At 35.1% G+C, this 144,179-nt stretch overlaps 3 protein-coding genes across 3 annotated transcripts in view; all 3 read right to left on the bottom strand.

Moving 5' to 3' along the window:
- Positions 1-3,340, bottom strand: part of LOC118201784 (chymotrypsin-like elastase family member 2A) — a 10,544-nt gene extending 7,204 nt beyond the window's left edge. The window contains exon 1 of the mRNA XM_035373941.2: positions 3,120-3,340. Coding sequence (XP_035229832.2) covers positions 3,120-3,340 — 221 coding nt within the window. The remainder of the gene's footprint in view (positions 1-3,119) is intronic.
- A 30,479-nt stretch (positions 3,341-33,819) lies between these two features.
- LOC118201760 (chymotrypsin-like elastase family member 2B) lies at positions 33,820-67,482 on the bottom strand. Its single transcript, XM_035373913.2, has 9 exons — positions 67,331-67,482; positions 58,623-58,780; positions 55,492-55,729; positions 50,770-50,880; positions 48,296-48,533; positions 44,799-44,922; positions 39,863-40,019; positions 37,746-37,864; positions 33,820-34,084 (listed from the first exon to the last, which is right to left on the bottom strand). Exons 1-9 carry the CDS (start codon positions 67,383-67,385, stop codon positions 33,899-33,901), a joined length of 1,386 nt encoding a protein of 461 aa, XP_035229804.1. The 5' UTR covers positions 67,386-67,482; the 3' UTR covers positions 33,820-33,898.
- Positions 67,483-79,863: 12,381 nt separating this feature from the next.
- On the bottom strand, positions 79,864-116,943 carry LOC118201811 (chymotrypsin A-like). Its single transcript, XM_035373969.2, has 9 exons — positions 116,787-116,943; positions 111,895-112,052; positions 108,662-108,899; positions 103,088-103,198; positions 98,011-98,248; positions 92,208-92,331; positions 86,918-87,074; positions 82,381-82,499; positions 79,864-80,133 (listed from the first exon to the last, which is right to left on the bottom strand). The coding sequence occupies exons 1-9, from the start codon at positions 116,839-116,841 to the stop codon at positions 79,948-79,950; spliced, it is 1,386 nt and encodes a 461-aa protein (XP_035229860.2). The 5' UTR covers positions 116,842-116,943; the 3' UTR covers positions 79,864-79,947.
- Between the last annotated feature and the right edge of the window lie 27,236 nt (positions 116,944-144,179).

The raw sequence follows: 144,179 nt of genomic DNA, 5'->3' as shown, positions 1-144,179 counted from the left end.
AACACTGAAAACAGAAAGAAGAAAATAGTTCCTTAACTGAAAGTAAAAAACATTCCACTTAAATTTTAATAATTTAGTAAAGTTTGCTGAAACTTGGCAATTAATTTTATAGCCTCATTAAGGTTAAACTCATTTCTGATATTTTTGAAAGTATTTAGAAACTCTGAAAATGTATTTGTTATACGGTCCCAAATGCTAAATCATACAGTAAAGTAGTATGCAAATGCTCAGTTAATCTTCATGCAATAAAATCTCTATTTTAGTCATTGCTTAGAAGCTTTCAAATGCGGCTTTCTTAATCTTGCTAAAATAAGTTATTGTAACTAAGTTCATGCAACTTCTTTTAATCACGTCTATGTTCTCCTCCAAAAAACTGTGTTTGCATTATTAAACTAAAATTAGTTTCATTAGATTGTTTTGGATAAACAATAATCTAAGCTCTCCTTTTTCTCTTCGCCGGAAAGGAGGCACTTTTTAAATTTATTCATAGAGCAGGAATTTGGTATTTACGATTCAAAGTTAAAATAATAATAATAATAATAAATAAATAAATAAAAATCTGAAGGGTTTCAGATTTTAAATTACGTCTAAAAGGGCTTTTTTTTAACATTTTGTCTGTTACCTTTATTTATTAAACATCACGTTCTTCGCACTTAAACCATAAAATTCAATTCAACAGCAATATAGCAAAACAGTTTTAAATTGAGCCTATAAATTAGAATTTCCGATACAGTCTATATTTCCGATATAGTCCCGGAGTTAAAAATGTTTTTTCTGTACAACGTTGCCATTTCTCGCTTTGAAATCCTTGAGTTTGTCAATGAAAAATTCATTTAAAGTTTTACAAAATATGAAATCGATCATAAAAAAAATTCCAAATTTTCAAATTTGAGCTTTCAGATGCCCATATTCGCAGTAGGATTACGTCATTCAAAATTCGATGGCTCTAGGTACCGTTGTTTTATCACAGTGCGAGAAATATACATACATGCATGCAGATTCTTCATTATTTAATTTCTTCAAATATAATGCAGGACTCTAACATTAGGTAGCTACAGTTTGAAAAGTGAAACGGACATTCAGAGTGATTCGACGCAAAATCGCAAAACGAAAACAATAGTCCCTCAGAGACAAATCTCCTTTGGACTAATAATAATATACTATTTTCTGGAGTGATGGTCGACGTGGCACAAAACTGATTAACCACAATGGTAGAGAAATGGGGCCCACGTTCCCCGTCATTCATTCACTGACTCACTCACTCACTCTTGCTTCTGTTGTACCCTCAGGAATGTAGGCCTTAAATATACTAGTTCGGTTATTTATTATACCTAGGCTTATTATACTTAGCACATGCTTAAAGCCGAGTCCCTATTAACGCATTAATGACCGGTAGCCTATCAATCGGCTTTTTATCGCCAACGCCTACCGACCGATAGCCTACAATCGGCTTTTCATCACCAACGTCTACAGACGGTTGAAAAAATAATAAAATTACCGAGATTAGAATGAAAATTTATATACCGAGATTAGAATGAAACGTTCATGCTGTATTCGGCTTTCAGAATTTCATGTCCCATTGAAAGGCGGTTCAAGTAGAATGAGAGCAGCACAGTAAGTCCAGGACAAGATGGCGAAGGGGAAAACACCGCTACCTTAATAGTATCCAACCCTACCTTGAGTTGGAGTTATTTGAAAATATTCAGCCCTTGATTAGATAATTAACCTTCTTGCAATCGTTTGCGAGATTGACACCTTGCCAACCAAAAATGTGCATCTGAGTGTTTGCCATCAAAGTCTGAGCTCGAATGAACCCTCGAACGCCAAATGTTCGGTTTTATCCGTTTTGTGCACTCTCTGTGAGTTTGTCACTAAACTGATTGTACAACTTTTGGCCTCCGCTCATTCGCTCTCCCAAAACCGTTGTAAGTTCAGGTTGGAATTCGTTTCTGCTTCTCAAAGTGGAATGCGAGTTTACGTTCTATGGTAATTATTGCTCATCTGGATGAGTACTATCACCCCTCTTAATTTGTAAAAACAATTTAGAATCACCCTGTATAGCATTCAATCATTCAGCGCGAATCTTTGGGCATTTTTGAATCCGCAGGCAATTTTTTGCATTATATATAAAAGCAAATGAAATATTGACACTTTGCACCACCGATGCATTTGAAATGCATTTTTCTTTTCAGTACTCAGTATCTGAATGCATTGAGAGTAATTTTAAAGGAAATTAATGCAAGCGTATATTATGTAAATACACCTCCGAACATATTTAACAGCAAAGTCCTTTAAGGACGCTCATACACCTAAAAACCCTTATGATCTTCGACTATGTGACTGTTGCAAGAATTAGGATATTTTTTTTATTTTAAAAGCAATTACTTCCAACATTTTACAGCTGACTCCATAATATAGCTGCTTTGGAAACTAGTAACCAGAAAGTTTGTGTTGCCCAAATAGTTTTGTAATTTAATCCGCTTTGTAACAAAATTTTTCGTCATGTTTCCACCTTGCGCGCAGAATATTTTAAAAATGGCTAATGGTACATTCTTGAAATTGGATGGAATTCCTTATATGGGCACTATTTTCTAACTGAACCAAAAATCTGATGAATTTTAATATCAAAAAATTTTATGCACGAAAACATTATAGATTTTTTTAATAAAATACATTTTATAAACTCAACTCCAAATAAAATAAAAATTTAACAGGAAATTCTTAGAATTTTTGGTTTACAATAGTTTCCAAATGTTATTAAAGCTATATATTAAGTATGGAATTCAATTATGCAATATGATGTGTTAAACTGTGCGCGCAAGGTGGAAACATAACGAAAAATGTTGTCACAAACCGGATTAAATTATAAAAGTATTTGTGGCAACACAAACTTTTTGATGACTATTTGAGAAAGCAGCTATATTATGGAGTCAGCTGTAAAAAGTTGGAATTAATTGCTTTTAAAATAAGTTATCCCAATTCTTGCAACAGTCACATATTCGAAGATCTTATGGGTTTTAAGGTGTATGAGTCCCCTTAACCGAAAATTGTAGGCACCATAATAAATATTTCATCTTGAAAATGAACATGTAGCATTCAAATATTTCAAAATCGCTTACCCTACGACACAATGACTTGCTGTTAAAACCCACTGAGCATTTATGAGTGTGCCACCACAAAAATGACCGTTGGGGTCACTAAATGCATACTGAAGAGAGACCTGCCATGGCCAACTGTTGGGGACAGCTGGTTCACCCCCGACGAGACGATCCGTGGAGGGGATGGTTTTCGGTGCGATAGGTGCTTCTCCGCAATCCGTTGGAAAATTGATGATAGGCATACCTGACAAGAAAGAATTAGATGTTACATAAACTCGAATGATATTTTGTCGTGCATGTAAATTTAAAGTGCACATAGACCTTATCCAAATGGCATTGACGCAACTGAAGATAAAAAAGGAATATATCTCTAGTAATACATAGCTATTGGTAAACTTCTAATTAGAACAGAAATAAATAAAGATGAATAATTTATAAAACAAAATAACAATTCAGATTGCTCCCGAAAAATCACAAAGTAATTGTATGATACTACAACTACTGTAGCTTAGTAAGCTGTGGATGAACATTTTCTGCTCCATTATGCGATGATGAATCGCTTCTGAACTTAGAAAGCCCACCAGCGGCCGAGCGGTAAAGTTGCTGGACACTGGTAGTTCGGTCAAGGTTCGAATTCCGCAACCGGGCTGGCTGCTTCGGATTTTTCGGGATTTTTTCCCGAGTGTAATATGTATACGAGCCAGTTACTCTTGAAAGATCCTCTACGAAGGCATCCCTTCCCTAAGAAAGATAGCCGTCGAGTGCTTTGCCATGTTCAAAATAAAACAAATTCGCCTGAATTCCGTAAATTATATGCTTATAAACGAACAGCATCTGGTTTTACCGGATTTATCTCTGTTCCCGGAGCTATAGCAAACGCTTTTTTTCTGATAAACCGTCCACTCTTTGAGTTCCCCGCTCTTCGTATTTCCAATGATCCAATATCAAGGAATCCTTGTAGAGTATAGATTCATAGTAGGTCGTCACAGTTGCCCTTCCTTTAGAACTTTCCTTTTGATATACCCAACTTCAAATAGCAATGTACATGCACTGCGAAGAGGGCCTCTCTATCTTACATATTTGTTCAGTTCTTCCTGAATCGCCCAACATTTTTGGCTATGTAAATTATATAGGTTTATTGTTTGGAAACAAAGGTAAAGACCGCTTTTCCTTAAAATATTGATTCTATAAAGGTATTTGCAGTTCCAAGGTTTCTAGAAATAAAATGCAGAATGTAAAGAAAACAGCTTCAGCATTAGAAGGAAGAACTTCTTACCCCCCCCCAGTTCTGAAACTCTTTTCCAAAATTTTGCGTTTATAGAATGTTTTGGATAAAAGGGTTTTCTAAATGTAACATTTAACTTTTTATGTGGATTTTAAAAAAACTTAAAACGAATTCGAATATACTATTTTCACTAGAGGTAGAACCAAACTGCAAAGCAGAATTGCTGGTTCTGACAGTTATTACTTCTATATCTTGCATATATTGGAAGTTTATATATTAGATACTATTTATTATGCAGCACTCTAACGGGGAGCTATTTATTGCGCTATCTATAAGTCATTATTTTCCCTACTCTCTTTAGTTTACTGTATCGTAAAGGTTAAGCATTTTCGAATAGTTAATTGTTTTATCTATTACCTTATAAGGTATTTTCTCTCTTCTTTTTGCATGCCTTCGTGGTGTAACGGTAGCACACTCAGCGCGTATTCGAAAGGTCCAGACTCTAGTCCCGATGAGGACAATGCTCATTCTTGATGTCTCCTTCTTCAAAAGAACTTAATGACTCTACTACCTATCGTTCTTCGGTCTGCGTCTTGATTTATTGCTTTATTAAGATTTATATCGTTTAGGTATTTTAGTACTGAGATTATTCTACGATGCTCTTAACGGAGTATAAAAGAAAAAATAAAAAAATTAAAAAAATAAATAATTACATTCTATTATTTTGTATTAGGGGAAAGAGTATTTGCAGCTAACTTTATTATTATTATTATTATTATAACTTTTAGCTTTATTATTCATGATGGTTATTAACACTGTTATTAACTTTTAATGTCATGAAAATAATTATTTATGACCGCTTCATGATTTTTGCTTATGAAAGTATGAATTTTTTGTTTAGTGCATACGGGTTCGTAACAGATTGAATGCACACAAAACCAATGACAGCTTGACAAAATTCATTTTTTCCCAAAGAAACACTTTACAGTTCTAAATTTTACAAAAAAGCCCTCGTACAGCTCTTCTGAATATCACAGAGCGCAATCAATATTTACCCTCCAGACTACTTGTACAGACATTAGGTTATTTTGATGCGAGAGAAGGGAAAAATGGACAGTGCCCTCGCCGGGACTCGAACCACGGACCTCTGGAATACGCGCCGAGTGTACTGACCACTACACCACGAAGGCATGCTGAGAAGGCGGGAGAAATACGTTATATTGTAAGGATCTTAAGTTTTACTAACGTTTATTTTATTTTAAATCTTTACTATCACTTCTTATTTTCTACTTCCGGCCAGAATTAAAAGCGTTAACTTATTTATGCAAAATTTGTCTGGCGAACGCCAAGTACTTAAGTTGTGGCTTTTTGCCAAGTGAGAGAGAGGAAGGAGTTAGTCGAAACAGGCCGCTTGCCTTAGAAGTTTTACTCGGTTGCTGGTTGCCTTCCAGGCCAGAGGTTTAATCCTCTTGACAATTTTAAACGTATTGTAGTGTTAACAGTTCTCTGTACTACATACGGCTTCCTGTTAATATAAGGCCAATATTCCACGTTTATTATTCCAAAGTTTAGTTATATTTTTATATTCTTACGTTCAGACCACAAGTAGTTGGTCTCTGTATTCCGAAGTACGGAAATTATTGTAAAGAGTGAAAAATAAAGGGTTTTGTATACCCTTCCTGTGTATCTTGTCTACTTCCCACAGTTATTGAACATAGCTTTAGTAAGCTCCCTGTTCCGAGTCAGGTCTGTGCATGTTCCCAAAGAAAGTAAGGCGGAACATTGAACCTGATAATATATTCCCCCTTTTAAAGGGAGACTGGGGATTAGGGGACCCGGTCGCCAAATCCTGGTGGTGGAGAATCATTATCAGTCTCCTTTTTAGTTCGGGCGCCAGTGTAGAGTCGTTAGTTTAATTGGAAGCAGAAAAGATGAAAAATATGCACGCCAGGACTAGATCCACGAGCCTCTCGAATACGCTTCGAGGTGCTGACCGTTACACCATGAAGGCATGCTAAGAAGGCGGGAGAAATACCTTATATACTAAGAACGTTAAATATAACGCAGTACAAAGGGCATCTAACGGTGAAGCTCTCATGGAGATCTCAATACTCCGAGTCTGATCTGAACTAACAACTCCGATCTTGTATAGTTTTCCTTCGGTCACCAAGAAATTTCTGCTTTCCACTTCTCGAAATTATTGGAAGGAATATGAGGGTCGGATAAGGTTACGGTTACACATGGAATCAATTACAGTTATTTAATTACAATATAGGAATCGGACCAAAAATGGTCGCAAAGTTTGGCGACTTTTGGTTATTTCCCGCCAAACTTGGCGACAGTCGTCGAAACCAGCATCGCCAGCTTGACGATATCTTGCCAGTTTACAGAGGTAGCCATTAACTCAATATTAAATAGACTTGTCCCTGTATTTATACTTTTTCCGGCATATCTTTTTAGTTTTTCACGTTACCTTATACAAAAAATACTACAATTGGGCACATAATTTCAGTAAAATTATCTGCACGTATACAAAATTCGTAACAGTATTTTAAAGTATTAAAATATTTTACTAATCGAATGGTTTATTCCGCGGGATTCATATAGAAATTTAAGGTTCAAATTTATGAGCATTTCTGTATCCAATATAGCGCGCTTCCCTAAAATTCGCTACTCTTTTCTTAAGGTATCCGACCACGTTCGGAGCACTTTTTTTCAAAAAAGCTGTATATAGGTACACTATAAACACATTTTCTCATTTATTATCTACATAGATTAATTGTGGAATATCAAAATTTAATATATTCTATTATTATCCTGCAAAAAATATTAAATTTACGTGAAATGTTAAGCAAATTTTAAAACAATTTGAAACATTCTGTATGAAAAAATATTGAAGTTATATTACAAAGAGTCATATAATAATAAATTAAATACTTTTATCTAGGGAATGACATAGGATTTTAAAAATATCTCAAATAGTAAAAAATTTCGGAATTTTGAAAATTTTTTATGAGATTTTCAATAAATTCACGGTGTCATTATTTAAATAACAGGCCACAATTTCAAAAATATTTAATATATAAATATTCTGGTACGCCATTCCCTAGATAACTATATATAGATTAAGCATACAAAGTTTCATAAAAACTAAGTAATGATAATTTGATTTATCCTGCACCAAGTGAGCCAGTTTTTAGAAAAAATAGATTTTGAGAAAAATGCATTTAAAGTTTAAAATCCTTTATTTTTTATTATTAAATCTTAACCCAGATACCTAAAACTTCCCATATCTATAGCTTATACCTTCCGTTTGTTTAACTTTATCTGTTTTTCTGTTTATATTCAGACTATTTGTTTTTTGTGCCAGTTTTTACTCTGGGTAGTGAGTGATATTTTGATTTCCTTAATCGCTCCATGTCGAGCTTACTAAATCTCTCAACTGCATGTTCACCATGTTGCATACCTATATAATTTAAAATATCTAGTAAGCCTAAAAGCCCTCTGTTAAAGTGTATAACAGCTATATATGCCCCCAATTTAAGAGTTTGTAATTCCACAAGGGCAACCATCGGTATAAATTTCCAAAAAATGTAATTTAACTGATACAGCTCGCTGATATTTACAAAAAATGTCTGGTCCATCTGGGTACTGACCATGTATAAGTAGTTTTGCACGATAGAAAGTGTGAAAAAAGTGGAGCAGTTACAACACCTTTCCATTCATTGTTCCTGATTCTAATTCCATTTTAAAGTTTGTCAATAAAGACATCATTAGTGAGCGCCGTTGACCCCTCCATCAAGATATTTTTGTTTTCCCTTAAATTTTCTAACTGTGGAACGGGGCTTCTGAATATGGCTTACGCATTCATATTTAGTGACACTACTTAAGTATAAATATTTACGTCACAAATCACTTTCAAAAATGTCTCCTGCCGATGAGAAAAATTTTATTTTTAGTTCACTCGATGGAAATTGCTTTATTAATATTATTCTCTATTTCCTTCACAACACGTTTCATAAACTTGTTCCTTACGCATTTTCGTTTACAAGCACACGACTTCGATTTTTTATGACCCTTTATTATGCTTTTAAGTAGAATATTTTTAAAAATAATCAAAGACTAAGATAAATCTAATTTCAGTATGCAATGTGTCGAATCAAATCAAACTCATATGCTAGCGAGGATATAACGCTTTCTACAGGTAATTAATCAAAATATTGCATTTTATTGGAAATAATTTCACGTTGCTGAACAGGTTACAGATAAGATTCTATAAATTCCCTCTCTTTAAAAGTCTTTACATTACATTTCAAAGACAACAAATTATTTATGTCCATTTCTAGTTCTTTTCAACCCTTTGAATGGCACTTTCGATGATTTAAATGCCCATTTCCGGTTTTTGCGTCTTTATGAAATCCTTAATATCTTGGTTTCTAATTAACGTATAAACAAAAGTATACCAGTTTTGGAAAGCTAAATAAACAGTCTATCCAATGAACGAATAAAAGAAAATTGCCATTTTTTGCCAAATTGGCCTTTTCAACGTGTTCGGATACCTTAAGTGTTTTGAATCCAAAATTCGCGTTTGGGATCAATATTCCGATCATCATTTGCAAGAAATCTTTATGAAGAGTGGCGATCGGTAAAGTTTTCTGTTTAGTACTTTGAAATTTAACAAAAGTGTCAGTTAAATGCTGATATGTATGTATCTTACGTCATGTGCTTAACTTCATTCTGTTTAACTAAACTATTTTAACAAGTGATATTTCCTTGCTCCTGAGTAGTTATCCTTCTGACTAAACACACCATGTACTCACACAAACAGGTTCAAACTTGACTACATTTTAATACATCCAAATGTAAGCACAGAAAAAATAGATTAATGTTAACAAATTTAAGCAACCTAACATACAAAATGTCAATTACCAAGAAAGAATTGTCTTTCAAATGTATTTGAATGTTCCTAATAACTAATTGGTAGGGAGTTTGCAAACAATATCATTTTCCAAACTCGAACTAGAAACGAAAAATACTGTAGTTTCCAATATAAACATCTAGCTTTCATTTCCCTGAAGCAGGAAGATGGATGTATGTTCATTCCGCTAAGATAGTTAATCCCAGCTAACTTCCGTAGCCCTTACCAGTCTTTCTTTCATGATCTTTTAATTTACAAAAACCTTTGGTGCGGGGCGGATATATCTGACATGCACCAACAGGAAAACAATGTTTTATATTAAGCTAAATTGTTAGTACAATTTTAAAATAATTGGCACATATCGAAATAAATCAAACCTAGCATACTATAATAAATTAAGCGAAGACAGTTTACATAAATTCAAATTTAATAAGAAGAAAAAACATTATGTTTAGGTTCTTCCATTCTTTCCTGTATATGAATCACATTTGTTTATCCTTTTTTTTTAAACAAACCACTCTAGTTTTAATTTTTTATGGACTACAATAATTTATTTGTTTTCAAAGCACTTTAAATTATATTAGGTGAATAAAGATCATGCATAAATACATCATTTTCTATTCTTATAAAAATTTTATCAGTTCCGTAAGAACGTTATTTGAATTATTTAGTTTTTTGCAGGTGCTAAGACAAAAAGAATCAGAGTAATATTCGAAAATTTGCATATAATTTCAAAGGTTTAAATATAGCACCTTCTTTAGGCGCAAAAGTGCAAATGAAGAAAAAGAAGTCTGTGCTCAGCCAATAACGATGAGAGGAAATAAGTCAAGCTACTAGCGGCATCTGTTGATAAAATATCTGATATATGCACCACACGACGTCCTTGTACGAAATATTAAATTATACGCATTTTTTCTCGCATTTCATTTAAACTTAATGGATTGAATTAAATGTACTTCGTCGATAGCGCAAAAACCATAATAGAATAAATGCACAATTTACAATTCACGGTACTTGTTTACCATTAAATCTACTTCGTCGATAACGCATGAACCACAACAGAATAAATTAAATCTTTAAAATTCACTATATTTCTTTACTATGGCGGCACTCAAGCCCTAGGTTCACTTAACAGCGCTACATTTCAATCCTTTTTCATCTCAGAATGCACAAAATTTATATCATCTTAACAATTATCTAATCGTTGCCACATGTTCTGTTCAAATACTATAATAAATCTAAAACGATGTATAAAAGAAATTAAGCAAAGAACAACAGCAACAACAACAACAATAACAATAAAAAAGGGGGGAACAGTTTTTCACAGACGATTCAGTATTTCTCATTCAATTAATTCAGGTCTCCCTTCGCGACAAGTCAAAAACACGTAAAAACTCAAAGTATCTGTATTGAAAATTATGAAGTAAATCTTAAACACTTATTTCCTCGAATAAATACCAGAACAGATTAAGCATGATTTAATTCGCAATTAATAAAGGAAAGCGTTATCTTTCTTGTTGCGAAGCTTACTTTCTCTACATTGGCAACAAATCTGCTATTCTGTTGTTTCAAATGTGAAGTAGCAATGACCGACATGGCTAAAATTATTAGGCTTAGCGGCACTTAAACAACTTTTAAATTGTTAATAATTCTAAATCTTGTTACATACAGATTTACTAAAGGCATAAAAGCTTTAACCGGAAGATAAGAACAGCCTCATTCAATCATTTTTAAAGCAAAAAATGCACAATTTACAAACATATAAGAGTAAAGAAACTGAGATCACTGAGCTGGGTAACAGAGTGGATATATATATAAATATATTTATATAAGTTTGATGCGGTCGATGGCAACCAAAATACGAGGGGCACATCTACAGTTATAGCAGTCCTATATACAAAATTTCAACGTTCTGAGGCTACTCGTTTTTGAGTTATCCGAGATACGTACGTACATACGTTCGTACAGACGGCACGAAAAATTCTCTTCAGAATTCCTTTTAAATTAGTTTTACAATTTTTTGCTGGGAAAAGAGTCCTTTATTTTGTCCTTACGAACAGATGTCAAGCAAAAACATCGTTAAATTGCATTCGATAACGGTGAAAATGGACATTTGCGTTGAAATATGATGCCTGAAACTTTTCGCGGTAACACCTTCGGAACTGGTTCTGCTAATTTATGACTATTACGCTGATTCTTGTTACCTTAGCACCCCCAATAAAAGTTATTTTAACTCAGATATAATTTAGTTTAGTTAACGATGATGATAAGTAGTCTAACTCCAAGTAATGGAAGAAGATTTTTACCTACCACAGTCTTCTTCATCGGTTCCATCTCCACAATCATCTATTCCGTCACATTTCTTCATTTCGTCGTAACAGTTACGGTTTTTGCATGGAGTGTAGAAAAAATCGCAAAGCTCTGTCATATTAAATCAAATAATATACATTAGTACCAAATTTCAATGAAGTCGGGAAATAGAATTCATGTACATATGGTAATGAAACGAAAAGTAAGTAAAATCTTTGAGGAGCGGTTAAAAGATTACGTAAAAGGTAAACGAGTTGCATAACAGTTTTACAAAAGCAAGCAGAAAGAATATTAGGATAAAAAGGATAATTTTACTATAATAATAGTTACTATCATATATATATATATATATATAAGAATCTAATCAATTAAAAATTAAAGAAACTGCTTGTAATTTTACATCACACACTGGGACTCTTGATTTTAATGTTTTAGAGTTCTTAGCAAAGTAAACATAAGAATAGTTTAGAAATTTCTGTTCTTGATTTTTATTCGTTTTGCGAAAACCTGTGAGAAGTGTTGATTGAAAATTGGGCATTTCAGTTAAGATATGTGCAAGTGAACTCCGAATTGTTACCCTATTTCCTCGCATATTAGCTAATTTTTGGTAAATTGTTTTCCCTTGATTACTTTTATTTTTGTTCAACGTATTGAGTTGCATTTGCATTTTCTATTGGCATTTTATCCGTTTTATTTGTCACGCATTTATTATTTGAAACGTATTTTGGGCAGATTTTTCGTTAAGTTACCCGGACAGGACACATGTTGTTACACTTCAGAAAATTTACAAACATGTGATTTCACCTTACTTCTGTTGTTTACGTTCCAGCCTTATCTATTGCTAATGAGTTCGTTCCTTCCAAAATCCGAGTCCTTTCATTGGCTCGTCTCCTTCTTCATGTCTCCGATTCCCTCTTGAGAATTTTAGTCAATATCCATTCATGTGAGAGGACATCGCTTCAATATATACCGTCATATATTGTTATGCTAATATTACTGTATACACTAGTCGGAATGTAGGTTTCTTTTAAAGAAATATTATTCGGATAATTACCTGCAGTTTATCCGTGACTGCTTTTCATTTGTTATGTTCTTACTGTAATCGCGTTCTTCGGAAACTAAATTACTGGCATAATTTTACCCTCTCGATCACGGACTATAGTTCGTTAGAAAATGACAGAAAAAAGTCGAGAAATATGGTATTCTATGGCAGGAAAATAATTATTCTATTTCCCGTTGCATATTCTGGATAGGTAGCACGTCCAATTAGTAAACTAAAAGATCCGCGTTTCGAATCTCCGTGAATGTGCAATTAATTGATTTTTCTCGTTTCTTGTCTTCAATATATATATATATATATATATATATATATATATATATTCAAAGCCCCTACTGCCGCTAAGAATTTTCGGACACCCTACACTTCTGAGTCAGACACGAAGAGAACACACTGCCAACTCCCCCACTAGAAAGAATGTAAGTTACTTAATACCTTTCTGGCCTTTATATCTTCATGTACATTCACTGATCTTATTTATATTATTTTCTATTTTATTTTTATATTATTTTTATATTATTTTTATGTTCTCTTTGATTTGTTTTTGCAAAGTTTGCATTATTTATCTTTTTTATAATCTTCTATGTTTATTTCAACTTTACTTTGATTTCGATTTCATAATGACAATTTCCAATGTTTAATTTCTACAAATAATATAGTACTCAAATACATAAAGATGATAGTGTCGGGGACGATTACTCGAGTTTTACAAGATTTCTCTACAGTAATTGATTTTTACTCCAAATTGAATTGACTAAAATGCTTCATGAGAATCAGTTCTTTGAGTAACAACTATTCGCGGAAATATTTGGCCTGACTAGAATTGCCGGTTTGGCTTTAACTTATAACTCGAGTAAAGACGAAACACTTTCATATTTACGTATTTTTATCAATTATTGATCATTGAACGGGAGTTGGTTTGTTCCCCTTGAAAAGTCAACTAATTTCCGATCAATGACAATAATTACATGTTTTAATTTTTACTTTTACAATTGTAATATTATTCCTCGTGATGATTTAACTCCAGTCCCCGTTAAAACATTATTAACATTTTGCTTTCAAATTACTTCAAAACATCTTTCAAAATATAACTTACCAGTATGGATGCACACTTTTAAAATAATTCTACTTTAATTAAACTTAGGAGATAATATAATCAATTAATCAATACTGTTTAGGAAATAAATTATTATTAACTAACTTTGCAGCAATTGCGCAAGTAATAATAACTTGTATTCGCACTAAATGGATTTAAGTTCATACAACATTTATATATATATAATTCTTCCCCTATCTGACCAATAATTCGTTCCCATCTGGATTCTTTCAACTGGGTCTCGAGCCTCTGCTCATTTCAACCGTTCCTTCAAGGAAGAGGGATCGTATAAAAGCCCATATCACACGGCGTTTGTTTCACATGAACAACTGTTTCGGACAATTTTTCTGCCTGTTTTACTATTGAAAGAAAAACGTGCGAATTTTTCCTTCCTTTCGAAAAAAGTTGCAAGTTGTTCGTTTTCAACCAATCAGCTATCAGCGCCGAACGCTGTTAGCTTGTTTGTAATGGAGAACCAGTTTTCCCTGTGTTAACCCCAAAGCGAGCTGTGGTGATTGGCTGTTGTGACAAAGCAGAAAAATTGTTCCAAACAGTTGTTCTTTCGAAACAAAGCGACGTGTGATAGCAGCCTAAGGAATTGCTGTATTGCCCCGTGCATTGTGTGGTATTATAAGTGATAAGCTAGTCGAAGTTCCGTGGTTCAAATCCCCGCGAGGACATACTTTATAGTATTCTTTAACTTTTTTAGTATTCTTTTTAGTATTCTTTTTTAGTATTTTTTAGTATTCTTTAACTTTCCTGCTACGAAATATTTAAAAGTCTGTTCAGTGGCGCCGGAACTAACGTACTGTTGACAATAACTGCACGTCATTTGGAGTTAGTTACTAGGACTCATTTTCCCTTTCGCATCGCTTTTTCAGTCGGGAAGTAGTTAACACGTCCAAGTAGCTCATTTGAAGATCCGTTACTCGAATCTCCGAAGAGACTTAGATGATTTTTCACGTTCCTTACTTCCGAAAATCTAAATTACCCCACAAGTCACAGTGTTTTGGCAAACTAGAACAAGAAACTCACAACTGAGTTGACTCACCGAGGAAAGGCGAGCTTTCGTACTCTATGAGAAAACCTCTTCCTCCCCTCATGTAGTCAGTTTGAAAAAGAAGTCGTATTTCATTCTCTCCTTTATTAGAAAGGTAGGGACGGGGTAGTTGTGAACCGCAAAGTATACCTAGAACGATCTGTTTGTCTTTGCCGTATACCACCAATCGGTCTTGCACGCAACCGCTGGATGGATCGAGATCAAAATCTTTGAAAGTCAACTTGATTTTCTGAAAGAGAAGAAAATAAACCTTCAAATGCTAAATTTATTGCAGTTTTGTGTATAAAGTTTTATCACAAGAAGGCAGACAGTAGGATGACCGTTCTGTATAGGTCTGCACAAATTATGTCCACTGCACAAAGTAATGCTCCCCAGTTTCTTCTGCCACGACTATCCCTCGCACAGCGTTGACGCCTGCACGGAAGTGCGGGAGAAGTCTCGAGAACACAGCGCGAACAGCTCCAGTCGGCTCTGAGCTCCTGGTGAGTCACAGTGCGTGCCCGTTTCAGTAAACCCTTGTGGGAGTGCTCGGTCGAAATCAAAATTTAAAAAAAAAACTCTCGAGCAACGACACGCAGAGTTTTGTTTCAAACTTCAGAAAACTCCGTCGGAGACTTTTACGTTGCTTCAGTCCTGATTTGTCCCCATCCGACTTCTTTTTATTCCCGAAGATTAAAAAAAGTCCCTCAAAGGACAGCATTTGGGGGCATTTGGGGACCCTGGAGAACATCAAAGCGGCTACGACGAGATTACTAAAAGGACATTCCTGTGACGGACTTCCAGGACGCATGTAAAGCATGGAAATTGCGTTGGAACAAGTGTGTTAAAGCAGAAGAGATGTATTTCGAAGAATATTGAGTAATTGTACGAATCGCTTCAATAAATTTCTTAAAAAAAAGGGGCGCATTACTTTCGGAACAGACCCTTGTATTAATATACAAGGATACAGATGACATACTTTTTTTTTACATCCATTTCTTTAATATCCATTTCTTTAATAGATCAGAACATATATTAGTTTAACGCGTACATGCAGATAACGAAAATTAATATCAGATAACCGCTTTACACAATCAAACAGTAATCACACGTTCGTAACATGCATGCCAGTTCGCAGGAAAATCAGACGGTATTGTGTGATTCGAGAAAGGTGAGTTCATTGCTTCATCGACGGCTTCGAGAGATGAAATGCCGGGGGTCGAGCAGGCTCAAATTCTCCCCTCCCCCGCTAGATGGAGGGAGGAAGTTGATAGTGCCATTTCTTGGATCTAGCCGCCCAATCGGTTCCATGATAGGACTAGGAACGGGGTGTTAGGCACGATCCCTTTACCGTTATGGTTAATTGGTTTAGCGCCACGTCCTCCAATATCCAGAGGAGAGGAGTAGGAGGCCCTCGGACTCGTCCCCCGGGTTCTCTCCATCAAAATTGGAGGCGGAATCGAGCTAAATCGCACTGTCAACTGTAAAGTGCTTGAGGCTGTTTTCAAAGACAGACAGGCCGCATCTTGAGCTCCTTTCCACGAGGGATTTCGTGGGCTTGGGCTGATGTTACTGTCAGACAAGTGAGCATAAGTAACAATAACAACATTTCTTGGATCTCGCTGTTACTTAAGTGTTAAAACTACAAGTGCAAGGAACATGAAGACGATGCTTTCAGGAATTGAAACCGGTATAATATTTGTGGCAAAAAAATAACTGTAACTAAATAATAAACAAAATGCTTTTCGTATTCCCTCTTATCACTGCATCGACATGCTGATAATCCGGTTTTAAAATTATATGGAACATGAGTCGTTTCTTTTATAGTACGATCTTCAGCCTTAATATTGACACTCAGGCAATCCTTAGAAGTATACTGTACTTCGGGAAACTCCATTTTCCCTTACAAAAATACATTTAAAAATAATATTTAAAGTAAATGAATACCGCAGTGCCGGCTCCAGACAGTGTGCCGTTAGTGCGGCGCACCGGGCGCATATTTCACAAGTGCACATCAGCGTAGCCACTGAGGGAGGGGTTTCGAAAATGGACCATTGAGATTATATTGAGCTAATTTGTGACACTAAATCTTCGAAAATGTGAGCGTATATGTTGCTTATATTTTAATTTGCATTTGTTTCGCAGTTATAAATAGTATATTGCGTAATAGTAGAAAATCTCGTAGTGCTTTTATTTTCTGAGTTTAATAAATCGCTGGCACTTCACTTTCGCGATTTTTATTACGCATTAATATTTGGATTGAATTTCACGGCATATTATCGCTCTTTACATCGAGAAAATGACTCAAGCTACAATTAGTCTCGAGTATTACAGATTTACTAACACTTGTCTATTAAGAGAATTCAGATATTTATTGCTGAGCTGAGAAGGACTGGAATTGTTACAATGAATATAGTGTTTTCTTATTTCAGCGCTTGCATTCTTTTGAATTTCAAAGTGTAAGATTCCGAATACATATTGTGTATGATCTGATTATATTCATTATTAACGCTAAAAGTTATATGTGAATAAATTGAATGTATTCGTTGTGGATAAAATCAGTTCATTCTGTTTGATGAGTATTTCTTGTTTAGACAGTGCATTTAAGAGTAACAATTATTAAATGTAAAATTTAATACAATAAATATATACGAATGCAAATTAGTCATGAATAAAATTCTATAATAATATAGCCAAAGCAGAATTTTGAATAAAATTTTGCGTTGGCTATATTATTATAGAACATCTTTTTCATACAGTCTGCAAAAAACTGTGCTGACTTCTATTTACGTATATAATTGGTGTAAATATTTTTTTTCATATGCATAGTTTTATCTAAAGATAGCATTTGGGCTCAGATGTTTATCACATATTTCATCTTATTTACCACTTATTAAGTAATATATCACATGGATATTTTTTAGGAGTATCCAACATGTGTTTGTATTGATTTCAAATTCCTTCAATCAGGTAGTGAAATCCTCACAATTGCTTATATTTGATCTAATTTTGCAATGAAAATTTTCATAAGAAATCGGCGATGCTTTCATTATTTTGTACATAAAATTGCCTGACAAAATATTTTCAATTATCTTGCTTAAATCTTAAAGCACGCGAAAGGTCATGTGACATGACAGAAATATTACTGGATGTCCATTGGTCCGTCCTAGAAGCCACTCCCTCGGTGGCTACATAGATGTGTACTTGTGAAATATGCGCACCGGGCGGTAGAATTTTGAATTTTTTTTTTTCAGAATTTGCACTGGGCAGCCGAAACTGTAGCGCGGACCTTATCAGTGTGTTATAGTACGTAAGGAACGTACGTAAGAGGAAAAAAAATGTTTCGTATATTTTATTTAAAACATTTTGAACAAAAATTGATGCAATTCATTCATTCATAGCATTACTCTATGTTCGAGGTGTCACCTACCTTTGCATTATATTTAATGACAAGTATGTGCTTGAGCGTTTTGCATAAGCTGTCGAATTGTGGCTCTATAATTGGTATCTGCAGGATACCAATTATAGAGCAATTACAGATAATTTCATATTCTGCATTTAATTTGTTCCATCATTTTGCTTTTGTCGCCACGTACGCTGAGAATGATGTTTCATTTAAACACTTCACTCCGAATGGCGTTAAAACATTCATAGCTGTCTGAGAAATTTTAGTAACAAATAATCATGCAGTTATAATATCTATTACAATGAAACCCCCAAAAGCATAAATCTGTATATTTGTTCAGGAATTCAGTATTCTTCAATATTGCATACTGTAACATTTGGATCTCATGGAACCTTAATATTATTAAATGCAATACTTACGTAGCCCTCAGGTGCTCTTATTCTATACTCGCACCATAAACCATCGTGGTAGACGGGCCTCTTACCATAGAATGGACTGGAAACTGTTCCTTTTGTTGAAGCATCGTATTCATACAATTTGTGGCACTGAAAATCTGGAGTATCTATAGCTTCGCCAGCTAAGAGAAGAAAGAAAATCTCATAGAAATAAAGTCATTCAAACGTCAAAACTGATATAGAAAGCATTTTCATTGCAAACATGTTAATGAAAAAAAAAAAGGTACTATTCGATTACAAGGTCCGTAAAAAAATTGCAGCGAAAATGTATGCGCAAAAGCGCCAAATCTAGCGTACGCGCTGATTTCAGATTGCGTAAGTTTATATAGTTCTATATTTCTTAGGACGCCATTGAAATACTAGTTGAATTTTTAAATTCTTTTTTGATTTTAAATCCTTTTTTTCATTTTAAATCTTGTTTTGATATCCTATGGATTTAACGATTTGGGAATTGCCCATGACGAAAAGTCGGCAATAGCATTTTGGGTAAAGTGCAGAATCACCCACTGCTTGACGCGTTTTTAAGAATTGCACTTGCTCGGTATCCATGTGCACATCGACCTATTTTCACTTAAAAAAAATCCTAGAATTGCACAAAATTGGCACCCTTGACTTTATCTATGTACACATCGACCTATTTTCACTTAAAAAGTAAATGAAAATTGACAAAAATCCAATTGTTTTCACCCTTGTAAAAAGCGGTAAACAAATATGTGAGCGATTCTGCACTTTACCGAGAATATTTTCAAAGAAAAGGCATCATTCATTATAGAAAATTACGTTTGAACAACCAACGAGATGAAATTATGCTTTAGCAATAAGTCGGTAGCGAAATAGCGATATAGGCATCCATTCAGTTACGTTTAGCAATTTTTATATAAATTATAATAATGATATGAAATAGTTATTTACTCTTATGCTTCCATTCAGTCATGTTTAGCCTTTTTCATATAAATTATAATAATAAAAAAGTATTACATGAAATTAACCTTTCATCTAAATTAAAACATCCATCTTAGTTATTTACTATTATACTTCCTTTCTTGCCGCAATTATTAGGGTTACCGCAATTCTTTTTGGCAGCATTGGCATCAACGATAGTTTGGCGATTTTTTACTGCACTCAAAACCGAACAGTACCAAAAATAAATAAATAAATAAATAAATTTCCTCCAATTTTGGATTCATACTTTTAAAAATCAAATACCTTTCTTTTCATGAAAGTGACTGATGCTGAACTCAAACGAGGCATAAAAGAAAGGTGTAAAATTAACGTTTAACTGTTAAACTCGAATTAAATGTTGTTGTTATCATCCTTCCTTGTCTGAAAATGGTCAGCACAAGGCCGCGACATTCATCGTGGCAAGCAGTCAAACACACCCGTCGTTGACACTGCCTTGAGCACGGTATAGGCGACAGCCCGACTTTAGCTCAGTTCAGTTCCTCCCCCAATTTTGAGAGAGAGCATCCCGGGAAGACAGGTCTCGCACCTACTACCAAACTCTCGAGAAAACGTTCGGCTCACCGCATATTTAGAGGGCCTCCATACCCCACAGGCACTATACATTTGCAAACATCCATGCCTTTTCCGAGATTCGAACTTGGGCCCTTGGGTACGGCAGCCAGATGAAATGAAATAACACAAGCAGGTTCGATGTAATACCCCCCCCCATTAATTTAGGGATTAACTACCAGCAAATCGAGCTGTGGAACTCAGACACGAAAACAGCGTATTCCAAGCTGAGCTTACAGCCATTCTGAATGCCATCAAGCTGTTTCTACCAAGACATACGGACACCATTCATGTGACTACTGATATAATACTGTTGCGTGCGTACGGGTTCGTTACGAAATGAATGCACAAGTGGGATGAAAAATGAACAAAAATTTATTATTATCACAACAAATATGCTTAAATTTCCTCAAATATTCGTGCAGTATTACAATATCTCACAGTAGTTATCTTTTAACTACTCAAACGTTCAAGGGAACTTAATTCAAAACAGCTAGAGAAATTCGCTACAGTCAACAAGAACAGTTTTCTAAGCAAATTCTTAAAACAACAACAAACTAACTATCTACTGACTAACTGAATTGAGAGGATTTCCTCTTTTTTATAAGATTTTAAATCTCGCGCGATAATTTTCTGGAACTTTCTCGAAATCAAAAACAGATATTTATTTATTAAATGTTAAATGCACGTGATCTTGTATTTTCAATTTTTCGGCTTAGCTTTCCTTTAATATTCGTCACGCGCTGCACTTCACGGGCAATAAAACTATTTAATTTATAATTGAACTAACATTACCTATTTAAATACCAAATCCGTAACAATATATTATAATTAGTCATCTATCTATGGTATCAAACGACGGTTCCCAAACTCACCAAATGCCTATCTGATCCAGGGTTTAATACTCAACAGCAACAACAAATTTATAATATCGTGGACTAGAGGTTTCAACGCTTGTGCAGAAAAGGAACGCGCTGACTTCTTAGCAAAAGACGCAGCACTCCACCAAATAGGCACTCCAATCTCTATCCCGTGGCCTTGAAACGCAAGCTGAAACAACTGGCAACCGCACAATGGCAACATCGACGGGATTACGGACAACGAGGAAGACGAACGTATGAACTCCTCCCTAAAGCAGATAAAAACGTAACTTTTTCATCCTACTTCCTTTCCCAGTACATCTCGGGCCACGGCCCATTTCCACTCTACTTCGACAACAGACACAAAGCCTTCTCTAACAGATGTATTTGCGGAAATAACGGGGACTCAGAACACTATATCTTCAACTGTCAATGACGTCTGTTCACCATATAACTCATCCAAACAACGCAGGTCTAGAATTTAGGAGATTTCTAATCAAGCACCGAAAAACATTCAGTCAGACAAATAACATTATCCACTACCTCCACAGACAAGGACTCAATATGTGCCACGCTTAATCTTCAATCCTCTCATTCTGCAATAGTTTCAGAGTGCCATTGTTATCTCTACCCAACACACACTTCTAATGTGTCTTCAGTCTTCATTCAAATCTGTGCCATACCTCCATAACATGCCTTGTAACAGAGCTGATTTCGATCGAGTGAGATCCACTGAACTTGTAGAGTCATTAGGCTAATTGGAAGCAGGAAAGATGAAAAATATGCAACCGCCTTCGCCGGGAATCGAACCACGGACCTCTGGATACCGGCCCAGTGTGCAGAACCACTACACCACGAAGGCTCGCTAGGGAAGTGGGAGAAATACCTTATAAACTGACGTGAACCATCTGGACTTATGGTTCAATTACCAAGTGTATCATATTTGAGCTGTGTGCCCTAACAACTGTGTGCACCACACTGTACTGACTCGCACTATATCTTTGCTGTATTGTATCTCACTTCCCTATGAACATGACCATCACCAAATGTAACAATATGCAGTGCTGTATCTCCAAATGTATAACATCTGTATGATTGGCTGTAACCTTGTTTAATACTCAATAAATACGGAAAGGTAGTACACGGTGGCAATAGCATTTTTGCTTATAGCGATGATATGGTGCCTCCTGTGCTTTTTCCTGTCCTGTTCTGTGGAACTCGTGTATTTAAAACGTGCTTTTGAAAGCAGCAGTACCAAAATGTGGAAGGAAAAACATGTAATGATATTATTCCATCATAAATTGAGTCATAGCGAGATTTTTTTTTAACAAAGGATAGACATAACTATTCGAGGAGTAACTGCGTACTTTTTTTTCATTCGATCGCTTACACACGTTCGCGAATGTCAGCACGCTGTGTTTTGCTAATGAAGTTGTAGAGTTCCTCACTTTGTAATTCCAAGTTAATGTTGGAAGTGAAGAATCTTAAGAACTGATAAGCGAATAATCGCTCAAGTTCAGGCGACAAGAAAGAACAAGATAGAAGGGTAACTAACCCTTTATTACTCCAATAAGATTTAACAAAACTCCGCTTGGGAGTGTGCAAACAATGCCGACACTCGGACTTGAACTTAAGAGACTAAGAATTAAACTAAAACTAGGATTAAATAAAAGAAATATAGGCGAAGCTACCAAGATTCAAATCGAGTTGGCCCCTTAACTTATTTGACTACGAAGCTTAGCAAGGGCCTGAGTACGGCCGAGCGTAATAAAAGCTTTGAGAGAGAGAATGGCCAAAAAGGCAGACGCGCGTAAATCAGAAACTCTAATTCTCTCTATGTGTGTACTATTACCTGCTTTGTGAATTACTAACTTTATTGCAACATGTACTATTACCATATATTGCATCATGTTGTATCATGCATCTTAGTCCTTACATTGCATCTTGTATATCTGTGCGCTTTCTTGTGCGTACTATTATTATCATTCCTTCATGACTTATTGTCATCACATTGCTTCACGTATATATGCGTGCCCTATTGAGTGTTCTCTCAATATCACGCGCGCTGTTTAAATAATTACGTGCTATTATGCGTCTCATAACATCATCAAGTGTTTCGTTTTTATGTGTCCACATTATATAATTGTCTGCATCGTGTTTATCTATATGTGTTCTGTGTTTTTAGTGTTTAGTTCCGTGTATTTTAGTGTATCTTAGTGAACGTTTTTGTGTTTTTAGTGTGCTCCACTTATGTTTTACGTTTATGTCTTATTTTGTTCTACCTCTGTAACCACAACCTTTCGTTGTCTCACGTTCTTACAATGTACTACATGCAGTCTAGCCCTTGTATGGCCATGTTAACTTTTGTTTTTTAAGATCCTAATAAACTCATGGGGCTCCAGGGAGTTGTTGCCTTTAGATAGTGGAGGACGCGGGGCATATGCCTGTTTACCTATGTTAGACACCAGGCGCCCCCGTCCTCCGTCACCTGTCACCTGTAAGTAACTTCGTGGTTTAAATACCGCTCCTCCTCATTAATATTCAGCAAGATTCCAAAACTATGTTCTGGCCAGAAGTAGTAAGTTGAAGTTAAGAATTTGATAGGAAAGGATCTTAAAATTTAACTGTTAAAATAAATCAACATAATCCTTCTTACAAAGTGATAGATATTTCTGTTTTGTGTGGATACGAAGTTCGTACACATGAAACTAATAACATCCTATTTCAGATGTTGAAGCCGACGAAAAGTGATCACAAATAATAACAAAAAAAACAAAAAAAAAAAAAAAAAAAAAGAGCAAATTGCATAAAAAGAGAAACAGAAGTGTTTTTTTTTAATATCAATAAGTTACTTCTATTGTAAAATATATTTTATTAAATAACAATAAACGTAATAAGTAAATGAATCAATAACTAAATGTTGGACATTTTTGCTAAAGAAATAAAATAAAAAAAAGTTTGTCGTCATTTCTTTCTCGCTTTTGAATGATGACTTTATCAAATACTATGTATTAAACAGAAAGTACTGAAATTAAAGTGAAACGGAGAAAAGGAAATATAATCGTCAAAAGCTATGGAACCGTTCTACTCCCTGCGAAAACGCCGAACAAAGCCGCAATAACAAAAATAAATCTCTGTTTCTGCATGGTTTTAGCAATCCGTCGTACGCTTCAAGGAGACCGTTAACGCCTTTACTTAGCGAGGGGAACATTTTATCTTACCAGGTGGCTAACATTCTAAATTTTATCTCAATCTTAGAGAAAATCTTGACCTGTAAACATAATTATTTTAACACTTTCGGAAACATTTAGTTTTTATTTCTTTGATATTTCAAATCGTTGTCACGTCACTGATACTGATATTGATATATCATTCGGGCTAAACATAACAAATTTTCCAGAATTCTCTGGAATAGAAATGTTGAATATTATTCTTACGTTATCTACCTTATTTACTTAAATGTGCAGGATATAAATACAGCAAACGTTATCTTATAAAAGTTTCGCGCTGACTCATGTTCAAAAAGTAACAAATCAAAGTTTTGATACCAACGTTTAATTTTCTGTATTTAAAACACTTTACAAGAATGATTCATAATTTTTCTTTTTTACGTCTGAAAATGTAATTATAATTAGTATCAAACAAAGTTCACTGTTGTATATATCTTCTAAAATGTGCTAGTTTGTAAAGTTCAAGAAGTTTCGATTTTGAAATTTGTATGTAGTAATACAAAATTCTGCTCTTAAAACTTGACTTTTGCATTTGAAATGCATAGAATTTTCTACATTCAATACCAAGTAGCAATCGGTTTTTCATTTTTATGTCACAAAAGGTAATTTTAATGAGTATTATAAGGATTATTGTTTTTTAAACGTGCTCATTGCATAGATTCAAGAAGTTCCTGTTTTTAATGGTGTGTATAATTGAATTTTCCGTTATTTAAATGCTTTTTCGGTATTGATTAACAATTTTTTTTTTTTTTTTCAATGTGAAGAAAAACGTTAATATAATTAACATTAGAGTCAATAGCAAGCTTAACATTTTCATTTTTAAAAATACTTTAATGCAGTTCTTCCTATTCAAAAGAAACATATATTTTAGCTTCTATCTAATTATTCTCTTTTCTACTTGCGGTCATAAGCCTTGTAAGACATAACCAGGGGTTCTCAACCGGTGGTACGCAAAGTAGTTTTAACTCTTAAATTCAAGAAATGAAACCTCAACATCATGATTAAATTTTTTCTCTAACACTCGTAAATTTATGCGATCTGAGCTTTGTTTAAGAGTGGTGGTGGTGGTAGTGAGATAAGATGAGGGACGCAGCCCGACCCTCCTGGCGAACTTCACGTCACCCTACGGCCTTTCTGCAGGCTGCGCCAGAGCAAGCCAGAAACAACAACACCTCCAACAAACAGACATAAAGAATATAACTAAAAAAAATTAAAATTAAAATCCCTACTGCCCGCTTATCATGATAAATCTGCTCCATCATTTTGTTGGCAAATTTCTTCAGTCTTTTAAAATCATTTAAAATATCACATATATTATATCAAAAACATTATTTTTCTTAAATTCATTCCTCATAGCAGTAAAATATTTACATGTTTCCACATAATGTACCGCAGTGCCCGGTTCTTTACAGATATCACAGAGGTCAGACTTTTGTAATTTAAACCTTTCAAAATAGAAAGGAAAACGGCCGTGACTTGTAATGATATTGTTAACGTCAATGTCTGAATAACATAAACCTTTTTTAAGTTTAACAAATTTCATATAACCTTTATTTCGATCAGACCTTTTCCAATCCTCCCTCCATTTATCATAAATATAATTTTTCATAATAGTCACAGCTTTCCGTGTTGATCCCTGTACATTAATGTTACGAGCATTAACATCGGTAATTGCCTCCTTGGCCAGTGCGTCCGCCCTCTCATTTCCAAAATGTCCAACGCGTCCCTTCAAACAATTAAACACAATATTTTGATCTTCTCTCAATTCTTTGTATATTTCTCTAATATATACTCTTAAAGCATTGTCTTGATCAGGTCGTGTGAGAGTTTGAAGAACTGTCAGAATAAATATGTATATCATATTTCCCTTTAAGAGTTTTCTTAATCCATTTCAATGAATAAAATATAGCAATAGCTTCCGCTTGATAAACCGAGTTACAACTACTGAGTTTAAATGTATTATTCTCAATCTCTGCCCTATAATAATACACTCATGTCCATAAATTAAGGATACTGCAAAATCAAGCAAAGGAAGAGTTAGAAGCAAAACAAATTTGACTTATTTGTAAAGATTATTTATTAAACAAAAGGTAATCAGCAAAAACAGATGCTATATGTTTGATATTATTAAAAAAATTAGCGATTTTTTCTCCCTGGAGCAAATTACAAAAAAGACCTATTTACAAAAAACCAATATTACATGGTTGGTATGATTGTTAATACATTGTATGTCCCCCAGACGATGCAATACAGTCCGTACAACGCCTACGCATGCTGAATATCAAATTATCGATCTTATCTTGGGGGATATTACACCACTCAAAACGCAATGCTCTCCGAAGTTCCGGTATACATGTAGGAGGAGGTTGACGGGCTGCAACTCGTCGGTCAAGTATGTCCCACACGTGCTCTACTGGATTCAAGTCCGGTGAGAATGCTGGCCAGTCCATACGGGTGATATCCTCCGATTGAAGGCATTCGCTAACGATGTTTGCACTGTGAGGACGGGCGTTGTCATCCATAAACACAAATTGTGCGTCCATAGCGCCCCGAAACAAACGTACATGTTGTTCCAGAATGACGTCCCGATAGATTTGGCATGTCATGGTTCCAATTTGAACATGCAGGTCAGTTCTGGAACCCAGAATAATTCTACCCCAAACGAGCACTCCAGCACCACCGTAACGGTGTCGTTCAATGATGTTTTCTTGGTGGTAACGGGTACCTGGAGCTCTCCATATGAAAGTCCGGCGAGAATCAGACTGCAAGCTAAACCTGGACATTGTCGTACCAGTGGCTGAAGAGAGCTGGCGAGACAGGTCTGAGGCTGTGCTCCGCCTGTTTCTTTTGGCAGTAACTGCCAAATACCGGTCCTCGTTCGGCGTTGTAACTCTGGGGCGACCTGTGCTGTAACGTCTACTCACATTACCATCATCTTGGAATCGTTGCCAAAGCCTGGAGATGACACTCTGGGCAATTCCAAGTTCGTCTGATACTTCCAGTTGGGTACGCCCACATTCCAAACGGCCGCTAATTCTAACACGTAAAAAATCATCCAAATGCGTCCTTTCTGTCATAACTATTCGGTTATTGTACTGAAATGCTTATAAGGCGCCTGCGAACAATTTTACTTCTTTGCCTGTATTCCTTATATATCACTCTCTTACACTCTCGTCATTGTGACGTACCATCGGTGTCATCTGGTTACTTCCTGAAATTTGCATATGATTCTTGAAGATGTGTGTAGTGATTTTACAGGTGATATATTTATTTTAGAGTTCGATTTCCGCGTGATACCGAATTATCCTTAATTTATGGACATGAGTGTATATAACGTATGTTAAAGCATTGGCGTCTCCCAGACCTGACCTGTCTGTATAAATGTCAATTTCTCCCATTTTTGAAGCATCCAAATAAGATAAACCTTATGGCAAAAACACTCTGTCTGCCAAACTGGAATAAATATTTTTCTCATACGTAGAGTTTTATATAAAGATTGCACTTAAGCTCACATCTTTATCACATATTTCTTTTCTTCGCATCTTATTTACCACTTATTAAGTAATATTTCACATCGATATTTTTGCCTAAGTATCCAACATGTCTTTGTATTTTTTTCAACCAGGTAGTGAAATTTTTATAATTGCCTATATTTGATCTAACTTCCCAATGAAAAGTTTCAGAAGCAATCGACGATGCTTTAATTATTTTGTACACAAAAGAATATTTTCAATCATCTTGCTTAAATCTGAAAGCACGCGAAAGGTCATGTGACATGACAGAAACATAACTCTATGCTCATTGGTCCATCCCAGAAGCCATTCCCTCGGTGGCTACACAGATGTGCACTTGTGAAATATGCGCCCCGTAAACGAAATGCATATCAAACAATTCCTCATTACCATTCTCCTGCAACGTCCTTTTCCGAAATGCTTTCCAATACGCCTGTGAATTTCGCCTTCTAGCAGAGTGGCTAGTCACGGTTTCAGAACACAGCTTCCTGTAGAACACGTGTTCATTATTGTCCTACAGAACAACACGTGTAAACGATCTTTTAGGACACCCTGTATTAAAGTATGCTTGAAATTTCCTTCATCTGGTTAATAGACTCGATAAACACTTTTCTTGCCGGAGCAGCAAAAGTTCTGTTACTGTTAGAATATTGCACGAAGTCACAATAACACAGTGCGCATCGTATACGCATTAAATAATGACATTGTTAAGCTGTAGCCGATGGGTTGAGCATATGCGCAACTTGAAATCATGCTATCCGTTTCACTCTTCTGGAACAAAGTTTTATTTCTGATTGCTTATCCTAGATTCTAAGTCCTACCAGCGGCCGAGCGGTAAAGTCCCTGAACACTGCTAGTTCCGGCCGAGGTTAGAATACCGACGAATGGCTAGCTGCAGAAGCGTTTTCGTGATTTTCTGCATGTGTAATGTGCTAATTGCTTTAAAAATGATTGAATTATGTAGTTCTTATCTTCCGGTTAAGGTTTTTATGCCTTTAGTAAATCTGTATGCAATATTTTTAGAATTATCAACAATTTTGAAGTTGTTTAAGTGCCGCTAAGCCTAATAATGCTTTTGATAGCGGCCATTGCTTGTTTACATTTGAAACAGCAGGATAGTGGATTTGTTGCCAATCTAGAGAAACGTAGCTTCGCAACAACAAAGATAACACCTTCATTTATTATTGCGAATTAAATCATGCCTAATCTTTTCTGGAATTTTTTCTAGGAAATAAGTGTATAAGATTTACTTCGTAATTTTTAATACAGATATTTTGAGTTTTTATGTATTTTTGCCTTGTCGCGAAGTGAGAACTGAATGAATTGAATGAGAAATACTCAATCGTCTGTGAAAAACTGTTTCTATTTTGTTTTGTTTGCTTGATTTCTTTTATACATAGTTCTAGCTTTATTATAGTATTTGAATAGAACATGTGGCATCGATTAGATAATTCTTTAAATGATATAACTTTTGTGCATTCTGAGTTATAATATGAACGAAATATAATACTGTTAATTGAACCTAGCGGCAGAGTGTCGCTATGATAAACAAATAGAGTGAATTATAAAGAATGCATTTATTCTATTGTGGTTTATGCGCTGTGGACGAAGTAAATTTAATTCAATCCATTAAGTTTGAATGAAATGCGAGAAAAAATGCGTATAATTTAATATTCCGTACAAAGAGTGGTGTATTTATTATAAGCGATAATAACGTGAATTTGGTTTACGTACTTTGTTAAAATTATTTGAAAGTATGGACGATGACTTTTTTCCGCACGTGGACAATGAATAAAAGGGGAAAAAAATAGGTTGCTATAAATTAATAAATTCGCCAAGTGCCAAACTGTCATTCTTGGCGCAAACTGAAAAAAATTTGCCAAGATAAATTTTTAAATTTCCTAGTAAATTTCTCACCAAAAACTACAAAATTTAATATTTAAGCATAATTTGAATCGTAGGATCAAAATATGGAAACAAATTTGCATGCCATTTTAGAAAAGTCCGATTTTGCTTCAAAATTTTTATATTAGAACATAGCTATATAAATCTAATATATATCCTAAGTCGCTCCTTCGAGATGTGGAAAACGCAATTTGAATTTCGTGAATCGGCGCAGTAGAACGAGCCGATATGCATTACGTTTATGCGACTTAATGGAAATGAAAAAGCAGAGAGACCTATGCTCTGATGAGAGCGCTTGTTAAACTCTTATTTGAACAACTGCGCCGCCGATTAAATGAGACTAAAGCTTTCCGAGTAAGCAGCCATATCGGTCGGCTACGTGCACATTGTAGAGGATATTGTGGTACAGGAAATTGAGAGGATTTGAATATACTCAACTCGTTTTCCCGAATTCTCCCAGTTCGATGCGTTGTTGCTTCGACTGCGTATCCGAAGGGTTTCCAGCCTCACTTAATCTGCTGGAAAATCGTCCAAACCATGGAGGACTTAATAGATGTCTTTCTGGGAAACGCTTTCAATGCATACGTCTCGCGACTTGTCCATTTCCATCCACAACCTCGTAAGCATATTTCACAAGTGCACATCAGCGTAGCCACTGAGGGAGGGGTTTCGAAAATGGGCCAATGAGCTGCTATTGCTCTAGTGACGCTAAATCTTCGTGCATGTGAGCGTATGTTGTTTACGTTTTAATTTGCATTTGTTTCGCAGTTATAAATATATGGCGTAATTTTAGAAATCTTCTAGTGCTTTCGTTTTCTGAGTTTAATTAAACGCTGACATTTCACTTTCGCGATTTTTATCACGCATTATATCTCGATTGATGTTCACGCCATATTATGTGGATTAAGAGAATTCGAGTGTATATTTTTTTTAATTGAGCTGAGAATGACTGAAAGGGTCACAATGAATTTAGTGTTTTCTTATTTCAGTGCTTGCATTCTTTTGATTTTTAAAGTGCAAGATTCAGAATACATATGATCTGATTATATCCATTGCTAACATTAAAAACTATATTTTAATAAATTGAATATATTCGTTGTGAATAATATAAATTCACTCTGTTTGATGACTATTTCTTGCGTAGACAGTACATTTAAGAGTGAGCAGTTATTAAATGTGAAATTTAACACACAAAATGTATACGAATGCAAATTAGTAAAGTTCACTTTCAATAACATTCTGCATTGGTTATTATTATAGAACATATTTTTCATATAGACTGCAATAAAAAGTGCTGACTTCTATTTACATACATAACTGGTATAAATATTTTTTTCATGCGCTGAGTTTTATCTAAAGATTGCACTTAAGCTCAGATCTTTATCACATATTTCTTTTCTTCTCATCTTATTTACCACTTATTAAGTAATATTTCACATCGATATTTTTGCCTAAGTATCCAACATGTATTTGTATTTATTTCAACCAAGTAGTGAAATCTTTATAATTGTCTATATTTGAGCTAACTTCGCAATGAAAAGTCTCAGAAGCAATCGACAATGCTTTAATTATCTTATACACAAAATTGCTTGGCAGAATATTTTCAACCATCTTGCTTAAATCTGAAAGCACGCGAAAGGTCATGTGACATGCTCATTGGTCCATCCTAGAAGCCACTCCCTCGGTGGCTACACAGATGTGCACTTGTGAAATATGCGCCCCGTAAACGTAATGCATATCGACCAATTCCTCATTACCATTCTCCTGCAACGTCCTCTTCCGAAATGATTCCGCTTTCCGATACGCCTGTGAACTTCGCCTTCTAGCAGCGGCTAGTCACGGTTTCAGAACACATGCTTCTGTATAACACGTGTTCATTATGGTCCGACAGAACAGCACGTGAGGTTTGTAAACGATCTTTTGGGACACCCTGTATTAAAGTATGCGTGAAATTTCCTTCATCTGGTTAATAGACTCGATAAACACTTTTCTCGCCGGAGCAGCAAAAGTCCTGTTACTCTTAGAATATTGTAGGAAGTCACAATAACACAGTCCGCATTGTATACGCATTCACTAATGACATTGTTAAGCTGTAGCCGCTGGTTTTGAGCATATCCGCAACTTGAAATCATGCTTTCCGTTTCAATCTCCTGGAACAAAGTTTTATTTCTGATTGCTTATACTAGATTCTAAGTTCTACTAGCGGCCGAGCGGTAAAGTCCCTGAACACTGGTAGTTCTGGCCGAGGTTAGAATACCGACGAATGTTTGGCTGCATGAGCGTTTTCGTGGTTTTCTGTATGTGTAATGTGTTAATATGAGCCAGTTTCCTTTAAATACTCTTCCACGAAGGCATCCTTTCCTTCCGTGTAGTGTCTTAGGGCAGAAAGCGTAAATAATAAATACATACTACACTCTATGATACAGCTTTATATTGCGCTGTCAATGTATGTCTAATAATGCAATGTAGACTAATTAATGTGTAGCATTAGCCATTTATTTTCATTATCCCATATTCATTCACTCTTCTATGGATAAAATGAAAATACTTCGTAGGAAAAAATTTGAGAGAATTAGAACCGAACCTAATTTATAATGTTTCTGTGGGGGAAAGAAGGATGCCCGTGCGTGTGTATATGTGTATGTGTGATAATCGAACTTTCACAAATAACATATATCAATTGACAATGATTTGGATGTTTGTAGATAACTAAGCGATAGAGTAATTTTTAAACTTATCCGCAAAATATACAACATGGATGTTGAGGAATCAGTCTGGTTTTGTGAAAATTTTTTATTATTAACGGAAAAGTCAGGTGCTCAATTGATTAAGAATTTGTGTATTCATTCACTAAACTAAGAACTATTTGATTGAATTTCTAAAATTGACCAAAATGCCTGAAATAGTCAGGGGTAAATGGAACATTAATTAGTTTTTTCAGAGAGATGCATACACTTCTCTAACTATTTTATAAAATGAGATGCAAGCAAAAAAAAAACTATTAATTTTTTTTTCCGTTTTAAGTTTCTGAATTTTTTTCTAGTTTTGATTTTTACACTTTTTCCCTTTTTCATACTCTAAATTTGATTCTTCAACAAATTTTCAATAATTTGAACTCTGGATAATTCGAACTGTAGAGTCATTAGGTTTTAGTTTTGAAGAAGAAGTTAAGCCATGAAGGCATGCAGAAAAGGAGAACATACATACTCTGCCTTTTAAAGCGCGACTGAGGATTAGAAGACCCAATCGCCGAATCCTCATGGTGAAGAATTATCATTCACCACCTCTTTTTTTTTAGTTCGGGCGCCACTGTAGAGTCATTAAATATTTTTAAAGCAGAAGACATGAAAAATGAGCAATGCCCTTGTCGGGACTCGAACCACGGACCTCTCGAATACGCGCTGAGTATACTACCGTTACACAACGAAAGCATTCAGAAAGGAGGTAGAAAATACCTTATAGAACAAGTTTCTAGCCCGTAGGGATTCGAATTTTAAAATATGTCGCATGTTTGTGTTAACATTCCTTTCGTGGTATGCTGTTTGTATTAAAGAACCATATTACTTGTCTCCACTATATTCGTATAATATGCTTGTTATGTCAAGCATGATTTGTCATGCCAAGCAAACTGTGATCGCTTCCGTTAACACGTAGCACACTCCAAGCTATCTGCATAGCGTTTTACAGAAAGATATATGTGCCGACATTTGTAGATCATCGTGTAGAGACATTAGGATATTTTTTGCAGGCCGGAGAGATGAAAAATTAACAGCGCCTTCCCCGGGAATTGAACCACGGACCTCTGGAATATCGGCCCAGCGTGCTACCGTTACACCACGAAGGCACGCTAGAAAAGTGGGAGAAATACCTTATAATCATTAAACAAAATGCGTTGTTCATCTTGTTTAGCACATGATGTTCTTTCAAAAATTGTTCTAAAAAGACATACATTTAATTAAAGAGTTAGTGTCCATACGTATAATCAGGGCTGAAAATATGCTCATGAGTATAATACAGCTCTGCATCATTCGGAAAGGCTCCAATTTTAAAACTCACAATAAAGGGCATTTGCTACTATATATCAGTTTAATTAATCAGTGTTTCTGATATCAAAAAATTGTACTTTCATTTGTATATGTGACTTCCTTCTCAGTATTAGGTGGACTCTTCGTTGAAATGAACAAAACACCCTGAAGTCGGCTTAAGATTTTATTACTAAAGTTCGATTTATATTATTGATAATAATCCTATACAAAGCTAAAGGAACATTCATTTTCAGCTGTATCTGTCTATCATGGTCTTTATCCATTCTGCTTTATCCGCAACATTGGCGTACACGGTTTTAGCACCTGGTCCCGTACACAAGCCAGACATGAAGTTAGTGGTTGTGACCCAGCTGGCAGCTCCAAACACGTACCATTTATCACCGAGTTGGCATGAAAGTGGTCCACCACTGTCACCCTGAAAAATGTCCAAATATGTCATGAAATAAATACAAACTTTAAAATTAATTTCGCAACAGTTAAAATTTGCCACTTATATATTATCGGAGAAGGACTGGCTAACTTTGGCCATAATTTGATATCATGAATTTTCTTTTTTTTTGGGGGGGAGAAGTGAAAAATCTTTGGCAATAACTTCTAAAATAACTTCGAAATGTTTCATACCCTGAGCTACAACTTTCTGTCGCCGCATGAATTTCGCTAAGAACGACTTTAAATGGTCCCAAGCTGATTCAAAGTAGCTTGCTTCTTCAACATCACGATGCGCTCTTCGATTGACCTCCAATGAAAGTCGATTTTGTGTAGATTAGAACATTGGCTGTTACTGAGTAATATATTGTTTCGTTTTAAGGGTTCGTAGATTTGGTGTGATTAATGACAACACTTGATGAAGAATCAAACCATAGTTTATTTAGTCAGTATAACTCAGAAGAGTTCCAAAGTCACGTTTACAGTCGCCGAACACGTACGCTGAAACTACCACAAACACACTAAAACAATCAGCCACACAGCCTTCAGGCTATAATGGGGAAGGCAGCTTCACGGCAAAGCAATAAAATACAACTCCCGACTCAGTCGATCGCTCTTAGAGCTCAACAGGCAGGGTTTATATAGATTTTGGTCTGTCCTCGAGAACATTCTGGGCCAAACCGGTGAGAATTTGTTCTAGAATGTTTTCCGACCGTTCATGGCATATCGCCGGTTTTGTCGCCAAATGGGTGATTTCGCGCAAAATCAGGCAAATTTGCTTTTCTTTGCCATTTTTCTGGCCGCCCTAAAGCGGGGAAGCTATCTTACCGCGCCTGGGCACTTCGTAACAATATTTTATACTCTTGTAAGGAAATAATAGCATCACCTTCATGGCTTGGTAGACCCTCCCCCCAGACTCCGAAAACTCCCTTGTTAAAACTGCAACTTACAAAGCGTTCTTAAGACTTCGCCGCGACGTCATACATTTAATTTGCTCTAGTAATAAAATTGTGTTATAGTACCAAATTTGCCCACTATTGTCTCTTTTTTGGCGAATTTGTCTTTTCTCCATTTACACATAAGTACCTAAATTTGTATTCCCAATTTACGTCCAAGTGTAGTTTTTTTATGCGGTCAGTTTAAAATGCAAAAAAATTCCAAGCAAATTTCAATATAATTTTCTTACTGCCATCGCACAGGAGGTCTAAATACAAATAAGTATATCACATTGAATACCGACTTTTTACACGTGCCAGGCATAAACGAAAGTGTTTTTTGCACTGTACAGTTACTGATGACGAACAATGGATCCACTACGATAACCCAAAGAAAATGAAATCATGCGGACCACCTGGCCATGTTTCAACATCGACCACCAAGACGAATATTGATGGAAAAAACATCATGCTGTGTATATAGTTAGATCAACTTGGTGTCGTGTATTATGAGTAGCTCAAACCGAACAAAACCATTACTGGGGCTCTCTACCAAACACATTTGATGAGACTTGGCCTAGCACTCAAAGAAAAATGCGTCCATTACTGTACTCCAGACATAACAAAGTTATTCTGCTGCATGAACTCGGAAACAATCAAATGAGAAGTTTTCCCTCATGTGCTGTATTCACCAGGCATTACACCTGATATCTCTTCGTTTCGATTGATGCATGGCCTGTCCGAGCAACGCTTTCCATCATAAGGAGATACCAAAATAGAGTTGATTTGGGATAACCTCGAGCGATGAAACATTTTTCCGAAGCGGTATCCGCATGCTGGTAGAAAGATCGGGAAAAAATAGTGGCTAGTGATGGACAGTACTTTGAACAGAAAATGACGTACCTTTCTTTCATCAATAAATGCCCAACTTTTGATAAAAGCGATTTAAAAAATTTTTTATGTAGTATTTAAGTATTTTCTAGATGTGTAATTATTTTTTAAGTATATATTTGTTTTTTAAAAATTGTGAATTAGTTCTTTTTGTTTCTTATTGGTTTATATGGATTACGTCTAGTTCGTTTTTAGTTTCTTTTTATTGATATGCATATTCGTGTCAGGGAGGTTTCTGCAGACAAGGGATTCTAAAATACATTGGTTTCTAAATTATTTTTTATAAAAAATTAATTTTTAAAAAATTTAATTTTTATTTAAAAAAAAGTTTAATTTAATACTTGACTTTACTTGCTTGTTTATCAAAATTTGTTTATCAAATCAAATCTTGTTTATCAAATCAAATCTTTAATTTTTTTTCTTTTTAGAACTTAGAAATTTTTTCTTTTTAGAATTCTTAAATGCTAATTTATAAGGGTACCACTTTATTGGTATTTCTTTTTGGACATTCTTCACTTTTTACTTTTGGTTTTGACTTTTACCCTTGCCTACATGAATGATGAAACACGAATTAAATGATTGGAGAGTTAGATTTGGAGGCAACTTCCCCTTAATAAGTCTGTCTCCTGCCTGCTCAACAGTCATTCACTTATGCATTTTTAAAAAAATTGTTTGAATTAATTTTAATTTGCTAAATTATTGAATTTATTTTCATAGATTGTTTTTGCACTTGATTTGCTTATACTTCTGAATTTAAATGATATTGTAGATTAGTTCGAGAATTAAATCTTTTATATGTTTGCACATTTTTTAAAATATTTTTTTAAAAATTATTTTGGCTTTAAATTTAATTTTGGCTTTAATTTTGCTTTTTTACTTTTATACGTGTTTGTTAAAATTTAAATTTAAATTTGTTTAAATTTATATATATATATATATATATATATATATACAGGGTGAATCTAAACAAGTGGGTAAAATTTTAGGGGGTGATAGAAGGCAGCTATAAGAGTAATATTCGTCATAGAATGCATGGTCGGAACACAAGTGGTGAGAAGTTAAAGGACGTATTCCATTATCACATTTAAAGAATTAACACAAGAATGAGAAGAGATACTTCTGAAAACATTTTATTAACAGAACATGCTCATTGAAGTTGCTCAAAAGACTTTCCGCCAGTTGTAATTCAGGCTTCACACCTGAGGGATAGGGAGGATTGACGCACATTTGCGCAGGCATTTTCCGAATATCGCCGGCAGCAACGGCGATCCTGGCGACTAGATCCATATTGTTTTCTCGTGGATAAGGTTTTTCATATGGCCCCACAGGATACATCCAAATACGAGAATTCCGGTGATCTTGGTAGCCAACCTATGGGACCACCACGACCAATCCATTGATTCATGGTACCATAGGTTGTCCATCTCGGTGGCCAACATATGGGACCACCACGACCAATCCATCGCCCTGGAAATTTTATGGTACCATAGGTTGGCCGTTTTGGTGGCCAATCTATGGGACTACCACGACGAATCCATCGCCCTGGAAATTTCATGGCACCATAGGTTGGCCATCTTGGTGGCCAACCTATGAGACCACCACGACCAATCCGTCGCCCTGGAAATTTCATGGTACGTATAACCAGCAATCCTCTAGGCAGTACAAATGCAGAAAATGCCGTTGGGTCCTAGGGACTGACCTTTTTTATTACCGCTTAAAATTTCACCCACTTGTTCAGATTCATCTTGTATATGTAAGAGTATAAAACGTTATACTTATTTTTTTTTCAAATATTACAGTACTTGAAAAGATAAAGAGTCTTACATGGCAAGGAGAACTTTGGTGTTTAGCAACACATATTTGAGTGTGTTCGTTAACGCTGCAGTTTTCTTTAGACTGGACCATTTGATCAGACTGCTTCAAGAATTCTGCTCCTCCGGATCCTAAACAGGAAAAGTAAAATTTAAACTTTCATTGTTTGAGTTGTAGGATCTAATCTGAAAAGAGCTAACAAATGCCTTTTGAAATAATTAACATAGGGAAATTGTGAAGAAGAGAGGAGCAGCGAAAACATGTTTTATAAAATTATTCTTCAAAACGATCTGAAATAATTGCAAAAACAGCATTTTGTATGGATACAGCTTTCTAAAGTTTAATAATGTTTCAGAAAGACCACCGAAGAAAAATTTGTAGCTGTTGCCTACCACTTCGTTGGCTTTACATGTAAAAGTTTAATTGAATAAATAAGAAGTGATCAAATTATTGGATGGATATTGTTACTAAAAACAACTTGCAAGTCTTTGGTGACGTATAACCGATTTTCTCTCTCTCTTTTTTTTAATAAAGTCAAGTTAAAATCTCTTTTTCCCCAAAATAGGTTGAACAGCATCTGTTAGATATTGCAAGATAAAGCTTAGAATCTTTCGTGAGAAATGTAACTATAGAGCACGACGTAAATTTTGTAACATAGTTGTTTCTTTTAATAACTATTGGAAAGTTGCAAATGTTAGAAAACTTATCATTTGAATGCGTTCAAGTATTTCAACTGAATTGCATTCTATTTTATATCAATATGATGCATTATGAGAGAGAATAAAATAAAAAGTAGTGTTAAGAAGCCTTTTTATTGATTTTAAACTGCTGAATTTGTTAATAAATACCAGGTTGATTAAATATGAAAGGTAAATTAAAGATCTTATATTTTGAAGAATAGTAAAGAATACTCGGGAGTAAACTAGAGATCCTATGTTTCCCCTTGCAGGGACCTCAAGAATTGTTTCCAGATTCTTTCCGTTCTTTTTACCTTTCACTTTTGCCAGAACAGAATTTTAACCCTTTGACTACGAGTTAAAAACAATTTACCCCGTTTTCTCCAAGTGAGCAAAATATGTCATAAATAATGTCAATTTAGCAATTGGGATTTTTTTTTGACAAACGGTTTTCAAGCCCAGAGGCTAGGACACCTATGTCCCGGCCGTAGTTAATGGTGGTACAATGACACCTAATACTACAATGACACTTATGCTATTGCTACAATGACACCTAATTATTCTGGAAAACTTTATTATATGAAATAAAACTTACATCGCATGGTACAGGGTAAGACATTCATTTCATAACCCAACATTACATATTAGGCATAGTTTTCTTTTCTCTGTGTTGATTTGCGTACAACGAGTACAACGGCATTGTGATTTTCCAGCTATGAAAGATAATCTCCAACATTCAGGAGATTCTACGTGCTTTTTAATGCAGTAGTAATTTTTAAACTTTTAATAGGGCATATATGTTCCGTTAGTAGTCAAAGGGTTAAGTCTTAAACGAAACTGTTTTCTGCAGCAAATCTTGTAGAATGCGCCACCTACGTGCAGATTTTCTTACCTTAAGTATTATACATTTTTCTGATTAAAATCAAAAATTAATGTAAACTAGATTTGCAGACTGTAAATGTAAAATTTTGAAGTTTATGTTAATTATCTAATATGAGTACTTGGTTTTAAAATGTTTTCAGTTGAATGTTCAAACGCAGCTATTTTTTCTATGGGTATTATCGTGAAAGTGATCATTCTTACTGAGGAATAGTTAAAATAAGGTGAAAGTGCAGAATCGCCCACTGCTTGGCGCGTTTTTCAAAATCGCCAACTTGGCGCGCTCTCGCGTCTTTTCTCCTGGATTTGCAACCCCTCCGTAAGGGGCGCGACATTTACAATAGCGAACAGGTAAAATAAATACAAAATAAAAGTTGAAGAAAATTTTGAAAACTGAAAATCCTTTAAAAACAGCATAAAAACCGAATTTAATACTGCATTCAAAAGCTAGAAATTGAAATATATAAGTACATCTTAACTTTCACTTATATACGTAAAAATAAAATGAGAAAGTTTTGTAATTGATAAGGAGTAATTACTCCAAAACTACGAAGGATAATGAAATCTCCTTACCTCTGCTCTCCCCCCATCCTGTCACATAGCAAATAGTACCCGGCTGTAACTGCCAGCCAAGACTGGGCATACAGGCGGGCTGTACGCCATCGTTGAATTTCACTGGTGCGTTCAACTTGATGAGACTGACATCGTCGTTCATAGAATATCTCCTGATCTATAAAGAAACTTAATCAGAAAAATCCGTTAGGAAAACAATCAGAAAGTTAAAGAATATGGTAACTACTCTTATATGCGCCCTCCGGTCGCCAAATGTGGCGACAAATTTCTTGCCAAAGATTTTTGGTAAGAAACTCCATGGTGCCATATTACTATCTAAATTTTTTATCTACATTTCGAACTTTAAGTCTAAAATGTCTCCAAACACGTGGTTTTCGCACATGCAAAAATCACGTTTTGAACACACAATTTAAGCTAAAAATCTGAAACAAAACCAAAAAATTTAGATAGCAAAAACGTAAAGTTTCTAACCAAAAATATTTGACAAGAATCCATGTACACAGCGATAAAAAACATCTGCGAATTGCACGAGCTAGGCAACGAACGAATCTACGAACTACGCACACCTCGCTTTAATAAATTAACATAACAACAATAAATTTCAAAGAATACCATATATACAGCATCCTGTTTAAACTTTAAAAAAAATCTACGAATTGCACAATCTAGGCTTTGCGCACAAATCAAGAAAATAAAGTAAAATAACTAAAATTACAAACAATTCAAAAAACAACTATAACAACAGAAATTCATAGTAAAAAAACAATGAATATAACATTCTACAAAATAAAAACAGTGAAATAAAATGCACTTACTATAATACATTCGTTAATAAAATTTCGCCAGTCACACAATGTCTGTGAACAAAAGTGCCACGATATTGCTATATCACATCACTTTCTGCGATTCAAAATTCCTCATAAACAAACCCGTGAACAAAAGACTCGTTGGGAACTCCAACGTCGTACCTTACGCGACTGCCACCCCGTCTTGCAACCACGTCACGAATCTTGCCACCACGTCTATCATTGCAACATAGGCCATTTCAAAACACGCACGACACGAACCAATGAGAAATTAAACTACTGCACAAAAGAGTTAAGTTTCAACGTCAAAAGGGTTGCTATACAAACAACATCGTCAAAAACCAGCGCAGAACATATATCGCCAGATTTGGTGATCTTAGGGCGAATATAAGAGGAGAGCCAGGATATGCTTTAAGTGCACGAAAATATACAGCATTTTACCTTGATTTATTTTGCAAAATTCTACAGTTATTTAAATGTTAAAGTAAGAAATACATATCGTTTTTCCCCGTGTAATTCTCGCCACTTGTGTTTGATACTTTTATGGTCCGAAAATGAGAAGGCAAAAAGTTTTGGAATAATTTAATTTCCAAAGGACGCGTTACACTAAGATCTAGTTTAGTGCCAATAGCAATCGCATTAATGGTGGCCTTGCAAAGATTTCCCTCATCCGCAGACGACATCAAATGGTACGTTCTGATACACACTTCTGGGTAAAAGATCCTGATTTCTGAGCGAACGACTCTTGATGTTGCTGCGTGACCCGTTATTGTAATAAGCACAACATGCACACTTTCTATTTCTGTCGTGTAACAAAGCCGTAAAAATTGTTCCCAGCGGTCGGTCCGTTCTACGCGCGTCCACCTATTTTACATTTGCACCTTTATATCTTAATTTTGTTCAATGTGAGCACCGACTTCTCGGAAAGGTAATCTGCTGTCTCTACTGTTTAGTCAATTTCAGAAACTTGTTGTAGTACCTGCGGTGTTTTACCCCCCCCCCCCCCAACGAGGCATACTGGAGCTCATAGGTGGCGTTAGAGGCTCACGTGATTTGCATATGCGTTGCAATGTTAATCATTTTCATGCCTTATTGAGTTCTAGTCATAAACAATGACAATTCATTGTATGCTTTCTTCAATTCTTTATTCAAGTCTATTGTATGCTTTCTTCACAACGTTGCATTTTGGACTGCGAACAAAGAATTAACAATTTTCATAATTATGTTTTGTAAAAAATGTATATTACTTGGTCTAACTCATAGCGCTAGCCATTGAAAAAAATAAAATAGACGCCGTTTAATGTAATCAGATTACTGTTATCTTTCGGATATTGTCATCAAATTGCCGAAGTTCCGCCCGTATGTACACAATAACATGGGTGGTGGTGTATTTAATTATGGCAAAGCACACTAGGGCTATCTGCCTAAGGGGAGGACTTTCTAAGGGAAACTGGTTCGTATACACGTTACACATGGGGAAAACCATGAAAACGCCCATGCAGCCAGTCCGTTCGCAGGATTCTAACCTCGGACCGAACTACCAGTGTTCAGCGATTTTACCGCTCGGCCGCTGGTGGGCCTCACGATAACATGGGAAATACATCGCCTATTGGTCTCAACAAGTCGGTTAATATGATCAACATTTTGTAGAATAAATATTTTAGACTGAAATAAAGTCACCAAATAAGTTTAAAATGTATTATAAACATTATCAGTTTACTGAGAAACATTACTAAGTAAGAGATTACGTCGCCAAACATATTGCTTTCAATTTTAGCTAACCATTTAAAAGTAAGTAAAACAGCAGTCTTAGTCTGACGTAGATTTTCGATAGCTCTATCGATTTTGAGATCAGATTTCAGGTCAGATACATCTCTTTTTGAGGAGCATAAAAGTCTGCAGGCAGTAAAAATCGAAGACCGACCTCTTTTCCTCATTTTAAATATTCCATTGCTATAGTGTCTTCCGGTGAATGAGGAACGTCTTCCGAATTAGGGGTACAGCATCGGTCAAATAAATTCCAGAAACGTTCTGAACCGTTCACAAACAAACTTTTACAATTCCCGTTTTAAAATGTTGGTAAAGTGCCTATTTATGCGTAGGTTGTCTGAAAAGTTTCCGACCTAACAAAGAGAAAAGATATTTTTTATCCAAAATTACTTTCGTTTTTCGACATAGTCTCCTTTTAAGTCTATACATTTCCAGCGATGCTCCCATCCCTTTAACCCAAACAAATAACATGTGGAATCTTTCTCTGACAACTCTCCTCATATCTTTGCCTCCAAGTGCTTCTTTTAGCTTAGGGAACAAAAACGTCACTTGCTGCAGGGTCTGATGAATAAGACAGGTGCTCAAGCAGTTCAAGCCGTCATTTCCGTTTCCATTGCCGTTTCTGCCATTGCAATCGCTGAGGTGTAAGATGGAGCACTGTCTTGGTGAAACAATTTTTTTTTTCTTTTGCAAATGTGGCCGTTTTTCCGCAATTTCTGTCTTCAGCTTCTCAAGTAACTTTGCATAGTATTCTCCGGTAATGGGTTTTTCCTTTTCAAGACAATCTATTAAGACAGTCGCATGGCTTTTTTTTGGAGCCGATTCTCCCTTTGCAGTTCGCTGTTTTGACTGTGTTTTTGTTTCTGGGCTGTCCGCTGTAGATGAAACCTGGATTCATCATTCTGTGATGATGAATCCAGGTTTAATCTACAGTGATTAATGGTCAAAACAACTCCGATTTATTACGCCAACAGAATAGTGCAAATGTTCATTCGGCCACGTTTTCGGTCCAAAGTGAGCAAAGGCGGCACCCAAACTGCAGCCAGCTTGCGCATATCTAAATCTTGGTTCAATATACAGCCAACACGTTCTTTGGACATGCTCATAGACTCTGCTATCTCTCTAACGTTGATTCGACGGTCGTCCAGTACCATTTGGTTGATTTTAGAGATGTTTTCGTCAGTGGTTTCAGTTTTTAGTCGTCTTGAAAGTTCATCCAAGCTGGTACGCCACGTTTAAATTCATCTGCCTAAAATTTCATAGTAGTAAATGATGGTGCAGAGTTTCCGTACACTGTGTCCAACTTCTTTTAATTTGAGTAGGTGTATTACCTTTCAAAAACAGGTATCTAATGACTGTACGATACTGGATTTTTTCCATTTTTTTGCAAAAGCGGTCACATCAACTACTAATACAGCAACTTGCTAATTTCGTTTTGGACTCCATTTTGTTTCCACGAAGTAAAGGCATGTTTTTTTTTACTCAACATTTTTTCCAACAATAGCCGAATTACGCTTATACTAGAACTTTTATGAAACAAAAATGCTTCATCATGACGAAGATTAGGTGTGAATTTAGGAGAAAGTGCAGAATCGCAAACTGCTTGCCGCGTTTTTAAGAATTGCACATACACGTTATCTATGTACACGTCGACCTATTTTCACTTAAAAAAAAATCCCAGAATTGCACAAAAAATGGCATTGCGCACACTCTTGACTTTATCTATGTACACTTCGACCTATTTTCACTTCGACCTATTTGTCAGAGAAAATTGACAAAAATCCAATTCTTCTTACTCTTGTAAAAAGCGCCAAACAAATAAGTGGACGATTCTGCACTTTAGCAGCGAAATTGTTTCTAAGTGCTTATTAGCTAAAATCACGATCGGAATTTTCCGGAAAATGTCACATGACATGTCTCATGATCTCTCATTTCTCTGAGACAAAATAATCTGTGATTCGAACTGTGTACTTCTCAGATTATTGCTAAAGTCCTAGTTAGTAACCTTTATTGCCTTACCAAAATGTCGCCAAACTACATGTTACCATATTCCAAAGATTAGCCGGAAATTTTTATTGTTGTTTAATATTACCATTCGGTTAATGTTATCTATTTAATTACCTAATCACATTAATCGGCACTTAGTGTACAACAAAATTGGCCAAGGCTTTAAAAAATAGTTTATCATCCCTAAAAATTTCGTCAGCTTAAATCTAAAAACTACTCACAATTTCACTTTCAGAAATGTATGATTTTTACTAACTTCAATAATATTAGTTACATGAATTTAATAAAATTATTGCATTTATAACTTAAATAATTTTATAAATTAAAAAAAAAAATCTGCCGAGTGTACTCACATCGTCAAGCTCGAGATCGGGATAAGCAATCACTTTCTTGGAGATCCTCACTTGCTCATATTGGGTCTTTTTATATTTGCTGTGAGCTCCGAGATGAATTTTGATTCCGCCGGGATAGGGACTCCTGTTAAAAATGTTCAATATTAAAACGTGAAAAATAGTCTTCCAAAACTGAGGAACATTTCTACTTGCTTACGTTGCATATTTATATTGGCTCGAAATCTGAAATTAACCCTTTGTTGCATCATGTCCACTCTAGTAGACAAATGTTTAAATTAGTTTATTCTCCTGTAAATGTCTTAACAGATTCCATTCCTGTGTTTATTCATTCTCTATTATTAGAACTTTTAACTGTCGATCATAGATAGCTGTATAGCATCACTAAGTAAAGCTATTTGAAAAATGACTGCTACTTCTGTTTCCCAGTTAGTACAGTTTCTCATAGTAAACATTATATAATATTGCTTACATTTTCTTACACTGCCATTTTTTATTCATACTTAGTAATTTTTACATATTTTATTTTAAATGTCAGTTTGAGAAAATTGTGGAGTGGGTAGATAAAGGATCTACCAAAAAGAGTGAACTGAAACCCAAATGGACTGCTTATTGAGCCAAAACACCACTGGAAATGTTTATGTTTGGCAAGGAATTTCTAGAACATTTGACATTTGAATCCAATAGTTTCAGGTTACAAAATCGTAGCAAAATGAATTCAATCGCAATCCACGAAAGGAAAGTATTTTGTGGGATCTGTATGTATATGTCAGTTGTAGATTTACCGTTTAGAAGATGGTAATGATCACTGCAAACAAGGCAGGAAAATGATTTCAAATGCAATGACCGTAAATCGTCGGAAGAGATTTGTAAGCATGTATGCATATGCATGCTGTCCGTTGTAGTGAACAAACTGTAGCCATTATTTAAAACGAAATTTGAATAAATTTTTTTTTTATTATTACGAAAGTTATTTTAAGTAGAAAAAATACAAACATTTTCGTTTCACTTCTCTAGATCATTTGTATGGAACAAAGGATTAATAATGTAAACATATAATGAATGATTTACCAGTTTTCATTTATTACTTTGTAGAGTCATTAGGTTAAAGGTCTAAGCCTAAGTCATTAGTTTTGAAAAGCAGGAGACATGCAACATAAGCAATGCCGTCGCCGAAACTCGAACCACGGACCTCTGACATACGCGCCGGGCGTGCTGACCATTACACCACGAAGGCATGCTAAGAAGCCAGGAGAAATAGCTTACATATTTCCCCTTTAAAAAGCGACTGGGGATTAGAGGACCCCATTGCTAAATCCTGGTGATGGAGAATAATTATCCATCACCTTTTTTAGTTCGGGCGCCACTTGTAGAGTTATTAGGTGAATTGGAAGCAGAAAAGATGAAAAATAAGCAATGCCATCGCCAGGACTCGAACCATGGACCTCTCGAATACGCGCTGAGCGTGCTGGCCATTACACCACGAAGGCACGCTAAGAAAGCTAGAGAAATACCTTATAAATTAAACTGAATTTTTATGCAGAATTTCTTACTTGTGAAAAGAATTCTAATAATTTTTGAATTATTTAAATCCTCGTGTTTCTGTAGGAAATAAGATATCTACCATTAGAATAAGTGTTCGGTAAATGTGACCACAATTTTCCGACGTCATTGCTAAATAAGATAATTTGGTATCAAAAAAATTAATTAACTAAAATTTAAATAAAGAAATGAAACGACTAAAACTTTGTTAAGACGTAATCTTATTAGACGTAATCGCTAGTGATAAGCCATTTTGACGTGAAAAAAAAAGGGGACCTTTTAAAGCCGTCGTGAAAATCTAAACCCTTTAACATATTTTATTTATTTAACTTTTAAATTCATTATTTAAGCTGATACTTTTTGAGGCTTCCTTTCGCATTTTAGATGAATCTGAATCGATAGTAGCGTTCTTTTTGCCATTTGATGTACGTTCTCAATTTCTTACAATGGGAAAAAAAACTTCTACTGATTTATTTTGTCGAATGATGGAACAACTGTCACACAATCTTAATTATTACTAAAATTGTTACATTTAAAATGGTGCACAAACCTTTATCTTAGAAAATGGTAGAAACTCATGTTCTGGAAGAAGGGGGAAGGCATTTGTTAAAAGTAATTTATGTTGATAACTTTGTTAAAGTAATGACTAATGAAGCTTTCCTCCGTTATGATATTTCAATCAATTAAATTAACCAATCAATATTTACTTTTTAAACAGAACTTCTTAAATACCTTTTTTTGGTTGGATGGTGCAATATATCTACTTAATGCTTTAATGTGTCAAGACAACAGTTTGCTAAGTAATTTTTTTTTTTAATTTAGGGTCCTGCTATCCTAGAAGCATGTGTTAATGGCTTGCAGAACTCTATTAGACTAGAAACAATTTATCCCTTTAGACTGAAGCAATGATAATTATTAAGAAGGTTGAAGTAACGTTTTTATTTAACTGTTGCTGAACAGATGGCACCACTTGTACGACACAGAAAACATCCCTATATGCCAGTATTTAGATTGGCATAAGATAAATTCAAATACAGGTAACGTAGTCTGAGACTACAAACTTAAAATAGACTACTTAAGCTTGCTCAAAAAAACTAACAAAGGGTGGTTTAACCTCTTCGTCGTCTGTAACGCGTCTAGCGCGTTCAAGTGGAACTTCCGCAGGGCGGCCGTAACGCGCCTCAAGCGTTATTCTACATTAAAAAACTTTTAAACGTTTAAAAATGTTTACTTGTTTGAGTTTTTAATTTTGTTTGTTCTAATACCTCCTAGAGGGCAGTACTAATCAGGTATTCTATTTCTAATTGAATTTTGCTCAGGGTTTTATGAATATTAGCGCCATTTTACATAAGATACAAAACAGTGAGAGATGGCTTCAACGTCTACTCAGCAGAAAAAAAGAAAAAAATATGTTGTGAATTGGAAAGACAAGAAGGATATACGTTTGATGAGTACAGTCCATAATAAATCTATGATGGATGTTGGAACACGGAAAAGAACTGTAAAAAAACCTATAATTGTAAAAGATTACAACAACAAAATGGGAGGAGTGGACCGCCTGGATCAGATGTTATCAAATTATCCTGCTCTTAGAATAAGCAGAGATATTATTTTTTTTTCCATTATGCTTTATTTCCTTATAATTTTACTTAATATTCATTGACATTCATCCGCTACGAAAGTCATGCGTGGAAAGTTATGATGTACAGAGAAACGAAAAATAGACGCTACGAAAAACAGACGGCCGCTGAGGGGGGGGGGGAATTTTCGCGGACAGGAGAGGACGGCGAAAGGGTTAAATGCCGGCCAGCGTGATGCTAAAGCCGAATAACTTTGGCAGAGCTGGCGATAGTTTAATGAAAAACAATCGAACATTATAATAAAAATATGTAAAATAAATGTGCGTACAGTGTATATAAGTGCTCGCGTAATTAATTTTTTGTGCGAGAATTACTTACCCTACGACGCAATGCGTAGCTGTTACAACCCATTGGGCGTTTATGAGAGTGCCTCCACAGAAATGGCCATTAGGATCGCTGAAGGAATATTGGAGAGATACTTGCCATGGCCAGCTGTTGGGAATGACTGGTTCACCACCTACTATACGATCTGGGGAACTATCCGGCGCACCCCAGGTGGTTTTCGGTTTGATGGGCGGATTTCCGCACTCCTCCGGGAATTTAACTACGGGAAAACCTAAGAAAAAGTGTCAGAAAATCAGAAAAATGTCAGGTAATATACGAGGGTATTTCGAAAAGTAAACATTCAGCGTACGCCAGAGGAAAAGAAAAGTTTTGGTGAGCAAGTTGACAACACAGGTGTTAACCTTGAACCGTTAGCTTTCTCCTCGCGGTCGTTTGGCATTTCAACGTTGATTCTGGTTGGAGCAGGTAGTGTTTAAAATGGATGCGCCGATTCAGAATCCCACGCAATGCGAAGTGCGCTCTGTCATACGTTTTCTTCATGCAAAAGGTCAGCGACCAGCAGATATTCACAAAGAAATTGTTTCTGTTTATGGGAACATTATGAATCGAAAAAAGGTAACGAAAGGGTGTCGACATTTCTCTGAAGGTAGGACCGATGTTCATGACCAACAAAGAACAGGTCGGCTACCTGTGATCTCTGATGCCCTTCTTCTGAGAAGAAAGGGAGCAATTCGTGCGAATAGACGTCTCAAATTGAAAGAATTGCATCCGATTATATCGGAAGTATCAATGACAACTCTATATGAAGTTGTGACTGTCAAGAGTTAGGGTACAGGAAATAGTGTGCGCGCTGGGTTCCAACAGGCGGCAACCTTCTAGACTGTGGGATACAAAAGCTTGTGCTCCGACTTAACAAATGTTTGGATAACGGGGGTGATTATGTCGAAAAATAATAAATAATCCAGTTAATAAGATGTAACTGACGTTTTCTAAATATTTTTTTTTTTTTTTTTTAAGGAATGCGAGCCATTGTATCTTTACTTTTCGAAATGCCCTCGTATTTCACTGCGATTAAATTAGATTTTGAAATAAAATAATTCGATTAAATTAGATAAAATTGTTTTCGAAAAATTTATAAAAAATATTAAAAAAAAATAAATTGTAAAAATAAATCATAAAAAATAAGAGAATAATATTTGGATTAAGAAAAAAAATTTCGAATGGTGAATGGAAAAATCAAATAAATTTAATGAAAGAGATATTAATAATTATATACAAGATTCAATTAACATTGTGGGGCTAACATTTTGAAAACTTTTTTTAAAAAAAACTACTCGTGCAATTTTTACAGAACTTGGCAGTTTGACATAATTTGAGTCTTAGAATCGAAATATGGGAAAAAAATTGGCATGCCATTTCAGAAGAAATCCGATTTTGCGTCATAATACCGAACAGCTCTAATATCTCCCGTTCTACTGGGCTTATTGACGAAATTCAAATTGCATTTTTCATGTCTCGAAAGCGCGACTTAAACTACATAACTATTAGATTTGTATATAGTATTGTTCTACTGTAGTCATTTTGACAAAAAATCGGACAATTTTAACAAAGTGCGTTAACCACATTTATCGTTACCATCGCTTATAACAAATATGCCAAATTTCAAAACTCGCCAATATATAAATTCATGTATACCTTAGAAAATTTTGAATAAAAAACTCTAATTTTTCACTGGTGTGCCTAGAAATACATGTACTTTAAGACGATGTTAAAAATTTTGAAAAGCTATAATTCAAATTTTTTTTCGAAAAATTTGTAAGAATTACTTAAAAATACGAATTTTAAAAATAAGTCATACATAAAAATGAGCGAATTTTACTTGGAACGAACCTAAATTTCGAAATGCGAAGGGAAAAATCAAATAAGTTTAATAAAAAAAAAAAGAGAGAGATATACAAATATATACAAAATTCAATTAACATTGAGGAGTTAAAATTTTGAGAGCTAATTTTTTAAAACTACTCGTGCGATTTTTACAAAACTTGGCAGTTTGGCATGATTTGAGTCGTACAATCGAAATATGGAGAAAACCTGTCATGTCATTTCAGAAAAAGTCCGATTTTGTGTCAAAGTATCTATATTAAAACAATGCTATATATAAATCTAATACATATCCTAAGTCGCACTTTCGATACATGAAAAACGCGAGTTGAATTTCGTCAAGAACAAGAGATATAGAACTGTCTTCGTTTTTCCCCTCGCAATGTACACACAAATTCTCGATTATTTAACAATTATTTTAAAAAATACATGACGATATATGAACAGCTGAAAATCAAAAAACTGAACGTCACAGCATCTCAAATTCAATTAACCCAAGAAAAGTCAAGAAAATTTTGTAACAGGCGAAACAATATATGAATGCTATATACAAATACTTGTTTTCAAGAATATTTTTGATTTGGTTATTATTATGAACGACAAATGAGAGTCTATTTTCAACTTACCACAATCTTCCTCGTCAGTTCCATCCCCACAATCATCCACACCGTCGCATTTCTTTCTGGGATCGTAACAGTTGCGGTTTTTACATTCAGAATAGCCGGAATCACAGAGTTCTAGTAGATGCAATAAAGTGCGTGTGAGATTCAGAGCACGAAAATATATAATATTCTTAAATTTAAATTTTGTAATGTATTTTAAATTTAAACTAATAACAAAGATAAAAATTATATAAATATTACAGGGCTAGCGAGAAACATTATATAGATGAATGAATGCTCAACAATATTAAGGGGAGAGAATATAGAGCACCCATTTTGATGTTTAATAACTCATAAAATAATGAAGATATAAATAAACTTATGGCATTTATTGATTGGAATAACTAATATATTTTCCTTTTCAGGTTTCAATATCTTTACTTTTGTAAATATCGTCTGCGCGTGTGGTTCATTTCAGATCATTTCATTTTCCTGTCTAAATATCTGTACTTTTCTAAATATCGTCTGCTTATTAATTGCATTTTTCTCTCTTTTGCTTTTGGAAACTATTGCAATGTTATGGACTTTTTCCTTTGGGGATTTGTAAAGGACGTTTACAGGAGGAGAGTGTCGAACATGGATGACCTAAAAGCCAGAATGACAACCGCAATAGCCTCTGTGGATGCCGACATGCTTGCCGGTACCTGGCGTGAAATTGAAATTGAATATCGACTTGATATTCTCCGTGCGACGAAGGGGGCACACGTGGAAGTTCACTGACAAGGGTCATGAAACATTTTGAATCTATCTAACCATTTATGTTATTAATTTTAATCTATCGCTATTATTTTATGAGTTAGTAAACATCAAAATGGGTCCGGGACTTTATAAACACCCTGTATATTCCTTTGAGTATAGCCAAAATTAGGATTTTTAATTGATAATTACAAAAAAGGTGTAATTTACACAAGTTTAGCATTCCTGTAATTTTTTATACTAATAAAATTACACATTTCTGTCTTTAAAAATTATGTTTCTGATACGAATTCTTAGAGGACATACAGATTTCTTGTCAATGAGGCTTTAGATAAAGTGAAAAAAAAAAGTCAGTCTTAAAATTTTGCATCAGGGAGCATGAATATTATGTTTGAAAAAAAAAAAGAAACAAACAAATCACCTATTGTACAGCATCTGTTTGTCACCACTAATTAATTTCGCTTCTGCCAAAATCAGCAAACTATTTAGATCAGTTGATAAATCAGATTTCCAGTGGTCTCGTACCCAAATTGTATGGAACCAAATTCTCGATATGAAAGGAGCTGACGGGTAAGAACATAATTTTTTAACAAAATTTAAAAACGTTTACAACAAAAGAAAGCCCAAAAAAATAACTAAATAAAAAATTAAAATTCCATTTACTGAATATTTATCAAAACATAACACAAACAATAATAATAGGAGCACAAAGGAAAAAATCAAGTTAATTTTGTGTCGGTAAGAAAAGAATTCTGGTTTGCACCAAATAGGCAGCATTTGTTTTGTTATTATTCTGGCATTCTTAATTTTTTTTCTTCTGAGAATTTCGCAGTTGGCACTTTTAGACTCCTATAGAAAAGAATTTTGTGCATTTTTATTTACGACTGCTAGTTTACGGTCAATTTTGTTATGGGGAGCAAAAATAAATGTTTTCCACACATTTTACTCTTTTTATTTTTGTGAAGGCAGGAAATTATTCCATTAGAAGACATGCAGACAGGCAAATTTGGCTCGTTTCTCCGAATCATCCCTAGTATGAAGCTGATTGTCCTGGAAGATCTCTTGCTATTGATTCCGATAGATGTGTTCAGACAAAACTTTCCCGATTCTTCAGTGGACACCTAAAAGGACTTACTTTTGAGAGAGGTCTCAAGATGCGTCCAGTTTGTTCTAAATGTCAAAATGCACTGGCATCACCGGCACACATCCTTGAGTGCCTGGAGTTGTCTCTTGAGGATCTTTACAAGTCTCCTTGTTTTCGATTTTCTGAAGGTAAATGGACTCATGGTCCTTGTCTAGTATATTCCTAGACATGGAGATTAGTAACAACAAAACGCATGTATCAAAAATTGGTTAAAAAGGCTTCGTTCTGCATAGATTTTTCCACTTGAAAAAGGCCAATGTTCTAGCGACAGTCTAGGGTTCATAATGACAAAATTCAAAGCATAGTTGAATGGTGGTGTCATATAACTGTGCGAGAGATTTAAAAAAGATTATATGTATCACACACAACAATTCAGAATTACTTAAGTTTGTAGAGTCATTAGGTTAATTGGAAGCCAGAGAGATAAAAAATATGCAACCACCTTCCCCGGGAATCGCACCACGGACCTCTGGAATACCAGCCCAGCGTGCTACCGTTACACCACGAAGGCGCGCTAGGGAAGTGGGAGAAATACCTTATAAGATGTCTTGTACTTGTCAAGGAGATCGATATTTGGGTTTTCCATGAACTGAAACAAATTCACATAGCACAACGAATCATTATTTGCAATTCACATTTCAAATTTACGCAGTTGACCCTTTTTTGAAACGAATTATCACTGGTGTTAAAAAATGGATCGTCTACAATAATATTAATCGAAAAAGATCATGGTCCAATCATCAGAAATCCTAGGGAAATCTAAATTGCATCAGAAATAGAGAACGGCGTGAGTTTGATGTGGTGTGTTTGATCTGCTTTCAAGCAACTCAACGATCTTCTCTGATAGTTATTGCTAGCAGCTTTTGAAACTGGAAAAAGCAATAAAAGAGAAAAAGGTAAGAATGGTAAAGAAATCGTATTCCACTCCAACAATACGAGGCTTCACACATTTTTAGCAACATGCATCACATTATTTGAGCTTGGCTGGGAAGTGATGTAGCATCCGCAATATAGCCCCAAATTTGTGCCGTCGGATTATCATTCATTTCGAAGTTTACAAAACTTCTTAAATGGTAAAACGTTCAGTAATAACGATGACATCAAATCCCTGTTGGTTGCGTTCTTTGCAGATGAAGGCCAGAAGTTCTGTGACAGCGCAATCATGACGTCACCGAAAGGATGACAAAAGGCCATCGAAACAGAATGGAAGACATTTGACTTATAATGTCCCTCTCTACTTTGATGAAAGGTCGAGGAACCTTATGAACAGTACAGCGAATTATTGCTGAGATCAAGCACTAACAACGTAGATTCACTCACAGAAAGGGTAACAGATAGCCCCTTCTCAGGCATACAGGAAAGCTTCTACTCGGACTTTTAAATCAGGATAAGAAGAAAAGAAACTAAACTACTACTAACTAAAATAGTTTTAGCCGAAGCTAGACACAGGTATCTAATGTAGTTTGCCTTTGAATTAAGCTAACCGGCGATTATCAACAGATGCGTACAATAGGGCCGAGCGTCATAGATACGCAAATGGAAGTAGCTGAAAGGCAAACGCGCGCCACTAAGGACTCCTAATTACCCTCTTTTTCGAAGTAAATAGAACTTCCTTTAAATACTATTCCTAACTCCTAAGAGCGTTGCAGCTATGTACTATCGTCAAACTACGTTACCTAAATTTGACGTTTAATAAATTACGTTACTACTTTACAAAAATTTGAATTTAACTCCATTTTATTTTACTTTAAATACCCGGAAGTGGCTGACGTCCATTTATAGTCAAGTAGTGCCTTTAAGGAGTGCCTGTCATTTAAGGAATTAAATACAAAGATTATTTCAGCTTTCTTTTGGCTTGGTCATTTGCTCCAAACTAAACCGATAACTTAACTTTGCAGTATAACAGCTCTTTCAGGGCACTGAGATAAGCTTCTAGACATAGCAGAAACTCACACATTTTTACCTCCAGTGTTATTTTTACAAATTTTACTTTTTTATTACAGAATACAGAGCTAGCAGGGTAAACCCATTTCCCAAAAGACACATCAGATACCAGCGGAAATATATTGTTACGAAATGTCAAGGCGCGGTGAGATGGCTTCCACGCAAAGCAGTTTCAGAGTTGCCATAAAATTGCAAGGGAAGGCAGGGTTGCCACATTTGGCGAGAAATCTGGAACGAATTCTTACCGGTTTAGCCCAGAATGTTCTCGAACACACGCCGATTACGGTTAGTGCATCGTCGAGAGAGCGTGTTGAGCTCCGGGAAGGACTGAACCGAAGAGTCGGGAGCCGTGCTCTGTGTGTCGTCGAGTGCATTGCAAGTTGCAGCGTTGAGAGTCTCGAGAGTACGTGCAGTTCCGAGAACGACCGAGCAGAGTCGGGAGCTGTACTCTGTTGCTTTGCTGTGAAGCTGTCTCTACCCTTATTGCCTGACAATGCAAAGGCTGTGTCGTTGATTGTTCCAGCGTGTTTATAGTAGATCTTCGACGACTGTAAAAGTGTTTTGGAGCTGTCCTAATCAATATCGGTAAATAAAGTGTGTTTCGATACTTAATCAAGTGTCGTCGTTATTCACTCCAAATCCACACGAACCCCGAACGAACGTGAAGGAAGAAAATAACGTAACAACTGGTGTCAGAATAAGAAAGAACCGTAACAACTGGCGTCAGAAGAGAAAAACGTAACAATATTTCTCTAATCCCGACACTTTTAATGAAAATTTACTGTAAATATTAATTTAACTGGGAATGGCGATTTATTAGTTGGTATTCTATGTAAGAAAATTATATCATAGTATATCTTAGCATACTTTTGAACATAAAATTTGCAAATGAATTAACTCACTCATGTAAGGCGAGCTTTCGTATTCTATAAGGAAACCTCTTCCTCCCCTCATGTAGTCAGTCTGAAATAAAAATCGAACTTCGTTCTCTCCTTCATTGGAAAGGATAGGTCGAGGCAACTGAGATCCGCAGAGCATAGCCAAAATACTCTGCTTATCCTTGCCGTATACTATCAGCTTATCTTGAACACAACCACTAGAAGGATCGATGTCGAAGTCCTTGAAAGTGAGCTTAATTCTCTGAAATAGAAGAGCTTTGCGTGACATTTAACATAAAAATAATTGATCTAACCATCAATACTAACACTGAGTATAAGATTTAATTTGACTTAACATGTTATATTTTATATTGGATCTTTCGTGCACACCTGCTCCACCAAAAATGTAAATTAAATGAATTTAACCCTTTCCGGCACGCTACCCTAGTCGGAGTTTTGGTTTAAAAAAAAAAGGTAGGCAGTCTAATTAGGCCTAGAGGAGTACACAAGTAAAATTTTGTGAAGATAACACTTACCGTTTTAATTCTGTTGGTGTGTCCAAAGTGGCACACTGATTGAAAAGAGCTTCGAAAAGAGTGCTGAAACGAGCATTGTTGTCAATGAACTGACCGATAAGATGCGGAAAAGCAAAGAATATAGACTCTCAGTTGTCCTAGATTATTGGTGAACCCACTCTGGGCACACCTAGGGTTCGCCGTTTAATTTTAGGCAAGATTTCAAGGTAAAAATTTAAAACTAATATGGAATAAGGAGATTAGCATGCATTCAAAAAAATAACATAGAATTTTTTTTTAAACAGTTCCTTTTATACCCTAAAAAAATCTGGAAGATTTCTTTGAAAAAGGAGGGTCTTAAAAAACTAAACATGCCTAAAATATATGGACTGGTTTGTGTTGAGCTGCCATCTACTATAAATAAAGAAGGTTCAGAGTAACCTATAGTAACCTATAAATCCTCTTCCATTCAATTTTTCTGTGCGTACAGAAGGAAATTTTTGGGTAGACCGGACACACTGTGCCGCAAAGGGTTAAAACAGTATAAGAATCGAAGTTTATAAAAAGCACTTTGACAACTTAAAATATTACGTCCAAAGGGAAAAAGCTGTCTAAATTAGGCTTGGTAAGCTTGGATCCAATTTAATTAGCTCAAACGGCGTCGAACCAGAAGGGCTCTTAATTTCGTTTTGTCATTTTGTGTTGAAAACTTTAATTGTCGGTTCACTTTTCAAACTGTTGCCACCAAATATTACAGCCCTGTATAGTATCTAAAGAAATTAAATAATGAAGGGCATGCATAAATGTATGTATGTTTCTCGCATTGTGATAAAATAAAGGTACCTAGAGTCATTCAATTTTGAATAACGTACGTCCCCACCCGAATATGGGCAACTTTGGAATTTGTTTTATTACCTACTAGGTGTACCCGCCCGGCGTTGCCCGTGCATTTAGAAAATGCAGATAAGTGAATAGCGCAGGAATAGTAGTGTAGGACATGTTGACTGTCTCTCTCTCTTCCCCCCCCCTCAAGCTACAAAAAAGAAATGAACTGTAATTAATCGATTTAATGTATCGTCAAAACAGCAAACTAACGCTAGAATAAAGAAATCAATTGTTACAATCGAACGTTATTTGAAAACAAATAATAATATCAGTGAGTCAAAAAAACCGTGATTAATTAATTATAAATAATTTTTTTAAAATTTTTCTAATTCAAAAATCGAAAATCGGGCTTCGAGGTCTGGTGGCCAGCCCCTTTGTGCTTCCGTATAAAAAATTCCAGGTCCCTGCGTGCGATAGATTTGGCTGGAGAGCTCGGTCAGACAGACAGACAGACAGACACATTACACTTGCTTTTATTATTATAGATTTTTTATTTTGTAAAATTTGAACAAATTTTTGGTTAACAAACTCAACGGTTACAAAGCTGGCAATGCCAACACTGTACGAAAAAATAACATTTTTATCACTAGCGCGCAAGAATGTGAACCGGAAATTCTTAAGATTTGCTCATTTTTTAAAAATTATTTTGTGATATTGCCATTGAACTGAGTTTTATGGTAAGAATAAAGGTAACACACAAAACGCAAAAAAAAAAAAAATAAATAAATAAATAAATAAAATTCCCTTTGGACGTAATATAAAATCTGAAAACGTTCTATTTTATTTATTTACTTATTTATTTTTCTGTAAGTTATCTTTCTTCTTTGGAAAACCTCAAGGCGAGCGAAAATTTACTGAAGTTACGTGTATAGGCGCTTTATCTCTATCTCTAAATATCTATGTGGACAGGCAGTTTTCAAGCTTTAATAGCTTGATTTGTAAATATACATTAGTGTTCTGCTAGGCCGCAAACAATTGCTCTGTCTATTCTGCAGATTTCAAGCTGATGTAGTAATTAATATTTTAGTTTAATATTGTATCGTTATCAGTTATAATTTAGAATTCTAAGATTAAAGAAAATTCATCTGTGAAATTAGTAAGATTATTAAATTAGTTTAAGTGGCTTGATTGGGTTTATTTAATTATGGAAAAATACGCAAAGACTATCCACCTAAGAGGAGATATGTCTTCGTGGAGGATAAATGAAGAAAACCACGCAAACACATAGCCCCCGTTCGCCTGAAATCGAACCCTGGTCGAACTACAAGTGTTTAGCGACTATACCGCTCGGCCGCTGATGGGCACTAGTTTATTTAGAATTAGAAAGTGGATTTGTATATGTATTATTTGAGGCATGGAATGATTTTTGTACGGTTGACGATTAGGGAAGGATTTAATTATTATATGTCATATCTCTCGGATACCTGCTACTTTAATCTAAATTAATTTAGAATATATATGGATTAATTAATTTAGAATTAATCTAAATTAATTTAGAATATATATACACAAAGAAAAAAAATTGCTTAATTTTCAGAGTTTTAATATAATAGCATATATACGTATTTTAATCTATAACTGTTAATAACTCTTGCAGTTAAAACATTCTTAGAAAAATAGGTGCAAATATTCAAGTAAATAACATACTTCAACGTACAATTCACTACATGCAATGCAAGCTGTGAGGTAAGGGACTCAAAAGGATTTAATATCATTTTTCGATCCAAAATTTGTAAAATAGTATTAGAAACTTACGTAGCCTTCTGGTGCTCTTATTCTGGATTCGCACCATAACCCATTATGGTAGACGGGCCTCTTTCCGTAGAACGGGCTGGACAGTGTTCCTTTCGTAGAAGCATCGTATTCGTATAATATGTGGCACTGAAAGTCTTCCGTATCTATGTCCTCAGAAGCTAGAAAAAGAAATGGCGATAGAAGAAAAGGAAGTCATTGAAAAGATATAAGAAATAATTTACGACTGTACATCCATAAAGGCTTCATCAAATTTAAGTGCTTAAATTCCCATATATTTTCCTACTCACTTTCAATTTTAAATGCTTAAGTATCCTTCTTATTTTTGCAGCAGAAATTTATTAGTTCATTCAAAATTATGAAGTACAGAATTAAAAGAATCCATCTTTCCGTCTTGTGCTCCCAAATCATTATGCGAAAATGAGTTTACAGCTTTTAGAACCTGAAAACGCATGCGTGCGATCAGTCACGCTATGATTTGTGGGTACATTAAGTTTTACCACGATATTTTCGACGACGACGTTTTTAAATTGCGAAGTTTTAAACCGCTTTATTTTCGACCACGATATTTTGTACCACGATGTTTTAGAACTGCGAAGTTTTCTTCTTTGCTTTCTTTTCTCCCACGATGTTTTCTCTTTGCTTTCTTTTCTCTCACGATGTTTTTTACCACGATGTTTTCGGCGGACATCAATATGTCAATTTTAGTCCATTAAATGTCGCAAAAAATTTATCATAATTAATCAGAAATAAATAACGCGAACACACAAAATCATACAAACAGACGTTCTTCTTTATATGCATAGATTTTGTAAAACTTGCAAATTTTTGATTAACAAACTCTACGATTTGAAAGCGAGCGATAGCAACACTTTTCGAAATAAAGCATTTTTATCTCCAACGCCCGAGAGTGTTGCCACTCGGAAAGCGAGTGCGAAAATGAGCGTTTTGAAATCGGGAATAATGTATTTAATGTTTGCCAATGCTATTTAGATTTCATCGTAAAACTTAGAAATTTTTATTAACAAATTCTTGGATTTGAAAGCGAACAGTGGCAATAACTTTCGAAATAAAGCAGATTTTCATCTCCAGTTTGCGAGACTGTTGCCATTCGTAAAAATGAGGGGGAAAATTACCGTTTTTCCGAGTTTTGAATTCATATCTTTGAGTTGAGCTACTTGTTTTTTTTTTTTTTTTTTTTTTTTTTTAAAGAAGAAGAAGATGGACGCCGAGCTTTTCCAGGACCCAGAAAAGAATTGTAGAAAAATTGGTGACGATAGCTATACTAGTGACTGGGTTATTAGAAGACAAAATCTAAAATTTACATTGGGCACTGACGTATAATATCTGTACTTATAAAGGGTCCCATATCTCAAATAGCTTAGGGCCTTATTAAGTCTAAATCCGGCCCTGGTTACCGCCATGTATTATTTTTAAAGATTTTGAGTCGTTAGGTATTTTTTGGAAGCAGGCAAGATGAAAAATTAGGAAAGTCTTCGCTAGGAATTGAACCACGGACCTCTGAAATACCGGCCCAGCGTGCAAACCCACTGCACCACGAAGGCACGCTAGGAAGGCGGGAGAAATACCTTATAAATAATTAATATGGCGAATGCATAAAACAAATTATGGCAATATTTAATACTCTATTGGTAATTCCAATTTCAAATACTTTGTGATCCTGTTGATGAATTTCATGAGGCTTAATTGTGAAGAAAGTGATTTTTAATAAAACTAAAAAGACAGAAAAAAGGTGCGCAGATCATCTCAAGAAAGCTGAACATCAATATGATGAACTAAGAAAAGATAGTGAAATTGCAGAGAAATTAGGATTTTTTGGAAGCCAGAGAGATGAAAAATTAGCAACCACATTCGCCGGGAATCGAACCACGGATCTCTGGAATACCGGCCCAGCGTGCAGAACCACTACACCACGAAGGAAGATGGGAGGAATACCTTATAAAATAATCTTAAAAGCTCTTCTTTTGGAAAGTATTTCTTATTGAAAACTAGCGAAGTATGCGATTCCAGTTAAGTTAGATTGCGAGTAATGCATGTAACAACACAGAAAACGGTAACCTGTAACCTTTCTCTAATAACGATGCAAAAAATACGATTCAGAGTCATACATTTTTCAGTCGGATGCGATATGGAGCTCGCATAAATACTTTCCATGGAAAAATAAGCTAATTCTCTCTCATTATATCAGAAACAATGGCAGGCAGTTTTTAATGATTTTCCTCTTTCTAATCAAATGGTCGTAAAAGCTAAAGTTCCATCCAATATTTCACCTATATTCAATTTGAGTCGATGAAATGTGGCAAAAAATTTATCAGGAATCAATAACGCGAACAAAAAAATTACGCATTCATACAGGCATTCTTCTTTGTTGTAAAAATCACAAACTTTTGATTAACAATCTCTACGATTTAAAAGTGAGCAGTGGCAACAATTTTCGAAGTAAAGCATTTTAATCTCCAACGCGCTATATTGTTGCCACTCGGATAAATGAGTGCGAAAATTAGAGCTTTCAGAGTTTTCAATTAATATTTCGGCTGATTAAAGTCGGACTAAGATGGGAATAGTCGAAATGGCTTCCTACGAATTTTTGCAATCGGGAATAATGTAATTAATATTTGGGAATGCTATTTTTATTTCATCATAAAACTTTGAAATTTTTTATTAACAAACTCTACGATTTGAAAGCGAGCAGTGGCAACACTTTTCGAAATAAAACAGATGTTCATCTCCAGCGTGCGATACTGTTGCCACTCGGAAAAATGAGGGCGAAAGTGATCGTTTTTCCGAGTTCTTAATTAATATCTCTGATTTTAGCTACCTTTTTGTGGAAAAAAGTACACGTCAACCTTTTCCAGGACCCAGAAAAAGAATTGTAAGAAAGTTTGGTGACGATAGCTGTAGTAGTGACTGAGTAGAGGATAAACAAACAGAATTTTATCTCTCTATATATATAGATAAAATATTTCTTGGAACAAAATAAAACGCGTATTTTGTTGAACGTAACCTGAAAGAAATGTCTCATTCACTCAAGTGTTTGAATCATCGATGAAATAAAATAAAGTAAAACATTTCAAATCACAGCCTTTTTAAAAAAGTGCAATAAAATGTAAAGTATATTTTTTACCTTACGCAATAATTTTGAGCATACTCAACTGAAATTAAAATTCAAGTTCTGTTGACCATAAAAGATTGTAAAGACTCTTTGACTAAGAAAAGTAACGAAAATCCAAGTGCCGCCCAGACAGGAAAGTGTTTAGGACCTGGCTTCGAATCCCGGTCAAGGCTTGGATATAATTTGTTCGTACCTCCATAGGAGACAAAGGTGGCCAACCTACTAGGTGCTTTCATAATTAAAAGACCACCGCTTCCGGCCTTAGTAGTGGCTATCGCCTACAGACAGCTAGAGGCCATCATTTGGAGGGGGGATCGAAATACTTTTATGAATGGGGGATTTTAAAACAAAATTATCATTTAAACATTATCATTTTAACAAAATTATCATCAAAGTCATTTAAAAGCAAACAAAAGCCTATCTCTGCTGTTTTATAATATCACAGATGAAAAACTGCTTTTCAATACTCCTTTTCTTTTCTTTTCTTTCCTCTCTCACTTTCCCTTTCCCCCCTAAATTTTATTTTTTAAGGAATGAAAGTGTAAAACGCGGCTTACACAATTAAGTTAGGTAGTGATGCTTTTGTATTTTCCAGTCCACCGTGAAAATTGGCTAGTATCGAACCATGAAATTTAGCGGAAATCCCCCTAAAGTTTCACCAATCTTTCTTGAGAAATTCTGGGCCGCATTTCTGTTTACAATTCTTGCAATAAAACATTCGTCAGTATCTCTGCATAATCCGAGTAGTCTTAAAATTGCACTGTCCGGACAAAATTGTAGTTAATTTAGAATATGCTCAAATTTGATTAATTTTAATTCTGTGAGTATGCCTGAGAAAAACCTTTTTGTCCCTTGTGCTTTTGGAAATGAAAGATCTCTGTTTCAAATGCAAACAAGATTTTCTTCCTATGAAATATTTCCTTTCTGAACTGTTATTTAAATTTGTGTAAAGACTCATGTTCATTAAAGCATCAGCTGTTTCCAAAGCCCACCAGCGGCCAAGCGGTAAAATCGATTAACACTGGTAGTTCCGACCTGGGTTCCAATCAAGGCGATAGGGCTGGTTGCACGGGCGTTTTCGTTGTTTTCCCATGTGTAACGTGTATACGAGTCAGTTTTCCTTAGAAGGTCCTCCATGCAGGCATTCCTCGCCTTAGGCAAATAGCACTAGTGTACTTTGCCTTAATAAACCAAACCAAACTCTCATATCAAAAATTTCAATAGTATTTAAAAATGCAAGAAAAATGAATGTGGATTTTAATATCCTGCAGGGTTTTAATAACTCCAGAGCTGCAATAATAACCTTCTCTGAAAAACTGGTTTTCTGAATCAGGGAAAGAGAATCACTTTGTATTAAAACCCGCCATGATTTCAATAAAAAATTTCGAATGCTTTCGGATTTTATATTATATCCAAAGGGGCGCTTTGTTAAAACGCTTTGTATGTTGCCTTTATTTAATAAATATCATGTTATTCGCACATAAACTATAAAATTCGATTCTACAGCAATATCGCAAAATATTTAAAAGATCATATCTTTAAAATTTCCCGATCACGCCTTGGAGATAAAAATGTTTTCTCTTCGGTACAGTGTTGCCATTGCTCGCATTGAAATCATTGAGTTTCTTGATGAAAAACTCATAGATGTTTTATAAAATATGAAATAGGTAATAAAACAAGTTCCAAATTCCAAAATCGGGCTTCCAGAAATCCATAATCGTAGACGTACATTATTCGTGGAGACATTATTCGTACATTATTCGTGGAGACGTACATTATTTAAAATTGGATGGTTCCATGTACCGCTGTTTTATCACAATGCAAGAAACACATAACCACTTATGCAGATTCTTCATTAATTAATTTCTTTAAATATAATACAGGGCTCTAATATTCAGTGGCAACAATTTAAAAAGTGATTCGCCGTTTATAGTGAATCAACGCAAAACGCCAAAACGAAATTAATATCCCTTGTTTGCAAAAAGAACAAAGAAAGAAAATGACCGTCTCTCTCCACAGTAAAATTGTTTCCTAGAAAACTGGCTCGAGATTTCATTACATCCATTTAAGAATCTGATTAGGAATCATTTAAAATATTAGTCCTGCTAATAATGAAGGATTCAACCTTTTGATCTAAAAAGCTCTCAGTATCGTTAACTGGAAAATAACTAAAAAAATTGAACAATATTTGAAAAACCTCCAAACTTCGAAACATTAAGTCCAAATTTCCGAAACATTACTTACAGAACATTTCAAAATAAATAAATTGAATAACAAAAAATTGAAAAATAAAAAAAAAATTGAACAACATTTGAAAAACAGAACAATATTTGAAAAACAGCCAAACTTCGAAACATTAAGTCCAAATTTCCGAAACATTATTTCCAGAACATTTCAAAATAAATAAATTGAACAACAAAAAATTGAAAAATAAAAAAAAATGAACAATATTTGAAAAACAGCCAAACTTCGAAACATTAAGTCCAAATTTCCGAAACATTATTTGCAGAATATTTCAAAATAAATAAATTGAATAACTAAAATTTGAAAAATAAAAAAAAATGAACAATATTTGAAAAACAGCCAAACTTCGAAACATTAGGTCCAGATTTCCGAAACATTATTTGCAGAATATTTCAAAATAAATAAATTGAATAACAAAAAATTAAATAAAAAAATTGAACAATATTTGAAAAACAGCCAAACTTCGACAAATTAGCTCAAAACTTCCAAAACAATTTTCTAGAACATTTCAAAATTCGGACGCATTATTTGGTCAATATGTTGGTATCAAAATTTAAACTCTTCAATGATTAATTTAACCTTTGAATTTTGAAGAATTTGAAGAAGTATAAGGTTTTCGCCCTCATTTTTTTAACAGTATAAGCCTGCTGAAGAATTTGCGAGAAAAATTTAATATTAAATTATAAGAAAAAGTTTCTATAGAGTTTTGAGAAACTCATTTGGGAAATTTTATTGTAATCGTAAATTCGAGAAACAGCTTCCTCGATAAGTAAGGATACAATTTCGAGATTTTCCAAAATAGGGTTGTAATTTATGTAAATCTAAACCCTATAATCAAAATATTCTTCAATTTGTTTTTCAACTTCTTCCCTAATTTTCATTTGCCCAGTCTTTTGCAGATTTTCTCAGTTTATTCATATACTGCTTGTTTAAAAATTAATTTTAATAATTGACTCTAATACTCGTAAATCTTTCGATGCCTCTAACTTGGGGTACGTCGGGACCGTTAATCTGTTTGGAAACAAAATCAGTTTCAGTTGTTTAAAGAAATTGTAGCATTTATCGTATACAGGTTGGTAGATATGTATGATTAAAACAAAATATTTTCATTTTAATGAAAGGAATCGAACCCTTTTATAAATGCGCTCATTTAGTTAACGGAATTATTCAGAATTCTCTGAAATAATTCCACTGAACCTCTCTCTTCTTTGGGTCACCAGCGGCAAGGTCTCTGAACAATAGTAGTTGGGTCCGAGGTTCGAATCCCGTGAACGGGCTGACTGCATGGGCGTTTTCGGGGTTTTCCCCATGTCTAATGTGTATACGAGCCAGTTGCCCTTAGAAAGTCCTTCACGAAGGCATCCCTCTCCTTAGACAGAGAGCCCTCGAGACTTTTCCATCATCACATACACTCTCTCTCTTTTTGTTCAATTTAGCGGCAGCTCTGCTACCTGCCATATCGTTGAGACCAAATTTGAATCCCTGAGCAGGCTTGGATTTTCGGAAGTGTATAGTGTCTGTGCAGTGTGCGGCCACTTGAAATATAGGCAAGCCAAAAGCCCTGTCGAGAGACTCATCGATAATGGAACAGGGTCAGAGACCCTCTGATCCATCTACTGGGGTTCTTGCATTAACTAAGGGGGAGCTGCAGAGCTAGGGCGTCCGGAGATGTACCCCGTTCTTACGGTGTAAAATTAAATGTCCTCTAAGGGCATCTTAGGCAATGTTCTCAGAGGTAAAAAGGCTAAATGACCAATGGGACATGGGACGTTTCAGACGAATGTATTACTTGCAAGTGTCAGGCCATTCGAAACAGTAACAAAGTCGTCGTCTTTGTCTGTTGACTTATACTGTATCATTACTCTACTTTCGTATTTCTCTTAAGGCTTTAAACTGAAATGCTCAGGCGAAACGTATAGGAATACCACTACATGAAAAAGGCGGGAGAAATACCTTATATACTCCCCTTTTTAAAGGGCAACTGGTGTTTTAGGGGACCCAATCACTAAATCCTGGGTGAGGAGAATCATCATCCAACATCCTTTTAATTCGGGCGCCAGTGTAGAGATATTAAGTAATTTTTGAAAGCAGGAGTCATGAAATATGAGCAACGCCTTCGATGGGAATCGAACCACGGACCTCTGGAATACGAGTCAACGTGCAGACACTACACTACAAAAGCATGATAAGAAGGCGGGAGAAACAAATTATACTTTTAAGTTTCTTCAAATTTCTCGGCCATTTTTACCGGGCAGAGGGAGTAGATCGTAAAAGATTTCAGCTTTTTAAATATACTTTTATTCTATGAACAAATTATCTTCAGTTTTTGAGAAAACTGACCCCAAAAAATCCCAGTTTCATGATAAAGTTCCTTTCAACTGTTTCTATGAACTAGTTTTGTCTTTTCCAGAAGTGTTTTTCAAAATTTAAATTGATGTGAGCTATGCTCTGCTCTTTTTATATCCCATTATTTTTATAGCTTTTAAAAACTCAATTTTCCTTCTGTGTGATCGCAATCACAAAAGCGTACTTCTTAATATATTTTTCTTAAGGAAATACCTTTCCTCTCTTAGTCCAGCCTACATGGTGTAACGGTTACCTACGTGGTGTAATGGTTACCTACTTAGTGTAACAGTTAGCACACTCACTCTTCGAGAGGTCCAGGTTCGACTTCCGGCGCATTTTTCACGTCTTCCGGATCGGGGAAAAAACTAATACAGTGGCGTCCGAACTAAAAGGTGGTGAATGATGATTCTTCACCACCAGGATCTGGCGATTGTGTGCCCTAATCCCCAGTCATCCTTTAAAATGGGGAGTATATAAGGTATTTTCACCCACCAGCACGCCTTCCTGGTGTAGCAGTTAGCACACTTGGCGCGTATTCCAGAGGTCCAGATTCGAGTCGGAGTGGGGGCATTGCTCATTTTTCATGTCTCCCGCATCGACAAAACTAACGACCCTACACGCGTTTCTAGCATTCAACAAAAACAGCTATTATTTTCGATAAGTTTTACCGTTGAAAATTCAAAATTCTGCATTTTTTAAATTTCATTTTATTTATTTTTTTAACTGGCTCTTATTTAAACAAAGTAGTTATCTCATTTTTATCTGAAATTCTGTTTGTGTGTGAAAATTTTCTAAAAAAAAATTTTTTTTTAAATATCGTTCGGGTAAAATATAAAAATGTTAAAAATTAGTTTCAGGATTTACATAAACAAAGTAAAAATTAACATTAAATAAAATCGTATGACAATATTTATATTTTAAAGCTAGTAGTGAAATCGTAGTAAATAGCAGAAGTTTAAAAATAATTCTTCCAGAAAACAGAACTTACATGCGAAAGCTCCGAAGAGAGCGACAGCTACAAAAATCCACCTCATCTCTAACATGTTTGCGGCCCGTCTTAACTTCGGCTCGCCTCCGTATGTCTTTACATTAGTAAGCACGCAAAATTTTATCTTTCCAGATGGTAAATTCTCAAATTTATCTTGGGCTTAGAGAAAAACTTCACCTGCAAGCACAATTATCATAATATTTCCATAAGATTTGTTTGTATCCTAAATCACTGGTGTTTAAAGGAGATATTACGTCAGTGATATTAATATTTACTTTTTTTTTAAGAATTCCAGATTGTGCGTAATAAAAAAATGAGCGCTAAAACACTTACGTACTAGCAATTTTAAAATTTTGATTGAGTCATTGAATTATCAGCGCCGATAGCCTTTCTGAAAATTTGATTGAAATATTTTATTTCTAATAAGGATGTGGTGGTGTATTTTTAATTATGGCAAAGCACACTAGGGCTATCTGCCTAAGGGGAGGGATGCCTTCGTGGAGGACTTTCTAAGGGAAACTGGCTCGTATACACGTCACACATGGGGAAAACCACGAAAACACCCATGCAGCCAGCCCGTTCGCGGGATTCGAACCTCGGACCGAACTACCAGTGTTCAGCGACTTTACCGCTCGGCCGCTGGTGGGCCTTTTCTAATTAGGAAAGAACTTAGCTAAGATATACTTCGAATAAAAAGCGAAAATGTGTTAGAATTCAACATTAAAAAAAAAAAAAAAAAAACAAATTTCGCTTATGAATTGAGAAGAAATGAGAAAGAAAAGATAAGATGAATTTTTATTCACGAATCATATAGACTGTAAAAGAATTATAAATATCCTTCTATTTTTCTTAGAAAATTTTAGAATAAATTACAAAAATCTGATGTGCGCACCACAGGACTTCCTTGTATGGAATATTAAATTACACGCATTTTTTCTTGCATTTCATTTAAACTTATTGGATTGAGTTAAATCTATTTCGTCGATATCGCATAAACCACGATGGAATAAATGCACTCTTTATCATTCACTCTATTTGTTTATCATAGCGACACTCCGGCCCTAAAACTTAACAGTGTTACATTTCGTTCATTTTTTAACTAAGAAAGCCAAAATTTATATCATTTTAAGAGTTATCTGATCGTTGCCACATGTTCTATTCAAATAGTATAATAAATCTAAAACGATGTATAAAAGAAATTAAGCAAAGAACAACAACAACAATAAAGAAACAGTTTTTCACAGACGATTCAGTATTTCTCATTCAATTAATTCAGTTTTCACTTCACGACAAGGCAAAAATACTTTAAAACTCAAGATGTCTGTATTGAAAATTATGAAGTAAATCTTAAACACTTATTGCCTCGAATAAATTCTAGAATGGATTAAACATGATTTAATTCGCAATAATAAAAGAAGGGGTTATATTTGTTAGTTATTTTTGTTATCGCGAAGACTTCCAAGATCCCGGATTCCTGATGTCCTCAAAGAACTACATAACAGCCCTACAGGAGGTCACTTTGGAATTATGAAGACCTTACAGAGAGTTCGTGAGCGCTTTTACTGGAATAATGCAAAGGATGACGTGCAAAAGTGGTGCCGATCTTGCGATGCCTGTGCAGGTCGGAATGGACCAAGGAAACGCAGCCGAGGCAAGCTGCAATATTACAACGTAGGTGCGCCGTTTGAACGTATCGCCTTTGACATCTTGGGACCTCTGCCACGAACTGCTGATGGTAACAAATACATACTCGTTGTCATTGATTACTTCACCAAGTGGCCTGAAGCGTATCCTATTCCTGATCAAGAGGCTGTTACAGTAGCTGAGGTGATGATACTCACCTCAGCTACTGTAACTTCATCTGCCTTGTGATCTATTGTTTGGTCGCCCTCCGGATTCTCCTTCATCGTCTGAGGAATATATTCAAGATCTCCAGGCCCGGTTTGAAGTGATGCACAACTTTGCGACAGAGAGTCAACTTGGCGACAGAGAAGATGAAGACCCGCTACGACACAAGAGCTACTGAACATCAATTCCACGAAGGAGACAAGGTGTGGTTGTGGAATCCGACTCGACGGAAAGGACTTTGTCCGAAATTACAATCACCTTGGGATGGCCCGTACACAATCCTAAATAGGCTGAATGACGTCGTGGTTCGGATTCGTAAGTCTTCGAACTCTAAACCTAAAGTCGTTCATTACGACAGGTTAGCTCATTACTATGGCCATAGTACGTAATGTAAATAATTGTAAATAGTATAAGACCATGGTCCTTTTTGTTTTTAAATGTATATTTTATTTGATTTGTATTTAGTATTTGATTTGCATTTAGTATTTGATTTGTATTTGATAGCATTTGATTTGTTTTATTTATTGCATTTATTATTCATGTTGTTCATTATTGTAATGTAATGCTTATTAATGCATGTATGCCACAGTTGTAAGTTTAGCTTCCTGTCCAGGGATTTTACTGCCCGGGACGTGCAGTCCTTGGGAAGGGGGCAGTGTTACGAATTTGGTATTTAAAAAGCTAATGTTAGTTCAATTATAAATTAAATGGTTTTATTTCTCGCGCAGTGCAGCGCGTGACGAATATTAAAAGAAAGCTAAGCAGGAAAATTGAAAATACAAGAGCGCGTGCATTAAATAAATAAATATCTCTTTTTGATTTCGAGAAAGTACTGGAAAATTCTAGCGCGTGATTTTAAAATCTTATAAAAGGAGGAAAACATCTCAGTTTGCAGTAGTTGCTTAGTTTGTTGTTGTTTAGAAAACTGCTCTTGTTGATTGTAGCGAATTCGCGTTCTTTAGCTGTTTTGAATTACGTTCTATTGGACATTTGAGTAGTTGAAAGATAACTACTGTGAGATATTGTAATACTGCATGATAATTTGAGAAAATTTAACCGTTGTTTTTTCATAATACGAGAAAGATGCATACGCTCATGCAGATTCTTCGTGCTTTAATTTCTCTGAATATAATACAGGAAGATAATATTTGGTAGCACAAATTTGAAAAGTGATAGCCCGTTTATGTTACATGTTTTAAAAGAGAGGTATTTCCAACCAAGAATTAGTAACGCAAAAATAAGTAATGTACCATTTTGGGATATGTGTTCCAAATAATCTGCATAAAACGAGCATTTGTTTAAGCCGATTTTAAACTACAGATTGATATTCATGTAAATTCCAACTTAAATGTCATAGACAAAGAATTATGTCAAAGTTTACTTTTAGTGAATTGGAAATGTAATATCGATAAATATTTACACAAAAAAATTAAAACATAAATAAAAAATGTGACTTGGAAAAATAAGAAAACATTTAAAATAAAAATTTATATATGTAAAACCAAGAAAAGGGAAAAATATCTTTTGAAGTTGTAAAGAAAAACTAGCAATTAAAAATTTACGTTTGCAAAAATAAAGAGTGAAAAAGAAAAATTAAGAACTTAATTTTAAATCTTGTTAATCTGATGTGTACACCACAGGACTTCCTTGTAAATCATATTACATCATACTCAGTTTTTCCTGCATTTCATTTAAACTTATTGAATTGAATTAAATCTGCTTTGTCATTAGCGCATGAACTACGATAGAATAAATGCACTCTTTAAAAATTCACTATAGTTATTTACCATAACGACACTCTGGCGCTAGGTTCACTTAATAGCGTTACATCTCATTCATTTGATAACTCAGAATGCACAAAAATACATCTTACAGGGCTGTAAATACAAGGGCATTTCGAAAAGTAAAGATACAATGGCTCGCATTCCTTAAAAAAAAAAAAAAAAAAAAAAAAAAAAAAAAAAAAAAAAACCACTTATTTAGAAAACGTCAATTACATGCTATTAACTGGATTATTTATTATTTTTCGACATAATCACCCCCGTTATCCAAACATTTGTTAAGTCAGTGCACAAGCTTTTGTATCCCACAGTCATAGAAGGTTGCCGCCTGTTGGAACGCAGCGCGCACACAATTTCCTGTAACATAACTTGACAGTCACAACTTCATAAAGAGTTGTCATTGACACTTCCGGTATGATCTGATGCAATTCTTTCAATCTGAGACGTCTATTCGCACGAATTGCTTCTTCTGTTCTCTGAAGAAGGGCATCAGATCACAGATGGCCGACCTGTTCTTTGTTCGTCATGAACATCGGTCCTACCTTCAGAGAAATGGCGACACCCTTTCGTTACATTTTGTCGATTCATAATGTTCCCAAAAACAGAAACAATTTCTTTGTGAATATCCGCTGGTCGCTGACCTTTTGCATGAAGAAAACGTATGACGGAGCGCACTTTGCATTTGGTGGGTTTCTGAATCGGCGCAGTCATTTTAAACACGATCTACTCCAACCAGAATCAACGTTGAAATGCCGAACGACCGCGAGGAGAAAGCTAACCTATGTTGCCAACTTGCTCACCAAAACTTTTCTTTTCCTCTGGCGTACGCTGAATCTTTATTTTTCGAAATGCCCTCGTATTTGGTGGCAACAGTCTGAAAAGGGAATCAATGCAGAAAGTAAATCAACGCAAAATGCCAAAACGAAATTAATAGCCATTCTGAGCTGCCCTTTTGGCTAAATAGTAAAATAAAAGGAAGAAGAAGGAACAAAACAGCAATCTTTTGATTGCACAATTAAAATGCTGAATCTATTGATTTGTACATAAAAATCGATCAACAGTAGTTTATTAATGTTACAGAGTCGGTACAGAGTAAATCGATCAAGAGTAGTTTATTAATGTTACATTATCAAATAAGAAGAGAATTTTCTACATTTTTCTCTCTCTGTAAACGGAAGTGTTCTTACGGAAGTAATATTACGAACCTAAATCAAGAAGTAAGTGACAAAAGGCACTTACAAAATAACCTTATGGAGATATCCACCGAAAAAAATATTTTGTTTCTCAACCTTATTTTCATAAATATTTATACCCCACTGGTCCCAATCGTTTTATCAGTGTTTCAATACCCAGCTACATAAAATTCTTTGGCTTGCTTTCTCAACCACTTTACGACTTCTTCCTGAACATCGTCACTATCTGCAAAGTTTGTAGGTACTTCTGCATTAATGATCATGACCATGAGACACTTTCCAGAGTTAGTTGTAGAGACATTAGGATATTTGGAAGCAGGCAAGATGAAAAATTAGCAACCGCCTTCGCCGGGAATCGAACCACGAACCTCTGAAATACCGACTCAGTGTGCTGACCACTACACCACGAAAGCATAGCATGCAGCCGGGAGAAATACCTTATATACTTCCCTTTTTAAAGAGCGACTGGGGTTTTTAGGGGACCCAATCGCCAAATCCTGGGTGAGGAGAACCATCATCCGACATCCTTTTAGTTCAGGCGCCGCTGTAGAGACATTAGGATTTTTGGAAGCAGGCAAGATGACAAATACGCCTGGAATCGAACCAAAGACCTCAGAATTCTAAATAGGGGTGAAAGCTTAGCAATTAGCAAAACCCCAGTGATACCTAATATACCTACATGGTTGCACAGCTTCAACCTGTACCCATCTCTGATGTGAGCAATTTTAGCGATATTTTTCTCGCATGACAAGCGCAACACCTCTGATGCATAAATTGATGCTTCATTACTTGCAGTAAATGAGATTTTCTTCAAACTTCTTGTTTAGAAATTATTAAAATAGGATAATATTCTTACCATATATGTATTAAGTAATAAATTTCTGTCTCAAATAAATTCTTTGTGACACTTATTATCAGTTTAGTCATAAAAGTAATGGGATTATCAAATCTAATGATGCAGGAGCATCTAATGATGCAGGAGCAGCCTAGAATAAACTTTTCTGGGAAAAGAGCTCCTCTTTCTTCTACCACTATAAGTTCTTAGCTGAAACATGTTTCACTGTAGCCTGCGTCCCAGCTAGCTACACATTTTTTTTTTTAAACGGAACTTTTTGTTCCTCATACAATTTCTCCAAAGAAATTGGTTTTTGCATGAATCAGTTAATCAGATAACCTGAAAAAAAAAATTCTCGGAAATGTTTCTTTTGATGTGCTGTTGAGGATAGCTTGTTATGTGGTACCCAGTTTTAACTCTTTCGGTCCTAATAGGCACAAACGTCCCAGCGATTAGATTTCAAGCCCTATTGGGTAAATAAAACCCACTTTTAAATGGGTTTTTACATTTGCAGTGTTTTTAAGGAATTGGGAACAAATATGTGACTAAAGAAACCTGGCAACACTTTTAGATTGCAGATGGTGGTGCATTTATGTTTTCAAGTACGCCAATTACTCAAGTTTCGATTTTTTGTTTTTAAATTTTACAGAAGTAGAATTATATTTAAGGCATAGTTCTTGTTCTTATTTAAGTAGTAATTTAACATTTTTAATGTCGGATTTAAGAAATTTTGAATAAATTATTTTTGTTGTGGGTTAATATGTCCCACCAATGATCAAATTACTACATGCTGATATATTATGTTTGTGTTTATGAAACATAAATGAAAATTTTTGTTATATATGATCTAGTGCATGCAACAGAGTTTACGTTTTGTAATATCCGCATGATATATTACCGTAAAGTTTAGTTTTGTTTTCTGAGAAAGATTAATATCCTAGACAATTGGGACATATTGTCCCAGGAGATTTCCAGGAAACGGAAAAAGTTAAAGACTTTAAACTCATATTACACTTCTTTCAGTATGTCAACATTAAACTACTTATCACAGTTAAATTTTAATAATGAAAAAAATCGGGTCGAAAGGGCTAAATGTATAGTCTTTAGAAGTCAGGGGCATTCTGCATATCTTTATTAAAGAAAAAAAAAACCAATAAACTTCTGTTTAAAGCAATGTTTTCATAATATTTATTATTAGTTTAGTTAATCTTTAGAAGTTAGGGGAATTCTTAAGTATACAGGACGCCTACATGTATCCGACTTCGTTCGGGTACCATTTTTTTAAAAATGGTTTTTATTTTAACTATAAACATATTAATTTGAAGATAAGCATATTAATGAGTGAAAACAATTTAAAACGTAATGCTAAGTAATTTTAATTTTGAAAAATAATGAAAAAAAGGATAATTTTTGCTTAAATTTTGCCTTTACGGCAACAACCACGGTGAACAATGTATATCTAAATATGCAGTTTTTTTAATTTGTATTTATATTTACACTTGTTTTGTATGCAATGAAGCAAAATAATTTTGAAATATTTATATATTCTTGAGGATATGTCAAAATGTATAGTATTTACTGTATATTTTCCTATTATTGCATCCAAAATCTAAAAATAAAAAGTAACAATTCAATTTCTAATTAATATTTCTAAAATCTTTTGCTTCAGAGCATGCATCAGATTATATGAAACATGTATCGAAAGTATCATTAAATTTTACCCATAAAATTTTGAGTTATGGCTGTGACCATTGGCAATATTTACAGAAAAAACATTTTTCAGAAAACAAGTTTAAAGTTTTCATAAAATAATTTCTTAGTGAAAGAAGCAACCCTGATAAATTAGAATTCCCCTGCTTTGTAACTTAACACCTTGTTTTTTTCTTCCCACACTTTGCATCTTTTCTTTCGAACAAAGCGTAATTTTTTCTTTGGGTTTTTGTAAAACTTGTGAAATGCCACCAAAAGTCATGATTTTGCACTTTATCAAGTTTTCGAATTCCCTGCTCAGTGTAAAATTCAGGGCACATACCTAACCTTGAAAATGCTTCAAGCAAACCTATAAATCCATCATTAAATAACACAACACTTACATTTGCTCCAAACATTAATTTTCGCAAGTTTATGAATGTTTCTTTCGGAACAATTTGCAATAAAATGCCATTAAAACGTTCCTTGATATTTTGAGTTTTGCATGTAGACACTTTTTAATAACTCTTGTTTATGTAGTCAACTCCATATATGTAGGTATAATTAAATTCAAAATATATATTGATATACCAGAGGTTTTTGCCTAATTTTTTTCTTTCTGATTTTTCTCCTGATTTCTGCAATCACACATTCATAGTTACACCAATTCATTGATTATTGAGGAGGGCATTGGCTTCGAGGAAGAGCTACAATAGAACAAGCAGTTAGTACAACCTGCTGCATCTCAATTAAGTTTCAAACATTACTCCTAATTGCAATCCCTAATTCTGCATTTTATCAATAAAAGAATCAGTCAGTTTACCTTTTCCTTTCAATTTAGGAGCGGAGGTTTTTACTTTTCGTAGTCCGCTACCAACCCTTTTCTGTACATGTTCAATGCATTCCACTTTCTTGACCGAATCTTTACCATATATACCTTTTACAATTAAAAACCCCTTAGAATCCCCATCCTCGTAATACTCCCTGTACTTCAGCTTTCGTAATGTAATAGATCATTCAAGCAGGGAATAAGCACCAACTGCTTCCATACCCGAAGCTGCTTCTTTATAATTTGCAGAAAAATTATATCACGCTTCATATGTCGTGCTGAAGATTGCATGCCATTCTGTTTATTTTGTTGCAAATGATGCAAAAATGTGACATAGCTTTCAAATCAAGCACTTTGTCAACGCTAATCGACAAAGCAGCAACACACACATTCAACGTCTGAATACCCTCTGCGCCAAACTAAATACGAAATTAAGGGAAAAAACTAACAACAGATTCTTAAAATGTATTACAAAATATCTAAAATTAGTACGCAGGTTTATAATTTACAAAACCTTGATGATAAATAAAGTTTCTAAATAGGTATATCTATTTAAACGCTCACTTCCGGCCTAGAATATTGGAACTTCCGGTTTATTCAGTTACAGAAAAATGCTTATAACTTCAGTTCTAATTAACCTATCAACAAGCAAAAACTTGTATTTAATAGCTAAAGACTAAAACTTCTTTAACATAATGTAATAAAGTAAAAATCGAAATTTTGACCGAAAATCGTCTTTTGTACGAGGTCGGATACCTTAAAGTTCTGTTCCCAGCTTCTTACAACCATAAAAATTGATCAGAAAGCTAAGAAATTTTAGGTGACTCAATGAGTGATTAGAAAAGAAATTGACCAGGGCAGTTTCAAAATTCACCACTAGAGGGTGCATTACTGCTTTATTCAAAACCTGTTACTAAACCACAGTGTTGCGGCTCAGTGTGCTGACAACTACACCACGAAGGCGGGAGAAATACCTTATAAGATACTCCGTGGAATGATGTCCGACGGTGCCACCTACTGTTTCAGTTATGTTAGCGTTTTACTTCTCTGTTTTTGCGAGTGTGGTTTTCTACTGCGATAAAGTTTTTAACTGCTTTTCTACGGTGATTTAGTGTTTTTGTGCGCGAGTGTAAATGGATACGAACGCGGTATCTGCAGCGAATTTTTCTCCGTTGGAACCTGCTCGTTTTAACGCCTAGTTTACCTCGCTGTCCCAAGAAGCTAGTGAAATGTGTTTGGATAATAATTCTTAGGCAAACAATTTCTGTTGGTGATTTTAGTGATTTAACGAAATTTGCAGACTGTAAAATTATAGTCAAAACGTTGGAGATATACTTTTTCGTCTGGACTTTTCCAGTTTCGATGTGTCTGGTTGTGCGCGTGTTAACTCGGTTTTCAAGAGTCTGTAATTTATTTAAATTAGTCTGGAATTCATTTTTACTTCCTTGTACGAAGTAAAGAAGGCATTGTAATCACGAAAAATTCCAGGTACCATATTTCGACGAAAATATCTATTTTGGCCGCTATCGAATGGAATTGAACGATGTTTTTGCGTGAAGTCTGTACGTACGGACAAAATAAAGGACTCTTTTTTTTCCCCAAAAAATTATAAAACTGATTTAAAATGGATTCAGAAGAGATTTTTTCGTGGCGTCTGTACGTATGTATGTATCTCGCATAACTCAAAAACAAGTAGTTGAAATTTGGTATATAAGACAGTTATAGGATGCAGTTGTGCACCTTCCTTTTTGGTGGCAATCGGCCGCACCAAACGTATATATATATATATATATATATATAAGTATATCAAATGTTGTATGATCTTAAATTCACGTAGTGCGAAATAGAGTTATTCTACTACTTGCGCAATTGCTGTAAAGTAAGTTAATAATAATTTAGTTACTAAAGAAATATTGATTATATTATCTCCTAAGATTAATTTTAGCGCAACGCGTATTCGAGAGCTCCGTGGTTCGAGTCCCGGCGAGTCTCATGGCAACTGGGTCCCCTAATTCCCATTCGCCCTTTAAAAGGGGGGAGTATATAAGGTATTTCTCCCGCCTTCTCAGCAAGCCTTCGTTGTGTAAGGGTCAGCATGCTCGGAGCGCATTCGAGAGGGTCGTGGTTCGAGTCTCGGCTAGAGCAGAGCACATTTTTCCTGCCTCCTGCTTCGAAATAACCTAATGTCTCTCTACAAAGGTTCAATAAAACTTATTGTTCATTTTGTTTGTCGCGTGTTATTCTCTAAAACAACATTCATTTAAAGAAAACGTTAATGTTGCAGATCAGTGCTAAAGATAGGACACTACATCATTCGGGGAAGTTCCAATCGTAAAACTCATGAGAAGGAACATTTACTACTATCGGGCCATAACCAATTTAATTAACCAATATTTCAGAAATATTAGAACTACCCCTGAAAAAATATGCTTCCCTTTGTATATGTTCCTTTTATATATGTTACTTAGTATATGCAAAGTATGAAACGCGGGCATTCTGTAGAATGCCTAGGCATTGTATAAAATGCCGGTCGTTTTTAAGCAAAGTAGGAAATATGAGAATCACTACGCACTTTCCCTAGGCATTGTATAGATTACCTAGGCATTCTATTGACCGACAAATTCTCTTTAAGCAAAGTATAAAAAAAAGGTTATGATAAGGCTACTTATTTAAAAGACGTTCATTCCCCCAATATACAAATATTATTTTGACCAATTAATGAAAGAGTGCCATTAAAAAACTGTTTATGAAAAAGAATAGGGATATGATCTTGATACAACAAAATTAATTTGTATTTTCTATCTGTCTGACACTGGGAATCGGTAAGATCTACCTGACAACGGAAATTTAATTCAGAAAAGGTCGTAAGTTTCACAACAATGCCCTTTTAAATAAAATTTTGTTTTTTCTGGCACGGCTTACAAAGCTGGTTGTAAAGTTCAATATCATTACCTGTAACGTTTCTATATTTGTTTGAAAGTTTTTTCAACATGCTGTCAGGTCGTCCAGGGCCAGTACTCAAATGAGTTTCCATGAAGTACGAGAAATAACTCGGCGTCCGTGACATAATACTGCACAGTACTAACGCTTTCTTTTTTTAACAGGATAAATGAATGTACTTTTGTTTAATACAAATATCACATCCTAGCGATTCAGCTGCCAGTACTCCCGTGGTTCCTTCTCAGTAGTCATTTTGGCTTTTCTGCATCATTTATTAACTTTTGATAAGTGATTTCGGTACTTCGAAATGAATCGGAAATACAGGGTGTTTATAAAGTCCCGGACCCATTTTGATGTTTAATAATTCATAAAATAATAAAGATAGAAACAAACTTATGGCATTTATGGATTGGAATAACTTATATATTTTCCTTTTCAGGTTTGAATATCTTTACTTTTGTAAATATCGTCTGCGCGTGTGGTTAATTTCAGATAATTTCATTTTCCAGCCTAAACATCTGTACTTTTCTAAATAACGTCTGCTTATTAATTGCACCGTGAGGCACACAGGGATTCCCCAAAGATTAATGTGTGGTGTGGACTAATGCACAACCGAGTCATTGGGCCTTTCTTTTTTTTTTTTTTTTTTTTTTTTTTTTACAGAAAGACGGTCTTATCGGTCGTATACTTAGACATGTGGGAAAACTTCGTATTTCCACAACTAGAAGAGCTTCAGCCACATGTCTTTTTGCAACAAGATGGTGCACCACCTCATTGGAGTACCATCGTTCGTAGTTCTTTGAATGACCATTTTACAGGAAGATGGATTGGGCGAGGAGGTCCAATTCCTTGGCCACCCAGATCACCTGATATATGGACTTTTTCCTTTGGGGATTTATAAAGGACAACGTTTACAGGAGAAGAGTGTCGAACATGGATGACCTAAAAGCCAGAATGACAACCGCAATAGCCTCTTAGGATGCCGACATGCTTGCCGGTACCTGGCGTGAAACTGAATATCGACTTGATATTCTCTGTGCGACGAAGGGGGGGGACACGTGGAAGTTCATTGACAAGGGTCATGAAACTTTTTGAGTCTTTCAACCATTTATATTATTAATTTTAATCTATCTTTATTATGTTACGAGTTATTAAACATCAAAATGGGTCAGGGACTTTATAAACACCCTGTATATATTTCCCAATTTCCCGGTTTGGTATTTGATATTCTATAGCATGCCTGGGAAAATGTGGGAAATATAAATCGTTTGTTACATTGCCGTCTAGTTTTAGGCATTATATACAATGCCTAGGCATTCTATAGAATGCCGAATTTCAAACTTTGCCGGTAACATGTATAAATGACCTGCTTCTTCAGTAGATGTATTGTTCGTTGAAATGAATAAAACACCCTCAAGTGAAGTCGCCCTAAGATTTTATTGCTGAAGTTCGTTGCTTATCATTGATAATAATCCTATACAAAGCACCAGGAACATTCATTTTCAGCTGTATCTATCAATCATGGTTCTTATCCATTCTGCCTTATCAGCAATGTTTGCATATATGGTTTTAGCACCTGGGCCCGTACACAAACCAGTCATGAAGTTAGACGTCGTGACCGAGCTGGCAGCTCCAAACACGTACCATTTTCCTCCGACTGGGCATGAAAGAGGTCCACCGCTGTCACCCTGAAAAATTTAAAAACATTTCATGAATTAAATGTAAACTTCAAAATTCACTTGACAACAGTTAGATTTTGGTACTTATGTGTTATCGGAGAAGGACTGGCTAACTTTGGCGGTTACTTGATATAATTAGCTTATATATATATATATATATTTTGGATTGAAGATGTTTGAAAATTGCTTCGAAAGATATCCTATTGCAATGTACGTATCTTGCTGTTGCAACATCCCATACGCTTTTCGATTGACTCGAATACAACTTTATTTCGTGCATATTCGAACATTGGTGGTTATTCCGTAATAGATTGTTATGAATTTTGTATTTAGTTAGATATTTTTAGTAGAATTCTAATTAAATTTGTTGAATTTCCCCGCGCAGTGCAGCGCGAGATAAATTTTCAGAGAAAGCTACGCCGGAAAAATAAAAATACAGGAACACGTGCATTTAACGTTGAACAAAAGGATAGCTCTTTAATTTTTATTGAAATTGAATAAAGGTAATTGACTACTGTGTTAGCTGTAACCGTAATTCCATCCTCTCGTCGGTTTCCAGAAATCTCGAGAAGCAAAGAAATTACCAAAAATTTCTCGCGACCGATTGAAAGCTATAAAATGTTCTCTAGAGTTCTTATTATTTATTATGATAAGAATAAATTTTATTAACCTTTTATCGAACTTACGCATTCAATCTGTTACGCACCCTTAAGCACGCAACAATATTATACTCTTTTGGAAACTAATAACATCATCTTCATTGTTTGGTATATCCCATAGGTCCGTGATCGAACTATAGAAACGAACTATAAACTTCGGGAGAAAAACATCGTGCATTCCTAAAAATATTTTCTACCGAACAAGAAGAATGTTTTTCATTTCCAATCTTTCGTTGCTCTAACGTGACAGGTTTGAAGAATTAAGTCCTCTTTATTTTAATACTAGCGGAAGTACCCGATGCCAGTTAAGTTAAATAGAGAGCAATGTATTTAACAACAGAAAGAACGATACCGTTGTAATCTTTCTCTAATAACGATTCAAAAAATACGGTTTATAGTCATGCATGTTTCAGTCTTATGCGAACCCGCATAAAAAATCTCGACAGAAAAGTAAACTAATTTAAAGCTTTTATTTAAAACTTTTATTTATAGCTTCTACTTATTTTTTCTATTTTATTAGCCCAAAGAGCGTTAGCCTAAAAGGACAATTAATTTCGTTTTGGCATTTTGCGCTGATTCACTTTATGCTTTGATTCATTTTTCAAAGTATTAGAGCCCTGCATTATATTTAAAGAAATTAAATAATGATGAATCTGCATAAATGTATGCATGTTTCTCGCACTATGATAAAACAACGGTACCTAGAGCCATCCAATTTTGAATAACGTAATTCTCCACCGAATATGGGCATCCGAAAGACCTAATTTGGAATTTGTGTTATTATCTATTTCATATTTTGTAAAACGTTAACTAATATTTGATTAATAAACTCAGCGATTTCAAAGCCAGCTATGGCAACATTGTAAGGAAAAAAAAAAGAAAAGAAAAAGAAAAAATACACCTCCAGCGCGCGAGACTGTGTACCGGAAATTCTAAAGATATGCTCATTTAAAAATTATTTTTCGATATTAACGTTGAATTGAATTTTATAGTTTAAGTGTGAAGAACATGATATTTAATAAATAAAAGTAACCCACAAAAAAAAAAAGTTTTTTAAAAAAAGTTCCCTTTAGGCGTCATATAAAATATGAAAAACATTTCAGATTTTTATATACGGCTTTTTTATTTCTGTATTTCTACTTATTTTTTTTATTTAAAGCTTTTAACTTTTAAACTTTAATTTGCGTCTCGAGTGGTTCAGAAACAGGTTTCTTAATTTCATTCGTTGCATCAGTCTCCTGATGACGATGCATGGAAAGATATAAATTTCTTATTTCATTTTTGGTTTCGCTCCCATTTTTCTTGCATTTTGCCACTGTGCTGCTGGTTTCTGGTGTTTTTGCAAAGGGTTTATTCCGAATTGAATATGTGAGGAATTTTAAACGTATTATTTAATTTATTTTGCATGATTGCTGCTTTCAGCGCGCAAATGGATTACGTTTTGAATTGTGTTTTGCTTTGTGTGTGTGTATATATATATATATATATATATAGATGAATGTTTTAAACTACTCAGATATATACATAAACTCAGATGCATATAAAACATTTCATTTTTAACTGTAGTAAAGTACTTAAATGAAGGAAAGTGTCTTACATGGCAAGGTGAACTTTGATACTTCGCCACACATATTTGAGTATTCTCGTTAACCCTGCAGTTTTCTCTAGCCTGCACCATTTGATCGGACTGCTTCAAGAACTCTGCTCCACCAGATCCTAAACAAGAAAGTAAGATTTAAACTTCGTTGTTCGAGTTCCATGATATAATCTGAAAAGAATTAACATTTGTCGTTTGAAACAATTACTAGAGGGAAACTGTGGGGAAGACAGGACTAGCGAAAGCATATTTTACAAACTTATTCTTCAAAATGGTCTTAAATAATTGCAAAAACAGCATTTTGTATGAATACCGGTTTCTAAACTTTAAATAATATTTCACAAAAACCACTCCATAAAAATTTGTAGCTATTGCCTACCAGTTCCTAGCCTCTTATCATGTAAAAGATTAATTGAATAAATAAGAAGTCACGAAATCCTTGGAAGAATACTGTTGAAAACAATGTGTGATTTTTCGGGGACGTGTGACTCATTTACTTTCTCTTTCTCTAGCTGTTTTCTTCCTTGTACTAACTAAAGGAAGTATTGTAATCGCGAAATTTTTCGGGTATCATATTTCAAAGAAATTATCCAGTTTGGCCGCTATCAAATACAATTTAACGATGTTTTTGAGTGACATCTATACGTAAGGACAGAAAAAAGAACACTTTTTCCCAAAACGGGTTCCAAAACGTATTTAAAAAGGATTCAGAAGAGATTTTTTTTTTCGTGACGTATGTACGCATGTACGAATATATGTATGTATCTCAAAAATGAGTAACCTCAGAACGCTGAAATTTTCTATAATAGGACTGCTAAAACACGTAGTTGTGCACTTCCCATTTTGGTTGCAATCGGCGGCCCCAAATGTATAGATATATATCTCTTATCTTTCGGTTAAGGTTTTTATGCTTTTAGTTAATCTGCGAGCAAAAACTGTAGAATTATCATTAATTTAAAAGTTAAGTACGGCTAATCCTAATCTTTTTACCATAGCAGCTATGTTTGCTTACATTTGAAACTTAGCAGAACAGTGAATTAAGTCAGTTTCTGCACCTTCAGTGTCTTTTTGCCGAGTGGGACCAAAAATAAATTCTCAGTTTTGTGCATCGAAAAAGCTTCCTTCTTGCCTGCCGGCCGAATTGCTTGTTTTTGCGTAGAAACTGTAATTTTAAGTGTAAGGATTGTTTTTTTAATTGTTTTTACTGTATTTGGTGCTTTATAAATTTCTATATTTTTCAATTTTGGGTAAAGATATTTTGAAGTTTTATGTATGTTTGCTTTGCCACGATGTGAGAATTGAATTAGAAATTGAGTGAGAAATATACCTCTATTGAAATTCGATTAAATAAGTTTAAATGAAATGTAGGAAAATATGCGTATTATTTAATATTCCGTACAAGGAAGTCATGTGGTGTACACATCAGATTTTTTTAAAAATAAAATTAAGCTAAAACTTCTTTTCCCACAAAATAAGTTGAACAACATCTGTTAGATATCGCAAGATAAAGCCTTAAAATGTTTCACGAGAAATGTTGCTTTTTTGCGGTAGCATATTTATCGGCAACATTCTTTAAATTATAAAAATACGATCGAAATTTGATTTTTTACCTGTTACATAACTTATATGATTACGGAGATGTTCTAATACGTTTCTCAAAGTTTCTGAAGCTTATCTGTTAGACATATTCAAGTATTGCGAATTAATTGTATTTTAATTTATATCAGTTATTATTAATGTAAAAATACAAAAAATTTAAAGTGTTAAGGAGCTGGTTTCTTGTTTGAAATTGCTCAGTTTGCTAATAAATAACAGATTGGTTTAATATGACAGATTAAAGATCTTATATTTCGAAGAATGGCAACACACTGTCATGTATGAAGATGCTTGGGAGTAAATTAAAGATCTTATGTTTCCTCTAAGAGCAACGCTAGCCGAAAACGGTTCATAGATTCTTTCTCTTCTTTGCATTTGTCAGTTTCTCCAGGACAGAATTTTATGTATTAAACGAAAATTATGTACCTTCGAGGTGTAAAACAGCGGAAGGTCTTCGTATTTACAGATGTTTTCTGAAGCAAATCTGGTTGCGTATAACACTAAATTACAAACCGCCTGATGTTTTTATTTTCTATATCCTAGATGAAACTAAAAATTAATAAGCCACTCAACCGGAATAGTGGTTAGCCTCGCTGAGTGCCGTGCCGAAGAGCCTGGGTTCGATTCCCGGAGAAGGTATGGATGTTTGTAAATGTATAGTGTCCTTGCGGCATGGGGGCACTTCAAACATGCGTGAGCCGAAAGTCCTCTCGTGTGGTTTGGTGGAAGGGAAGAAGGGTGGAAGACAATCGGACTCGTCCCCCCCCGGGATACTCTCCATCAAAATTGGCGACGGAACTAAAGGCCAGTTTACATCTGTCAAAGCAGCTCGTAGCGAGCCGCTCGTCCGGACGTTTCGAACCGAGTGAACGGACCTGTACTCTGATAGATTGTTTACACCAATCAGAGTGGACTGACAACTCGCCTCCGTTTGTTTACGAAATGGATACCGACGTCGCAGCTGCAGGAAAGAATATGCATTGAACATACATAGATGTTCTTAGGCTGCAGTGCTTGAAGTCTGCGAAGCAGTTTCAAACGAATTAATTTCTGCTCTTGGGAGAGGAAAAAAAAAAGAAGAAAAAAAGAATGGGTACGTGATTGGGTAGCTTGCCGCGATGAATTAGGAGTATCAAATGAACTATTAAATGAATTTCGGACGAGAATGTCCAAAGTTACAAAAACGTTATTGCATATCAGATACAAGAATTTAAAAGAAACTCAGTTTGAGAGAAGTTATTTAGTCAACTATGGTTACTGAAATTCAAATTAACAAAGTTTTTCTACTATATACAACTGTTTATTTACACCTAATTAATCATTTACAAAATAATGTAAAAGTAATAATGTGTTTTATTATTTATTAATAGAAAGAATATATTTATTCATCCAGAATCCACAGAATCAGTAGCTCTCTGTGCATGAATTAATTATGCAGAGTTTTGACTGGAACTATGTTATTTCTAGAGAAGAATGCAAAATTAACACATGGAATATTTATTCAAAGCTACCATTAACACGACAGAAGTAAACTGTATAATATCTACCTAATTATTCAGAAAATCTGAAATAAATAAGAAGCAGCAAAAAACTTGGGAGTATCACATATATTACCACAGGTAAAAGAATATATATTATGACATAGTCCCAACAGGAAGATATTTATAGCAAATTGTTACTTTTGGATCCTACTGAAATTGTGTTTCTGGACAACATACAAAGTGATATCAAAAAAATTAATAATGGTTAAATATACTGATTATACTTTACTTTTAAAATGCTAAAACGGATAGTTTAAGAAGATTAGAATTCATCTAGCATAATTTGTATAAACCTTAATACACCTTCAGTACTTGCACTCATGCATCCAAGCTGAATATGTTTCACATCCAAGCTGAATTGTAACGAATTATAGCCCAGAATGTTTTTATACAAAGCAAGAAATTTAAATATCCCCAATAAAACAGATCTACATATCTTTTTCATAATTTTTTATTTTTATAGTTTATCATATATTTATTGCATCCTCATGTAGGGATGCTTGTAGAAAAATGAATATAAGCTCACATAATTATAGAAGTAAAACACTTCATAAGATGCGTATGCATTAAAAAATGCCATGGTTTGGCTATCGCTTAATCTTGGCATTATAGAACTCACTGTCACGACGACCCTGCAAACGCTGCTCGGAGTAACTGCCCGGAGAGATTTTTCAACAGGTTCAAAGTAGAAACGGAAGCGCTGACTCATCTCCCCTACGTTTCTACTCCGTCGAAGTAAGCGTTTACATTGTCAAAGTAATCGTGAGGAGCAACTCGCTCCGAGCCGCTCTGACAGGTGTAAACTGACCTTGAGGTAAATCGCACTGTCAGCTGTAAGTTGTTCAAGGTATAAGGTATTTCTCCCACTTTCCTAGCGTCCTTCATGGTGTAGTAGTTCAGCACGCTAGGCCGGTATTCCAGAGGTCCGTGGTTCGATTCCCGGCGAAGGCGGTTGCATATTTTTCATCTTTTCCGCTTCCAATTAACCTAATGACTCTTCAAAGGCTGTGACCAATGACAAGCGTATCTTGTGTTCCTTACCATGAAATATTTCGTGGGCTTGTTCTGAGGTTTCTGTCAGACAAGTGATATAAGTCACAACAAAAAATTAATAAAAACTTTGATTTTCAGAAGCTAAATATAAAATTTCAAACTTTTTACATACTTGCTTTACTGTGTTTCTAGTCGAGTGTCCATGTGCATTTATTTTTATATTGGTATTTAAGTGATTCTACTTATTGGGGAGTATTGCATTCAAAATCTAGAAATATCTAGAAATATGTATTACATCTTAACTTTACTTTACATGTGAAAAAAAAAAAAAAAGGCCAAAAGGTGCATTTGATAGAAAGCAGAATTACTTCTCTAAATATATCAGAATTGTAAAGATATTTCATTACCTCTACTCTGCCCCCAACCTGTGACGTAGCAAACAGTACCAGGTTGCAATTTCCAGCCAAGCGTCGGCAAGCAAGCTGGCTGTACTCCATCGTTAAAGGTAACGGGGGCGTTCAACTTGATAAGACTGACATCGTCTTTAGAAGAATATCTCCTGATCTGTAAAGAACATAAGTTAGAAAAACCAGGTATGAAGACAACCAAAATAATTAAAAAACTGCTTTTAATTAACTGGACAAAAATATATAGTATTTTTGTTTTTCAGAATTCTACAGTTGTTAAAATAAGAAGCATATTGTTAAGTTCATAAGGGGTTCGTATGGATTTGAAGTGAATAACAACGACATTTGATGAAGTATCGAAACACACTTTATTGGCCAGTATTGTCAGGACAGCTCCAAAACACGTTTTACAGTCGTCGATGAACTACTATAAACACACTGACACGATCAGCGACACAGCCTTCAGGTTATCAGGCTATCCCGGTGGAGACAGCTTCACTGCAAAGCACCAGAGTACAGCTCCCGACTCTACTCGGTCGTTCTCGGAACTCCACGCACTCTCGAGACTCACCACTCGCGATGCACTCGACGACACACAGAGCACGGCTCCCGACTCTTCGGTTCAGTCGTTCCCGGAGCTGAACACGCTCTCTCGACGATGCACTAACCGCTATACACTAAGATACTCTTTCGGTGCACTCGACGATCCACTCGGCACTCGCTGGCCGGCTGTCAACTCGATCGACTCTGCAGGGATTGACTCGCTAGACGAGACACCAACTCGATACTAACTCGCCCTCTCGACGAGGCACACACCCTGACTGCGGACCAGCAGGGTTTATATAGCTTTCGGCTTGTGTTCGGGAGCATTCTGAGCTAAACCGGTAAAAATTCGTAATTTTGTCGCCAAATATCGCCAAATGGGCGATTTTACGCCAAATGTGGCAACTCTGTTTTTCCTTGCCGTTTTATGGGAGCCCTAAAACTGCTTTGCCGGAAAGCCATCTCACCGCGCCTGTACATTTCGTAACAATATAATTATGCATCCCATGTTTTATGGTGAAGAAAGGTTACTTAGTTCAATTGTTAAAATAAAAAAATATATAATTATGTATGTTTGCCCCTTTCACAGTCGAACAAAGCTTACCCAGTGACATTAGAAAATAGGCACAGAACTATCTTTTGAAAGCTAATTTCAAGTACGCGGAAGTCTCCAGAATGAGGAATTTGGGGATTTGAAATCGGAGAAGGATTCTAAATCCTTCTCCGATTCTGATTAATACCCGATTCTGATTAATGATACATCCTCCATTCCTGGCTGTTGAAAATGAAGAGGAAAAGATATCAAAGCTAGCATATTACGGTCAGCTAGATCGTACTGTCAATAACAATAACTAAGTGAATAAACTGTTAAAGTGAGAAATTTGTGACAATTTATCACATGAAGTGGTTGTAACTGATGATTTCTAACAATATACTATGCACAAATATGTTTCAGTATGCACAAAAAAATCAATACATGAATTTTAAAAATAAAAAAAATCTAAAAGGTTTCAAATTTTAAATTAAGTCCAACACCACATCAAGGACCATTGGTCAGAAAATGGGCATGTTTGCAGCACGTTTAGTATGCGCTCGTACGTTGCTTCAACGTTTGCAGTCGAGTGGACTACCAACACGACGACCATTACTTCGCCTTCCCTTGACAATGCAGCATAGAGAAGGCGACTCTGGTGCGCCAAACGACAAAGCTCGATATACGAGTGGCACGACGTGTTCTTTTCAGATGAGTCTCGGTTCTTTAAGCAGTATTCTGATGGCCGTATACGTATCTGGAGGTTCCGAGGAGACCGCGCGTAGTCTGCTTTCATTCAATATCGTCATAGGGACCCTGTACCTGGTGTAATGGTTTGGGTAGCCATTGGGTGTACTAGACGCACATCTCTAGTTCGTATCGGAGAACGGAGATTGGTACATTTCTGTCATCTTACCTTCAGTGGTTCTGCCCTATCTTCGAGGCTGCCGAACGCCATCTTCCAATAAGATAATGCAAGACCCTTCCTCGATACAAAGCGTAAGAATTGTAAGATTTGGAGGCTCCCTTCAGCCCACCTGGACACGAGTGTCCCCATAGCTCAAAAAGAAGGGGCCCCGTATCTCCACAAACGAGGGCAGCCAGTAACCCAGCCACCCCCAAACAACAAACAAAAATACTAAATCAAAAATAAATAAGCACATCAAACACAAAATTACAGACTAACAAACAAACAAAAAAAAATCCATAAACACAAATTCACAACATAGAACACAACAGATATCTAAAACCCATATAAATACAAAATTCAATTTTAACAGAAGACTCCTACTAGCGCACTATTTTCCTTCATAAACTTCATTAGAGCAATAGAATATGATTTTAAAAACTTTAAAATTAATGACACTTACATTAAAATCAGTAATGTTAAAAATCTGTCTAATAGGGGCTGTTAAACTACAATCAACCACGAAATGCCTAGCATCACCATCAACCTGACAACTACTACATAATTTATTTTCCTTCAAATTAAATCGGTTGAAATAGAACGGAAACCTACCATGTCCAGTTAAAACCTGATTAGCATCAATATTGTTCATACATTTCGTTTTATTTGTGATTTTAATTAGTTCCATAAATCCTTTGTTTTTAGGTGAAGAGAACCACTGTATTTTCCATTTGTTAACGTAAAATGTTTTCATTCTTCGAATTTCAATTCTCTTCGAACCTGTTACTTTAATATCCAGTGCACTGACACTTGAGAACGCACGCTTGGCCAGCCTGTTGGCCCTCTCATTACCAATAAAGCCTATATGGGCTTTAACCCAATGTGGCTTAATATTTAAATATGAACTCAAGGTTTCTAAATGACTCTTAATTTCGACAATTAAGGCTTGTTTTAACGCTTCACTTTCTGCCTGGAAAACTGAATTACATATGTTCAACTTAAACATTCTATAATCCACCTCAGTTCCATAGTAAAAAACAACAAAGGCAGCTCCTACGCTCCCTCCGACCCCAGAACCATCTGTATAAATATCAAACACATCAACAGTTGGATTACATTTATCAAAAAAAAAAAAAAAAAAAAAAAAAAAAAAAAAAAAAACCAAATCTATTGAAAGGATGTATTAAATAAATATTAAATTTTTCAAAAACATTCTTTGTAATTAAATATTCTTCATACATTTTCAATTCCATTCGTCCAGTTCTAAATAAAAATTTCTCATAATAAAATTCGTAGAAAATTGAGAGAGGAGGCAGCCCAACCAACACAAAGACGGCCTCGGTAGGCACGGTTCTAAAACATCGGGTTAAAGCTAAACCCCAAGCTCTCTGAATACTGTCTAACTTCATCCGTAATCTAACCAGTTTCCCTGCCCTGGATCCCCAGGCTGCAATTCCCTACATGATGATTGGAAGCACTACTTTAAGTAAATCTTCTTCAGAATGGAGGATTTCAAGGCTAAAATCTCAGCTGAAAAGGTTCTTCTATAATTTAATAAAATCAGATCAATTTTTCTTTGTACCAACTTAAAATGTTCTATAAAATTTAATTTGTTATCAATCATAACGCCAAGATATTTCATATTATCTACAAATTTGATTCTTTTGCCTTGATATTTCAAATTTGGTGGTCTAGCCTTCTTACCTCCTCTGGGAAAAAACAATCCAAATTTTTTTTCAATATTAAATTGCAGTTTTTCTTTCTTTTGCCAATCACTTAGTATTAGAGTAGTTTCATAAAATAATTTTTCCATTTTTTCAAGAGAATCGTGTTTCATAAGAATCATAATATCATCAGCATATGCAATTAATTCCACATTTTGGGAAACTTCTGCTTCAGCAAGTTATCCACAATAATGTTCCAGAGCAAGGGAGCACTGAAAGAGCCCTAAAGGCATCTTTTATAAATATTCATTACTAAGTCTTTGCTCTTATCCTTAAAACAATTAAAAACAATTTTCCTCTTACTAAAATAACTTTTAAATAAATAAAGTAAGTTTCTAGGTATTTTTAAATCAATTAAGCCATGCAACAAGGAAGACCAATCAACAGAATCAAATGCAGCCGAAATGTCTAGAGAAATCAAAGCTATGTGTTGTTAAAACGTCTGACATATCCAACAACCCAGTAAAGTGCATCCTCCGTACTTCTTCCAAAGGTTAATCCATATTGAAACTCTGTTCGTTTTCAGCGTATCGCATTTGATGAAGGGATCAATGGAAATGAAAAGGTTGACTACCTGGCCAGGACTGCTGCGGAGGAGTGAGCCCTTGTGGGGGCTCTTACATATTGCGAAATCGCCTCTCTTAGGAAGATGGAATTAAACCTACTTGAAAGGATTCCTCCTAATCAGCTGTCGTATTTTGGAAGAAAACCGGACAGGTCAATTCAGCTATCGCCTAAGAATACGCCAGACGGCCTTCTCACGCTTCATGAGTGTCCATGTTACAGCATTCACATTTCAGCAGGGACAGAAGATTTTCCCCGAGTGCCATTGGTGTAAGGTTGACATGGTCACCACAGCCCATATTTTAGCTTCCTTGGATTTTAGAAAATACGAGGTCCTTCTGGATCCTGTGTTGTTTCTAAACATTTTAGATATTTTTGGATTTATGGAGACTCTCTAGAATTATTGCATTTATTAATTTAGAAGTCAAACAACAAAAATCAGCGTTATATTTGCAAATTTTCCCAGGACTAATTTCGATGGTTTTACCGAACCAGTCTCTTCAGCTGACAAAGCTCAAATGAACGATATAAGATACAGTGATTAGATAAGATCCTTGATGTTGGTCTCAAAATCACACTTTCAATTTTCCTGCAGCCAAAATTATTCAAAACACATCTTCCATTGGTGATTTACATTTCCTAGAGGCGTTTCACATACAAAGGAATCTTACTGGTCTAGTTAAGGCCCCTAATTCCAATTTATCTTTGCTTTCAGCCTTTAAGAAAATTATATTTTAGTTCTTGTTTCATCAATAGATGGCGCCAATAGCTTAACTCTTCTCCAGCCATTCTTATTTTATCTAATCACTATATCTCATTTCGTTCTTTTGCGCTTTCTCGTCTGAGGACGATGGTTCGGTAAAACCATCGAAACTAGTCCTGTGAAAATTTGCAAATATATAGCTGATTTCTGTTGTTTGACTTATAAATTAATACTTGTTCGGCATGTTATTTTATCTTAATTATTTCATTTATTATTTAAATAATTTTATAAATATAAAAATTTTCAAACATACTTACATCTTGAAATTGGAGATCAGGGTATGCAATTATTTTCTCGGATATTCTCACTTGCTCATATTGAGTTCTATTATATTTGCTGTGAGCTCCGAGATGAATTTTGATTAAGCCGGGGTAAGGCCTCCTGTTCAAAAAGTTCAATAATAAAATGGGGAAGATGATCTTCCAAAACTGAGGAATATTCATGTTAGTGTAACATATTTATTGGTTCAAAAACTGTACTTAATGATGGAAGCATATAATGAATGCCTTAATTAATTTTAATTTTAATTGAATTTTATGCATAACTTACTATTTTTCGAGAAGGATTCTAGTAGGATTTATTTGAGTCATCACGTTAATTAAACATAATTTATGGGGTACGACAAAAACTGTGGTAAGTGATTTCTCTGCCATTTGAAAAATTCATTCAATTAAAGTAATCAGAATTTTCCATGACTATGAGAATTTAGAAACTAAAAATTAGTTAAAATGTAAAAGGACACGAAAGAAAGGTACTGTTCTGTTATCAAGACCGGAGTCGTCGCCAAAAGTTTTGCTAAACTCGCCAAGAGACTGGTTCACATAAAGTCGCCAGTATTTGCTTTTAAAATCGTTACAATATTTAATTTTTTTTAAAAGCGAAAGAATGCCTTTTCAGACTTGGTAAAGGGAATATGAATTCTGAAGATGTCACTATCATTTCTGTTTTTATTATTATTTTATTTACCATGGATATAAAAATTTAGGACTTACACCTAATGATGAAATATCTTCAGGAACCAATGATTATTTATTCACTCTGAAAGAAAATGCACAAAGATCCATAAAATGAACCTCTACTTCAATTCTGTTACGAAATGCCCAGCCGCGGTAAGATACCTTCCTTGCAAAACGTGTTTAGGGTTGCCAGAAAATGGCAAAGAAATGCAGGGTTGCCCGATTTGGCGCGAAGTTGCCCATTTGGGGACAAAATTGGTAATAGGCCATAGATGGAGCGAAAACATTCTAAAACGAATTCTTACCGGTTTGCTCAGAATGTTTTTCAAGTCAGGTAAAAAGCCACATAAACCCTCTCTATACGCGGAGTAGTAAGGTATCGTGAGTTTTATTGTGACAGAGTATCTTGAGTGTGTTAAAGCTCTGAGCGCGATCGCGAACGAGTCGGGAGCTGTATTTAGTGTTTTGCCGTGAAGTTGTCTTCACCGCTATAGCCTGAAGGCTGTGCTGATGATTGTTTCAGCTTGTTTGTCGTAGTTTTTCGACGACTGTAACGCGTCTTTGGATTTGTCTTTCGTAATATTGACGAATAAATTGCGTTTTGATTCTTTATCAAGTGTGGCCCACCAGCGGCCGAGTGGTAAAGTCGCTGACCACTGCTAGTTCGGTCCGAGGTTCGAATCCCGTGAACGGGCTGGCTGCATGAGTATTTTCGTGGTTTTCCCCATGTGTAACATGTTTACGAGCCAGTTTCCCTTAGAAAGTCCTTCACCAAAGGCATCCTTCCCCATAGGCAGATAGCCGTCGAGGATTTGCCGTAATTAAATAACCTAACCTAACCTTTATCAAGTGTTGTCATCAATCACTCCAAATCTAAGAACGCGTAGAATTGGAAGGAAACCTCGAAATGGAGATATGAAGCTATGACGTGCCGAAAAAAAAAAAAAAAAAAAAGGATTACGTTCTCAAAATGACTTTGAAGGATCGAGAATCAGTTTCTCAACGGCAATTCGTTTCATTTATGAATGGTGTTTAGAATTAACTCCCATTTCATTTTGTCAGTATCACCTTTATATGAATCATTGCACTGTGGTTGACTGGAAAAATTATGGTTTGGTTTGGTTTGGTTTACTTACTTACATTTAGTTGACACGTACCCAATAATTATTTAAACTTATCAATTACAAAATTTCTCGACTCCTCCACAGGTTCAATATTCAAGTCATTATTTTCACCTTAGGTTAGGTTAGTTATTCAATTCCCCCTTAGGGCTATCTGCCTAAGGGGAGGGATGCCTTCGTGGAGGGCTTTCTAAGGGAAACTGGGTCGTATACACGTTACACATGGGGAAAACCGCGAAGACGCCCATGCAGCCAGCCCGTTCGCGGAATTCGAACCTCGGACCGAAATACAATGTTCAGCGACTTTACAGCTTGGCCGCTGGTGAATCCGGAAAAAATTATGTGAGAGAAATCTGTGACCATGCAGTAATGTCTAGACCGCTAGTTAAAATATGCGGCACTAATAATATCGTCGAGATTAACAAAAATATGTGTTTGCGTCTAAAAAGCAAAGTTGGTCGAATTCTACCGTCCCAGTGGGTGTGCGGAGGGATTTTCCGCGAAACAAAATATTGATATTTAGTTGCTGTGGGTAACCGCTGTGCCATAATTTTGCTTAAAGTTATTGAAGAAAATATTATTCATGACATTATAAGAAAAGGTATAACTCTGAAGAATAACAAGAGGCCGGATTTGACCATTACTGCATTAACCCTTTGCGGCACAGTGTGTCCCGTCTGGACACACCTAAAAATTTCCTTCTGTACGCACAGAAAAATTGAATGGAAAAGGATTTATAGGTTACTATAGGTTACTCTGAACCTTCTTTATTTATAGTAGATGGCAGCTCAACACAAACCAGTCCATATATTTTAGCCATGTTTAGTTTTTATGACCCTCATTTTTCAAAGAAATCTTCCTGATTTTTTTAGGGTATAAAAGGAATTGTTTGAAAAGAAATTTCTATTGTTATTTTTTTGAATGTATGCTAATCTCCTTATTCTATATTAGTTTTAAATTTTTACCCTGAAATCTTGCCTAAAATCAAACGGCGAACCCTATGTGTGCCCAGACCGGGCTCACCGATCATCTAGGACAACTGAGAGTCTGTATTCTTTGTTTCTCCGCATCTCATCGGTCAGTTCATTTCGATACTGTTTGTCGCACGCAAACTGTGGAAAGGTTATCGCCCAGTGAGAAACTGCGAACTGAACTTCAACGAGGCGGTCACCGTAATCAATTAGATTCTTATTCCATTGAGTTTATATGGAAGCGGCTACGCCCTAAAACGTAAATGTTTCAGGTATTTTAAATTATATCCCCAGTTTCTTGCCTCCGTTAATCTTAATTAATCGAATTTGCCTTTTTTTTCCTCCTGAATTTTTGGGCAAGTTATTCACTTTACATTAAAAATTTCTAATTTTGCGAATATCGTTTGTTATTTTGGGTGATTATTTCTATGCTTCAAATTTTTCGCCGGATCGTCAGCTTTTGGCAATATTTGAATTTGCTTCCAATAACAGAACAGTACCCCCCCCGCAAAAAAAAAACTCTCTTAAAGCTTAATTTTATCATTTCAAATTATTATACTTAGGTATCATCCGGTCGACTGAAGAGCTTTGAACACAGCCATCTGCTTTCGCTTAGAACAAAATCACAGAACTCCACAAACTCGACATTCCGCACCGGTAATCTACCAAATTGATCTCATCATTATTCTCATTAACGATTATGCGGTAAAATATTATATTTCTGTAGAACTTTTATCTCAGTATTTTTCACTACTGGCGAATTCTACGAGCCATATTTTAAGATTGAGTTGAAAGGAGAAAATATCACAATCTCTACATATAATAAAAGAAAGAGTCTGTATGTGTGTGTGTCTTTCGTTTGCACAATTTCGTAAGCTAATAGACCCACGGCTACGAACTCTGGTACATAGGTGCAGCTAGACAAGAGCCAGTGCACCTCGAAGCGATTTTTCCGAAATTCGAATTCGAATTTTTTTATTTTATGTTTTCTGACGACATCGCGTCATTTTGAGACATAATGGGCTATAGGAAAGCGAGATTTTAGTCTACACACTCCATTTTCACATCGTCATGAAACTTAGGCACTTAGCTATTTTACGAACTTAAAATAAATTTCGTGTTTCAATAAATCGATTCAATACGAATTTATTTAACATAAGGAGCTTAACACCTTTTCAACGGGATTTTTTCTAAAAAAGTTTATTTTTAAAAATGTACAGCTTATTTTTCTTTCATTTTTGGACACGTTAAACTTTCATCCTTGCGACTGCTTTTACAAAAAGAATTTAGGAAAAATGATAATATTTTGTATTTAAAAAAAAAAAAAAATTAAATGAAGCTTCCGAGTACACTTCTCACATCTCACATCTTTAAAAATGTGACTTTGGCAACAATTTTTCTGTCTTGTTCTTATTGATAGATTTTTGATGAAATCGCATCATTTTGAATAGTTTCATTCTTTTAGAAATATGGGTTTGGCAACAATTTTTCATCGTATTTCTTATGTCACTGCTTTTAAGCGATTGGCATATTTCATTGTCTTTTATATAGTATATATGTTACGTTGAAAGACCGAAATCTGGAGAACGTCGACTTTCCCCGGTGAATGTCAACATTCACATAGTCTCTTGGTGTATGTCCGAAATAGTTTCCAAATACTCTTATTTCTGACTTACACCGGTCAATGCCGACATTCACCATGTACTAATATTGAATGTTGAACATATAACAATATTATATTTTCTTCTCCGTAATTCAGTCGCGAATAAACGCACTTGAGACTTGAAATAAGAACTTAAGAACATGAGAACCTAAAACACACAATACATTCAAAATGAGAAAAGAAAATAATAGAAGTTAAAAACTTACTTAATTATACAATACGTTCTAAATGAGCAAATGAAATAACAGTAATAAAAACTTACTAAATTATGTAATTCAAATCTTATGTATTGCAACAACTTAAACTATTATGGCACTTTATGACCTCTCTTTTCGACTTACACCAGAGCATATCTGTGATTGTCGACATATACGGGTGACGGTCCGAATATATAAGAATGTAGTGCAATATTCGATCTTTCACCAACGTATCTGGTGAATGTTAACATTCTCCGGTGAAAGTCGACATTCTCCAATTTCGGTCTTACACGGTAACATATATATATATATAATACATTTTTATTGATAATCCCGCGAACGGGCTGGCTGCATGGGCGTTTTCGTGGTTTTCCCCATGTGTAACGTGTATACGAGCCAGTTTCTTTTAGAAAGTCCTCCACGAAAGGCATCCCTCCCTTTAGACAGATAGCCCTCGTGTGCTTTGCCATAATTAAATACACCAACACCAACATTTTTATTGATTGTTCTGCAGAGTAAAACTCTGCGCGGAATTTGTTTGTTTTTTGAGTTTCTTTCATGTTATTTTTTGCTTATTTCACTGTTTGGAAGATATTGAAAAGTTTTGCATGATATTTGTTTTTTCAACGGAAAGTTGGTTAATTTTTTTATATGTAATGTATTTTTTAAAAAAATTGTAGGTTTTCTTTCGGAAGTTTTCTGCAGAGTAAAATTCTGCGCAGTTTTTAAATTTAACGCTTGGTATTCCGTTTCAGGCATTTTTACGGTACATTTAAAAGCCAGACGAAGGCTGGCAGCGTAGCTGCTAGTTTGTTAATAAAAACGTTGGAACTTGGATTACAACATAAAGATAAAAAATTCAGGCTGAAAGATTTGGCGGTAATACTTTGTTCCTGAATATTTTTTTAAAAATTTTAATGCTAATTGCATTTACCTTTTTTTTATTTATGTTCTTCATTATTTATTTATATTTCTATATATATTCTGGCTACATTCAATGCTTTTCTAATTTTAAAATATATAACTAAAGTGATCACTTACATGTACCTAGTACAGAGTTCCTTGATGAAACACACGTTGGCATTATAACAAAAATATGTATAAAAACTCTGTATATAATATTCGCTTGGTTAATTTCTTAGAATTACTTACCCTACGACACAATGTGTGGCTGTTACAATCCACTGCGCGTTTATGAGAGCACCTCCACAGAAATGACCATTAGGTTCGCTGTATGCATCTTGAAGAGATACTTGCCATGGCCAGCTGTTAGGGATCACTGGTTCACCACCTACGATACGATCAGGAGAACTATCTGGCGAATTCCAGATCGTTTTCGGTTTGATGGGCGGATTTCCACACTCCTTTGGAAACTTAACTATAGGAAAATCTAAAAAAAATAAAAAAATAAAAAAAAAAAAAAACTGATGTGTACACCACATGATTTCCTTGTACGGAATATTAAATTATACGCATTTTTTCTTGCATTTCATTTAAACTTATTAAACTATTTCACCGACAAAGCATAAACCACAATAGAATAAATGCATTTTTAAAATTCACTCTAGTATTTGTTTACCATAGCGAAACTCTGGAGCTAGATTCACTTAACAGTATTATATTTCGTTCATATTATAGCTCAGAATGCATAAACTTTATATCATTTAAAGAATTATCTAATCGTTGCCACTTGTCCTATTCAAATACTATAATGAAGCTAGAACGATGTATAAAAGAAATCAAACAAACAAAACAAAATAGAAACAGTTTTTCACAGACGATTGAGTATTTCTCATTCAATTAATTCAGTTCTCACTTCGCGACAAGGCAAAAATACATAAAAACTCAAAATATCTGTATTAAAAATTACGAAGTAAATTTTAAACACTTATTTCCACATTTATTCCGAAAAAATTCCAGAAAGGATTAAGCATGATTTAATTCGCAATAATAAATAAAGGCGTTATTTTTGCTTTTTGTGAAGCTAAGTTTCTCTATATTGGCAACAAACCCACTATCATGCAGTTCGTGCAGTTTCAAATATAAGCAAGTAATGGTCGCCATCAAAAAAAAAAAAAAAAAAAAAAAAAAAAAAAAAAAAATGATTAGGCTTAGCGGCAATTAAACAAATTTAAAATTGTTGATAATTCTAAAAATATTGCATACAGATTTACGAAAGGCATAAAAACCTTAACCAGAAGATAAGAACAACATAATTCAATCATTTTTAAAGCAAAAAATGCACAATTTACAAGCATATAAGAGTAAAGAAACTGAGATCACTGAGCCGGTTAACAGAGGGGATATACAGATAAATATATTTATATACGTTTGGTGCGGCCGATTGCATCCAAAATACGAGGTGCACATCTAAATGTTATAGCAGTCCTATATACAAAATTTCAACGTTCTGAGGCTACTCGTTTTTGAGTTATGCGTACATACGTTCGTACAGACGCCACGAAAAATTATCTTCAGAATTCATTTTAAAGCAGTTTTATAATTTTTTTGGAGGAAAAGTGTCTATTATTCTGTCCTTACGTACACATATCACACAAAAACATCATTAAATTGCATTCGATAGCGGTTAAAATTGATATTTTCGTTGAAATATGCTGCCTAAAACTTTTCGCGATTACAATACTTCCTTTTTACTTCATACAAGGAAGTAAAAAGTGTCGGTAATTCATAAAAGTGTCAGTAAATATACTTCATTCTCACTCAGTTGGCGCTTCATTGCAAATGCCTAACCACAAACAAAAGTAAATGTCATATCTTTCAGCCCTGCGAGTTTGCCACACACACATAGAGGTCTACTTTATCGATAGTAGAGATTATTTAAGTATTCACTGTCAGAGGCATTATCTTGCGACTTGCTTCCGTGTGTTTTCTCTCTTGTCAAAATTTCAAAATGTTAAAGGGTACCTACGTATTGTCCCGTCGACCATGAAATTTGGCGGACGTCCTCCCAAAGTTTCGCCAGTTTTTCAATAGGAATTCTTAGCCGTTCTTCTTCCGGAACTCTTCAAGTAACATTCGCCATTCTCTCTGCATGATTCAACAAGTAGCCATCACTGTTAAATTATGCGACCTGTCTCGTTTTTTGCGCATAAAATGGCTTTCTTCAATTTCTACTAATTTGTTAGGTTATTTAATTACGGCAATGCCTCGAGGGCTATCTGCCTAAGGGGAGGGATGTCTTCGTGGAGGACTTTATTAGGAAAACTGGCTCGTATACACGTTACACATGGGGAAAACCACGAAAACACCCATGCAGCCAGCCCGTTCGCGGGATTCGAACCTCGGATCGAACTACCAGTGTTCAGCGACTTTACCGCTCGGCCGCTGGTAGGCCTACTACTTTGTTAGGTCTTCCGATTTTATTGAAAGCTCTCTTTAGATTGTTATAAATACAAACTTCCTGCAAGTGATTCTTTCAGTCTATTGCTGTTTTGACGACAATATCCAGCTGTCCACAGATGTTAATTCCGTTGATCATCTGTAAATGCGCCTGTAGCATCTGTAGTGCAGTTAACAAATGTAACTTGTTAAAAAGAAGAAACGTAGTTATTTAAAGTTACAATAATAAGAGTTTAACTTTGGGCCGTACTCCATTATCAAAATACGAGTTAATGAAAAAGCTGTTTAAAACTGAATAAATGTAATTCTTAATGATCTGTTAGTAGATTGGGTGAATTTTTACATTATGGTAACTTGGCAATTTTTTGGCGAAAATTTGGCGACCAACCTTGCTACAGCAACCTGCTAGTTTTATTTTGGACGCCATTTGTTTTCACGAAGTAAAGGCTTTTTTTTAATTTATTTATTTTACTCAACATTTTTTCAACAATCTGCTAGCCGAATCACGCTTATACCAGAACTTTTATGGAACAAAAATGCTTAATCATGGCCAAGATTAGGTGCGAATTTGGAAGAAAGTGCAGAATCGCAAACTGCTTGCCGCGTTTTTAAGAATTGCACATACACGGTATCCATGTACACGTCGACCTATTTTCACTTAAAAAAACATCCCAGAATTGCACAAAAATGGCATTGCGTACACTCTTGACTTTATCTATGTACACATCGACCTATTTTCACTTAAAAAGTCAAAGAAAATTGGCAAAAATCCAATTCTTCTTACTCTTGTAAAAAGCGCCAAACAAATAAGTGGGCGATTCTGCACTTTAGCAGCGAAATTGTTTCTAAGTGCTTATTAGCTAAAATCACGATCGGAATTTTCCAGAAAATGTCACATGACATGTCTCATAATCTCTCATTTCTCTGAGACAAAATCATCTGTGATTCGAACTGTGTACTTCTCAGATTATTGCTAAAGTTCTAGCAAGTAACCTTTATCGCCTTACCAAAATGTCGCCAAACTACCTGTTACCATATTCTAAAGATTAGCCGTAGAGTGTATGCAGCTGGTAATAATTATCTCAATTGTTTCCGGTGACTGGTATTCATCATACCTTTTATTTCCGATTTTTGAGTTTTATTAGAGTATGTATCAAGTATAATTCAAAAATTTGGAATATCAGGGGGGAAAATGTGAATCTTGATTTTGATTTTGAAATGTTCGTCATCTCTTATGTTTATGAAATATTGCATATTTTAATGGGTTTTTCTTACTTTTTGTAACACAAACTTTGTATCTCTCTGCATTTACACTTTTTAACAGTTTTAAATTATATCTGGTTTATTTAGGTTGCTTACTATTTTGCTTTTGAGAAAGAATCATGTTAAATATATCCGTTTTTTACGTTTCATTGGCATTAAGGTATCTATAATATATGTATAAGTTTTGGGTAAACATTTAGTAATTAAACTTTTGAGGAAAATATCTTGCATTATGCAAGATACCTTACCTCAATAGTTTAATTTAATGCATATTTTAGATTTCCTAATTTTTTAGCCCCATAAAAATGTCAGTTTAAATTTTCGTCTGAAGCTGTTTTATTTCATAAACTTAAGGTATTAAGGCATTTCTATGAGTGAATCTGTTTTTGTTTGTATGGATAAATGTTTTCAGTAGCTGTTTTGTTAGCATGGAGAAAAACCTTTTGTCGGGATGGAAAAAATTTTTGGAGCACAGTCAGTATGAGCAAACTTCATACTAATTAAAAAATAATATTTTCTTATTAAAGCAAAACCGCATAAGCATTTAGCGATATTTGAAGTTTATACGTTACTAATTGGGCGATTGAATTTCTCAAATATGGTAACAAAACGCAGTGGCTGCTATAACAAACACGCTGCCTGCCATGATTATCAAAATGTCACATGTATCGCTCAATTGGTCCTTTCACTTTTCCTCCTTTTTCACCTTCCTTCCTTTTATTTTGGTACTTACGTATTAAGGCAGCCACCTAGGCGGAATTTGGCATTTTCTACAGATGAAATGGTAAAATTTTCTGACTATAGATACTTGTCGTATTCCGAAACTATCGATATTTATCGTTAAATTGGCAAACATTATTAACGTATGAAACAACGTATAATACATGCTTCGGCAATTTAAAATACAAATTTAACTTATAAAGATTATGTCGTACATTAAAAAATAAAATACTTACGTTCTTCCCATAATTTTCTATAATTTTATTTCGCGATATAAATTTTATAGCGATCTGTTTTCTCTTAATAAACATCATAGAATTGCAGAGACGGCACATTGCGCAAACTCGGCAACAGCTTATCTACTAAACGTATCTCTTCGCTGTTACCTTTATTAATTTTGCAGCAAAATTCTATTTTCCTGGAGAGATTTTCCATTTCTGGCAAAGCCTATATTTTAAAATCAAATTTAAGGCAAAAAATATCATAATTTGTTTATGAAACCATTAGAACTTGGAATACAAGAAAGAGGACGCATACGAAAATGGCGACCTTGTTTGACTGAAGAATTATTATGAGAACGATTGCCTAAAGAATGGCGATGTGCATGATTGCAAGAGTTTGGCACAATACAAACATTTGGCGACTTTAAGATGCTAGTGATAACACGTAACAAACCTAATTTTCATTTTTGTCACTAAACTGTCAACTGTAAAATATATTTATTAAAAACCGGCGTCACAGCATCTCAAATCCCGTTATGCAAGAAAGATCAAAATTTCATAACAGGCCAAATAATATATCAGTGCTGTATACAAATATTCGTTTTTTAATAATACATTTGCTTTGGTTGTTATTATGAACGACAAACGAGGTATTTTTAACTTACCACAGTCTTCCTCGTCAGTTCCATCACCACAATCATCCACACCATTGCATTTCTTTTTGGGATCGTAACATTTGCGGTTATTACATTCATAGTAGCCGGAATCACAGAGTTCTGTCACATGCAAAACATTACGTGAGAGAATCAGACCATGAAAATACATAAGATTCTTCAATTTAAATTTTGTAGTGTATTTTTAGCCCAAAGGACGTTAGCCCAGAGGGGCTATTAATTTCGTTTTGGCAATTTGCGTCAAAAATTTTAAATGTCAGAAACTTTAAACTTTTAATATAACTTTATTATATATGTTTCTCGCATTGTGATAAAACTACGGTACCTAGAGCCATCCAATTTTGAATAACGTGCCTTTACACTGGAATCTGGAAGCCCAAATTTGGAATTTGTTTTATCATCTACTAGCAGCTTCGCTGCCAGCCTTCGTCTGGCTTTTAAATGTACCGGAAAAATGGCTGAAGGGAACACCAAACGTTAAATTTAAAAACTGCGTAGAATTTTACTCTGCAGAACAACTTCATAAAAAAGTTATTATGTATAACAAAATTACAATGAAATAAGCAATATCTCTTAATAAAAGTATTAATTATCCTAATAAAAAAATTAACCAACTTCCCGTTGAAGAAAAAGAATCATGCAAAACTTTTCAATAGCTTACAAACAGTAAAATAAGCAAAAAATAACATGAAAGCAACTCAAAAAACATAAAATTCCGCGCAGAATTTTACTCTACAGATCAACTTTATCAAAAATTAAGCAATAAAAATGTATTATATATATATATAAATGACAATATGCCAAGACAGGAAAATTGTTGCCAAAATAACATTTTTAAAGATGTGAGAAGTGTACTCGGAAGCTTCATTTAAAATTTTTTTAAATACAAAATCAGTTTTTTTCAATTTTTTTTTAAAAGCAGTCGCAAGGATGAAAGTTTAACGTGTCCAAAAATGAAAGAAAAATAAACTGTACATTTTTAAAAATAAACTTTTTTAGAAAAAATCCCGTTGAAAAGGTGTTAAGCTCCCTTTGTTAAACAAATTGGTACTGAATCGATTTATTGAAACACGAAATTTATTTTAAGTTTGTAAAATAGCTAAGTGCCTAAGTTTCATGACGATGTGAAAATGGAGTGTGTAGAGTAAAATCTCGCTTTCCTATAGCTCATTATCTCTCAAAATGACGCGATTTCGTCACAAAACATAAAATTAAAAAAAATTCTAATTCGAATTTCGAAAAAATCGCTTCGAGGTGCACTGGCTCTTGTCTAGATGCGCATATGTACCAAATTTCGTAGCCGGGTGTTTATTAGAACGAAAGACAGACACACAGACACACACACATAGACTCTTTCTTTTATTATATGTAGAGATTTCATATTATGAAAATCGTTAACAAATTTTTGATTAACAAACTTAAGGATTTCAAAGTGAGCAATGGCAACACTGTCCAGAAAAAAAATTTATCTGCTGGCGCGAAATTGTTTATCGGAAATTCTAAAGATATGCTCATTTTAAAATTATTTTCGGAGATTTTTGTTGAACTGAATTTTATGGTTTAAGCGTAAAGGTAACCCACAAAACGTTAATAAAAAGTCCCTTTGGGCGTAATGTAAAATCTGAAAGCTTTCAATGTATTGTTAAATTCTAATTGATAACAAACATAAAAATTAGCTACGTATTGCAGGACTAGCGAAAAATATTGTATAGATGAATGAATGTGGAAGGGTATAAAGAGGGGGGAGAAATTTTTTCCTTTGAGTATAGAAAAACTGTGATTTAAATTGATAGTTATAAATTAGGACGTAATTTACAGAAATTCAGTATTCATTAATTTTTATGCCAATAAAATACCCAATTCTGTTTTTGATATGAATTCTTGTAGAATTTATAATAATATTTCTTGTCAGGTTAGATCGAGATACATTCGGAAAACTTCACAGCTGACAAGTGCAAGTCAGAATATTATTTCAAAAAAATTTAAAAACATTTTCAGCAAAGCAAAGCAAAAATAAAAAAAGAAGCTTGCAGGTTTTATATTACGCACAAAAGAGTTTTTTATAACGTTTTGTGTGTTAGCTTTATTTAAACATCATGTTCTTCGCATTTAAACCATAAAATTCAATTCAACAGCAATATCCCAAAATATTTAAGGAACGAATATCTTTAGAATTTCCGAAGTCTTACGCGCTGGAGATAAAAATGTTTCTTTTTCTTTTTTATTTTTATTATTATTATTATTATTATTTTCCGTGCAATGTTGCCATTGCTGGTTTTGAAATCGTTGAGTTTCTTAATCAAAAATTTTTTAACGTTTTACAAAATATGAAATAAATAATAAAACATATTCTAAGTACCAAATTTGGGCTTCCAGATACCCATATTTTACTGGAGTTTTATGTTGCCTAAAATTTGATGTCTCTAAGTACCGTTATTTTTTCTAAATGCAAGAAACGTATATATATTCATGCTAATTCTGCATTATATAATTTCTTTAAATTTAATGCGGGGCTCTAATATTTGGTGATAACAATTTGAACAGTGAAACGCCGTTTCATTGTGGACGAAAATGCCAAAACGAAATTAATAGCTCTTCTGGGAGAATTGCCATATTGGGGCTGATAAATTAAACTTTTAGTTTTATTTACTGAATATTTATTAAAACATGCATACATAATAATAATAATAGCAGAAAAGAAAAAATTAATATTTTCTATCGCAAGTGTAAAGATCTGTAGCTATAACGTGTGTACATTGGTTGTACTTTCTAACTCAAACGCATAGATAGCTAAATATTAAATTCTTACACTGACATTTGTTTCGGGTAATTCCAGTATATTGAATTAACCATTAAATAACTTACTCTTAATCTTAACTGATACAGTCAGTAAATTTATTGTGCCAGTTGCCAAGTGGCAATATATTTATGTAAATTTACTGACTGTACGAACGTGGGAAATTCTTCCACTTTAACGTGGCTTGACGTATAAGCATACAGAAACAAAGATAAATTTACTCATTCTATCTTTTCTTCCTTCTATACTTTCTCCACGAAGGCATCCCTCCCCTTAGGCAGACAGTCCTCGAGGCTTTGCCATTATTATACACACACTTCCTTCTATACTAGTCTCACATAAGCGCAGTAGACATCTTTATGGCTCTAAAACTATAAGTAACGTATTTGCATCAAATAATAATGAAAATGTATTCCCGGGCTACAAAAAAAAAAAAAAAAAAAAAAAAAATGCTTCTGTGGCGGCATGCGGCACACCCCTGCAAGTTTGAGACTTTTGACCAAACAAAACCAAACAAAACTGGAAAACTTTATCACCACCACTACATTTTACAATGATTATTTTTAAATTTCTCAATAGAAATATATATTGCCATTTGCACAGCCTATTGGCTGTTTATTTTAAATATGCGCACATAAAAAGATAGATTAAAAATTGGTTACCATTTTAATTATCAAAAGTTATTAAGTTATAATATTCTAGTTCAAAAATTTAGTGTGAAATTAGGGTCTGTTTCAGATAGATCAATTTCTTTATGTCTGGCCTTATTTCGCTTAGTTTAAATCGTAAATTAGGATCCACTTTTAATCTGGTTCTGTATTTATTTTTAAAATGTAACTTGTTCACACAATTAGGTTGTGCAAAAAAAAAAATAAAAATAAAAATAAAAAAAAATAAAAAATAAAAAGGAAACAAAAAATTTAATAGCTTTGTTTAAAAAGGCTTTAAATTCTTTTTTTCTGTTTAGCCAAAAGTTAACAAGTGCATTATTTTTTAAATCTTTAGTTGGAATTCGATGACAGGAAATTTCTATTAATTGTTATTTTTCTTCACGCGATAAACGTTCAGGTATATTTGAACAAAATGAATTTCTAATCCAATGTTCTTTTTCATGATCCTCGGGAAAATACACGTTGAAATTATTTATCAACGAAAAACAATGATTTTAAATGTCGGGTGCTAATTTTTGTTTTCTTTTCAAATTACTTTTGGTTAGAAAGCTTTCTAAAAGTGGCAAAAAGTTTAAAATATTATTATTCAGTTCTTCGATTATTAAATCAAATTTTATTATGATTGCATTTATTTTACCTCTAATTACAAATTAACACTTTTGCCTTGTAGTCCTAAATTTAATTCATTTAACTTTTCAAAAGTATCAGCTAAATATGCTAAATGCGCCAACCAGATTTCGCTAAATAAATAATTTTGCTAATCAAATTTTGAATCACGGAGGAAAATTTGAATTTCTGATCCAAGTTCTAAAATACCATTTAAAATTTTGTTTCTGGATAACTATCTTACTTTGGAATGTAACAAAAGCGTTTCACGTTCACTGCTAATCTCTTCGCATAAAATCGCAAATATTCTTGAATTTAAAGCCTGGCTTTTAATAAAATTAACAATTTTCAAAAGCGGGGGAGGGGTTAAATATTTTAGATTGAGAGTTTCTGGCAATTACGTACTATCGCCAGCTCTGCCAAAGTTATTCCGGCTTCAGCGTCTCACACAAGTTGTGCCTACTGATTATTTAACCCTTTGCGGCACAGTGTATCCGGTCTGGACACACCTAAAATTTTCCTACTGTACGCACAGAAAAATTGAATGAAAAAGGATTTATAGGTTACTATAGGTTACTCTGAACCTTCTTCATTTATAGTATATGGCAGCTCAACACAAACCAGTCCATATATTTTAGCCTCGTTTAGTTTTTTAAGACCCTCATTTTTCAAAGAAATCTTCCAGATTTTTTTTAGGGTATAAAAGGAAATGTTTGAAAAAAAAAATTTATGTTTTTTTTTGGGCTGTATGCTAATCTCCTTATTCTATATTAGTTTTACATTTTTACCTTGAAATCTTGCCTAAAATCAAACGGCGAACCCTAGGTGTGCCCAGAGCAGCTCACCGATAATCTAGGACAACTGAGAGTCTGTATTCTTTGTTTCTCCACATCTCATCGGTCAGTTCATTGACAACAATGCTCGTTTCAGACTCTTTTCGAAGCTCTATTCAATCAGTGTGCCCACTTTGGGTACATACACAGAATTAAAACGATAAGTGCTATCTTCACAAAATTTGACTTGTGTACTCCTCTAGGCCTAATTAGACTGCCTACTTTTTTTTAATCAAAATTCCGACTTTAAAAGGTAGCGTGCCGAAAAGGGTTAAAGAGTTGAATGCGAAAAGTTATAAGGTTATATTAGCTTTTTTAAGACTTGATCATTTGCTTGATAACTCGCTTTCGATTCTTGCAAAACATTAAGATTATCTTCTAGACAATGCAGAACTCTGCACAATTTTACCTCGAGTGTTATTATTTGACATTTCTAATTTTTTGGTATTACATAACATAAAGACAGCGGTGCAAAACCATTGGCCAAAAGATACATCAAATAAGAGCATAAATTTATTTCTCAAATCTTGATACTTTTAATGAAGATTTATTTACGATAAATATCAATTTAACTATAAATAATGATTTATGAATCGTTCCGATGTAAGAAAAGTAGCCTATTTTAGCATACATGAAATTTTCAACTGAATTAACTCACTCATGTAAGGAGAGCTTTCGTATTCTATAAGGAAACCTCTTCCTCCCTTCATATAATCCGTCTCGAACAAAAATCGAATTTCGCTTTCCCCAAAATTGGACAGGATAGGTGGAGGCAGCTGAGATCCGCAGAGCTGAGCCAAAATACTCGACTCGTCCTTGCCGTATACTATCAGCCTATCTTGGGTACAGCTAGTTGAAGGATCGATGTCCAAGTCCTTGAAGGTGAGCTTAATTATCTGAAACAGAGAAGCTTTGCCTGAAAATTAACTGACGAAAAAATTATCTAACCATTAGTACTAACTATAAGGTTTATTTTAATTATCATGTTACTTTTTATGTTGAATCTTTCCTACACTTTTAATGTTCCCTCTTGTTCACCAAAAATACAAGTGAAATGAGTTTAAATAAGCGCAACAATCTGAGTACAGAAAGTTTTGTTTAGTTTCGTTTATGTGATTACGGCATACCCTCGAAGGCTATCTGCCTAAGGGGAGGGATGCCTTTATGACTTACTTTTATCTGGTCATTAACTACTAAAGAGTTTTCGCCTGTAGATCGCATTAAAGTGCACTAGGCAAAGATGTTTCCAAACAAATGGTACTAGAGAAGTACCAACACCCGTGGGCGAAGAAAATTCAGCTGCCTGAGCAGGCACATCTAATACTTACGAAAGTAGGCGTTCATCGTAAAAATTGTGCAGTAATAAGCAATGACATTAAATTGAAGCATGCATGCAGGTGCAGTGAGTTATATGACAAATGCAGTGAGTGCAATATAGCTAGTAAGAGTGCAGGATAAGCAGTAGTGAGACATCATGAAAATGGCGCGAAGACAGTTTGAAGCTGTGAATGGCATAAGAGTTCAAAGTCCTTCAGAAGTATGCAGTAGCTAGATAGGCCGTAAAAAGTTCAAAAGTTCGTAGAATCATACGATAAAGTAAAAATTCATACAAAATAATTGAAAAATGAAATAGTAACATAAAAAACTTGAATAAAAAAAAGTTTCTTGATTAACATAAGTATAAGATACAACACAAATAATGGGATAGAGTCCAAGTTCTCTATCGGAGAAAATTAAGCAAAGTTAATTACCTGCTAATGTGTAATTAATTAAATTAATTACCTGTGGTCAGTGCGAAAAATATTCAGAGTTCAAGTAAATTTTAAAATTCAAATTTGCAAGTTACCACCGTGACGAATTGTGATTAATTGTCCTTGGGCGTTTGACAGTGTATTCAATGGTTGGATCATAATCCAACATTTGTTTAATTGCGTTATACTGACTATGTTTCATCTTCTCGAAGAAGTTATGAGCTGTCATGAGTATAAAGTTATGCACAGATGGAATATCCAGGTCGTTATGAATTTTGGAATTGCTCACGTACCAAGGTGCATTCCCAATGCTACGTAGAATTTTATTTTGAAATATATCCAGTTTTTTGCGCTCAGTTTTACTGGCGATTGCCCAGGCCGGCACTGCATATAGCATGATCGGTCGAATTAGAGACATGTAAAGCATTTTCTTTATTTTTAGACTGAGCTTTGATTTTTTGCCGATAATAGGATAAATTGCCATTCAGGCTGCATTTGCTTTGTTTAAGATGTAAGAAATATGATCTTTGAAGTTGAGAGACTTATCTATGTAAACACCTAAATATTTGTAGGAGTTAGCTAAAGGGATTAGAGTTCTATCTAAGTAGATATCAGTATTGCCTCTTAATCTTGTTTTGTATCTCCGATAGAGCACAATACAACATTTAGAGGCACTGAGCTTAATTTTCTAAGTCTTGCACCAGTAATTGATGGGGGGATGCCTTCCGAGAGGACTTTCTAAGGGAAACTGGCTGGCATGTACGTAACACATGAGGAAAGCCACGAAAGCACCCATGCAACCGATCCGTTCTAGGGATTCGAACCTCGGACCAAACTACCAGTGTTCAGCGACTTTACCACTCGCCCGCTGGTGGGCCCTAAGTATAGAAAGAGAGCTTTCACTACTTAATCTAACTCGCTAAACTGGTTTAATAGCTAAGCATGGATCCAATTTTCTTTCTACATCTGATCTTGTCTTTTTTATGCTACGTCTTGGGGAGCGAATATTTTTACTGAAGCTACCTCTGTAGGGTTTCATTTTCTAATAGTCGGGACTGATAAAGATTTCATTACTGTTGTATAGGCAAGGAACCAAACCATTGCTCTCTTTGTTTTGCAGGAGCCCACCAGCGGCCGAGCGGTAAAATCTCTGAACACTGGTAGTTCGGTCCGAGGTTCGAATCCCGCGAACGGGCTGGCTGCATGGGTGTTTTCGTGGTTTTTCCCTGTGCAACGTGTATACGGGACAGTTTCCCTTAGAAAGTCCTCCACGAAGGCATCTCTCCCCTTAGGCAGATAGCCCTCGAGGCTTTGCCGTAATTAAATAACCTAACCTAACCTTTTTGTAGATTTCAATTTGATTGTAATATTCAATATTTTAGTTTTATATTTTATTATTATTTGTTATAATTTAAAGCTATAAGTCAAGAGGAAATGAAAATTCATCTGAGAAATTAGTAAGGTTTGTTGGGGAAATTGCTGGTTGGTTGGTTTGGTATGTTTGATTATGGCAAAGCGAGGACAATCTGCCTAAGGATGGATACCTTCGTGGACCACTTTCTAAAGAAACCTAGCTCGTTATAAACTCTAATGCTGCCAGCCCCTTCGACATGATTCGAACTCTAGGCCGAACTACCAGTGTTCAGCGACTTTTACCGCTCGGCGATGGTAGGCTTTTAAGCGAAATGGAAGCATTACTTTTGTAACGTTTCTGTAAATCTTTTGAGGAATGGAATAATTTTGTGCCGATGACGGTTATAGCAGGATCTAATTACTATATTACGTTAAATCTCTCGGATATCTGCTACTTTAATCTAAATTTATTTAGAGTATATATAGAAATATCCCTTATGGAAGTTTTAATAAATTACGAATTTTACTCTGAAATGCACCCGAAAAACTTGTTTAATTCTCAGGGTTCTAAAATAACAGCATACAGTCATATATTAATCTATAATTGTTAACAGCTCCCGCAGCTGAAACGTTTTTTGAAAAACAGACGCAAATATTCCCGCAAATGTCGTACGTCGGGGTACAATTCACTACATGTAAGGCAAACCGTGAGATAACGGACTCAAAGCGACTTAAAAATATCATTTATTTTCAATCCAAAATTTGTAAAGTATTATTAGAAACTTACGTAACCGTCTGGTGCTCTTAATCTATACTCACACCATAACCCATTATGGTAGACGGGTCTCTTTCCGTAGAACGGGCTCGATAATGTTCCTTTCGTAGAAGCATCGTAGTCGTATAATTCGGAGCACTGGAAGTCTTCCGTATCTATGTCTTCGGAAGCTAGCAAAAGAAATGGTGATAGAAGAAAATACCATTGAAATGATACAATAAAGAAATAAAACCATTGAATAATATAATAATTATTAAAAGAAAAATAAAACCTTTGAAAAGGAACAAGAAATCATTTACATAAGAGATCAACAAAGATTTTATCAAATTTTAAGTACTTACATACTAACCGGTCAACTGCTTTCAATAGTGGATGAGAATGACGTCGAAACACACGCGTACGAACTTTTCCTAGGCTTAAGTTTGATCCGAATTAATTCTTGGCAAGCCAGTTTACTTTTTGTACAGAAGCATTCCCTTTGATATATATGCTAGTAAGCTGGCGAGGGAGTCTACGTATGAGACTCAAAATCTGGGCTTAGCCCGGCCCGCCTCAAGAGCAGAGCTTGTTTTATAAGTCAAAAGGAACCACACCCAATTCCAATAGTAAACAAAGGCATTTGTGTCTCGGTTTATAACTGCTATTCAACAATATATAAATTAAAATCATATTGCAATTACAACACCCTCTAGAAAACAGGCTCCGAGTATGAGTAAATAAACATTTAAACCAGCCCCCCCACTCCAAAGAAACCTGAAAGGTTCAGATTTTAAATTACGTCCAAAGGGGCGTTTTTTTGCACGTTTTGTGTGTTGCCTTTATTTATTAAATATCATGTAATTTGTAATTAAACCATAAAATTCAGTTTAGTAGCAATGTCGCAAAATAATTTTAAAACGAGCCCATCTTTAGAATTTCCGATACACAGTTCCGCGCCCGCTGGAGATAAAAAGGTCCCCTCCCCCCTCTGTAGAGTGTTGACATTGCTCGCTTTGAAATCCTTGAGTTTGTTAATCAAAAATTCGTTAAAGTTTTACGAAATATGAAATCGATAATAAAACAAATTCCAAATTTCAAATTTGAGCTTCCACATGCCCCTATTCGCAGTAGGATTACGTCATTCAAAATTCGATGGCTCTAGGTACCGTGGTTTTATTACAATGCGAGAAATATACATACATGTATGCAGATTTTTCATGATTTAATTTCTTCAAATATAATGCAGGACTCTAACATTGGGCGGCAACAGTTTGAAAAGTGAAACGGACATTTATAGTTATTCAACGTAAAATCGCAAAACGAAAACAATAGTCCTTCATGAACAAAGCCTAAAATCTCAAAGGGTTCATATTATGATTTTGCTTTTGTTGAACTAGCAATTCGATATCGGGTTCAATAGAAGAGGTTGCAATTCTTAATGGATTTTCAAGATGCTTGTCAGTGATATTTGTCCTATTTTTGCTTTTTGTATGCTTCATTCTTGAAAATAATTGTTCCCAAATATAGGTACTGCCAAAAGCTGAATAAAGAATGATTGTGAAAATTACGATATTTATCGTGGGGTAGGTAATCTTTATAAAACTCCAGTAAAGAAACATTTTCAAATTTTTCTTTTAGTTCAATGTCACTTTGCAGTTAATACATAATGACATACTAATGTATCTTTATCTAAGTTTTTATTTTAAAATAAATGTTAATGAATTGTTTATATATGAATCAAATCCAAGCATTTATATTTTAATAAAAATATGTGCATTTAAATGTTTTCATAATTTGCTTTTAGGCCGTACATTAGACACCCATGGTTTAAATAATTTATTTACAGGTTTTTTACTTACTTGTGTTATTTTTACTGTGTATTGTAATTACGAAAATTTTTGGATATCATATTTCAAAGAAAATATCCATTTTGGCCGCTATCGAATGCAGTTTAACGATGTTTTTCCGTGGCATCTGTACGTGTAAACAGAATAAAGGACACTTTTTCCCAAAACGGGTCGCAAAAAGGATTTGAAATAGATCCAGAAAGAGATTTTTTCGGGATATCTGTATGTACGTACGTGTGTATGTATCTCACATAACTCAAAAACGCGTATCTTTAGAATGTTAAAATTTGATATTTAGGACTGCAATAACATGCAGTTGTGCACCTCCTTTTTGTTTATAATAAACCACACCGAAAGTATATAAATATAAATATATATATATATATATATATATATGTATATACCCATTCTGTTACTCCGCTCCATGAGTTCAGTTTTTTTTTTTTTTTTAATTCTTATATGTTGGTAAATTGTTCATCTTTTGCTTTAAAAATGATTCAATTATATTGTTCTTATCTTCCGGTTAAGGTTTTTTATGCCTTTTATGCATGCAATAGTTGTAGAATTATCAATAATTTAAAAGTTCTTTAAGTGCGGCTAAGCCTATTATTTGTTTTACAATGATAGCCATATTTTTTTCATTTGAAACTTAGCAGAATAGTGAATTCAGTTTGTGCGCCTTCGGTGTCTTTTTCCCGAGTGGGACCAACGCAACCTTTCAGTTTTTTTGCACCGAAAAATCTCCCTTCTTCTACCCGCTGATCGAATTGCTTGTTTTTGAGTAGAGACTGTAATTTTAGTTGTAAAAATTGATTTTTAATTATTTTAACTGTATTTGGTGTTTTATGTTTTTCTATATTTTTCAATTTTTAATATGGATATTTTGAGTATATTACGTATTTTTGCCTTGTAGCGAAGTGTGAACTGAATTAATTGAATGAGAAATATATCTCTAATGAAACTCGAGGAAATGAGTTTTAATGAAATGCAAGAAAAAATGCGTACGAGGAAGTCATAGAGTGAATATATCAGATTTTTATTTATTAGAAAGCCAGAGAACTCGTTTATCGGTCTGAGAGGATTTGTACCGTTAGAAATGAAATCTTCCTTCATCTTTTCATTCTTAGTCATCTTTTGCCTTCAGTTAAGTACGGTAAATTCTTGCCCCTGTTTTTTAACATATTTTAATTTTTATTTCTTATTTTATCGAGGCTCTTAGTACAAGATTTCTATTCTAGAGCTTCTTAAATTGTATTGTAGAGTATCATTTAATTTAACCATTTATTTTAAGTACTTTTACTCTCAAACCTCATTTCATTTCCCTGCCTTAATGCAAATTTCCAGAAAGCACGATATTCAGATTAGGTAGGAAGAAGGAAGTAGTTAAAGGGAGGTTTTGGAAGGTGGAATTAGGGCGTGTTCTGCCTGCTGCAAGGCCACGTTGCTAACTTTGATTCTTTAGTCATTAGAATTCTACGGCGTTGAGTTATTCTTGCCATTAGGCTTGTTTACGCCAACTTCGGTTACAGCCAGCTTGCGCGATACTTAAACTGAGGAAGACGTTAGGCTACACTTAAATTTCATCCATTTCAAGTTATTACCTTTTATATTTAAGCGAAAAGCGTTGGCTTCTGTAAACTGAAGAAGACGTTAGGCTACACTTAAATTTCATCAATTTCAAGTTATTACCTTTTATATTTAAGCGAAAAGCGTTGGCTTCTGTAAACACGAGTTGGTGCAGACTGTCGAACTGTAATTGAGATAAGAAATGGTTCTATACGCCTTTATTATTTAAAAAGGCCTAGCGACAATTCACGAAGCAGTCTTCCAGCGTCGTATATATTTTATGATAGGGAAGAATACCAGATGTTATAGTATGAAAAGGTTATCTTCAGTTTTGGTGAAAACTGAAGAATAGAATTTCTGGTTTCTCGATTTTTTTAAACCTCTGTTTATCCAATGCTATGAAATAATATTATCTTATCCAAAGATATTGTTACGTTCGTTCGGGTTTGTAATAGATTGAAAGCACAAGTCCGATAATAGGTTAATAAAATTTAGTCTTATCAAAAGAAATATATCAGAACTCTGGAATTTTCATATTCGTACAAGTGTTCTAAATATCACGCACTAATAATCGGTAGTTATACTTCAAGCTACTAACGACAATAAATAGAACGCAATGCACAGCGTATTTTAAGAGAAAGCTAATTCAGATATCTCAGTTCCCACGGAACTAAACAAATGGCAGTAACAGTAACTAAGTAACTAACAAAACAACTGCGCTGAGATGCCTGTCTCCGGCTTTAAATAGTTTTTAATCGGCCGCGAGAGATCTTTCTAGCAAATTCTGCTTCTCTAGATTTCTGGAAAGCAAAACGAGGATGGAATTACGGGTACAGCTAACATAGTGGTCAATTACATTTATTCAATATCAGTACAAATTACCAAGATATCTATTTACTAAACGTTAAATGCACGTGCTCCTATATTTTTACTTTTCCGGCATAGCTTTCTCTTAAACTTTGTGTCGCATTGCATTGCACGGGGAAATGAAACAATTTTAATTATAATTTTACAAAAATTAGCTATATAAATACAAAATTCGTAACAATATTGTTTTAAAACTTGATAAAACGTTGCTTTTGATGTACGAGTATTTTTATTACACTTATATAGAGGAGTTTTTCTTCTACTGATATGAGAATCCTAAATTAAAATAGTAAACAAAGTATAATAGTTAGTTCTTAGATTTTTTTTAATGAAATGATATTTTACAGATGGCTCTCGCAGCTAATGTAGGTAAAGAATCCAGACAAATTCAGAATTTTGCCTATTTATTTTTATTCACTTATACTTAACCAATCCAGTTGTCTCATTTTTATGCGAAATATTGTTAATGTGTGAAATTTTTTTTAAATGTCGGACCTGTTAATAAAGATCTTAAAAAAACATTTTCTGGATTTGATATAAGCAAAGTAAGAAGTGAAATTAAATTGTGTAAAAATTATCATGTTTTAAATGTGGAGTATTGAAGTCAAAACAGGAAAATAACCGTATAAAAAAATCAGAAACTACCTGCGAAAGCTCCGAAGAGAGCGACAGCCAGAAAAACCCACCTCATCTCTAACATGTTTGCAGCCCGTCTTAACTTCGGCTGGCCTGCGTATGTCTTTACATTAGTAAGCAAACAAAATTTTATCTTCCCAGATGATAGCGCTCTCAAATTTCTCTTGGGTGTAGAGAAAATCTTCACCTGCATGCATTCAGCCTTTAAAAGGAAAGAAAGAAAAGTATTCACAATCAAGTTTATGAATTGCAGAGGAAATGGAAAAGAGAAGATGATTTTTCATTGCTACAACGCATATAGGCTGTAAAATATTTATGAATATCTTTTCATTTCTCTTAATAAGCTCGATGCAGAATATAATGGCCCTAAACAAAACAGGTTCGTAAAATTTCTATCGATACAAATTATTAGTATTTCCTAAAATAGTAAAAATGTAACTTCAGTATTATTATTCTAAAGAAATTATAAATAAATTTTCATTTTATTAAAGTCAATTAATATCAAATTCAGTACTTTATCACGCATCAACCAATTTAATAAATAAATACATTATTCGTGGCCTACCAATGACTAATTCTTGCGCATATTTAATATTTAAGGTACATATTGTAAAGTCATTAAGATTTGTGGAGGATCAGGAAACATGAAAAATGAGCAATACACTCGCAATGGATTAGAACTCCCCTCCTCCCGAATGTCAGACGGACGTGCGATTCAATCACACCTCGAAGGAGAGCAGTAAAATAGGAGAAAATTCCTCATATTCTCCTCCACACAAAGAGCGCCAAGGAAGGTAAGAGACCTAATTACCAGTTCAAGTGTAGTAACCATCAGCCGCCATATTTCGTTCTGTGCTACTATTATTTAGAAATTTTTGGAAGGAGAAAATCAGCGATGCCTTCTCCGTGATTCAGACAAAAGTACGCGCTAAAGGAAGGAGAAAATACCTTACATTCTTCTCCACTTAAAATTCGTGAGGGGAGGCGGAGGTCCAATCCCCGGATCCTAATGATGACGAATTGTCATCCATTACATTTTAGTTTGGATGCCACAGAAGAATCATTAGATATTTGAAATATGTGCAGTGCCATTGCCTGGAATGGAAACCTGGACTTTCCGAATGCCAGTCGAACGTGTTTTCAATTAGCAACACGAAGGCAAGCAGCAAGGAAGGAGTAAATTCCTTACAATATAACTGTAGTAATTTCTGTAAAAAAGAGCCCTGATTTTTTTATTGCTCTAAAAATGTTCAGAAGGCATTCCAATCGGATTTTTATTTTACGTTCTTAATATTAAGCCTATGGCATACATTGCTTTTGCTCGAAATCACAGTTTTTTTTTTCCCCCTTCTTACGAATAAGATTCCTGTCACGACCCATTCGCATACTGAAATCATTGAAGTGTTTATAGAGCTAAGTGTTTTTACAGCATAAACTCGTAATATACGGGGTGTTTATAAAGTCCTGGACCCATTTTGATGTTCAATAACTCATAAAATAATTAAGATAGATATAAACAAACTTACGGCATTTATTGATGGAATAACCTATATTTTTGCCTTTTCAGGTTTGAATATCTGTACTTTTGTAAATATCGTCTGCGCGTGTGGTTAATTTCAGATAATTTCATTTTCCAATCTAAATATCTGTACTTTCCTAAATATCGTCTGCTTATTAATTGCATTTTTCTCTCTTTTGTTTTTGGCAACTATTGCAATGTTATGTTTACTTTTGATGTGTTTGTTCTAGTACTTTTGTATGTGATGTTTTATTCGACCGGATATTAAGGAGAATGCATACACCACAAGTGAAAGCACATATTTTATGGTGGTTCATAGAAACGAAATCCATAATGCAAACACAGAGAAATTGCAGAAGAATTTACCAAAAAGATCCTCCATCCAAAAGCAGCATCTTGCGGTGGAAAAAGAACTTTCTAGAAACTGGAAGTATCGCAGCTAAGAAACGTTCCGGACGTCCCTGCACAAGTGATTTTGATGTTGAGCGTGTCAGAGAGACATTTTTACACAATCCTAGAAGATCTGTGAGAGCAGCGGCAAGACAAGGGTCATGAAACTTTTTGAGTCTATCTAACCATTTATGCCATTAATTTTAATCTATCTTTATTATTTTATAAGTTATTAAACATCAAAATGCGTCCGGGACTTTATAAACGCCCTATATATGGACTGGTTTGTGTTGAGTTAGTGCCAGCTGTGGTACTAAAGGCGCAACGACCATTAGTTTCTACGAGTCAAGATTTTGTTGTTTTTGCGTGTTGAAATCGTCTCCTGTAGCCTAGAATCGAACAAAAATTGCTTCGCGACTGACTCTTGGGCCATCCCTGATCCATGCGGAGTAAAACTTGTGTGTGTATTTGTCTACGAACAAACATTTTTACCATACCGTGATTTTAAAAGTGGCGGATGACTATTTATGCACCTATCCTATTCAGAACGAAAGGGATGAATAAGAAATTAACCTCTTCCTCTTCCGTAACGCGTCTAGCGCGTTCAAGTAAAACTTTTGCAGAGCGGCCCTAACGCGCCTCAAGCGTTCTTAAGCGCGTTCAAGTGGACCGCCTGGATCAGATGTTATCAAATTATCCTTCTGTTAGAAATAAGCAGAGATATTATTATTTTTCCATTATGCTTTATTTCCTTATAATTTTACTTAATATTCATTGACATTCATCCACTGCGAATGTCATGTGTGGAAAGTATGATGTACAGAGAAAACAACATTACATGCTACGAAAAACAGACGGCTGCTGGGGGAAAATTTTCCCGGACAGGAGAGGATGGCGAAAGGGTTAAGCATTCTAGTCTTTCTAATAACTGATAACCAACAACTTAGCTTGACCAGTTCCTAGTAAAGGAAGATATTAGAACTTCCAATTTTGTAGGTATAACGCTGATTTTTGTTGTTTGACTTCTGAATTAGTATTTATTCGGCGTGTTATTGTGTCTTATATTAGAACTTGTTCAGCCATATATATTGCCTTAAATACACTTCACTCACCAAGGTAAGGAGAACTTTCGTATTCCACGAGGAAATCTTTTCCTCCCTTCATGTAATCAAAAAGAATCGAATTTCATTCTCTCCTCTCAAGGAAAGAAGAGGACGAGAGATCTGCGATACGCAGAACATTCCTATAAAACTCCTTTTGTCTTGGCTGTACACTATCAATTTATCTTGTCTGCAACCATCAGAAGGATCAAGGTCGAAGTCCTTGAAAGTGAGCTTGATTCTCTGAGGGAGAAAAAGAAAAAATTACTTTTATTCCAAAACTGTGAATTAACATTTCACAGTTAATTAAATAAACATTAATGACTTTCCGTGTTTTTATGCTTCTGTTAATAGTCATCTTATTCATTTAACTAGAAAGCCTGGCGGTCATACGAAATGGCTGCTGTTCTAGATATTATAAATTGTAATTAAAATGATTTGTGCAAAGGTGTGTGCTAATTTAAACTGAATTACCCAGGGCAGGCGGCGAGGACGCCCATTTGCTTACTGTCCCAAGGAGTTTCCCCCTTCTACTTGCTTAATTGCTTAAAGTAGAGTGCAATGAAGGAAACAACTGGCGGTACATTTCTTAAGCGCCCGCCGCTAGCTCAAAAAATAAAGGTGATTTAAATAATGAAATGTTAATTCACATGTCAAAGATCTCTTTGTACACAACATTTCTTTCGTAGATCTTTCCATCATTTTTAAGCTCGCCTTGCAGAGGACCATCCATTATTTTTAATTTTACGTCCGTTCTTTCACGAAGTCTTGAACAGGCAACATAAAGTTGATCGTGTCCAAATGCAGGTAAAAAAATGCCAACAGGCTTAAGCGTTTGGCCCTGAGATTTATGGATGATCATAGCAAAGGCAAGTTTTGCAGGAAATTGTCTACGTCTCAATTGAAACGACAACCCTGTGCCGTGACAACTTCCCCCATTGGCTAGTACAGTTACGCAAGCAACCAATAAACTATCGGCGACAAACAGACACTTACGCCGCATATATATATGGGGTGAAGTAACATCATCTCCTCCGAAACGGCTGGCTCCCGGGCTTAGTGAAGCACACCGTTGGATTCTGCAGGTACGTGGCACGCCATTTTGACCATTCGCGTCTTCTTGGGACTTTAATTAGTCGGGATATTAATTAAAAACTAATTTTCCCCTACGTTTTCCCTACATTTTCCAATTTCTTTCTTGGGTTTTCAATATTACAGGGATTTGGCTACGTGCCAAATTCTTTTTCCTCGAATATCTACGGAACGGCGCCGAGTTGAAATTCGGAACGCCTATCCTCGGATTCCGAAAAATTCTCCGAATCCATCGATACCGTTCTCATCTTCGTACGACTTTAATCGGCCGATATATTAATTAAAAACTGCGGAAACGTTAATTTCAGCTCTCATTTTTCCGATTGGCAACAATAAACTATCCGCGACACACACTTTAGCCGCTTATATATATATATAGATAGTTAATTACAATATACATTTCGCACAAAAGTAACAGCAATTAAGTGAAATAATATATTATATGCAGTATGTAATGATGACAGTTTTAAAAAGTGACAGAACATGAAAAAAGCATACAGTGTTGAGGAGCGATGTAAATACAAACAATATGTACAAAGAACATTAAGCCCAAAGTCATTTTAATCACGGATGTTTACAAATATGTATAATAATGTAATGCTTGATATTTACAAGATATATTCAAGTAAACAACAATCAACTGCTATACAGGCACAACGACGACGATCTACGTTTTGAAAGATGCTGCCATGACACTTACCTCTGCAGCAACAACACTAATTCTGGGGAGACGATCTCCACAAGATTCTACTTGCGTCTCGTAAGGAAGACCCGTCGTCGCTGCGATACATAAATTGCAGTTGGTGGTCGCTCATGTGAACAGTTTATGTAAATGTCATCATCTTGTAAATATCTATATTTAAAACGATTTTTATTCTTTAAGATCTGCATATTAGCATCGTTTTCCCGTTCACATTTCACCACGTATTGTATTATAAAAATTGTTATTTATGCCATATTTTATCCCGCTTTAGAGTTGCTATTATCAGTTCTCTTATACCCTTTATATGTGTATACGTGGGGGGGTGTAAGATAAAAAATATGTAAATTTCAAAATTATATTTTAAAAAACAGCGTTTAAGTCCCCGTTTCTGTTCTAAAAACAGTAATAACTTTCCTGTGCTGTGACATTTCTAGTTCAATCTATGTCACAATGTTTGCATAACGCGAATGACGTAGCTTAATTCGTAACTTAAGCTCAAAATTTTGAGAACTAAAACCTTTCTAACCTAAACTCAAACTATCTCTTGGTGAGCTTCCATATTGGATAATTGAGCGCTATAGCTTCTGCTTTTCTTCCTGTAAAGATGTTATTTCGCAGTGCTCTCTTCCTATCAAAAATGTAAATTTTCTTGAACATTTGTAATCATAATGTATAATATAATGTATCAAAAATTTAAATGTTTTTGAACATTTGTAATCATAATGTATAATGTAATGTATCAGAAATGTAAATGTTCTTGAACATTTGTAATCATAATGTATAATGTAATGTATCAGAAATGTAAATGTTCTTGAACATTTGTAATCATAATGTATAATGTAATGTATCAGAAATGTAAATGTTCTTGAACATTTGTAATCATAATGTATAATGTAATGTATCAGAAATGTAAATGTTCTTGAACATTTGTAATCATAATGTATAATGTAATGTATCAGAAATGTAAATGTTCTTGAACATTTGTAATCATAATGTATAATGTAATGTATCAGAAATGTAAATGTTCTTGAACATTTGTAATCATAATGTATAATGTAATGTATCAGAAATGTAAATGTTCTTGAACATTTGTAATCATAATGTATAATGTAATATATCAGAAATGTAAATGTTCTTGAATAGGCACGATAAGAGTGCCAAGTAAATTCTGGCCGCAAATGGCAATTGAAATAAAAATGAAATTAAATCTTACACGATTGGCAAGTTTCCTGGTCATTACGAATTCAATATTTTAGCATTATACGCAATCAAAATGCTTCCTCTTCAAACTATGGTTCTACGTCAATGCTATCCACGTGCTGCGCCATCTATTCCTACATTTGTACTTCTAAATTTGTTTTTATTGCGTATAATATATTATAATAAAGACATAAATATTATTACATACAAGCGATGGATGCTTTCAGGATGTTCTCTGGCACCATGAGTGACATCTGTTTAAGGTTTTTGTGCTATGTGAGATATATACAATAATAAGATCTTTAAGCAATTAAATTCCCTGAACTGATTCTTTGATTTTGTCAAAGAAATTCTTTCCAGTTGTTTCAATGTCACCGTCGCAGCAATCTGCGACAAAGCTCGCTTTATTTGAGGCCCCTTATTACCCTGAAAGATGACAAGATTCATTTCCAATGCTTTCATTGTGTCATCGCTTTCTTTTAAATACTAGCTCGAACGCTGTGACGGATCTCTTGCAATGGTATCGAAGAGAGATGCTTGCATACCCGCTGTACCCACGTGACGTTTTACAAATAAAAAAATATCCTTTGCGAAAGATCTGTTAGAAGGGCAGAGATTAGATGATTCAGTACTTTAAGCGTTTGAGTGCCAATGAGGGACTTTGCGCTTCTGTGTCGCTCGAAAAGTGGCAGCGCTCTGGGCTGCGAAGGTTCCGTCTATGCGTTGTGAAGGTTCCGTTGCGCATCGGTTTCCGTCGATGCGCAACTTTACAGTTACCATTCCATTTTTGGTAAAAGTAAAATAATGAGACAGCTGGTAAAAGAACGAATTTTAATTTCAATATAACATAAATATACAGAAATGATTGTCGAAGCACAATGCATGCAAACCTTTTTTACTTGTTACACAAATTAATCTAGACCTTCTAAAAGTACTGTTTTTGGTACTGCAGATTACGCAACGCCTCAAATTCCGTCCTGATTGTTTTTCTAATCGTACACCTTTTCCCCCTTATGGTGAATTCATGTTCCCTTTTTCGTAACCGTTCATGTTCTATTTTAGAAATTATATTCGATGTATATTGGAGCTGTGACATTGCTTCTTTTTCCGCAGTTTTCTTATACGACAGATAGAATTAAACACCATTCTTGAAAATATGTGAAAGGTCACTTTTTCCAGTACTTTATAGCATACAACGTTCATCCAGATATGTATATTACATTTTATCCGACTCGTCCACGCCACCCATAAGATTATTATATGAATTAATGATATGTGGATTTGTTTTTTGTCTTTCTCTTCCATAACGTTTTTGAGTTATTGTTACACTCGTTTTCAATGCCTCTGTAGGAATTAACAAACGGGGTCCTTGGGACTCTTTTTTTTTTTTTTTTTTTTTCCTCCGATGTGCACATAGAAGTACCTTTCCGTTGCGAAAATATTTCGTTCCTCCAACTTTTCTTTCCTCCAATAATATAATGTATCAAAAATGTAAATGTTCCTGAACATTTGTAATCATAATGTATCAAAAATGTAAATGTTCTTGAACATTTGTAATCATAATGTATCAAAAATGTAAATGTTCTTGAACATTTATAATCATAATGTATAATGTAATGTATCAAAAATGTAAATTTTCTTGAACATTTGTAATCATAATGTATGATGTAATAATTCTTTAGCTTCCCTGGGAATATCTTTCCTGTTTCTCCTGATTGTTCCCATTATATATGTGTTTCTTGAACGTAAAAATTTAGCTAAGGCAGTTGCTTGTAAAACAATTGTCAACAAATACATGATATCCTTAGTATAGCTAACCAGGAACTTGCATTAATTTTCCTACAACGTCGTAACCAAGCCCATTTTGCGAATTCTTTGACTTTGCACCTTGATATCAGTAAAATGATATACAATATTTTGATATTGCATCACAAAGCATGCAGAACTTGATGCCCCATTTATGACGTTTCTTTTTTTGTAAATATTGCGTGATACTTGAGTGACACAGTGTTTCCACTAAAGAATCATCGATAGACAACATTTTGTGTGGAGTGTAATATGTTCGAAACATCCGATTGGCGTGCTCGACAATCGAATTGAATTTAGAACACGCGGTCATATTTTTCATGTTCCGGCGGAAAACACGTTTTATTATCAACTATATGAAAATATTTTAAAATATTTTGAAATCTTTTCTGATCTTTGAAATCTGAAAATAAAACCTTATTAGAAATACAGGAATGGCCAGCAAGTGGCCGAGTGGTAAAGTCGTTCAACACTGGTAGTTTAGTGGGGATTTTCGTGTTTTTCCCCCATATGCGTAAAGAGGTTATCACATATGGCTACAGTCCCTCCTAGACGGGACTTTTCTGAGAAACGAGATTCTGGTAGCACTGGTTTAAATGGGATGATTCCTATAAAAATGAGCCCCGCTGGAAGCGAAATTCCGCCTAGCTATGAAAATAATGTTGCGTCTACGCAGGATTTTTTTAAACCTCACCGAAAATGTCTCGGGTCTCGGGTAGAGACAACCATTCAGACGAAAGTTCTGCTTCTGAAAGATCACGTGATTCCAATTTGAGCGATAATCGATTACTGTTTGGCGTTCAAGTCTTTGTAGTAAGTGAGAATGGTAATCCAGCTCTGTGTGTTTCCCGGAATCGTGCGGGTTCTGAGAATTGTCCCTTTCGACGTCAATTCCTGCGTAGCCGAAACATAACGTGATTGGGACCTAACGTGAATACGAGCCAGTTTCCCCTAGCATGTCTTCCACGAAGGCATCCCCTGTGTGCTTTGTCTTAATTCAATAAAGCAAAGCAGGAATGAAATGTCAGTGATAAACTTCATACTCTACCATATGTATCTCGGTAATTATCAGACTGTATAACGTCATTTATTTCTAATTTAAACGCTGAAGAGCAATGTTTTTTGAACTTACGTAGCGTTGAGGTGCTCTTATTCTGTACTCACACCATAATCCATCGTTATAGACGGGCCTCTTTCCGTAGAATGGGCTGGAAACGCTTCCTTTGGTAGGAGCGTCGTACTCATACAATATGCGACACTGGAAGTCATCCGTATCTATGTCTTCGGCAGCTAATACAAAGTACACGTGAAACTAAAATGCTTGCTACATAACTCGCATATATGAAGGCAACCAAAAATTAACATTAAACAAAAAACTCTCTTTCTTTGTAAACCTTCATGACTCCCATTGAAGGCTCCCAAGCTCTGGCTGCAAACTCAATAGCAATTTATATGTAATGTGTTTTTGCGCGATATATATAGCAATTTTACATGCCATATTTAAACAATAACCAAAATATTAATAAATAATTACAAAATTTGCCAGTTGGGTCGTAGGAACCGTTTCGAAGTTATATTTACTTCTGTTGGTCTCCAATTAGTACACTGGATGAGCCCAGTTTATTTGTAAGATATTTATTTACTTATTTTATATCATTATTTTATGTTTTGTACAGTTATTTTATGTTTAGAACCTTTACTGCCATTTGTCCCTTTCCGCTTCCCTGCCAGAATGCTAATTTTGGCACGCGCATATTCAAGTGAGATAGAAAGAGATCGTATTTAAAGGCAAGTTTTAGGTTGTTTGTTTGTTTGTTTCTTTAATTATGGCAAAGCCTCGAGGGCTATCTGCCTAAGGGGAGGGATGCCTTTGTGGAGGATTTTCTAAGGGAAACTGGCTCGTGTACACGTTACACATGAGGAAAACCACAAACACGCACATGCAGCCAGCCCGTTCGCGGGATTCGAACCTCGGTCCGAACTACCAGTGTTCAGCGACTTTACCGCTCGGCCGCCGGTGAGCAGTTTTAGGTTGCTTAATCAGAGTGTGTTCCGCTAATGAAGGTTTCGTTATTAGTTGAAATTCTACAACAGTAGTTTGACACTGGTTGACGCTATTTTTGTCATTATTGTTTGTCACTCCGGTAGAGGTTTGAGCCAGAACTTGTGCATTATTTATTTCTGTGTAGTCTTTGGATAACTTGTAAGGTTTATATTTATTTTAACTAACATTTATTTTAAGTTTAATCTATCTTTCCTGTCAAGCCTTCCTTTCCCCTGGAATTGCCAATGCCAGAGTATGTAAATTTTAGTAGAACGCGCAAAGTATTCAAAATAGTCAGCGGAAGTATTCTGAGTTAAATAGAAGGGAAACGAGTTCGAAAGTGTGCTTTCTTGCTTCACGAGCGTGGAGGTGGCTAGTTAGAAATTGAAGAACCACGCGTTTCGGCCTGTGTGCTTGCCTCGGTAGATAGTTAAATCTTTCAACGTAATATTCAGAAGTTTGCTGAATTGTCAACGGTATCTTAGAACGCGGTTAGGTTAGTTACGTTTAGAGAGCCTCGTAGTTAGTCACTTGTTATTATTCTTTTTTTAGTTTCTTATTTTTATTTTACCGCCGGGTCGGCGTAGTTTGTGAGCGTCAAGAGCACGCATCTGTAATTTCTAAAGTTGAATAAAAAGGGATTTAAACCCTTCTGAAGACTTTGTATACTTTCCAGTTCATAGCAGTCACCACTATTGTTGCGTGCAGGTTGGAAGCGCGCAACATTACATTGGCGCCCGACCACTTGTCGAACTGAAATGGCCGAAAATTGGATGGAAGCTGCTGGACAACAACAAGAAATGGCAAGCCAATTGGAAGGATTTGGATACCTGATCCAGACGATGAGAGCATCAATCAAGCCAAACGTCAATTTCGACGGAAAAAATTCGGTGGCGATATTTCTAGAAGACCTTGAAAATCACTTCCAGCTCTACCCTGTGCCTGAAAGACAAAAAGTTGCCATCGCCACATCTGCACTAAGAGGACAGGCCTCGCTATGGTGGAAGAATATAGGCAAAATTTTATTAGGGGAATTCGGAGGCCAGATATATACATTTGAAAATTTCAAAAAATCGTTATTAAAGGCCTTCCCCATAGTGAAAGACCGAGTAAGGCTAGAAGCCGAACTATATAGTTTTTATCAACGGGATATAGAAGAGTTGACGGACTTTATTCTGCGAAAAATTAAGCTGACGGATATGCTGTATGGGAAGAAACCCGACGCGGAGATTATTGAAATAATCTTACCAAGATTGCTACCTGCTGCTCAAGATTACTTCGAAATTAGAAACCGAAGCACATTACAGGAGCTCTTCGAATTGGCGGTCAAGTTCCAAAATCGCAGAATAGCGGAAAAAGCTAGAGGGGCATCATATTCTCAAAGTATCCGAAGGCAATCTTCAAATGAGCAGACCAAAAATGCAAACCGCTTTTATGGGGGAAAGAGCTATCAAGCTAACTCATCGAAGCTCGAAGGTCCAGGCCCAAAACGAAAATTTGAAAACAACCGTCCGCGTACTAGAAGGCAGAAGTTGAAAGGAAAGCTTTAAACGAGTAGAGGGGCCTGTGAAAGGGAGGGTCCAGACCCCGGAAGTTTTGAAAAAACCCTCAAGAAGATACTTAAATACGGTCATCGTAAAAAACTCGCAATTACCAATTATACAAGTCTTGGTTGGCGATGTACCAGTAGAAGCCCTCATCGATACAGGAGCAGAAGGTAATTTTATGAGTGATATTTTTTTAAGAAGAATTTTAATAGGTTTCAATTATTTAAAAATAAAAACACATAAATCATAGCAACGCAAGGACAAACTTGTCATTGTATTGGAAAACTATCTTTAAAAATACGGGTTCAAAACGAAAGCCTTAAAGTATTAATTTTTGTAGTAAAAAACTTGCAAGGTCCACTTATTTTAGGTATGGAGTTTTTAAAAGCCACGAAGGCCAAACTGAATTTTCAGGAAAGTTCTATCGTGCTGGAGATGGATCGGAGGGTGGTGGAACCAGTGGAACAACCGCAAGTCGACCTTAGAAATTTGAAGCAAGTGGTGACTACTTTTTCGAATTTGTTTTCAGAACGGCCTGGTAACTGTCAAATAGTTACGCATGAGATACAGTTAACTGCCGACAAACCCTGTAGGACTAAACCTTACCGCTATGATAAACAGGAAGAGCAAATCATCGAAGAACACATTCAGGAAATGTTAAAGAACCAAATAATAACGCCCATAAATAGTGAGTACGCGAGTCCAGTCGTACTATGTAGGAAAACGAATGAGTTTCCTCTTTCGGATAAAAGGGCTTGGAGGTTTGCTATCGATTACAGAAAGCTTAATAGTGTTACTAAATTCCCAGTTTACCCTTTGCCGGTTAAAGAGGAAATTATTAGAAAGATTAAGTCTACGAGATACATAACTACGTTGGACGTCTGGCTACTATCAAATAGCTATGAGACCCGAAGACATACATAAATCCGGGTTTATAACAAAATCGGGCACTTATGCATTTTTACGCATGCCCTTTGGGTTGTGTGGGCCTCCTCAACATTCCAGAGAGCTATGGACATTGTTCTAAAGCCTGTCCTAGGAAAATCGACTTTAATCTATCTAGATGATATAATTATAACGAGTAGTACGTTGGAACAACATATTAAAGAGTTAGAAGCAGTTTTTGAATTATTAAAAGAGGCCGGTCTTACAATCAATGCCTCAAAATGCAAGTTCGCAACTAAAGAACTTAAATATCTGGGTTATAAAATTTCGCAAAAGGGTATAGAAACTCAAGATTCAAAAATATAAGCCATCAAGAATTTCCCACCTCCCAACACCGCCAAGAAACTTTTTTCTTTCCTTGAGTTATGTTCTTATTATCGGTCGTTCATAAAAGATTTTGCTAATATTGTTGGACCCTTGTTAGTAATTAAAAGAAAGAAAAGTAAATTCACGTGGACAGCAGAAGCAAATACTGCATTTGAAAGGTTAAAAGAAGCGCTCATCAATGCCCCTGTTTTCAAATTCCCGGAGGGGGACGAAAATTTGGAAATTGCAGCAGATGCGTCGGACTATGCTGTAGGTGCTGCTCTCATGCAAAATGGCCATCCTTTGGCATTTTTTAGTAATACGTTGAACCCTACACAAATGAATTATACAGGTACAGAGAGAGAAACATTAGCCGTATTAATGGCTGTACACAAATTTCGAGTTTATTTCGGGAAAGCGCCAGTAACAGTCTTTACGGATCATGCGGCTGTTGGTAGACTTTACTCGGGGGAAAACCTAACGCCCAGGTTAATAAGATGGGCTTTAAAACTTAAAGAATATAATCTCATAAATAAATATAAACCGGGTGAGGAAAACAATGTAGCTGACGCACTTTCTCGTATAAAACTGGACGATGAAGGTAATGAACTCAAATGCGCTGTGTTGACTTCAAAAATTTTAGATTCTAGAGAAACAATTATTGCTGAATTGAAAGCTGATCCTGAATTTGGAAGTATCTATGCATATTTGAAAGACCCCGAAAGCTTTGAGCACACAGATATCGATTCGATAAGAAATAGAGCAGAAAACTATGAAATAATAGATAATTTATTATTTTATACGAAAATAACAATCGAAAATCTCGAGTACAAACCCGTCATCCCAGCCTCGCTTCGATTAAGCATTTTGAAGGAATTACACGACGCGAAAACAGCGGGTCATTTAGGGGTCAGAAAGACTTTAAAAAGGGTACGCGAGGCGGTATATTTCCCGCAATTATACAAAATAGTAACTGCGTATGTCAGGTCCTGCAATCAATGTCAGGTAATAAATGATATTAATTACAGCCCGGCCGGGTACTTAAATAGCATTCGCGCTACATTTCCGAATGAAATTTTAGGCATAGATCTTCTTGGTCCTTTCCCCCAGAGTGAGTTAAATAAAAATCGTTTTCTTTTAGTAATTGTAGATCATTTTTCAAAGTAGACAGAAATTGTTCCACTTAAACGCGCGTCAGCCAAAATAGTCTCAGATGCATTCTTACACAGATACATTTTAAAATACGGTGCACCGATAAAAGCATTAGCGATAACGGTAAACAATTCGTTAGCCAAATATTTGAAAATATTTGCACTGGACTTGGCATACGCCATATCAAAATGGTTCCGTATAGACCACAGGCAAACATAGCAGAAAGAGTTAATAAAAATATTGTAAAAATAATTCGAAGTTATGTTAGCACACATCACAAGCGCTGGGATGGCTACATAAATGAGTTAGCTTATGCATTAAGAACGGCAAATCACGATATTACGGGAAACACTCCAGGAGAATTATTTTTAGGACGGAAGTTAATTACGCCATTAGATAAATTATTCTTTGTGCAACTAAGAGAGCAAGAATTTAAACAAAAAGATGTGCGAAAACTTATTGACCAGGCGGTTAAAAGCTCGGATACTGCAAGAAATAGACAAAAATTATACTATGATAGAAAACGCCATGAAGCAGATTTTAAAGTTGGGGATAAAGTGTTGAAGCGGAAATTTTCTTTATCAAGTGCCCCAGACAATTTTACTGCAAAGTTAGCTCCAAAATTTGAAGGCCCCTATGTAATTCAGGAAATAAAGGGGGTCGTATTGTACCTTAAGAACGAGATAGGGGAAATCTGTAAAGCAAGTCCCGACCAGGTGAAAAAATACTATAATGAAAATGAGTTTGAAATCCTTAAACGTTTCTTGCAGGACTCAAGCGTAAAAGAAGTGGAAGGTCAAGAAGTAACGTCATCCGTTCCACCACCCAAGAAGCAGAGAACTGAAGACAAACCTAGCCCTTCTACAAGTCATGCGACGGTACCGAAAAGAAGAAATGAAAACGTTCAGACTCCAGCATTTAAGAGATACAAAAAAGCAACGCCGCCGCGTAAAGAAGCTTTGGTAAAGAGGAAAAGACCACCTACAACGTATCGCAGTAGAAATTCTGCATCCAGGAGAACGCCTCCAGGGCCAGAGTGTCAGGTGCAAACAAGGCCGCCGTTCCCGAGAACGAAAAGACAGCAGGAGGAACGAAAAGACCACCACCAACAGAAGAAATTCAAGCATGATTCCAGACCGGAGGACGCCAAGACCAGCCATCCAGGGGCAAAACGGAAAAGACAGCAACCCTACGACTACCACTCCAAGAGGCTAGCATGCAGAGGGTGAAAAAGAAATATCAACTTGGACGACACTCGAAGGACACTAAGGAGACGATTGACTTCGATGAAATCCACATCGTGGGAGTAGTTCTGCCAGAAGAGGATGTCGGAGTTATAATCATCGAAAACTCAAAGATAAGTTAAAATCTTCTATATTTTTTTTCTTTTGTTCCGAAATGTTATGAGTAAATACGAAGTTCTATGTTTTGAGTGAAGTCAACTTGTCTCGGTTGAGACTTAGTTTTGTTTTACTTTATTTAGCTAAGGCAAAAGTATTATTTTCTTTAAGTATAAAATCTAAGAACAAGCAGTTCCTGTTGGTCGAAAGACTAATTCTTTCATGTTAATGCCAAAATTTGGCCGAAGATAAAAATAGCTTCGTATTCTTGTATTAATGAGAAAGTTAGTTTCAGTGCCGCCAGCTTGGCGAAGAATGCGTGAAGTAAAAATTTATTTTTCTCTTATTCATTTTATGGTAAATTGTAAAAATCATATGGATTAGAATTTTGTAAATATACGTAATACTTGAAAGTTATGTAAAAGTAGAATTTAGTCTAGAAGCATAAAATTTTAGATGCTAAAAGTAAATGCTCAAAAGAAATGAATTCAAATTTAAGTATTAAACTGTAGATAAAATCATGCTTTAGAGTGAAAGCCTGCATGTTTAAAGATGAATGAGGGGGAATTTAGAATGAATGTATTTTGTAGGGTTCTCCACCTACACTTGGATCATGCTTAATCCATTCCTAAATCATGCTTAATCCATTCCTAAATCATGCTCAATCCATTCTTGAATTTAAGTGTTTAAGATTTATTTCGTAAATTTTAATGTAGATATTTTGAGTTTTCATGCATTTTTGCCTTGTCGGGAACTGAGAACTGAATTAATTGAATGAGAAATGCTGAGTCGTCTGTGAGAAACTGTACTTTTTTGTTTTGTTTAATTTCATTTATACATCATTTTATAATTATTACACTATTTGAATAGAACATGTGGCAGCTATTAGATTGTAGGGTTTATATTTATTTTAACTAACATTTATTTTAAGTTTAAACTATCTTTCCTGTGAAGCCTTACTTTCTCCTGGAATTGCCAATGCCACAGTATGTAAATTTTAGTAGAACGCGCAAAGTATTCAAAATAGTCAGCGGAAGTATTCTGAGTTAAATAGAAGGGAAACGAGTTCGAAAGTGTGCTTTCTTGCTTCACGAGCGTGGAGGTGGATAGTTAGAAATTGAAGAACCACGCGTTTCGGCCTGTGTGCTTGCCTCGGTAGATAGTTAAATCTTTCAACGTAATATTCAGAAGTTTGCTGAATTGTCAGCGGTATTTTAGAACGCGGTTAGGTTAGTTACGTTTAGAGAGCCTCGTAGTTAGTCACTTGTTATTATTCTTTTTTTAGTTTCTTATTTTTATTTTACCGCCGGATCGGCGTAGTTTGTGAGCGTCAAGAGCACGCATCTGTAATTTCTAAAGTTGAATCAAAAGGGATTTAAACCCTTCTCAAAACTTTCTATACTTTCCAGTTCATAGCAGTCACCACTATTGTTGCGTGCAGGTTGGAAGCGCGCAACATTACAAACTGAAGATTTAACTTCGTTTTAATCTGCATTCTTGACCTTCCGAGTTACGCCGTAAATGGTCGCTGGTTTGAAAGCACAAGAAGTGCCTTTCGTTAAATTATTTTCAGTTCAAAATAAAAGGGTGTTTTACATACTTCTTAAATTTTCTGTTTGATTAACAACACATACCGATAATTCTCTTACGTCTTCCATAGTCTCTATTTAGTGTATGTTTCCCAAGAAGGTGAGAGATTGTAATTTTAAGGCACTTTTATTCACGTTTAGCGTCAAGTCTTTTGAGAAATATTATTCATGTATTATTAGTGTTAGTCATTTTATAACATATTTCAACAACTCGCAAATTCATGATGGAGACTCTGAGAAAAACAATCTAATCTGGGCCAAAAAAGCCCAGGATTACGACATTGAACTAAGTAACCTAAAATTACCCCTAGCAGAGCTACAAAAACCACAAGATGGTTCAACTCAAATTAAAACAAATGAAAGCTTAAACGCTAATACTATCACTGTGGAAAATGGCCCGTCCATTTCTTAGACTAATCAAACGCGCAAAAAAAAAACGCGCTTTCATTGATAGTGAGGGATCTACATCCTCACGTAATTCTGTTCAAAGACCACTTTCAACTCCATCACAAAATGAGATAAAAGGAATCAAATAAATTTGCAAATCTCAAGGCTTTATGAAATCGATCATTATCGGTTTCACATTAAATGTCTCCAAACTAGAGGAATGCAATTTCACAGCTTCAAGCTGAACTTTGAGAAACCCGTAAAAGTTGTTATTAAAAAGCTACCTAACAACACTAATCCGGAATTAATTCAACAAGAACTGATCAGTAAAAACATACCTGCTTTAAAAGTCAGGCAACTTACATCCGTAAAAGATGGCAATTTCATAAATGTTCCAGTTTTCCAAGTTGACTTTAAAAGATCCGTAGAAAAGAGAAGAATTTACAGAGTGGGAATCATCAGAGGCTTAGAAGTCGCAATTGAAATTTATAAATCGAGACCCGGACCCGTGCAGTGCCATAAGTGTCAGCGGTACGGACGGGAACTCTGCCACTATAAACCTAGATACCTAAAATGTGCACTATTTCTCGAAATGTACACTAATACGCAAAAGAAAGAAGACAATAAACCCGCTACCTGTGCCTTATGTCACGAAGCACAGACTTCGTCCTACGAAAGTTGTGCCAAACACCCAAGAAATATTCAAAAAGCTGTTGAAGCTGCAAGAAACTAAAACGAATCCTTAAAATTAGGAAACCAAAATAAATTCCCATTATCAAACGAAAAATTCCCTTCTCTACCAAACACCAAAGAACAAAAATTGCTTAGAAGACGCTTCAGCCTGGTATAGAAAGAAAACCCATCAAGATACCAAAGAAAATGAATTATAGTGCAAGGATTTTTTTATTTGATTGAGAAGAAGTTTTATTTCCTGAGTTAGTCTTCTTTCTCCATGGCAGATGGCTTCGAGTGCTGATTTTGAGTCTGAGAATACCACCAATCATTTCGTTGAAGCATCAGAATTGCTTAAGACGTAATAGTGAGGGTAAGTAAAGTAAGGGCTTTCTTGATTTCACGATTGTAATCAATTCACTGATGAAGTTTGAAGCTGTTTGGCTTGTGGGAATTTTGAGTTAAGCTTGTTTCATTAGAAGGTGGACAAGAAGGATACCAGCACCGCCTCTATGAAAAGTATTATCAGAGGAAGCGTCTGTAAAGACAAACATTTTATTTTCCTGGGAGAAGGAGTTGATTAGATCAACTCCCTTTTTGCGTAACATCAGAGTGGTTTCTTTCTTTGAACACGGTTCTAATGAGATGACAAGAATCTTGCTATTAGCAGGCCGATTTGGTGGGAAAAGAAACGTTTCTGAGGAATAATCTAGAGAGCAATGCAGAAGGAATTTTTTTTTTTTTTTTGCTATCTCTGTCATAATGCAGAGTTGATGGTCTGTGAAGTCTTGTTGATCCTCGGATGGATTGTGCGTTTTCTAACGAATCATTTTAATACGAAAATTTTACTTTTTACTTTGTGGTGTTGCGCGGCGCCAACCTACACGCAACAATAATAGTGACTGCTATGAATTGGAAAGTACACAAAACTCTTAAGAACTCCCTTTTTATTCTACTTTAGAAGTTACAGATGCGTGCAATTGACGCTCACAAACTACGCCGACCCGGCGGTAAAATAAAAATAAGAAACTAAAAATGAATAATAACAAGTTACTACCTACGAGGCTCTCTAAACGTAACTAACCTAACCGCGTTCTAAGATACAGCTGATATTTCAGCGAACTTGTCTGAATATTAAGTTGAAAGATTCAACTATCTGCCGAGGCAAGCACACAGGCCGAAACGCGCGATCCTTCAATTTCTACCTAGCCACCTTCACGCTCGTGAAGCAAGAAAGCACACCTACGAACTCGTTTCCCTTCTATTTAACTCCAATTACTTCTGCTTAAAAATTGAATACTTTGCGCGTTTTACTAAAATTTACATACTCTGGCATTGGCAATTCCAGGGCTTGACAGGAAAGATAGTTTAAACCTAAAATAAATGTTAGTTAAAATAAATATATACCCTACATTTGCCGCTGCCATAATTTGGTAAACTTGGAAGCAGGTCCTAGAAACGACCTGTTGAAAAGTTTCCATATTCTGAACTTAGAGCCTCGTTTACATAAAACAAACTGTTTTCTCACAAATTAGAATAAATTTCTGTAGATAATCATTTTACCCTCTCTTCTTACAGCAACCTTTTCTGGACTTCAGCAATCAATCTGTTCTCTTCCTTCCAGCATCTGGAAGGAATAAGTATCAGTATCTTTCTAAATACATTATAATTTACACTTTCTTGACATTGAATAAAGTTTTTGTTCGTTTTATTTTTCTTAATTACTGCTTAATTCACATTCATTCAAGTATTCAAACATGAATTTAATTTTACCCTGGCTCTCCACCATGTGTGGTGTCAAACGGGAATATTCGTGTTTTAGTATTGCAACACTTCCCCTAACCACAATGATTTGTTAGAATTCAACGACCAAATAGGCACACCTTACTCGGCATTCTAAAACTCGATGAGCTATTTTAACATTCTTAAAATTCAAGTGTAGGTGGAGAACCCTACAAAACACATTCATTCTAACTTCCCCCTCATTCATCTTTAGACATGCAGGCTTTCGCTCTAAAGCATGATTTTATCTGCTGTTTAATACTTAAACTTGAATTCATTTCTTTTGAGTATTTACTTTTAGCATCTAAAATTTTATGCTTCTAGACTAAATTCTACTTTTAAATAACTTTCAAGTATTTACGTATATTTACAAAATTCTAATACATATGATTTTTACAATTTACCATAAAATGAATAAGAGAAAAATAAATTTTTACTTCACGCATTCTTCGCCAAGCTGGCGGCACTGAAACTAACTTTCTCATTAATAGAAGAATACGAAGTTATTTTACTTTCGGCCAAATTTTGGCATTAACATGACAGAATTAGTCTTTCGACCAACAGGAACTGCTTGTTCTTAGATTTTATACTTAAAGAAAATAATACTTTTTGCCTTAGCTAAATAAAGTAAAACAAAACTAAGTCTCAGCCGAGACAAATCGACTTCCGTCAAAACATAGAACTTCGTATTTGCGCATAACATTTCGGAACTTGAATTTTTTCTGTTGGTGGTGGTCTTTTCGTTCCTCCCGCTGTCTTTTCGTTCTCGTGAACGGCGGCCTTGTTTGCTCCTGACTATCTGGCCCTGAAAGTGTTTTCCTCGATACAGAATTTCTACTGCGATACGTTGTAACTGATCTTTTCCTCTTTACCAAAGATTCTTTACACGGCGGCGTTGCTTTCTTGTATTTCTTAAATGCTCGAGTCTGGACGTTTTCCTTTCTTCTTTTCGGTACCGTCGCATGACTTGTAGAAGGGCTAGGTTTCTCTTCAGTTCTCTGCTTCTTGGGTGGTGGAGCGTGTGACGTTACTTCTGGACCTTGCACTTCTTTTACGCTTGAGTCCTGCAAGAAACTTTTAAGGATTTCAAAATCATTTTCATTATAATATTTTTTCACCTGGTCGGGACTTGCTTTACAGATTTCCCCTATCTCGTTCTTAAGGTACAATACGACTCCCTTGATTTCCTGAATTACATAGGGGCCTTCAAATTTTGGAGCTAACTTTGCAGTAAAATTGTCTGGGGCACTTGATAAAGAAAATTTCCGCTTCAACACTTTATCCCCAACTTTAAAATCTGCTTCATGGCGTTTTCTATCATAGTATAATTTTTGTCTATTTCTTGCAGTATCCGAGCTTTTAACCGCCTGGTCAATAAGTTTTCGCACATCTTTTTGTTTAAATTCTTGCTCTCTTAGTTGCACAAAGAATAATTTATCTAATGGCGTAATTAACTTCCGTCCTAAAAATAATTCTCCTGGAGTGTTTCCCGTATTATCATGATTTGCCGTTCTTAATGCATAAGCTAACTCATTTATGTAGCCATCCCAGCGCTTGTGATGTGTGCTAACATAACTTCGAATTATTTTTACAATATTTTTATTAACTCTTTCTGCTATGTTTGCCTGTGGTCTATACGGAACCATTTTGATATGGCGTATGCCAAGTCCAGTGCAAATATTTTGAAATATTTGGCTAACGAATTGTTTACCGTTATCGCTAATGACTTTTATCGGTGCTCCGTATTTTAAAATGTATCTGCGACTGTTTTGGCTGACGCGCGTTTAAGTGGAACAATTTCTCTCCATTTTGAAAAATGATCTACAATTACTAAAAGAAAACGATTTTTATTTAACTCACTCTGGGGGAAAGGACCAAGAAGATCTATGCCTAAAATTTCATTCGGAAATGTAGCGCGAATGCTATTTAAGTACCCGGCCGGGCTGTAATTAATATCGTTTATTAACTGACATTGATTGCAGGACCTGACATACGCAGTTACTATTTTGTATAATTGCGGGAAATATACCGCCTCGCGTACCCTTTTTAAAGTCTTTCTGACCCCTAAATGACCCGCTGTTTTCGCGTCGTGTAATTCCTTCAAAATGCTTAATCGAAGCGGGGCTGGGATGACTGGTTTGTACTCGAAATTTTCGTTTGTTGTTTTCGTATAAAATAATAAATTATCTATTATTTCATAGTTTTCTGCTCTATTTCTTATTGAATCGATATCTGTGTGTTCAAAGTTTTCGGGGTCTTTCAAATACGCATAGATACTTTCAAATTCAGGATCAGCTTTCAATTCAGCAATAATTGTTTCTCTAGAATATAAAATTTTTGAAGTCAACACAGCGCATTTGAGTTCATTTCCTTCAACGTCCAGTTTTATACGAGATAGTGCGTCAGCTACATTGTTTTCTTTATCCGGTTTATATTTATTTATGAGGTTATACTCTTGAAGTTTTAAAGCGCATCTTATTAACCTGGGCGTTAGGTTTTTCCCCGAGTAAAGTCTACCAACACCCGCCTGATCCGAAAAGACTGTTACTGGCGCTTTGCCGAATTAAACTGGAAATTTGTGTACAGACATTAATATGGCTAATGTTTCTCTCTCTGTAGCTGTATAATTGTTTTGCGTAGGGTCCAAAGTTTTACTAAAAACTGCCAAAGGATGGCCATTTTGCATGAGAGCAGCACCTACAGCATAGTCCGACGCATCTGCTGCAATTTCCAAATTTTCGTCCCCCTCCGGGAATTTGAAAACAGGGTCATTGATGAGCGCTTCTTTTAATCTTTCAAATGCAGTATTTGCTTCTGCTGTCCACGTGAATTTACTTTTCTTTCTTTTAATTACTAACAAGTGTTCAACAATATTAGCAAAATCTTTTATGAATGACCGATAATAAGAACATAACCCAAGGAAAGAAGAAAGTTTCTTGGCGGTGTTGGGAGGTGGAAAATTCTTGATGGCTTTTATTTTTGAATCCTGAGTTTCTATACCCTTTTGCGAAATTTTATAACCCAGATATTTAAGTTCTTTAGTTGCGAACTTGCATTTTGAGGCATTGATTGTAAGACCGGCCTCTTTTAATAATTCAAAAACTGCTTCTAACTCTTTAATATGTTGTTCCAACGTACTACTCGTTATAATTATATCATCTAGATAGATTAAAGTCGATTTTCCTAGGACAGGCTTTAGAACAATGTCCATAGCTCTCTGGAATGTTGAGGAGGCCCACACAACCCAAAGGGCATGCGTAAAAATGCATAAGTGCCCGATTTTGTTATAAACGCGGATTTATGTATGTCTTCGGGTCTCATAGCTATTAGATAGTAGCCGTCCAACGTAGTTATGTATCTCGTAGACTTAATCTTTCTAATTATTTCCTCTATAACCGGCAAAGGGTAAACTGGGAATTTAGTAACACTATTAAGCTTTCTGTAATCGATAGCAAACCTCCAAGCCCTTTTATCCGAAAGAGGAAACTTATTCGTTTTCCTACATAGTACGACTGGACTCGCGTAATCACTATTTATGGGCGTTATTATTTGGTTCTTTAACATTTCCTGAATGTGTTCTTCGATGATTTGCTCTTCCTGTTTATCATAGCGGTAAGGTTTAGTCCTACAGGGTTTGTCGGCAGTTAACTGTATATCATGCGTAACATTTGCAAATTTTTTACTACAAAAATTAATACTTTAAATCTTTCGTTTTTAACTTCTATTTGTAATGATAATTTGCAAATACACTGACAAGTTTGTCCTTGCGCTGCTATGATTTCTGTGTTTTTATTTTTAAATAATTGAAACCTATTAAAATTCTTCTTAAAAAAAATATCACTCATAAAATTACCTTCTGCTCCTGTATCGATGAGGGCTTCTACTGGTACATCGCCAACCAAGACTTGTATAATTGGTAATTGCGAGTTTTTTACGATGACCGTATTTAAGTATCTTCTTGAGGGTTTTTTCAAAACTTCCGGGGTCTGGACCCTCCCTTTCACAGGCCCCTCTACTCGTTTAAAGCTTTCCTTTCAACTTCTGCCTTCTGGGTACGCGGACGGTTGTTTTCAAATTTTCGTTTTGGGCCTGGACCTTCGAGCTTCGATGAGTTAGCTTGATAGCTCTTTCCCCCTTAAGAGCGGTTTGCATTTTTGGTCTGCTCATTTGAAGATTGCCTTCGGATACTTTGAGAATACGATGCTCCTCTATCTTTTTCCGCTATTCTGCGATTTTGGAACTTGACCGCCAACTCGAAGAGTTCCTGCAATGTGCTTGCGTTTCTAATTTCGAAGTAATCTTGAACAGCAGGTAGCAATCTTGGTAAGATTATTTCAATAATCTCCGCGTCGGGTTTCTTCCCGTACAACATATCCGTCAGTTTAACTTTTCGCAGAATAAAGTCCGTCAACTCTTCTATATTCCGTTGATAAAAACTATACAGTTCGGCTTCTAGCTTTGCTCGGTCTTTCACTATGGGAAAGGCTTTTAATAATGATTTTTTGAAATTTTCAAAGGTATATGTTTGGCCTCCGGATTCCCCTATTAAAAATTTACCTATATTCTTCCACCATAGCGAGGCCTGTCCTCTTAGTGCAGATGTGGCAATGGCAACTTTTTGTCTTTTAGGTACAGGGTAGAGCTGGAAATGGTTTTCGAGGCCTTCTAAGAATATCACCACCGAATTTTTTCCGTTGAAATTGCCGTTTGGCTTGATTGATGCTCTCATGGTCTGGACCAGGTATCCAAATCCTTCCAATTGGCTTGCCATTTTTTGTTGTTGGACTTGTCCAGAAGCTTCCATCCAGTTTTCGGCCATTTCAGTTCGACAAGTGTTCGGGCGCCAATGTGGTGTTGCGCGGCCCCAACCTACCCGCAACAATAATAGTGACTGCTATGAACTGAAAAGTACACAAAACTCTTAAGAACTCCCTTTTTATTCTACTTTAGAAGTTACAGATGCGTGCACTTGACGCTCACAAACTACGTCAACCCGGCGGTAAAATGAAAATAAGAAACTAAAAATGAATAATAACAAGTTACTACCTACGAGGCTCTCTAAACGTAACTAACCTAACCGCGTTCTAAGATACAGCTGATATTTCAGCGAACTTGTCTGAATATTAAGTTGAAAGATTCAACTATCTGCCGAGGCAAGCACACAGGCCGAAACGCGCGATCCTTCAATTTCTACCTAGCCACCTTCACGCTCGTGAAGCAAGAAAGCACACCTACGAACTCGTTTCCCTTCTATTTAACTCAAATTACTTCTGCTTAAAATTTGAATACTTTGCGCGTTTTACTAAAATTTACATACTCTGGCATTGGCAATTCCAGGGGAAAGTAAGGCTTGACAGGAAAGATAGTTTAAACTTAAAATTAATGTTAGTTAAAATAAATATAAACCCTACAACTTCCTTGTACGAAGTAAAAAGGATGTATTGTAATCGCGAAAAGTTTCAGGCAGTATATTTCAACGAAAATATCCATTTTGACCGCTATCGAATGCAATTTAACGATGTTTTTGCGTGATATGTGTACGTAAGGACAGAATAAATGACTCGTTTCCTCCAAAAAAATTATAGAACTGCTTTAAAAGGAATTCTGAAGAGAATTTTTCGTGGCGTTTGTATGAACGTATGTACGTACGTATCTCGCATAACTCAAAAACGGGTAGCCTCAGAACGTTGAAATTTTATACATAGGACTGCTATAACATGTAGATGTGCACCTCGTATTTTGGTTGCAATCGGCCGCACCAAACGTATATACATATATTTATATATATATCCACTCTGTTACCCGGCTCAGTGATTTCAGTTTCTTTACTCGTATATAATTGTAAATTGTACATTTTTTTTCTTTAAAAATGATTGAATTATGTTGCTTTTATCTTCCGGTTAAGGTTTTTATGCTTTTAGTAAATGAATCATTATCAACAATTTTAAAGTTGTTAAAGTGCCGATAAGCCCTTTTTTTTTTTTTTTTTTTTTTTTTTTTTTTATGGCGGCTATTATTTGTTTACATTTGAAACAGCAGACGAGTGGATTTGTTGCCAATCTAGAGAAACTTAGCTTCGCAACAACAAAGATAAACGCCTTCATTTATTATTGCCAATTAAATCATGCTTAATCCTTTTTGGAATTTTTTCGAGGAAATGCGTGTTTAAGATTTACTTCGTAATTTTTAATGTAGATATTTTGAGTTTTTATGTAATTTTGCCTTCTCGCGAAGTGTAAACTAAATTAATTGAATGAAAAATACTCAATCGTCTGGGAAAAAATGTTTCTTTTTTTTGTGTGTGCTTAATTTCTTTTATACATCGTTCTAGCTTTATTATAGTATTTGAATAGAACATGTGGCTACGATTAGATAATTCTATTCTTTAAATGATATAAATATTGCGCATTATGAGTTATAACATGAATGAAATGTAATACTGTTAATTGAATCTAGCGCCAGAGTGTCGCTTAGGTAAACAAATAGAGTGAATTGTAAAGAATGCATTTATTCTATTGTGGTTTATGCGCTGTCGGCGAAGTAAATTTAATTCAATCCAATAACAATTAAATGAAATGCAAGAAAAATGCATGTAATTTAATATTCCGTACAAGGAAGTCATGTGGTGTACACGTCAGAGTTTTTCTATTAACTGATTACATATTTTAATGTCTAATTTTATTTAAAAGCCACTCACTACACTCGCAAATTTTTCACAAATTTGAGGAATTATTCATCACAATATGAGACAGTGAGCGTTTATAATATAGCGGTTAAAATTTTAGCTTTTTATTTAAAAGTTTAAAAGAGAAAAATTAAAAAATAAAAGGAAAGAAAAAATAAGTTTTTAGATTTTATATTACGCTCAAAGGGGATTTTTAACGTTTTGTGTGTTACCTTCATTTATTAAATATCATTTTCTTCGCGGCTAAATCATAAAATTTAATTCAACAGCAATATCGGAAAACAATTTCAAAAGAGCATATCTTTAGAATTTCCGATACACAGTCGCACGCGCTGGAGATAAAACTGTGTTTTGTTTTCGTGCAGTATTTCCATTGCTGGCTTTGAAATCTATGAGTTTCTTAATCAAAAATTCGTTAAAGGTTTACAAAATTTTAAAATAGACAGTAAAACAAATTCCAAAATCCGGCTCCAAGATGTCCATGTTCGACTGGAGGACTATGTTATTCAGAATTGGATGTCTCTGGGTACACTGCGAAAACAGAAAGGGGACAGTTCTATATCTCCCGTTCTACTGGGCCGTTTAACGAAATTCAATTTTCGTATTTCGTGTCTCGAAAGCGCGACCTTCATGTTTTCAAATAATTTTAACAAAGTGCGTATTATCGTTTGGCGTTATTATCGCTCAATAAAAAAAGATATCAAATTTCAAATCGCTCCAATGTGTAAATTCCTGTATATCATAGAAAATTTTCATTAAAAAACTCTAATTTTTTTAGTCTGATTTAATTAGAAATAGATCTACTTTAAGATGATGTTAAAAATTTTGTAAGTTTGTGGTGTTGCATGGCCCCAACTTGCTCGCAACAGTAGTAGTGACTGCTATGAACTGGAAATTACACAAACTCTTAAGAAGGGTTTAACTCCATTTTTATTCCACTTTAGAAGTTACAGATGCGTTCACTTGACGCTCACAAACTACGCCGACCCGGCGGTTAAACAAAAATCAGAAAGTACAACTAAAAATAAATAACAGGCTGAATAAATAAAGAGGTCACTACCTACGAGGCTCTATAAACGTGACTAACTTAACCGCGTTCTAAGATACAGCTGAGATTTCAGCAAACTTTCTGAATAAGAAGTT

Source organism: Stegodyphus dumicola, chromosome 2, assembly GCF_044657685.1.
Source record: "Stegodyphus dumicola isolate Sdum_Otavi_A_Nest chromosome 2, ASM4465768v1".
In the NCBI taxonomy this organism is placed as follows: Eukaryota; Metazoa; Arthropoda; class Arachnida; order Araneae; family Eresidae; genus Stegodyphus; species Stegodyphus dumicola.
The sequence above is the reverse complement of the archived record's forward strand: the minus strand, read 5'-3'. Positions and strand labels throughout refer to the sequence as shown.

Coding starts and splice junctions, on each gene's coding strand:
- LOC118201760 (XM_035373913.2), bottom strand. CDS start 67,385: ATGTTAGAGATGAGGTGGATTTTTGTAGCTGTCGCTCTCTTCGGAGCT. Junction 58,781..67,330: donor TCTCTTCGGAGCTTTCGCAT/GTAAGTTCTGTT, acceptor TTCTTTTTCTAG/CTTCTGAGGACATAGATACG. Junction 55,730..58,622: donor TAAGAGCACCAGAAGGCTAC/GTAAGTTTCTAA, acceptor CTTCTATTTCAG/AGAATTAAGCTCACTTTCAA.
- LOC118201811 (XM_035373969.2), bottom strand. CDS start 116,841: ATGTTAGAGATGAGGTGGGTTTTTCTGGCTGTCGCTCTCTTCGGAGCT. Junction 108,900..111,894: donor TAAGAGCACCAGACGGTTAC/GTAAGTTTCTAA, acceptor TCTCTGTTTCAG/ATAATTAAGCTCACCTTCAA. Junction 82,500..86,917: donor AGGTTGGGGGCAGAGTAGAG/GTAATGAAATAT, acceptor TTTCTTGTTTAG/GATCTGGTGGAGCAGAGTTC.